This window comes from Castor canadensis, chromosome 5 (genome assembly GCF_047511655.1).
Source record: "Castor canadensis chromosome 5, mCasCan1.hap1v2, whole genome shotgun sequence".
Lineage (NCBI taxonomy): Eukaryota > Metazoa > Chordata > Mammalia > Rodentia > Castoridae > Castor > Castor canadensis.
In genome coordinates, this window is record NC_133390.1 from 1851597 (window position 1) to 1981155 (window position 129559).

At 53.4% G+C, this 129559-nt stretch overlaps 4 protein-coding genes, 1 long non-coding RNA gene and 2 other non-coding genes across 29 annotated transcripts; 2 read left to right on the forward strand and 5 right to left on the reverse strand.

The window, feature by feature from the left end:
* Nucleotides 1-944: 944 nt before the first annotated feature.
* Lrrc3 (leucine rich repeat containing 3) lies at nucleotides 945-5752 on the reverse strand. 2 transcript variants are annotated; one of them, XM_074072511.1, is made up of 2 exons: nucleotides 5643-5752; nucleotides 945-4945 (listed from the first exon to the last, which is right to left on the reverse strand). In XM_074072511.1, exon 2 carries the CDS (start codon nucleotides 4805-4807, stop codon nucleotides 4031-4033), a length of 777 nt encoding a protein of 258 aa, XP_073928612.1. In that variant the 5' UTR covers nucleotides 4808-4945; nucleotides 5643-5752; the 3' UTR covers nucleotides 945-4030. The 2 variants fall into 2 exon arrangements, with proteins under 2 accessions (XP_073928612.1, XP_073928613.1); XM_074072512.1 differs by lacking the exon at nucleotides 5643-5752 and adding an exon at nucleotides 5233-5509.
* Nucleotides 5753-6083: 331 nt separating this feature from the next.
* LOC141423023 (uncharacterized) lies at nucleotides 6084-10439 on the forward strand. Its single transcript, XR_012447686.1, has 3 exons — nucleotides 6084-6261; nucleotides 9633-9814; nucleotides 10357-10439. It is a non-coding gene; the product is annotated as an uncharacterized lncRNA (long non-coding RNA).
* A 5412-nt stretch (nucleotides 10440-15851) lies between these two features.
* On the reverse strand, nucleotides 15852-75859 carry Trpm2 (transient receptor potential cation channel subfamily M member 2). 15 transcript variants are annotated; one of them, XM_074072514.1, is made up of 34 exons: nucleotides 75623-75859; nucleotides 71414-71682; nucleotides 70910-70998; nucleotides 64307-64475; nucleotides 62099-62279; nucleotides 60195-60361; nucleotides 56707-56887; nucleotides 55264-55325; nucleotides 54009-54209; nucleotides 50854-50956; nucleotides 46869-46990; nucleotides 46292-46645; nucleotides 43865-44002; nucleotides 43174-43303; nucleotides 42770-42915; nucleotides 41865-41977; nucleotides 40437-40650; nucleotides 38480-38598; nucleotides 37903-38035; nucleotides 37284-37455; nucleotides 34907-35090; nucleotides 32581-32762; nucleotides 32191-32323; nucleotides 28228-28315; nucleotides 26988-27075; nucleotides 26127-26284; nucleotides 25052-25128; nucleotides 24703-24804; nucleotides 21262-21348; nucleotides 20164-20269; nucleotides 18838-18975; nucleotides 17507-17623; nucleotides 16697-16854; nucleotides 15852-16224 (listed from the first exon to the last, which is right to left on the reverse strand). In XM_074072514.1, exons 1-33 carry the CDS (start codon nucleotides 75726-75728, stop codon nucleotides 16729-16731), a joined length of 4755 nt encoding a protein of 1584 aa, XP_073928615.1. In that variant the 5' UTR covers nucleotides 75729-75859; the 3' UTR covers nucleotides 15852-16224; nucleotides 16697-16728. The 15 variants fall into 15 exon arrangements, 14 of the variants coding, with proteins under 14 accessions (XP_073928615.1, XP_073928616.1, XP_073928619.1 ...); XM_074072515.1 differs by having other exon boundaries at nucleotides 15852-16854; nucleotides 71414-71679; nucleotides 75623-75858; XM_074072518.1 differs by having other exon boundaries at nucleotides 15852-16854; nucleotides 18874-18975; nucleotides 75623-75857.
* On the reverse strand, nucleotides 18936-18976 carry LOC141423705 (Z6 small nucleolar RNA). The gene has a single exon (XR_012448529.1). It is a non-coding gene; the product is annotated as a Z6 small nucleolar RNA (small nucleolar RNA).
* Nucleotides 20157-20210, reverse strand: LOC141423706 (Z6 small nucleolar RNA). Its single transcript, XR_012448530.1, has one exon. It is a non-coding gene; the product is annotated as a Z6 small nucleolar RNA (small nucleolar RNA).
* Nucleotides 75860-83176: 7317 nt separating the features above from the next.
* On the forward strand, nucleotides 83177-91087 carry Cfap410 (cilia and flagella associated protein 410). 8 transcript variants are annotated; one of them, XM_074072531.1, is made up of 8 exons: nucleotides 83216-83364; nucleotides 83750-83937; nucleotides 84577-84595; nucleotides 85468-85514; nucleotides 86779-87008; nucleotides 87954-88122; nucleotides 88886-88979; nucleotides 90821-91087. In XM_074072531.1, the coding sequence occupies exons 4-8, from the start codon at nucleotides 85486-85488 to the stop codon at nucleotides 90944-90946; spliced, it is 648 nt and encodes a 215-aa protein (XP_073928632.1). In that variant the 5' UTR covers nucleotides 83216-83364; nucleotides 83750-83937; nucleotides 84577-84595; nucleotides 85468-85485; the 3' UTR covers nucleotides 90947-91087. The 8 variants fall into 8 exon arrangements, with proteins under 8 accessions (XP_073928630.1, XP_020023462.1, XP_020023461.1 ...); XM_074072530.1 differs by having other exon boundaries at nucleotides 83226-83364; nucleotides 83699-83937; XM_074072529.1 differs by lacking the exon at nucleotides 83750-83937 and having other exon boundaries at nucleotides 83177-83364; nucleotides 88889-88979; nucleotides 90777-91039.
* A 4014-nt stretch (nucleotides 91088-95101) lies between these two features.
* Nucleotides 95102-119531, reverse strand: Pfkl (phosphofructokinase, liver type). Its single transcript, XM_020167869.2, has 22 exons — nucleotides 119367-119531; nucleotides 114110-114183; nucleotides 110671-110748; nucleotides 109626-109815; nucleotides 108848-109013; nucleotides 108343-108387; nucleotides 108055-108163; nucleotides 105918-106013; nucleotides 104833-104925; nucleotides 103463-103588; nucleotides 102572-102636; nucleotides 101816-101879; nucleotides 100414-100560; nucleotides 100007-100077; nucleotides 99280-99367; nucleotides 98607-98759; nucleotides 97429-97593; nucleotides 97107-97168; nucleotides 96871-96982; nucleotides 96105-96204; nucleotides 95921-96026; nucleotides 95102-95537 (listed from the first exon to the last, which is right to left on the reverse strand). Exons 1-22 carry the CDS (start codon nucleotides 119449-119451, stop codon nucleotides 95390-95392), a joined length of 2343 nt encoding a protein of 780 aa, XP_020023458.1. The 5' UTR covers nucleotides 119452-119531; the 3' UTR covers nucleotides 95102-95389.
* Between the last annotated feature and the right edge of the window lie 10028 nt (nucleotides 119532-129559).

The following is a 129559-nucleotide window of genomic DNA, read 5'->3' on the forward strand; positions in this document are numbered from 1 at the left end:
CCCACGACAGTGTTCCTCTGTGTAGTGGATTCCAGCTGACAAACAAAGGTGGAGTTGCAGACTAAATACCCCTGCTCACCAACCCTGGTTAAATGTCCTTTGTGGGCAGCTGGACCCTGGACCCTGTACCTCCATGGCTGTCCCTCCCCTTGCAAATGGCAAGGCCTGCCAGTGCTCTGCAAAGGCTCCATGGCAGGTGGGAGTCCCTACAGTGGAAGTTGTGACCTTCCCTGAGGAGCTGAGGAGCAGGGTAACTTGGGAAACAGGCAATTACCCAGGTTGGCAGCTAGACTCCTAGGTTGTCCCTGAGGACACAAGTGGCTAGGTGGGACAGCCAGAAGCAGCAGGTCGGCAGGGCAAATACAAGTGACCTCAGAGCAGGGCTGGGGGGATGTCAGGGGCCCCTAGGCACTAGTTGAAGGTAAATCCTGTGAGCCACAACCATCATGTACTGACCTGGAGCCTCTGGATCAATGGAGAGCTCGTCCCCACACAGACATGGGTGCAGCATTTGGCTACTGGCCTGGTGACCCAGGACCCTCTGCCCCAAGCTGAGAATGGCCACCTAGAAAAGCCCTCCCAGCAGCAGTGTTCTCCTGGGACAGGCAGGTGGGATCCTGATTTGTAGTTTCTGCCAATTTCCTTGGTGAAAAGACACCCATCGTGGTCAACTTCAAGATTCTGTGATGTCAACTGGCTCACAGAAATTCCTGAAAATTTAACGATGGTTGTCAGGAACCAAATTTAGCTTGTAGAGTGCTTGTCTAGCATGCGAGAGGCCCCCAAAAAAGAAAAAAATAACAATCTGCTTTCAGGAGCTGTTTAGAGCTGGCCGTCTGCTAGCTGGCTCAGATTCCCTTCCTGAGCTGTCAGCTCCTTGCGCTGGGTGGGCCATGGGGCAGGTATAGGTTGAGGTTGCAGACAACAGAGTCCATGCCAGCAGATTTAAGCACAAAAAGCTTTATTCAGGGTTCACAGCAATGCCGAATTCAGATGGAGCTTCCAGAAAAGACACCTCAGAAGCCACCCCAGGCTCCTGCTGTGGCTGGGAGCTGCCACAGCCCAGAACATCCCAGCTCTATCTCAGTCTGTGCCCTGCCTGCTCCCTGTCCTCTCCCCAGGTAACTCAGCTCACAACCAAGTCTTGAGCAACTGCATCTGACTGGTGACAGAAAGCACGAGAGCCCAACTGGAGGAGCCTGGAAGGCGGGCTTACCCTCCAGCCCTCACAGCACAGGGGCCAGCCACACAGCAGAGCCCACCCACTCCTCAAGGCCCTAAGCCCCTCTCTGTGCTAAGTGGTGAGGCCCTACCTGCCTGGCTGGGTGGGGCTGACCCACTGTCTCTGAGACCTAGAAGACATGTAGGTCAGTAGAAGGTGAGGAGGAAGACAGCTCACACAGGAGAGAACATGCTCACGTGTGTCCCCAGCAGTGGGCGGCACCCAGGCACGAATGCCACCTTGAGGGGCTCGACCGCCTGCTCCTTTAAGTCTCCATTATGGCCCTAGGCCCCACTGCGAAGGAGTCACAGGAGGAGAAGGGCAGGGGAAAGGAGAGAGGGGAAAGAAGAAGAAGGAAGAGGAGGGTAAAGGAGGAGAGGGGAGAGCAGGGAGGAAGGAGGGAGGAGGAGGAGAGACAGCAAGGGGAGGGCTGTACCCAGGAGAGACAGGACTCCAGGAGGCAGAGTGGAGCTCCAATTTGCAGGAGATTCCTGCAGTCCTCCCCACATGAGAGAATGTGCTATCTCCTGGGTCCACAAGAGGGTCAGAAGGGTGGGGCCAATTAAAGACCCGGCTCTGGGTTCGTGGAAGGAGGGCAAGGCACCTGCTCCCCACCTTCTCTTCCTGTGCAGGGCTGGCCTAGCAAATCAGGCAAGGAGGGAGGAGCCCTCCACCCCTATGAGCTCCTGAAGAGCCACGTTTGGGCTGACTCCAGGATAACAGCAAACAAAGAGCTCTGCTGGACCTGCCCTTTACTGCCAGCCTTGGTCCACATTCTTTCAGGGTCATGTCAGGCATGACCAAAAGGCAGCAAGCTCCTAGCATGGGGAAGCTCTCCCACCACGTGTACCCTAGGAAAGAGATGAAGGAGTGCAGGGACCCCAATCACTTCATGAGCCTGTGCCCTGGCCAGGTAGCAGCTGGCCAGCAAAGTGCTAAGGCTGAGTCCCTCTGTACCGATGCCACACAGACCACTGGGCTAGAGATGCCCTGCTCATTGCACATACATAGCTGCTTCGTTCTGTGCCCCACAGAGAGCCAAGGATGGCACCCAAACGTACTCAACACAGGCTTTTTTAGCTTCCTTTCCTCCGGACAGAACTCCCAGCCCAGGTCACTCTGCCACAGGTGCCTGCTTCCTCTGAACACTGGAGCTAGACACCACATGTTGACCACATCTGTGTCACATGGACCATGCTACCACCATGCCCAAGGTGGCTGCCACCTGCTTCTAGTTTTCACTGGAAAGTGAGTAGCGCCACCAGCTTTGTAGGGGCCAAGGGTCTTCTATAGCATTGTGTCTCTCTGCAGGATGGCAGAGGGAAGGGAGCAGGGTCCTCCCATTCAGGAGCCCAGTACACCTCCCCTAAGCTCTGGGCCAGGACTCTACTCACTCTGCCCAGGCTGAGCACATGGACCCTGGACGACTGTCATGTCCTGCCTCTGTGAGGACACAGGCCTGGCACTTAGCTGTGTCTTAGTTAGGGGCGGGGTGGGGGGGGAATTGAAAATCTGTTGGTCATTTCTTTTTGATGCACCATGACTGAAAGATCATAACCTTGTTCCACTGCATTTTTCTGGCATCTGCTGCCGCAGACCTGATGGGTCACAGCCTGCGTGCACCATGTCTGCAGCAAACACAGTGGAGCCATCAGAACACAGCTAATACCACCATCCCAGGCCATGTCTCAGTCATGGTCTCACCAGACACAAATCACCCCGATTTCTAATCCCTCATAAGCTTCTGCTGGATACTCCAGATCCATAAGCCATTTAGACTTATCCCCCCCTCCCAAATGAGTGTTAAAATATAAACACTCATACAAAAAGACTGTAAAAATGAAATGAGAAATTAGTCATATGGATGGAAGTAACTACCCTGAACATGAAGTAATACAGGTAAGAAAATTGAGCAACAAGTTAGCTCTGAAATTCCTGGCAGCAAAGGTGAAAACAAGAAAGTTCTTGTTGCTGGAGAAAAGCAGCATCCCATTGACTGGCCTTGAAACGCCCCACACTGGTCCTTCTGTCCTTTGAAACCGGCTGTTTTAGATATCAGTGAGTAGAAAACAAGGCACAGTAGTAACCCAGGTCAACAGGCCTTCTACAAGCCAGGCACAGGTGGAGCGGCAGGCAGCAGGGTAGGAACATATTTGTCTGGCAGCCAACATGGCCCCTTGAGACCTACCCTGGACCTCACTCGATGGACCAAAATTTTGGCACAAGGCTTACTCAAACATTCTGAGAACAAAGGTTAGTGTGAGCTACATATTTCATGACCTTTCTAGAAAAACCCTGGTCTCCAGTACTTTGCTCTGGAAAAATGGCAAACACCTCTGTGTTCAAATGCACTCAAGGGTACCAGGTAAACAAAGGCATGCCACTCCCCAGCGGAGGAACTGCCAGTGCTGTCAACAGGAGATTTCTGCATCCACCCTCTTGGCCTGAATCCTTGTCTATTTGCACATTCACATCCCACAGACACCACGCAGGAAAGGCCAGCAGAGTAGAAAGGACACAGAACATCATGACAGCAGCCTGGCTCTGGTCCCTGACTGTATTGTACAGGCAAATCATTCCATTTCTTTAGGTCAGTGTCCTTGCCCATCCATGGGTCTGATGGTAAGACCCCATGGCCAAGGCTGCTGCAGTGACCCAATGCCACGAGTGTAGGTGCTTTTCAGACTGAAGCACTGTGCAGAAGCTGCCATGATGACCTACCTCCCAGGAACACGAATGGCATGGGTCACCTCCACCTGCTGCAGAAGCAATGGCAGCCAGGAGGCAGTGGCCTGCCATACGTGGATACTAGGGCGCAGGGCTGAGGACATCCTTAGTGACAGGGGCACTGGGCAGGGACTTCAGGTACTCCAGGTGCCTCCTGGCATCCTCCTGGTTGTGACGCACATAGTACACAACGTAGATGATCACCATGGTGAACCAGCCAAACATGGTGACCAGCATGGCCACGTCGGTGGTCTTGCGGTGGATGCTGCAGAAGCTGACACCCGAGTCCAGCACCTGGATCAGTGGTTTCCCCACGAACTCCTCCTGTGCCGAGGTGTGGCAAGCAATCTCATCGACCGAGTCGGGGTCCAGCTTCAGCTCCCACAAGGCCTCTTGCAAGGCACACTCACAGTGCAAGGGGTTGTGTGACAGGCGGATCTTGGCGCTCAGCTTGCTCAAGGCATCTTTTGGAATCCTCCGAATGCGGTTGTGGGACAGGTCCAGCAGCCGCAGGCCCCCGGCCAGTCCTGAAAAGGCAGCAGGGCCGATGGCCTCAATGGCGTTGTAGGACAGGTCCAGTTCCCTCAGCTGGTGCAGGTGCTGGAAAGCGCCATTGGGGATGTGGGAGATTTTGTTCCCATCCAGCTTCAAAAGCACCGAGTCCGCTGGGATGTCCTTGGGGATCTCCTGCAGGCCCTTCTCGCTGCAGTGGACGGCCACAGCCCCAGCATGGTCAGGGCACTGGCAGGCCTGCGGGCAGGAGGCACCCAAGCGCAGGCAGAAGAGGATGAAAAGGCAAGATCCCTGGGTGGGAGCCAGTGAGGGCGAGGGGCTCCGCTGTCTGCCCGTGAGGCCCATCTTGCCTTAGCCTTGGACAGTGGCTCCTCTTTGCTTCGGCCTGCAGATCTGTGCCCTTTCCCACTGCACCAGAAATCATCCAATGCAGATTCAAACTCTCCTTCCTCAGGCGCCAGGAAGAGCGGTGTACTCTCAGTTCTAAAAGAGAAAAAGACAATGAAGGAAAAAGAAGAAAGGAGCCATCAGCACTGCCCACTGTGGTCCAGCTGGGAGTGGGGGACACTTTGAAGGAAAGCATGGCACAGGCAAAGCAAGTGTCTAGGGACAGAGGTCACACCCCCTTAAACACATCTGCCCTGTAACTTATACCCGGGGACTCTCAAGGCCACCCATAGGAGCATCACATAAGCCATACAGGACAGTTGGCCCGGGTCAGACCCTAGTCAAGTGGTCAGTCAGCCCTGCCGCCAGCCCTGACCACCCACCCACAGCTGGGGACCCGAGGCTTGGCGGGCGCCCAGGGATCAGCTCCACCCCAGTTCCAGGGATGGTCACCACGAGGACTGAAGACTGGGCGGATGGCTTCCCTCTTAATCAGCTGGAGCCAAGTCAAGCCGGCGGGCAGCCAGCGAGGGGCAGGCTCGCTCTCGCGGGCGGAAGGTGAGGGTGGGGGGACAGCCTGCTTGTCGCTGAGCTCATCTCCGGCGCCCTGAAGAAGCGGCTACCGGCACGCTGCACCGGGGGAAGAGGGAAGAGGGAAGCCAGCCCTGGGCGCGCGGCCCGGCCGGGCGAGGAGTGACGGGGCCGTGCGCCCGGGGCGGGCGGCGGGGCTCGGACGCGGGAGCTGGGCGGGATGCCCGGGTAGGGGCCACGCTCGGGGCGGGCGGGGGGTTACCTGCGCACGGCTGCGGCCTCTGGGAGCCTGACCCCACGCCACGCCCGCGCCCACCGCCAGCCGGGAGCTGTCGGAGAGGCAGGCAGGGGCTACGCGGCCGGGGCGGGGCCGGGCGAGGAGGAGCGGCTAGAGAGGGGGCGGGGTCAGGGCGAGGGGCGGGGCATGGGTGGGGCGGGAGAGGAGACCTGTGGAGTTCAGGAGGAGGTAGGGGCGGGGCCTGGGGGCGGAGCCTCGAGGGGCGTGGTCTGGAAGAGGGGCGGGGCCGGGGCGGGGAGGCCCGAATAGGGGCGGGGCCTTGTGAGGGGCGGGGTCTGAGCGAGGGGTGGGGCAGGGGCGGGGCGAGGAGACAAATGGCGTTCGGGAAGGGGGTGGAGCCCAGGCAGGGGGTGGGGCTGGGGCGGGGTTTTCCGACGGAAGGGGTACGGTGGTACTGGGATCAAGTGGCCACAGGCACTGTGGGCGTGGCCGTGGGCGTGTCCTGATGACCAGGAGGGGCTCTGAGGTCGCAGGCCCCGCCCCGAGGTGAGTTCCGCCCTCTTCTTGCCCGCGTTGCGGTGGCCCGGGTCTGCTGGCCTTCAATCACCGCAGAGTCCCCTCTCGGCCCCGTGCTGAGGGGCAGGTGAGTTAGGTCACCGTCATCTGGACCCCTGCTCCTCCACCCCAAGAGTTAGGGTCCTTGCATGTTGTCATCCCCAGGAGTGCAGGGAGGGTGGAGCCGGGCCGTTGAAGCTGGACCTAAGCCATCCGTAGGGTTGTTAAAACAGCTTTATCGTAGTGTCATTTCTTTTTCTTTTTTTATGATTTTATTAGCATACCATAGCTGTACAAGGGGATACATTGTGACATTTACATATGTATTTAAAATATATCTTACTTGGATTTATCCCCTCCATCGTTCTCCCTCTTCCCTCTCCCTTCCTTCTTAGAACAATTTCAACAGGTTTCATTCTTCTATTTTCATATATGAACACAAAATACATCCACCATAGTCACCCTCATTCACCCTTTCCTTGTTATTGTAGTGTCATTGATATAGGATAAATTGCTTATTTAAATTTAATACGTTTTGACATTTGTATGCACCCTTGAAGCCATCACCACTAACATAATTACATACCTCCCTGTCCCCTGCCGTCCCTCCTCACCAGGCAGTCTGCTTTCCCGTCAATCGAGGTTAGCTTGCATTTCCTACAACTTAGACAGATGGGATTGTCCCCTTGCTTAGCTTCTTTCACTCAGGCCGATGACTACCAATACTGATCCTCTCGGTGGTGAGTGGTCCTCCCTTGTTGAAGGAACGAGTGTGTCTATCTGTTCCCCTGGCAACTCTTGGGTTGTTTCTGATTTGGGACTCTTACAGAAAAGCTAATAAGAACATTGCTTTTATTTCTCTTGGGTGAATACTTTCAAGTGCAGTGGCTGGATCACACAGTAGCTGTGTGTTTGACTTTCTAAGAAATTCTCAGTGAGGGTACAAGCTCCATGTCCTCATCAACACTTGGTACAGGCACTCTTTTCATTGTAGATTTTTTTTTTTTTTTGCCTTATTAGGGTTTAAACTCGGACACTTGAGCTTGCTAATCACTCTATCATCACTTGAGTCATGGCCTCCAGTTCTTTTTGCTTTATTTTCAGATAGGGAACCACACTTTTGTCTAGGGCCATGTTCTGTTAGTGATCCTCCTACCTCTGCCTCCCTCCTAGCTGGGATTACAGGTGTGTGCTGCCACAACAGGCCCCTAACTGTAGACGTTCTAATAGGAATATAGTGGTGTGTTAAACTCTGTGTGGTGTTCTGTTGTTGTTGTTGTTGTTTTGTTTTGTTTTGTTGGGTACTGGGGCTTGAACTCAGGGCGTTCACTTTGAGCCACTCCACCAGCCCAGTTTTTTGTGATAGGATTTTTCAAGAAAGGCCCCTTGAACTATTTACCCAGGCTGGCTTCGAACTGCAGTCCTCCTGATCTCTGCCTCCTGAGTAGTGAGGATTACAGGGGCAAGCCACCAGCACCCAGCTGCTCTTTCTTTTGCCTATATAGGTTCAACTTTCTCTTTCTTTTTGGTTTCTTCAGTTGGAATCCAAGGTCAATGGCTTTTAGAACTATGAATTTCCCTCATTGTTCTGATTTAATTGCATCCCAGAAATTTCAATGTTCATATTTTTGTTGTCATTTCATTTAGAGTACTTTATAACTTCTCTTTTGATGTGTATCATTTAATTTCCAGACATTTAGGGATTATCCACAGATTTTTCTGTTATTGACTATTAATTTAAAACCATTGATATCAGAAGGCATTCTAGATATTTGGGATACCTCTTAATTTTATTAAGACTCATTTTATGGCCCAGAATAGGGTTTATAACTGCCCTGTCTCCCACTGAATGTATGTCTGGAAATGTCACTGAGGTTGAGCTGCCGATTGTGATATAGAATAGTTTCTGATATCACGGACTTCCTATCTACTTGTTCCATCCATTATTGAGAGAGGGTGTAAAATCTCTAAGTCTAATTGTGAATTTGTCTGTTTCTCAGACAAATTTGTTTGTTCATTTTGACATCTTCAGATTACTGCACACCCTTTCATAGTGAGCCTGTTATCACTATGAAATCCTGTCTGCCATTAATTCAGCCACTCTAGTTTCCTTTCGATTAGGATAGCACTGGATAGCTCCTACTGTACTTTTACTCGACCTAGCGTGGCTTTATACTTGGGTTTTCTTCAGGACTTTCACGATGTTAACATACCTTCATTAATATGCTCGCTAATTCCAAAGGAAAAAATAAACCTTACAATGGATGTGTCACGTAGACGCCGTGTCTGTGTGACAAGGTGAGGACCGTTGGCGGTCAGGGCACCGAGCGGGGCACAGCTCACTCCTGCAGCCCATTCTAGCCGTGAGAAGGTAGCAGACACACTCAAATCCAAAGACATTGTACAGAGTGACTGGTCAGTTCTCTCAGAAGAGAAAAAACCAGTAAAGACAGGAAAAGTCTAAGTTGCCGCTACAGATTGGAAGTCTAAGGAGAAGCGACAGCTGGGATCAACTCGATGTGGTATGGGATGCTGGGACAGACAAGAACATTAGTGGGAAATATGGGGAAACCTGGCTGGAGCTAGGTCACAGGTTTTGCCACTGGGAGTTTCCTGACTTTGGTGGCTGGCATTAAAGGGCAGACTGGATAGACTCGAGTCTGTCTTCCCACTGTTTCTCTCCCATTTGCCCCACATGGTCTTTGTTCTCTTGTCCTCTCTTCCTGCCTTGGGTTGGACTGGGTGTTTACTGTGGTTTGGGGATAAGTTTGATCGTCCCCAAGGGCCCATGTGTTGGAATCTTGGTTCCCAGGATGGCCCTGTTGGGAAGCATGGGACCTTCAGAGGCAGGACCTAGTGAGAGGTCTTTAGGTCATTGGGGGTGTGTCTCAAGGGATCTGTGGAGACGGGTGTGTTCTTCTGCAGCTCATACTCCCTGCTTTTTTCATCTGCACCAGGAAGCAATGTGGCCTGTGCCACACTGTGGGAATAGTTTTGTGAACCTCAAAACTCTGAGCTATATAAACCTTTTCTCTTTGTAACGTTCACTGCCTCAGGTATTTTATTTACTAACGTGAAGCTGACTGACACGGCATCTTCTGTATGCCCCCTTGGTTGATTTCCTCACTATAAGTCTGCTGCATCTTTGGGAGGGTGGCTGCCCTAGGATTTTGTGCACAGCCATGACCTATCACAGTCCTTCTCATGTGCCAGCACACTGCAGGCTTGGGGGCAGATGCCCTTGGTGCGTGCCACCACCCTCCACCATGGCCTTGGTGGTAATTGTCATACAATTTCTATGTAAATAAGCCCCAAAATACATTGTGACTATTTTTGCTTTAAACCATTAATTCTCTTTAAAAGAGATTAAAACTAATCTGAACCATGAAGTTGGTGTGTTGAATATTGAGGCGATGTCAAAGGGAACCACGAACATGATGGATTTTTTTTTTTTTTGAGAACTCAAGATCTTCCTGCCCGACCTCCTGAGTGCTGGGATTATAGACATGTGTCACCCTGGCCAGCTGAAATAGTTTTCATCTTTAAATCAAGCAAGGTAATTCAGTGACCACTGAACTCTACAGTGCAGAGGATGAATCCACTAACATCACATGGAGTACAAGGGACCAGACGGGTGAAAGGTACATGCTACACGGTTCCAATTTAGAAGTTCAGAACAGGCAAAGTGTGTGTGCTGGAAGGTCAGACAAGCCAGGGCAGCAACCCGGATGGTGCTCAAAGGATTGTGAGGGCTAGAAAGATCCTGTAATCTTGATCCGGGTGCTAGCTGTGAACAATACTTTAAAAAAGCATTGAGTACTTTCACTTATGATTTGTGTGCGTGTTACACTCAGTGAAGAAAACTGTATGCTCATTTAAAAAAAAAAAGCTTTAGGGGAAAAATATAGCCATAATCTAGAAGCAACTGAACCATCGGGAAAAGGGATAAAGAAAAAGTGGTGACCTACCCAATGGAGTACAACTCAGTGGTAAAGCTATGACTGCCACGCACAGCACAGGTGACTCAAAATAAATGCACTGATAGAAAAAGGCAGACACAGAAGAGTAGGCCCATATGACTGCATTTGCATGAAGTCTGGAAATGTGAGGTAATTTAGGGTGACAGGGTAGATAGTGGTTATTTGAGACTGTGCTATGACTTCAATGTATCTCCCCAAACCAGGTGCTAGGAACATGTTCCCGTGTGACAGTGTCGGGACAAATGGATGAAGATCAATAATAAAAGCCCCGAGTTTGATCTTCTCACTCTGTCTCTACCTCTCTTCCCCTCTCACCGTCCACCACGGGAAGGTCCTTACCGATGCCTGCCCCTGACCTCGAACGTCCCAGCCTCCAGAACTGAGAGATAGAAACTATTTTTGTAATTTACCCAGTCTCTGGTGTTCTTTTGTAACAGCACAAAATGGAGTAAGCCAGGTTGAAAGTGAGAGAAAGGAACGGACAGCAAGGAGGCTAGAGGAGATAGAAATATTCTGTATCTTGATTGTGATGGTGGTTTCATGGGAGCAAAACTCTGTGAATTGTACACTTCAGACCAATGTAATTTATGGTACATAAATTCTGTTTCAATGAAGCTGATTTATAAAAAAACAAAGAAATCAGTAACACAGAGCAATTTTGATTCCGGGTGCTAATAACACCCATTGAGCGGTTGATTGAGTGACATGGCCCTGGTATGTTTCCTGGGCTGTGTTCCCTTTGGGTTTTCTTAGTTCCGTGTGTACAGCCAAGCTTCAACAGACAGTGACATAGGAGGTCTCCAAGGACCCTGCAGAAGGCCCAGCTCAATGTCTGCTGTTCCAAAACACCAGAAACCTTCTAATGCCAGCCTAGCCATATGGTCTGGCCACTGGCGCCTTCTCCATGACCATTAAGTGGGCTTAGGGCTGATGATCTCGGCCTTTATCCGCACAGAATCCAAGCCTCGTGGTTTCAGAGATAAAGTGCTACCTAATTGCTCTGCCCATCAGGAGGCTCTGACCGAGAAAGCTCTGAGTGCACTCTCTGGAGATCAGCGAGCAGAAACCGAGCTCACTGTGTCTAGAAGGTGAAGTGAGACAAATGAATAAAACAGCCTGGTGAGGCCAACTCTGCCCATTCTCCCCCGCCCCCCACACACACTTGGGGAGACCAAATAGCAGCCGTGGACAGGCCCTTCTGCAGGCCATGGACCATCTGGGTGTATACTGCCCTGTCTGGCTCCCTGGGCCCACCTCTTCCCCAGTCCTACACCTGTCCCACCTGGCCTTCACTGCACAGCATGGGGACCCACAGACACAAGCCCAAGCCTGCTGGTGCCATGGACAATGGCCATCTCTCAGGTGGGGCTGGCACATGGTGAGAGGACCAAGAGCAGCAGAGGGGACACTAGGCCTGCCAGGGCAGAGCCTTTTAGTAAATCTGTCCTCAGCAGCTTTGGCAAGACTGAGTCTTCCTTGTGCTCCTGGAATTCCTGGATCTCAGCCCAATCTTAAAAACAAGAAAGGAAAGCCCAGTGCCAGCACCTTCCCAGGCTCCCATGTGGGGGTGCACTGCAAGCCCTCTACTAGGCTGGCCCTGTCCCTCCCAGAGCCCCTTCAGCTGCCTGGCAGGACCACCTCCCTCTGGACTTCCTTACAGGGAGCCGAGGCCACCCCCACCCATCCAGGCTTTCTCGCCCAGTGTCAGTCCAGTACACACACCCAGCCACCCCCAGACCTCTCACGATTTCTCTTGCTTCTAGTGGTCCCAGTCAAGTTGCTTTTGAGCTTTTCCAAGAACTCATTTTTGAATGTGTTTATTATATCAGTTATTTTTCCCATTCCATGAAATCCATGTTATCCCTGCCTTGGCCTCTGGTTTATTTTGCAGCTAGCTCTGGTCTTCCTGAATCATAGGCTAACACCATCGATGCAGTCTTTTATCAAGGTTTCCTCTGAAAATGCTCCAGCCACCACCCAAGGCCATTCTGTCATCCTCTTTTCCTTCTGCCACCTCCTGTGCCTGGTTGGGGGGCTGGGGCTGGAGCTGGGGGAAGGGAAGCCTGTGTAGGGGTACTGCAGCTTTCCCTGGGTTTAGGGGATGACAGAGAGCCCAGCTCAAGGCCCTCACTTCCTTCCCCACTGCTATGACAGAGTGAGCGTTGACAGCCAAGACTGACAGAGGCCCTGCTCTCCCCATCCACATCCTGCCTGAGTGACTGGTGACACCTGTCCCACAGGAGGCTCCTGTGGTGAGGACAGAGGCCTCCCCAGGGGACAGAGCACCTGTCTGAGAGGGCAGCCCCTCTAGCGTGGTCCCTGTTCACCCATGGCACCAAGGCCAAGAGGACACTAATACTCTAATTCAGCAGTGGGAGTCACAGAATCACAGGGCATGGGGCCTTAGGGGACTTGTTGAGAACCCACGGTGGCTGTGGCTGGGGTGGAGACTGAATCACAGGTCTGCACCACGATGTCTGTTCGCCTGTCACTCACACGTGTGACATGTTTACGCGTGTATCTGTACTCCTGGAGGTGACACGTGGCTGGTATGTGCAATAGGTAATAATATATGAGTGCACACGCTTGCACGCCATTTGTACGTGCACACACACAGGGCATGCACACACACAACAGCCTGTCTGCAGTCCTGTCTGCATTATTTAAATTCTGCCCTATTTCCCTTTGGTTTCCTGTTTCCTTGGCCTCGAGGAACCGCCCTTCTCTCCTGGTTCCATCTCTTTTGCGGTACACAGTCGAAACGCTGGTGTCAGGTGACATTCAGACAGAGCTTCCTACCGGCTCTGTGCCCTATCCCCTCCTCTGTTCTGAGAAGGTTGTGGCACAGCTTGCATCTTTCTTTTTGAGAGCATTTGCCTAGGACAGGCTCACCATGCTTCAGTCTGTGTGTCACGCTTGTTTGAAAATAGAAGGAACTTGTGTTTCCATCCCAGTGTGAGAAGCACCACTTATGTGTGTGCTAATCGCTGGCGTGTTTTGACCGTCCCTGCTGTTTAATTTCATAGTCACCATTCTGTATTGATATCTCTTATTTCCTTGATTTCATTGCGCCTCCATTTAATTCCTCCGGTGCTTTTAAAGTTATTTCTCTGTGTCTGTCTTCTAGTGCCCACATTAATTCATTAGCAGTACCGGGTTTTGAACTCAGGACCTCACACTTGCTAGGCAGGTGTTCTACCCCTTGAGTCAAACCCCCAGCCCTTTTTGTTTTGGTTATTTTTTGGATAGAGTCTCAAGGTTTTGTCCAGGACTAGCTTGGTACCACAATCCTCCTACCTGTGCCTCCCACACAGTGGGATCACAGGGATACTCTACCATGCCTGGCTTGTTGGTTTGAGATGGGGTCTTGCTAAGGTTTTGCCTGTGCTGGCCTCAGACTCAATCCTCCTGATCTCTACCCCCCCAAAGTAGCTGGGATTACAGATGTGATCCACCACACTCAGCCTTAACCTCCTGTGTTTCTTAATACAGATCTTGCTCCCAGTGCTACATCTGCCCAGCATGTCCCCCTCCTCCCTAGTAAGGCAAGACCGTTACTGCCCTCGAAGCTCACTCCCCACCTCCCAGGTGAGATCCTCTGGGGTTGGAACTCTAGGCTTTTGTTAAATTAAACCTTTTTCTTTTCTCCAATTGTATTGAGGTGTAATTGGCAGATGGGGTTTGTATGAACTTCAGGTGTACAACCTGATGGTTTGATGTACGTGTCCACTGTAGGACAGTCACATTTCGCAGGGAAGCCAGTTAGCACGTCATCGCCCCACACCGGGTTTCCATTTTCTTCTCTCTGTGTGACAAGCACACTGTGATCTACCCTCTTAGCAAATTTCAGGACAGACAGCAAACAGCACTGTTACCTCTAGTCCCGGGCTATGCTTGGTCAGGGGACACAAAATTTTTGCATTAAATTGTTTTTACATTGTCCAAAGACTTAGCTGTGCATTTCAGTGGTTTCTTTTCTTACCATAGTGCTTGGTGTGTGTGTGTGAGTGAGTGTGTGTGCACATGTCTGCGATGTGGACTAAATGTTTGCCCCCCTCCCCATCCCTGTGCTGAAGCCCTGGGCCCCAGTGTGGCTGCATTTGCAGTCGGGGCATCTACAGAAGTAGATAGGTAAAACAAAGCCAGGAGGGTGGGTCCTGGCACCTCAGGATTAGTGTCCTTTTAAGACACTCTCTCGGCATCACCCCCTGAGGAAAGGCCACATGAGGGCACATGAGAAGATGGCCAGGCAGAACCAGAAGAGACCAGCACCAGAAGCTGACGTGCCAACCTCTGCCGCTAGCCTCCAGCCCTGTGAGGACACTCACGGTGCTGGTGAAGCCTCCGCCCTGTGGTGTTTCACTACAGCAGCCTGTGTAGACAAGGCAGTGTGCACCTTGCCTTTTGTTCTTCTGTAATTGGTGTTTGGGAAATTCTTCAGAAAGCACACACGGTGACACACTCTCAGTGTTGTGACAATTTGAAAATGTCTTCATTCTGTGCTCCACTTCAATGCCAGTCTGGCTGGACCTGTGATTACAGAAACTGCTGGTCTCACGCTCCAGGATTGCTGCTCCAGGCCTAGAGCAGGGCTTTGCTGTGTTCTTTTGTTTTGGGGATTTTTAGCCATGAAGATGTATCTTGGATTCCTTTGCACTGATCAACAGACCAGATTTGTCCCGCCATGGTTCCCATGCTTCATTCCACAGTTTGCTCCATGACAGCCGTTGCTCCTGCCCTCAGCACAAGGTCCCTGTGTGCTTCCTTCCCACTCTCCTCTTTTTCTGACAGATGGATTTGCCTCAGTGTCTCAAATCTTTTCATGTTTTGATTCTCTTTTTCTGCTATGCACACAGGAAATCTTGGGCAGGTCCCAATGTAAGTACAAGCATATGACAAAGCACTTGTGAAATTTAAGGAAACCAATATGGTGGGCACACCCCGACCCTTTCCCTCTCTGTTAACCATCCACTGCTATTTTACTTATTTTGGATGTTAACATCTTTTACTCATATGTTTTCTAGTTTGTTTTTTATAATTGTATCTTCTCTAACATTTATGAAGACTTATCGCCGTTTTCTAGAGAGCTCTTTTGGCTTCTACAAAACCAGTTCTGGCTTCGATGCCTCTTTCTGATAGTTTTGGTTTCCTCCAAGGTCTAGTGGTTCTAGGTTATCGAAAGATTCAGTTCAAATTGGTTGGCTGCAGGTTTAGTCAGTATTTCAGGTTAAAATCAGTTGGCTCCTGCCATGACAGTGTACACCAGTGTGTATTCATTTCCCACATATGAACGAGTCTGCAGGCGAGACTCAGCAGGGCCCTGTGCCAGTCCATGAAGTGCCTTTTGCCTCCCCACTCCACCACACCACGCACGGCCCTCGCCTTCATGGCACTGGGTAACCAGGCCAGACCCTGGGCTCTGAAAACAGGGCAGCGACACCCAAAGACCACATAGTGCCAGTGTCCACGGGGGTGTAGACACCATTTGTGGGGCCAGGGAGAGGGTGCGTGGGTGCCAAGTCCCCAGCTTGGGGGGTTCAGGATGGATGCTGGAACCTGAAGACGGGGGTCAGAGGAGAAAGCAAAGTTGGAGCCAGAGGGGCCTGCAGGGCCTCTATGGGAGGTACCCATAGAAGGGACCACAGGATGCCCCCTGCGGGCCACAAGAGAAGTTTAGAGGCCCAATCACAGCCCCAGCCACAGGACATATCAGTAACTTTATTTGTGGAAATGCAGGAAGGCTGGCCAGGAGAGCCTGAGACCTGCTAAGATATGCGGTCTTGGATTTTTACATTGTTCCCTTCCATTCCTTCTGACAGCTTCTGTTTCTGAGTCACTGACTCCAAACCAGGAGGCCCCATGTCCTGACAGAGCTCTGCTGGCTCCAGGGAGGCCTGGAAACAGAGTCCCACCTCTCCGTGCTGCTGTGGGCCCAGAAGGAAGGTCACGTCTGCCTGTGAGAGAAGCCCAGCTTGCCTGGGCTCCTGCCCCACACTGGGGAGCCCAATCCTGATGGTGAGGGCAGTCACCTGGTGCCTTCACCCTGGGCCAGGGTCCTCATAAGGTCACATCTGGATAAAGGAGGCCATCTCAGGGGCAAGGCAGGTCACCTTCCCAAGTCCTCACAGGCATGAACAGGAAGAGGCCACAGAGGACCCCAATTCCCCAGGAAGCTCAGCCTTAGGCAAACACCTCCAGGGGGGGATGTGCCACTCATGATCAAGAAAGGACTGGACCCCACTGAGGGCCAAGGCTGCGAGGGGCTGGGAGAGGAGGCGATGGCTGATGAGGGCCCCGTGGCCCTTCTCCTCCAGGGGTGCCCTGCCTTGATGCTTCCAGTTCAGCAGCTGGTCTGGCCAGCCAACTTGTGGTGACCTTGAGGGGTGGTGGCAGTGCTGGCAGCAGCCCCTCCCTTGCCCAAGATCCAGGGCTGCCTGTGTGTGCCTCTGGCAGCAGGTGTTGGCCTGAGTCCTGTGTGGACTGCCAGGAGAGCAACCCAAATCTTAGACAGGGAAGGGGCAGGGGTGGACGGACTGGTCTCACCTGACCTGAGGAGCTGCCCACGAGAGTCCATGTCAGTAGTGAGCAGCAAACAGAGCAGCTGCTTTCTGGAGGATGGTCTTGTGGTTTGCGTATAGTGGAATGCGTCTGTCCACCACCTGCCATCGCACGGACACCCCAGGGTCACAGGGATGCAGGTGCTGCAAGGACAGATGGCCGTCACTCTTTCCCCATGGGCCATGTCCACCCAAATCTCCAAAATCCTCAACTATAAGGGGCCAGTGGAGCCCCCATGGCCTTATCTCCAGCCCTCACAGGAAGAGGAGCACCTGCTCCAGGTGAGATGGCCCCTGCCCAGGCCAGAGGTCCAAGTGGAGGATGACCTGAGGTCACCTTGTTCAGAAGCCCTTTATCCTACAAGGAAAGCCAGGATTTGGCTGGGTGGAACTTTTCCTCTTGGGTTCTAGATTAAGACTATGAAGAATTGCTCTAAACTCAGGAGACAGACATCCCATAAAAGGAGAATAAGCCAGAGGCAGAGAAAAGGCCTCACCAGCCTCACCCTGGACATCATCCTTGTCCCCACCACCTCCAAAGGACCAGGATCAAGCAGCACCTCGCAGCTGCCTGTCAGTCCCTCAGCACCAGCCTCGAGGTACTCTCTGGCCTCTTTCCGGTGACCTCTGAATGCCTCCCAGACACAACTCTGACCTCAGCAGCCTCCACTCTCTGGTCTTAGCATCTGTGGCCCCAGGAACACAGGAAGACCCCCCCCGCCGACCGGGCAGCCTCTGAGATGTGTCTGAAGTGCACACCCCCAGCCTCCCCCTCTCCAGGAGCCCAGCCGCGTACAGAATTCAGCCTCTTCAGTTCCACATCGTTCTGGTCCGGGAAGTGGATGCTGATAGCCACTGTCTCAATCCAGGCATTGTCCGTGTTCCTCGGGTCGTCCATGTACCCTTTGTACACCTGGGGATGAGCAGGGGTAAGCCAGTGCAGTGAATGTCCCCCTTTGGTCCCCCCACGCAGCCCACCACTTAGGGACTCAGATCCAGAAAGAGAGGCCTCTTGGGACAGGCTCTGAGCATGGTCATCCATCCTGCCCAAGCCCCTGTCTGGCTGTCTCCTGCCCTGTCCAGGCTGCTCAGGGCTGCTCGGCATGGGCCTCTGACTATCTTGAGGTCTCCCAGCCTCCCCATCCCTCTCCCAGCCTCTGGTACAGAGTCCCTCAGACACAGGGCCCTCCTGCTTTGCTGGGCCTCCAGAGGCCTTGGAAAGACTCAGGCTGATGAACCTGAAAACACGGACTCAGAGAGAAGCCAGATAACGAAGGTCACATGCTACAGAGCCCCACTGGGAACAAACGTCCCTGAGACAAAAGGCAGATCGCTGTAGCCAGGCTGGGGGAGGGTCACAGGCTGCAGCTAAGGGGTGTAGGGGTTTGTGGGGGAGTGTAGGGGTTTGGAGGGGGGATTGGGACTAGATGGTATTGGTGACTGCACACTGCAAGTGTGCTAGGTGCCACGGAATTGTTCACTTTAAAAAGGTTGGTCTTATGTTATATGAATTTAACATAGGTTAAAAAATATATATATATATATATATATATATGTATATCTAGAAGGTCTGGTGGAGGGGCTCAAGTAGTAGAGTGGCAGCCTAGTAAGCATGAGGCTCTGAGTTCAAACCCCAGTACTGCCAAAATAAATAAATAAATAAAATAATTTTTAAAGATTACTTTTAAATAGTAAGGAAAGATGGCAGTGTGTCCTGAGACACTGTGCAGGTGAAGTTACAAAATTCCTGGGTTTGCAGATCAAGACTGTCAACGGTCAGCATCTTAAATATGCACTAGAGGGTCATCCACATAAGTCACAGGACCACGGGACGTGCAGTGCACATAGTGTCCTGAAAACAGTGAGGTGAGTTTGCAAACCTGGACCTAAAAATAGGAGCGTCACAGATCGCGAGAAAAAGTAAGTTATAGAAAACGCTCCACACGGCCCCTTTCTGTTAGACGTGAGCACATGACTGTGTGGAGAGAGAGTAGAGGGGTGGAAGCAGGACCCGGTCACCCCTCTGTCATCCCAACATTCTGCAGCCTCAGAACCATGTGTTGTCCAGAGGCCAGTACCCCAGAGATCTCAGGTAAGCAGTAGAACTGGGCTTACCAGTGGGCTTACCAGAACCTCTGTGGGCTCTACCTCCATGGGCCCTACCTCTGTGCCCTGCATCAACAGGTTTTCAAAGGCTGCCCAGAACTCTTGCCGGAGGACCTGCTTCAGCTTCCGTGGCAGCATATCCCCTGGCTCCCGGGATCCCTGAGCAGAGAAGGGGCAAAGGCCAGTCAGCCAGTCATCCATGCCAGATCCCACTTTGGGGCCCATCTCTACTGGCCACCTGCCCAGTGTGGGCATCCAGCCAGCCCAAGGGCAGCCAAAAGTGGGCAAGTGTCTGACAGTCCAGTCATCCCTGAGCTGGAGTGACACTGCCCAGAACCTACTGTCTGCGTCAGCATCCTGGGGCCCTGGCAGCCTGAGCAGGGTGTGTCATGCTAAGGGACAGCTGCTGTAACCCCAAGTACTGGCCTGGAACGCAGCCTCCCACCACTGTAACTGAAATCTCTCACCATCCTGGCTAGCTGGGCAGCAGGCAGGCAGCTGTTCTGTTTACTGGCATGGACTGGGGCCCCATCTTGGCCTGAATGATCAGCCACTCAGAAAGGCCAGGTGCTATAGCCAAGCCCTTGGCCCTGCAATCCACCTTTCAGTCTGACCACCTTGGGTGGCATCGCCATCCTGTGCCACTTTGGTGACATGTGCCACCCACAGAAGCAGCAGCTGGACCATAGGGATAGAGCTGGGGTCAGAGGAACACAGTGACTTCTTGCTGAGTTGGAGTGAATCACTGAGTCTCAAAGATCAGGGCAGACGCTGTGTGCCATGACTAGGGCCTGGCTGGAATTGGATTCCTGGCAGGAAGAAGCTCTCTGACCCCGCTATAAGGAGGGCCTGAGAGTGGGACAGGACACTCTGGTAGGAAACAGGAGTGATTCAGAGCCCCCTTGGACTCTGAACCTGTGTTAGGCCCCCAGCAGACCACAAGGTTTCTTGGCCCCCGGCCAGGCTTTCAGCCCTGCAACCAGCCAGTGCCCTGAGCTGACATCCTAGCCACTGGGTAATTCTGTCCTGTGTCTAGGGCTCAGCTCAGGTCCCTGGTAAGGAAGGGCAGGTTCATGTCTGGGACATGCCCACTTTGCACAGAGCTCTGCAAGGGGCCCTGGTTCAGCCACCAGCAGAATCCCAGTCTGGGACACAGCAGGTACTCAATTAGTGCTTATACACCAAGGAGAGTCTGAACCTCAGCTGCAAATTGAGGGAGCAATAGGAAGGCCATCCACGGACACAATACAGTGTCCACTCACCTAGCACAGAGTCCACTCACCCAGACAAGATGGGGGCTGGGACTGTCCCTGCCATGAATGTGAGTCCTGTCACCACCCCACTTACTCCTGGCAAGGCCCAGTGCTCCGAGCTGGGGTGCTTCAGCACCAGCACCTCCAACATCTTCTTGATGCTCTTCCTGCAGATGGCCCCATCCTGATTCCTCCGCCACCTGCACAGGGGTCCAGCTTACACCCGCACGGTGCCAAGAGGCCATCCCACCCTTCCTGTGCCAAGTAGCAGTCAAGGGCTGGCCTTGCCTGGGGGCAGCGTCAGGCACACTGCCAGCTCACCCTGACCCTGTCTTTTAAGGATCCAGTCCCAGGGAAAGAGTGGAAACAGTAGCCACTTAGGGATGGTCCCTCCCCAGCTCCAGAAATGGCTGGAAGGACTAGAGAGGCTCAGAGGTGCTGGGCATCCAATGGCAAATTTTTTCTCAGAAGCGTTTCCACACTTATCCCAGTTTTTATTATCTTTTGACTATGCTGAATATGATTGCTTCATAATCAAATCAAGTTATGCAATCGAATGGAGATTTTTTTCAGCAAAGGCACACGTGCTCTTTGACACAGCTGTCCAGCTGCACAACTCACTGGAAATGCCAGAGTGAAGCCAGCACGGTATTGGGCCCTGTGCGGCCTGAGCTGGGGGCCCCAGGGGCTTCCTCATGGACGCAGTGGGTTGGCACCTGGCCCAGAGGGCAGCCTGGGTCTCAGGGTGGTGAGCTTAGAAGAGCACAAAGGTGTGAGCCCCTTGAGGGTGGGTCCGTGTGGCTGTGCCTACGTGACATGGATGTGAAGTGTGTGTGAGTGTGGGTGTGTGTTAGCGAACAGTGGGATTGTATGTATTTTCATTTTTTTACTTTTTTGTGGTTTCTGCAACTGTAGTAGGGGCCGGGACCCCAAGGTAAATGAGGGCAGCCTCCAGGGAGAGGCAGATGGGTACCTTCTCCAAGACGGGTAGAGCACAGCTCTGTTTCAAAGTGTGTCTGTGTCTGTGTCTGTCCACAGACTCTTCCCCACACACACCCCAGACTGTACCAAATACAGAAGCCATCTCCGAGGCCCTCCAGGGTACATGGGGTGTATCTGGGAAGCCCCTCCCATGAATACATGGGCAACCTCCTCCCTGAGGTACAGATGTCTGGCCAGGAGTGGGGCTTACCTGGTAATCACAGGGTGCAGGGTGTGGTTAGGTCCAAACCACCTGAGGCTCCCGCGTCCACGCAGCCCTGTGCGGCCCATGGGGTTCCTGGGGTACAGAGGGGTTGGCTCAGCCCACCACCCGCCTGAAAGAATCAGGACGGGGCAGGGGTGGGGTGGGGAGAGCAACAGAGCAGGGACACTGACAAGCAGGGCCGGCTCACAGCAATGACAGCAGGACAGCTAGACAGCTCCACCCAGACCTGCCCTGGCTGGGAGGAGAGAAGATCCCTTGGGTGAGGCCAGGGAGAGGCTAGTGTGGGGCCACTTGGCAAGGAGAGGCATCACCTTGGGAGTCCAAGTCCAGCCCCACTGTGGCTGGTGAGGTAGTAAAATGGCCGCCCCTTCTCCACAAAGTGCAGATCATCTCATCGCTGGGGACTGCCCTTGTCTGTGTCCAAAGGCCCTGGGCACACAATAGTGACCTCCCCTAGCAGCCTAACAACAGGGCAGCCAGAAGCAGCATGGGGTGCAGAGCCAAATGTTCAGAGACCCTGAATCTAGATGTTGTGGCTACAGAAGATAGATCCCCACCCTTGGAGTCAGCCTGGAGGGACCAGGCCATGGACACACAGGCTTGTCCTGTTCTGAGAGCACCCCGTCTCCAGAGCACAGGGTGCTGACCATGGCAGCTGAGGAGCCCCAGGTGCCTCCCCCTGAGCAGGGACCCTCTCCTCACACACCTAGGTCCTATTCTAAGTAAGTTCTAGCACAGTGCTTCACATGAGTCCAGAATTAAACAGGAGAAGACACACACCTGAGCTGCCACAGGACAGGTGAGACCTTCACGTCCAACACCCAGCCCAGCCCTCTGTGCCTTCCGCACCCAGACCCTAGGCCTGCAGCAGACTAATCCCGCCCCTTGTTTTCCTTCACCTTTCCTCAACCTGGCAAAAACTGCCTGTGAACCCAGCTCTGCCTCTCTGAGCAGGTCACCCAACAGTTCCCAGCGGCCTGCTGTGTCACAGTCTGCCTCCCCTCCCTTCCTCTCTCTCAGCTGAGGTCCCCACATGTTCCCACCACACCTTCTGGCTTGGTTCCCAGCCTGAGACTGCTGGAGATACCAGATCACTTGGGGAGTGTCCTTGAAGCAGCCAAAGGAACCCCAGTCCCTTCCTCTTCCTCTCTTTTGCTTCCCAGCCACAAAGTGACCAGTCATACTCCATGCACACAGTCCACCACGACATGCAGACTCCCTACAGGCCCCAAAACCACAGGGCCATCTGGCCATGGCTAAAATCTTGCAAACCAGGGGTCACAATGCACCTTTGGTCTTAATGAGTGGATGGTCTCACAGATTTGACAAACAACCACAATACCCTCCTCCCACCCTTAAACAGCCTCCAGCTGCATCAAAGGCTCAAGTGATGAAGTTTTTTAATTTATTAGAAGGAAATACGAAAGTATACCCTCGAGGATGGTGTAGAAAACATAAAGCCTCACTGAACAAACTGCAAAGTTTGTCTGTGTGATTGCAGCTTAGAATCAGTGAGCTTCCAAACTCTGGACTGCAGATAAACAGCTGTCGCCAACACCAAGACACCGTTTATACGGACAGGACTGATAAGGCATGCAATCAACATAGTGTCCACTATGGCTACGCTTATGCTAAGACATGATGACGTCTAGAGCAGCACGCTGGGGTCCCCACTTTTGGGTGTAACCAATCAGCAGAGGACTAAGTGACATCAGAGGCACCTGCTGAGGGCACAGCAGAGTGTGCTCTCCAACATCCTCTGATGCTCACAAGCAATGTATGCTAGCATCAAGGGACTCTCTCCTGCATGGCCTCTCCTTGCCAGAGGGACTCTCTCTCCCAAGTAAGAGAGGCCCTGCCACCATGTGACAACTCTCCCGGACTGAGGGACTGAACTCCCGGTAGTCTCAGCCCAATAACCTGACAGCTGGGAGGGGCCCCCCTGTGGGGCGCTGGCTCTGCCTGCCAATACTCTCAGCCCTAACGAACTGACTGCTTGGTGGGGTTCCCTCCGTGGAGCACAAGCCTTGCCTGCTGTGGTGTCCTGCGAGGTGACCGACTGCATGCAGTGATTCCCTCTTGGACCTTGTAAGCGTTCATTTGAATAAGTGCTGTTGCATTGACACAAGTGTCTGTGTGGTCTCTGAGGGACATTGCTGAGGTTTCATAACCTCTACCCTAAGTCTGCCTTGGGCCATACCCAGTAGAGATGCTCACGGGTTCAGGACATCACTAACTCTCCCTAGAGGGGAGAAGGACAAAGTCCTGTTCAAGACAGTTGGTATGGTTTGAAGATGGTAAGTCCCCTCCAAAACCCATGTTGAAGTTTAATCTCCATTATGAGACAGGGATGGGAGCAGGTGGGACCCATAAGCGGCCTTAGAGATTTGCCCTCAGGAACGATCTTCTCATGTGATGAATGGATATCCTGACAGGGCGTCTGCGATAAAAGCCAGCTTAGCCAGACCTCTCTCACACTCCCTGTCCTTGTCTTGTGATGTCCCACACTGCCTGAGGCCTCTGCCAGCAAGAAGGCATCAACAGATGCCAGCCCTTGACCTTGAACCAGAACCATGAGCCAAAATCAACCTCTTTTCTTGATAACCAAGTCAGCCTGCAGCGTTTTATCATGAGCAACACAAATCCGACTATCACTGATTTCATAGCATCCTAGAAAGTCCTTCCTGACTCACCTTCCTGTTTCTGCATGATGTGTGCAAGGAGGAACTTGTGCCCTGTCCCCACAGCAGGGCACCTGCTCTCTTTCACCACTCATCCCACAACCAGACACACCTTTCTAAGCAGCAAGCTATACGGTGTGTCCTATCCAGTGTGGCCTCATCACCAGAGACCTGGTCATGGTCTCTGCTTCGTGTCCACCTGTCCCCTGCCTCCACCGTTCATAAGCTCAGGCTCCAGGAACAGTGACCCACTTCCTGTTCCAGGACATTCTCCAAGAAGCCTGCCACTGCCTCCCTCTTCATTCAGGCCCCTGGGCTCCCCTTGCTGCCCACATCCCAGACTGGCACATGGCTGGTGTTCACAGGTCACCTGGCATCTTCGTGCTAGGTTTCTCACTGGTACCTGGGTGAAGTGCCCATCTTAGATGGGTCAAGGTCACCATCCCTTCCACGTAGGCCCACCGGCCACCCGCCCCGAGGGCAGGGCACTGTCCTCACATGAGACACATGGTTCTCACTTTTCCACCGACAAGGTCAGTCCCCAAGGGTCATCAGGGGCAGATCCACCACCTCCCCCAGGTGCCTTCTCAGGTGGGATGCAGTGTGGTCCCAAGCGGGGAGGCCAAGGAATGGCTGCAAGTTGAGGTTTCCTTTCCCTCGAAAGATATCCATTTTGCCCAGAGAGAAACTCACTTCCAGAAGCAAAGCTCAAAGGCCAGGCCAAGGGGAGGGAAGGCACACTCACAGGGGGAGTCCATCCTGGACCTCATAGACCCCATGAAAGCTGCGGCGGTCTGTCAGTCCATCCAGGATGTTGTAATGGGTCTTCGTCAGCGGTTCTGGAGTGCTGGGAGCAAAGGAGGGGACATGTCCTATGAGAGGGAGGTGGAAGCAGAGCAGATAGGCAGGAGGACATGCACTTGGCCTCGTACCAATGGCTCACAGTGACCACAGGCCTCAGCCTGGAGAGGAGCCCCTGGCCACAAGCTGCATCCATTCTCCGGGAGAAGCTGTGCCCACAGGCCTCTCCCTGGACCTGCCCCCAGGTAGATTCCAGGTCCCCTTGTGAGGACGTGCTGGGGAGGGTCACTCACTCTCCCACAGGGTCCATGAGTACGACATCCTTCCTCTCTGCCGTGTGGAAGGGGGGGTCGTAGATCAGAAACTCCACCTGCAGCAGGGTGGTGAGTGGGTGTCCTCAGTGTCAACCCTAGTGCAGGCTGGACCTGAGCAGTTCACAGCCAAGGCCACGGCCCAGCCAGGCCTGAAATCTCCCCACGGTGCATGGGCAGCTCCAAGCTGGGTGGAGCTGAGGAAAGGATGCCACCCAGCTACGCAGGCTGGACATCCAACACAGGGGACCAGCCCTGGCCTGTCTGCTGACCAGGATGGCTGCCTGAGCAGGGGGAGTCTTCCCAGATAGGGACAGGCTAGATGGGACCCTTGAGGCAAGAAGGATTCCATGCAACAGAGAATGGGGAGAAGGGAGCAGCAGCCTGGAATGTTCCAGAAAGTCCAAGAGAAGGAGGGCAGGGGTTAGCCTTGCCCAATACCACTATGCACTTTTTTTTTTTTTTCTTTTTGGTGGTACTGGGGATTGAACTCAGGGTCTTAACCTTGAGCCGTTCCACCAGCCCTTTTTCGTGATGGGTTTTTTCGAGACAGGATCTCACAGAACTGTTTTTCCAGGCTGGCTTTGAACCGTGATCCTCCCGATCTCTGCCTCCTGAGTAGCTAGGATTACAGGCGTGAGCCACCAGCACCTGACCCACTCTGCATTTTTTTGTCTCTTTCTCTCTCCTTCATGCCTGGCACTCAGAAAGCAGGTAGTGGATGCTCACTGGAGACAGAGGGGTTTAGGACAAGGGGAGATGTAGGAGGTGACAAGAACAGGATGGCTGAGACAGATGACAAGTCACAGAAGCAACACTGGGCCACGAGCCCTGTGTGGGGTCAGAGTGCTCGCCAGGCTCCCTTTGCCCCTACAGTTTGGCTCATGTGACTCAACCTCTGGGTGCCTCAAAAAAGGACCATGAGACACTGAGCCCCGGGAGGCTGCAGCAGGTGGGGGCCGTGATGATTACTGGAGGGGTAGGGGGCAAGACCTCTTCCTCCCCCCCACAGCCTAGCTTCCTCTGCCCTGGGCACACAGGTGGGGCAGGCACTCACCTCCCAGGGCACCTTCTCGTTGGGCACGGGGAAACGCGTGACAGGGGAGGTGGGGTAGAGGAGGTGCCGGGCATTCACGTGGTAGCCATCGCCCGGCTCCTCCACCTTCCTCCTGGCACCCAACTCGGCATCTGTCTCATCACAGGCCTTTTGGGGTGCTGAGAACAGACGCACAAGACACGGTGCAAAGTTGAGCTCGGGCTCAGGCACCTGCCTATAGGACAGAGGCTCCCTTCTGGTCCCTCATCCTGGTGGTTTCTATCTCCAGGGCCTAAATAGCCGAGCAGGCAAACACCAACCCCAAATGGGTACCCTTCCCTTGGGGAGGACAGAGACAGAGTCAGGGCAGTGTCCCCTGCAGGCACATGTAGAGAGCTCAGTAATTAGCTTATTTCACAGGCTGCTACAAAGGCCTAGCCAAGTAATGGGGACAAGTTTGCCCTCTGGGGACCAGCCACATCCAAGGAAGGCCACTCTGTCTGTTTCTCAGCCAGCTGAAAATGTAGGAAAACGGACATTGTCTCATTGTCAATGTGATGCCCTGACATCTGGCGCTGCCCACTCCTCCCTCACTCCACCCCCACTTTGTAGTGACATGTTTAGGAGGAGGCCAGGGGTAGCAGGCCACGATGCTTCTCTGGGAGTCCAGCAACCTGGTCAAGTCAGGAGTACAGGCTGAGTCTGGGCACTTGCAGGGGTGGGACTGGCTCAGCTCCCATGGGGGCGGACAGGCTCATACAGAGAAGCAGCTAAAGCCTTCTTTCACCAAGACCCCTGTAGCTGCCTCTTCTATCAGCCCCCGCCAGACTCAAAAACACACAGGATGGTGGAAATCAGGGGCTGGTATAGCCACTCACTCACCCAGAGTGGGCATGCCTGCCTCTGAGCCAAAGCCACTGTCCTTCAGGGTTGTCACAATCCAGTGCAAAGCTTTGGCTGTCTGGGCCACCTGGAAGGCATGTCCCAAGAAAGATTTGGTTGGCACCTGCTGTCCACGTATCATGTACCCTCTTGTCCCTCCCCACCCAGATGGTGAGGCTGGTAGCTTGGTGGGGTGGCCTTGGTCCCAGGTGACCAAGCACCCCGGCTTCCCTTCCTCCAACTCTCAGCATTCTGTGCCCTTTGAAAGTTAAAAGCAAGCCTGGTCCCCAGCTCCCCTGGCAGCTTCCAAACCACCAGGCCACTAGAGGGAGCCCTCTGCTTCCCTTAGAGGGTTGGCTGCTGACCCCAGCAGGGTTTGACAGTGCCACCTGCTATGAGACACAATGATCACGGGGACTGGACACTGAGACAACTGGACAAACCAGAACCATGGGGGTGGGAGGTGTGCCATGAAATGAAGACGCCCACTTGGTTTGGTTACCCTGCCCCAAGGAACTTCTCCAGAGACCAACGTGCACAGGGGTTACTGGCAGCTGTCTGTGTCTAATATGGCCTGGGAAAATGGCTCAGTAGGCATTGCACCTATGTCAGGGGACATCAACGAGACAAAGGTCCTACAGAGGACCACTGAGAGAGGGCAGCCTGCACGGACCCTGGGCATGGTTGGTGGATCTGGCTGATGGTGGACGCCCACCAGCATGGGCCAAGCTGGAGGGGGAACAGCAATGGGAAACTAGGAAGGGGTCTTGCACTGGCCATCTGGGCTGTTGTGGGCAGCGGGGCCATGGCTGGAAGCACTGGTCCTGGGGCCTACCGGTGGGCACAGAAGCTGAAGAATGCTCAGTGTCCAGTGGACCAGGGGACAAGGCGGACCATGCCCCTCAATGGTGAGGACAAGAGCACAGGTGGGACTCTTTCAATGTCCTTGAGGCCCACAGCACTGCCTGTCACATTTAAGAAGAGTCCCGAGGCAGCAGCTGTTTCAGAGGCAGCCTCCAAGGAGGCCAGGAGCAGGGAAGGAGCAGTTTGCTCCTCAGGACCACACAGGAACATGATTCTCACATGAAGGCAGCACAAAGCTCAGCTGCAAACATGGAATTTTCTAGAGGATAAAGAAGGTGCCACTTGCACTAGGAATGACTTCCCTCAGCTCCCCAACCCCTTCTCTGGATGACACCACACTGCAGAGAGACCCACCAGTCCCCAGCCTCCAACCTACCTGCTCCTCCAGAGAGGCCAGTCTCTGCTCCATGGAGCCCGACCTCTTCACACGGTCCATGTCCAACAGGTCCACCATGGCATCCACTCTGAAAGAGGACACGACTGAGCCAGGCTTTGGGGGCCCTGGCATGTCACTTGCAGACAGCCCTACAGATCCAGCAGCCTAGGCTCTGCAGTCTGTCAGCTTTCATTCCAGTCTTCTTCCTCTTAACTTGAAAATATTTCTAACATACATTTCCGTGACAGAATGAAACTGCCTAGTGTCCCAAAGGGGAAGGTGCCCCCACAGATAGATGACCTGGCTCATGTGGCTGGCCTGACAGTCCATCAGAGGGGCTGGGGGAGAAGAGTGAACAGCCCTGAGCCAGCTCACCTTGATTTGCCCGCAGGCTGCCAGGCCACATGCTCTGAACCCTGTCACTAATGACAAAGCTTCTCTGGGAAAAGCTGGATTGCTGTATTTATGTTTTGGGGGGCTCTGAGGAAGGGTATAGGGGAGAATAGTGTTGTTTTTTGGGAATGTTTGGCCCTACTTTGCTGAAATGGGCATTTCTCCTCACCTTGGGCTGCTGTGTTTATAGCTAAAACAACTCTGTGGCCAACACCCATCCAGAGCTTCATCTGATTTTACCCAGGGTTCCTTTCCTTTCTTTAATCTACAGAGGTTATATTCTGTAAGTATATTCCTTTGGGATGAAGTGAGAGACCATTTTCATAACCAATAAACGTTACTGCGGATGTGACCCACTTTAAACAGTCATCAGGGGAAGGGAAGGAAATTATTTCACTGAGGGCCTGGGAGTTTACTTCCCACGCAAGACATTGCTTAATCCCACAAAAGCCACGCCGGTGCCCCCGCCTTGTTTTCCCAGGCAGCCTGTGCAATTATTGGCACATCTTTGAGCCCCTGTGATTCAATCACTGTGAGACGTGGGAAGTGTCTAGATTTGCAGACAGAGCTTGTCAGAGATCCCCCTCCAGCTCTGTTCTGTGGACAAAGAGCTGGACCAGCCATGAACTCTTGGTCCCTCAAGAAAAGGTGACTAGCCAGGGCCTGGTGCCCTGAGTTTTGCAAGATCTCGTGGCCTAAAGCACACAGATTGTTGTTAAATACTGCTAGATATGTAAACCAGAGCTTCTAAAATGTGAGTGATATTTTGGCACTCAATTACCCTTCCCACTAAAACATTTTCTAGGAACCATCTTGGTAAAATTATATCTTAAACTTCAGCCTCAGGAAATTATTGGAGGAGCCTGGCTTCCTCTGAGCGCCAGGCTGTAACTGGGCATCAGGTCAATTCTGTGCATCCTGCAGCCTCAAGAAACCTGGGGTGAGGGAGCTGAGTGGGCTTTTGGGGCTGATTTCTTTGAGGCCAGCCTAGTTCCTTTAAGCAGAGCACTGCTAAGTTGCTGGCATTCAAATCCAGGCTGCACTGTTCACCAGCAGCGAGCCCTAGGCTACCTAAGTCTCTCCCCTTCCTGGGTTCCCTGTATCCTTGATGGTAAAGATGGAGTAAACACTACCCCCAAGAGGGTTGAACAAGAGGATGCAGGGGAAGTGCTCAGCCCACAGCAAGCCCTTAATAGTGTAGCCATCAAAACCCTCATGCTGACTGTACTGGTCATCAGCTGTACTGAGTACAGCTCTGGGGATCATCCAGGTGGTGGAGCATCCTGACGTGCAGAGGCCCCTTTCAGAAGCACCTGGGCCCTGAGCACGACCACTATTCAACGTCAAATGACACTAGACAAAGCCATTGAGACCATTCTTGGCCAGAACAGGTCACAGGAAGTGCTCCTGTGTTTTCTGGACCTCAGGTACCTCTTCTTTAACTCATGCTCAGAGTAGAATGTCAGGGATAAGCAGGCCTAGAGACCACCTGCCCAGCCTAATGTGAGCCTGCCAGACAGGGAACCAGCAGCAGCTACAGAACTGCACAGAATTTACTGAATGTCTCCCAGACTCTGGGTCTAAGATTCCCCACGATTCTATGGGGAACCTGTGGGATTCTGTACTTGCCTTCATGACTCTCACATCTCCATGGAGGGAGCAAATGGACATTAATCCAATCCACCAATCAACAAACCCACCAACCAATAAGCTTACCAACAAACCCACCAACCAACAAATCTACCAACAAATCCCACAAAACAAACTCACCAACCAACCAACAAACCTACCGATAAACTAACCAGTCAGCCCACCAACGAACCCCCAACAAGTCAACCAGCTAACCTTCAGAATTTTAAAAAGGTAGGCTTTAGGAACAAGGTAGATGAAGGCAGGGAAGATCCTGTACTGAAGGAGCACCTGAGTAAAGGGAGGCAGCAAGTCCTGCCCCTCTCTGAGAGAAGACTCTCCCAAGCAGAGAGCACGCAAGGGCTACACTGGATGTCACTGTGCCCAGAACCAAACAGGGCATCTGTGTTTAGCTCTCCCAGAATAGGAGGCCAAAGTGGCTTTGACATCAGCTAGCTCATCCAGATCCTTCCTATTGTTGCCGCCACCATCACTGTCACCATTACCACTATCAACATCATCATCATCATCACCATCGCCATCACCATCCCCAACATCATCACCTCCACCATCAATAACCATCACCTCCACCATCCCCAACATCACCTCCACCATCATTAACCATCACCACCACCATCTCCAACATCATCACCTCCACCATCAATAACCATCACCTCCACCATCCCCAACATCACCTCCACCATCATTAACCATCACCTCCACCATCCCCAACATCACCTCCACCATCATTAACCATCACCACCACCATCTCCAACATCATCACCTCCACCATCCCCAACATCATCGCCACCACCATCCCCAACATCATCACCTCCACCATCATTACTATGATCCCCGTCATTATCTCCATCACCACCATCATCACCACCACCACCATCATCACCACATCACAATCATACTTCATGGGTTTGTTTGTTTGTTTGTTTGTTTGTTTTTGGCAGTAATGGGGCTTGAACTCAGGCCCTCACGCTCAATAAGCAGGTGCTCTACCACTTGAGTCACTGTGCCAACCCTTCATCATCACAATCACTGTCACCATCACCACCAGGCATCGCCACCCTTGCTGCCATTATCACCATCTCTCCTCACCATCTTTGCCACCTCTTTCTGTCACCTACAGGAACCTCACCTTAACTAAGTGTCACTGTGTCCCCTTCCTCCCCCCCCCCCACTTGATGAGGAGCCTGGGACCAGACACAGCCAGAGCTTGGTTGCAGTGAGACACACTGACAATGGGACCTATGGCCAGATCTTCATGCTGCTTGCTGCTGGGCAGTCAAGCCCTGCTGTCACCTACCAGGGCTGAGGGTCTGGGGGTAGAGAGATCTTTCCCCAACACTGACCTCGCACCCTGGAAAGAAGCAGGCAGGGAGAATTTAAAGTGCTGATATGACTGGAGCTCTGAGAATGGGCTTGAAGGTCCCAAGAAGCTAAAACAAGACCATGCACTAAAGTTCACAGGAAAGCCACCCTCAGAACAATCCTGAGCTCTGCAGTATGCATCCTCCCCCACCTCCTCCAAGCTGGCTCCTGTGGGGACCAGCCTTTCCTCCCACTCACTAAGGCTCCCCCAGCAGCCTCCAGCCTACCCTGTGCACCTGAGGGACCCAATGGGTCAGCTGTGGGACACGGGCCTGTGGAACTGCAGGGGACCATGGTGATAATAATGGTGATGATGACAGTGACAATGGAAAGGACCTCAATGAGCTAGCTGATGGTCAAAGTCCCTCTACCTCCCATTCTGGATGACCCAAGCACAAATGCCTTGTTTGCTAGAGTCTGGGCACAGTGACATCCAGTTTTCCCTCCCAAGGGAAAAGCCTGGGCCTCCTCAGGTGGGACTGCACTTATGGTGCCTGTGGAGACACAGGGCATGGCCCAGAGGTTCCCCTCCCCCCTAGGGCTGTGGGGCCTCCATACTTCTCACTAATGTCTTGAATCTTCTGCTCCGGCCGCTGGTGGTGCTGGTACTGCTGGTTCTGCAGGTAGTTCTCCTTCAGGTAGATCTCCCAGGACAGGAGGGCTGCCTCCTCATTCTTCTCCAGCTTGTTCTCTGTTGGGTGGGACAGGGTCAGCAGGGATCTGAACTCCTCCTGATACCCTGAGCCCCCCAGGCCCTGCAGGAGGGGTCCTGCCCCTCACCCGAGTCCAGGGGCTTCTGGGCTCACATAAGTGGGAGATCAGCATCCTGAGTGGTTACTGTGCTTGCTGAGCATCCAAGGTTCTAGAAGGAGCTGTGCACCCACCCTACATCCCCATCTGCATCCCAGGATAGCCAGGACCACAATCCAGGACAAGGAAGGGGCTCACTGAGCTGCCTGTGCCGCTTAGCTGGGATCTTCAGGACCACCCTCTTGATCAGGAGCTGCAGATGGCTGAGAAGGATGAAGGGGGGTGGGGCGGGGGGCCGGCCATGGTATTCCTCGATCAGGTCATGGCGCTGAAACTTCCAGATCTGGTCTGTGTGCTCCTGGACCTCCTGGAATGTGTAGCTGGTAGGACACAGAGGGACACATGCATCAGTATGCTTGCAAGAAATGGCTCCCATGGCCAAGTGTCCTGCAGATGCCCCAGGGACAGCAGAAGCAGGCCATTCAGGAGGCAATCCCAGACACAAAGGGTAGACTGCAAGCTTCAGGATTCCAGCATCCTGGGAGCCAAGGTGAGAAAATAGAAAAGTCACATGGATTTTAGATTTTAGAAGCCTTGTCAATGAATGGAAAGTGGACATTTGTGGGTGACAGACTGTCTGGTATTGAACACGGAGGAGCTTATCTGCTGGTCCTGGTGTCTCAGGTGTCTTGTGGATGGGCCCAACAGAGCCGAGGGCACGAGGAAGAGCCTGGTCAGGACTGCTGCACGCAGCCTCACTAGCTGTCCCTGCCTCCAGGGACAGGTCCTGCATGTCACCAGGCCTCCAGACCTCAGTGCCAGCACATGTGGCTCTCAACATTCAGGGCACATTGAAACAAAAGAGGAGCCCAGGACTCAGCTGATGAATAGAGGGAGGAGTCGGACATAACAACTCCAGGAATGGAAGGACTTTCAAAGGTCACTGGTCTGAAGGGTTTTCTGAATGATGGGGACACTGTGGGCAGATTGGGTCCTCCATGGCTGAGCTGTGCACTGTGAGGGCCAAGATTGGGCCACGAAGCCCTTGGAGCTGGCATGGGGCTGCTGGACCTGGTGGACCCCCCCAGCTTCAGTGCTCTCATCCTTTGTAGGCAGCTTCCCTGGGCTTTTTTTCTTTTCTCTTTTTGCTGCCTCTTACATGAGAGCCCCAGTGTTCTGTGTTTCAAAGAACACTGAGCTTGAAACCTGCAGAAGTGTGATGACCCTCACAGCCTGGGCCCACTGGCTACCACAGCTGACCTGACACTTGAGGGAGCTCCTGAGGCCCAAGGTGACAATGTCCACCCAGGGCCAGTGGACAGATATCTATTGTGCTTTTTTGTTTCACAAGCAAAAAGAAAAAAAAAAAAAGCAAATATTCTAAAAGTTCTAATAAGATTAATGTTTCAAAGTACCAAGAATTTTCCAGAGAGAAGAGACAACTACTGGATTAGTGTCCTATGGCTGTAAATCACCACAAATTTAATGTTTTAAAGCAATCGATTTATTCCCTGAGTTCTGGAGGTCACAATTCTCTCCAGGCTGACACGTGGTGCCTCGGGTTGGTTCCTCCTGGAGGCTCGGGAGATGCTTTGTCTCCTTGCGTTTTTCACCTTCAGAAGCACTTGTGTGCTGAGACCTGAGGCCCCACACCTCCAAACTCCACTTCCATCCTCACATCTCTGACGCTCACCCTCATGCCTCCCTCTTATTAGGGCCTAATGTTAAGACTTACCGGGTAATCCAGAATCATCTTTAATCCAGGATCAGGTGAAGATCTAACATTTGCATAGGTCCTTTTGCCTTTCAGGCCCCATCGCCACAGCTCTTCAAATTAGGGTGTGGCCATCTTTGGTGGGTCCCTTTATAGGGACAAGCCACATTCATTCTGTTGGGACCCTCAGTGCTATCCATACACAACTGACAAATGATCAGGAGCTGGGTGGACACAGGAGTGCAAATCTGGCAGAAGACTAGCAAAACATAGAGACATATGGACGGCTAAGCCCTAGCAGTGTGGGAGAGCCACACACCAGCCACACAGAGACAGACCAGACTCCAGGGAAGTGAGCCTAAAAGAAGCCAAGCTTGGTATGGACAGTGGGGGACAGTGGGGGCAGCAGGATCATGCCCATGACGGGGGACACAGGCAGAACTCTCAGGGGCTGTGGGAGGACAGACCTGAGCAGCCAGGGACCACAGTATGGCCCTGGGCACAGTGATGGGCACACTCTACCTGGCCACATGCTTACAGCCACTGAAACAGTGAGAGCCACACTAACAACCCTAATAGGCACCACAGGTGAGCAGGTATGTGTGGCACCATGGTCCCCCAGGAGCAGTGACGGACAGGCCAACATGCTGATTCACATAGCAGTGACTAGGGAGGACTGGCCACCCCCATTTGCCCCAGGATGTCCTGTGCACCTCCATGGGACGGTCACCCTGGGTCCCAGGCTCACGACTGCATCAGCAGCCCCTCCCACCTGTCCCTGCACACGCCAGCCCACACCACGGTGCTCACTTGAACATGGCGATGAGGAGGTTGAGCAGCAGGATGTTGGTGAAGAGCAGGTAGAGGCAGAGAAGGAGGACCGTCAACCACTGGGGGAAAGCAGGCACCTGCCGCGTCTCGTCACTCTCGGGGCACTTGGGCTTGTAGGGGTCCGTGCCGTTGGGGCTGCACTGGTCCATGTTGAAATTCACGCCTGGAGTTGGGAGTGGGGGTGGGCAAGCAGAGACAACAGTGCAGTCATGGGGGCTGTCAGGAAGGGACCCTGGCCATCGGTCACCACTGAGGACCTCCACGGCATGGATGCCAGTACACTGGGGAGCTCGGCTGTCAGCTCAGGCCCAGACACAGCTCGGTACAAGGCACCTGTGTGCACTCAGCAGCTTCCTCAGGCAGGAAGTGGGGCTATGGATGGAAGCCCAGAGCCAGAGCTGCCCCCCAGGCTGGCACGTGTGCACACCCAGGATCCAGCCGTCTCCGCCTGCCCACTTCCCAAGGCCACAGTATATGGGGGACACAGGTCCCAACCTCAGAGAGCTCAATTTGATGGGAATGGATTTAAAAAAAAAAAGATTAACACTGCATGGAAAGAATAAAATACTTGGGAATAAGTGTAATAATAGAAGTGTGAGACCCATAGGCTAAAAATTATTTTAAAAATCAAGATAAAGATCTAAAAAAATGAAAATTCCAGATGTCTATTTTGGAGAAATCAATAAACTGCCCCAAAATTCATGAGGGTTCGAAGTGTCCAGCTAGAGGTCAAAGCAATCTGGAAAGAGGAACAAGCTGGAGTACTCAGTCTTTCCAGATCACCGTGAAGCTGAAATCACCAAGGCAGTGAGGTACTGGTGTGGCTAGACAGACACCCCGATGGAACAGAACTGAAGGTCTAGAAATAAGCTCTTACATTAATGGCCGGTCCAGTTTCACAAAGATGCCGAGAAATTCAACGAGAAAGAAGTCTTGTCAACAAATAACGCTGGAAAAACTGATATCCACATGTAGAAGAATGACCTCCATCTCACACTATGTACAAAAATTAATCTGAACAGGTCAAAGGCCAAAAGAAGGAACTAAAGCTATAAACTCTTAGAAGAAAAATCTGTGGCCTTGGGTTAAACTATGGTCTCTTAGCTATGACACCAAAATCACAATGGTGTTTTTATAAATGATTGATAGGTGCTCTTCATTGAAATTAAAAACTGTGCTTCGAAGAGAGTTTCTCATCAGTGAAAAGACAGCCCGTGTAATGACAGAAAATACTTCCAAATCATTTATGTGATAAGAGCCTGGTATCTTAATGTAACAATTATTACAACTCAATAATAATTTAAAAAATAACATTAACCAGAGAGGGAAGTGGCTAAAGGATAGACATTTCTCCAAAAAAGATATGCAAATGCCCCAGTGAGCCCACGAAAAGATGCTCAAGTCATCAGAGAATGCAAATCAAGGCTGGAATGTAGCTCAGTGGCAAAGCGCTTGCCTAGTAGGTGCAAGGTTCTGGGTTCGATTCCCAGCACTGCAAGAAAAAAATGCAAATCAAAACTGCAATGAAATACCATTTCACACCCACTATGATAGCTATACTAATAATAATTTTAAAAACAGACTAACAATATTACAGAATGTGGAAAAATTGGAACCCTCAGACATTGCCAGAGGGGATGTAAAAGGGTGCAGCCACTGTGGAAAACAGTCTGGTGGTCCCACAAAAAGCTGAACACATGCGTTGAGCTGTGGCTCAAGTAGTAGAGACCAAAGCCCTCAGCTCAAACCCCACACAAAAACTAACAAATGACTGTTCACAGCAACATTACCCATAGTAGCAAAAAAATGTTCAGCATCTTAGGAACAGTAAGTAAGATGTGGTCTTTCCATGCAGTGGAATATTATTTTTTAATAAAAAGAAGGCAGCACTGACACACGCTACAATCCGGATGAACCTTGAAAACATGGTCAGTGAAAGAAGCCAGGTACAAAAGACCCCATGGTGCAAGATCTGACTTCTACAAAACGTCTAGGAAACGCAAATGTGGATCGGCAGAGAATAGACGAGCAGGTGCTTCCAGCTGAGGGATGAGGGGAGCTGTGACTGCTGAGGGGGGTCTTTTGGGGGGTGATGCAAACGCTCTAAAACTAGCTTCTGTGATGTGTGCACTTTGTGCTGCTGACCTTGTGACATGTTGCTTATATTTCAAGGATGCTATTTTTTTAATGCACTCTGCAAACTGCTCTCTCCATCAGAGACAGGGAGTTATTTCTGTCTATTTAATGCTGGGGGCTGTCAGCCGAGCATCCTAGGGGCCTCCCCTTCCCTGTCTCTCTCCCCTCCCTGGCCTCACCCCTCAGACACTCCCAGCCTGGCCCACGTCCCAACTCCTACCATCAATGTAGGCCGGGATCTGCCCAAAGATGGTGAGATATGAGTGGTAGACGACCCCTCGGAAGATCCAGTCCACCCGGTTCTCGTTGTGGATGAGGATGGCCTGCTTTGCCACCCCAAAGGACACCACCCACACGGCCAAGAGGAAGAGGAAGAAGAAGACGTCCTTCATCTGCAGAGAGCAAGACACCAGGACTGCACCCTCTCTGACCCAACACCCTCTTGCCCAGCAGAGTGGGAGACCATCATCTCCCACAGCACGAACACAGGAAGCCAGGGCTCCTGGAGAGCAGTCCTGGGCCTCCCCATAACTTCACAGAGTGTGAGGACGCCCTTGCGGGGTGCTCCCTGAGGTCCAAGAGGGGGTCAGATAACCGTGACCCAAAGAGGAAAGGCCTCCAGCTGAGCAGAGCTCAGGCACCTACTGTGGAGGTCAGAAGGGAACCAGGGAAGGTTCCAGGGAGACGTGACAGACAGGCAAGGGTATGAGGGGCGTTCGGGAGCCCTGAGGCAAGGCAGGGACATAAGATGGGAACCTCCGTTGAGCTCCAGCCCTGGCCTGCCTCACTCACACTGGCCGTGGCCCCAGGTCCATCATGGCTGCCCCTTGTCCTCTTACCATCCGCTTCACGATGATGATCTTGGGCCCCAGCGTCTTGCTGACAGTGAAAATGTGCATCAGCCGGAGACAGAAAATGATGAAGTCCAGAGAGAGGATAACGCGCCCGGGGTACAGTGTCGCCGGGATGAGCCTGGTAGTCGGGCAGGGCAGAGACACAGCCTCAGGTTCTGCTCACCAGGTGGCCTCACAGCTTCCAGAGCCCAGCCCCAACCCAGGCGTGGCCACTGGAGGCACGTAGCCTTGCAGACACTTGCAAGGCTGTCATAGCAGGATGACCCAGAAGGGAGGGGAGCAAAAGGGACATTAGGTATCTGGGAAGCGAGAACAACTGATTATGGTTGGTGGCCCTTGCACGTGGGCAGTGACCCTAAGGTGGACAAGCAGTAGTCACAGTCACACGGATCCTAACCCTGCTCCTTGAACAACCTCAAGGGCAGGCAAGGTCACAGTCGTCACAGCACCCATGGACAGACGACAATCAGGGCTCATTGTCCAGGGTGGCCCCAGCTCCCTACCCCGTCCTGGGACACGGTGCCAAGCAGGGAGAAAGCAGAGGGCATTCCTGGCCACTTACCGGCATGTCAGTCCAGCTATGAAGAGCAGGATGGCACCAACGTCCAGCTTGTTCCAGAAGTCGCTGAAGTACAGAGACGCCATCTTCATCAGCCCACACTCATCAGGGTCGTAGAAGAGCTACTTGAGGAGACAGGCGTCAGGGCGGGCGTCAGGGAGGCTGATGGTCTTATTATCATCAAACCAGCGCCTTTCTCTTGGGGACAGACTTGGGGACTGGGGAGAGGGACAGGATGGACCCCATTGCTCCATAAGCCCAGGAACAGTGTGGAGTAGTGCCGGCCATGAGTTCTCACCAGGTTCCAGCGCCCTTCAGAGCTCTCCCTGTGACCCAGTGACCCCACCCAAAAACCACACATGCGTATGTGTGTGCACATACAAGCATACACGTGCGTGCGTGTGCATGAGGGTGTATTTGTGTGCACGAGAGTGCACGTGTGCCTGTGTGTGCATGAGTGTGAGTACATGTATGTGTGTACACACGTGTGTACATTGTGCAAAGATGCCCCTCCTTGATATCAGGCACCAGCTGCCTCCCACAGGAATCTGCTCTGACAGGAACTGTGCCTGCTTCCTGAGGCAGCCCTCAGAGGAGGGGTCCTGGAGGGGCCCCTGGGTGGCCTGCCTGCCACTCTCCTCCAATACTAAGCTCCTGAACCCAGCAGCTGGGTAGGGGAACAGGTGACCTGCAGGACCAATCAGGTTCCTTCCAAGGACCATGGTACAGACTCAAGGAGAAGGCCAAATCCTCTGTGTCCTGGGCTGCCACCATGAGGCTAAACTCAGAGAACAAGGAGGCTTTTGGCCCCTTACGGACAGGGTCTGACTGTAGGAGGTCTGAGAAGAGGCAGAACCAGGGTCACAGCACTGCTCTCAGTCCCTGCCAACCCCTTCCTGGAGGGGCTCGGTGCTCACTCAGAATCCCCACACCCAACACATAGGCAATTCACCCAGTATAAGCTGGCTTTCTAACCAGGGCTATCTCCCAGTGGGCCCCACCTTGAGGGGTCCTTCAGCCTGGTTCACATTCACCATAGCCACCACAGAGATGCAGTGGGAACCCCACTGTGAGGGGTCAGCCTGCCCAAAGAGCAGTCAGGCTGTTCTGGGAGGTCACTTGGAACCTTGGTACCTCCTGCCTGGCAGGAGTGTCTCATTTATCTGTGGGCTTGGGCCAGTCCAGGTGGTGCAGAAGCATAATCTGGGCTGGGGGGACTCCAGCCATACAGGATCAGCTTGACCTCTGGAGGGCTGGAGACCAAGATCAGCCAAAAGGGCCAACCATTCTATGTGACTGACCCCCAATAAAATCCATGGGCCCCAAGGCTCTCAGGAGCTTCCCTGGGTGACAGGGGCCTGTGAGTATGGTCACGCAATCTTGCTTAGAGAATCAAGCACTGCCATGCCTCCATGGGGCAGGGATAGCTGAACACTGTCCTTGGTCAGCACTGTCCTGGACACAGCCATGTGCCTCTGCAGACTTTTGCTGGGATGAACCATGGCTGAGTGTCACAGTTCTCAGTTAGTCTGTCTCTCCACAAATGATCAGACCTGACATGGTCTTGGGGCCCCACACTTTGCAATGACCTCCACAGGGGCTGGAGGGGCTGATATCACTAAGCTCATGAGGTCACTGGTGAGGGTGCCCCATTTGGGGGATGAAAGGGTCAGGTTTTAAGGAAGACGTGATGGCCGTGAGGTGTAGGGTGCAGGGAGGGAGAGTCAGGGAGAGCAGAAGGCCGATCACAAAGGCTCCTTGTGGAGGAGAGGGTGCCCGCCCTGCCTGGAGTCCTGCCAGCTTCCCATGGACCTGGGTGAGCCTCAGTGGGGACAGGCCCTTTGTGGAGGCTCCACCATGAGAAAGTGAATGAGCCGGCAGCTCCCAGTTCTGGGGGTCACTTCCCTTTGGGGCCGGAGTCCCCAAGGACCCCGGGAGGGTAGGGTGGGGCAGTGCGCACCTGCCGTGTCTCCTCGCACACCAGGGAGAAGAGCCAGAGGTAGATGAGACACTCGCAGCAGGAGGGCGTGGGTTGGAAGTCCACCATGAGGACATAGGCGAAGAGGCAGAGGAAGGCAAAGTAGGACAGGATGTTCACATGGAAGATGACCACAGGTGCGCTGAAGAAGGCACGGGCACGGGCTGGGCCACCCACAGCCTGCAGCCTCTTCTCCCTGTGGGCACAGCAACAGACGGAAGGTGACTATGACCAGCTGGGGGCCCACCATCCCACAGACCTTGGCCACCTGTGGATCCCCACTGTCCCTGTAAGGGACTCAAGAGGTGAGTGTGCTGGGGTCACAAGGTAGTTATAGGAAAGGTAGGAGAAACAGCCTCAGTCTGTCCAGCCCTTATGGGCCCCCCAACCTCTGCAAAGGAGGAGAGCTGGACCAGAAGGCCCGGCACAGTGAGGATCCAAAAATCAACCCCCTCATATCCCACCCAGAGCAGTGGACGACAAGGCTCCTGCCCTGAGGACACAGCCTGGGTTAGGTCCCCACTGCAGTGCTCCTTGCACTGGGGGAACACTCAGCTTCACATGACCCTGCAGATGGGGCAGCCTGCCATCACCATCATTCACAAAGGGTCAGGCCTGAACAGGACAGCAGATCTCCCGCGTGGGTATATGTGGACCTGTGGCCTCTTATCCACTGGAAAAGGCAGATGCAGCTTTGTCCCTCTTGAAAGGACACTGGAAAAGTGAGCCCTGCTTTAGAACACCTGGGCTGCTCCTCAGTGCCTCAGTTTCCCCCAGGACATTATGAGTGTTTGACAGCAGCTCGGCCCCATGTCCCCTGTAGCCAGGGCACAGAAAAGAGATGAACTGTGTGACCTGCTGGTTATGGGAGGGGCTCAGCCACTGGGCTGGGGCCTTGGATCTGCCCCATGGACTCCAGGGGACCTGAGCCTCTATCTGGATCCGAGAAAAATAGAATTGATGCCTTGACCCTCGCATGCTACTGGGGAGGCCTCAGGCAGGGTCAGGCCAGGCTGGGTCTTCAGCCACAGGCAGCCACTAAAAGGAAGAGGGCTCCACCCATCACCCATATCCAAGGAGCAGGAAGGCTCTCAGCCTTGGCTCCCTGTCCCCCACCTGGACTGACTTGGATCTTCAGTGCTTGGGGCACAGTCCACTTCTCCCTCCCCATTGCCAGAGAACTTAGGCCAAGAGAAAGCTCACCAGCACCTCACAACGGTGGGTCAGGCCATGAAAGATGCTTGTGACCTCACCTCACACCCACCCCAAGGGCAAGCACAAGGGCTCTTCTTCCTGCTCACATGCATCTCTACATGCTAAGCTCTCAGCCTCACTGTGAGGACACAGGCAACGCGTCCCACTGAGAGAAGGTCCCTGTCCCCTGGGGCCCCTCCCAAAGCCCAGCCGCACCTGAAGGAGATGAGGCCCGTGAAGAGCAACGGGAAGGCCAGCATACACAGGATGACCCGCCACAGCCCATTGTCCACACACAGCTGGCCCCACCACACCTTGGTCAGGAAAGCCTGTGGACACAGGGATCTCAGGACAGCAGGCACCCAGCTGACCTGACCCCACGCCACACCCTCCCTGAGGGCAAGTGACACCCACAATGCTCTTTGAGCCCCCAGCCGCAGGTGACCAGCATGGGACAAGCACCCCGTCCTCTGCCTGCTGAAGAATCAGGAGTCCGGGTGGGCAGAGCGGGCTGCAGGCTCACGGTGGTAAGTGACAGAGAGGCAGGGCTCCCACCACAGTTTCTGACCCCTCCTGCCTGTCCCCCTCCTCAAGCTGCAGGACCTCAAAGCCACATGGATCCAGGTCTCATAAGCTGATTCTTCTCAGCTCTGTAGGGAGGGGCTTGACCCCTCCCCAGGCATCCCCAGGCTGGATACAGCCCAGGACACACAGCCCAGGATGCCATGGAGCTCCACAGGCATGCGACAGCTCAAAGATGTACTCCAAGGAAACCCAGGCATTGGAGAGTGCCTGCTCCCTTGTCCCCCTGCTCAGAAAGATCACACTGTCCCCCATCCCTCCTGAGGCCCCCAGGTGCAGTAGGCTGCTGGGGTCCCCTGGGTACCATGTGCTGCTCCCAGAAAATAACTTCCATGTGGATCAAGCAACTGTGTTCACAGCCCACCAGCCACCAGCTTCTGCCGAACCCGGTTTCCTCTCTGCAAAATGTGCACCTCTGTCCAGCAGCACGTGCCCCAACACCAGGTGCTTCCCTGGGCCCTGAGGACCCGCACTTGTGTGAATGCCTGTGCTGTCTGCATGTGCCCTAAGAGCCCCAGCATCTGATTCTGGGTGGTCACCTGGATGCCCCCGTGAGACACAAATTTCATGTCCTTGGCCTCCAGGGCAAGCTGCAGGCAGGTGGTCTTCCCCCAGGCCTCTGACACACGTACGAGCAGCTTCTGTGCTCGCTCTTCGTCCTTCCGGTAACACTCGGTGAAGACCCCTGGCCAGAGGAAGTATAGCCATGTCAGAGCAGCAGGTGATAGCCAGAGAGCCAGCCCTCCGGACAGCACCCCAGATAGAGGGTGGCACGGAACAAGACAGACCAGGGAGGGGGTGGTGCTGATATCCCCAAGCCCTCAGGCTCAAGGCTAAGAACCCAGGGTGACCACATGTGTCACCCTGAGACCCAGGGATGAAGACCTCAAGTGAGAGCACAAGTGGCTGAGCCAGGGTCTGGGCCCAGGCCCCTGAAGCTCACCAATGGCTCTATGCTCAAACTCATCAGCCAGTGCCAGCATCTCCTCTGAGCTGTCCGTGTCCTCCTCCTCCTTGGACAGCTCCTTCAGGATCTTGCTGCAGGCTAATGCTGCAGCTATGCAATCCTGGCTCTGGGGTCGGGGGGAGGATGGGGAGACACAGTGAGGACCTGGAGGGCCCAGTCAGGCTACCCCTCTCCCTGCCCCAGGAACCCAACACACTGCCCAGGGTGTGAAAACAGAGACCCCCCAGAACAGTACAAGCATTGGACAATGCCTTTCTATAGTCCTGGCCATATAAACAGCTTGAGTCACCCCCAAGCAACACTGCTCTCTGACGGCCATCTCCTGTGTGGGAGCCATCTACTCGTCCTGTGGAGCCTCCACACTAGATAGTGTGTACCGGACACACACTGGCCTGGCGGGCCCAAGGGGCACAGAGGACAGTGATGCCTATGAGCCTCAGCCCCGGATGTAGCCACAGGAGTTTGCTGGGACGGGCTTTTTACAAAATGCTTTTTCTGCTGAGAGCTGAGTTCCCCAGCACTGGACACCCCGAGTCCTACCTGGGCTGCAGAACCCTTGCCCCCTCCACAGCCACAAGCTGCCCTGCTTCCTGTGCACGGTGAGTTCTCCTGCCTCCCATCTCTGGTTGACTCATGGCTGTGGCCGCCGAGAAGCAGGCCCTGTTACCTGAGCCCAGATGATTCCTGCCAGCTCCTGACGGTTCTGGACGATGGCCCAAATGAGGAGGTCGCGGACAGGGTCCATGGTAAAGGTGATATGGCCTGTTGAACGCTTGTAGAGAGACCGGAGGCTCACTCCTTGCACCTGGTGGGCAGTGGACAGTCTGAGTCCTACAGTGGCCCCAGATGGAATTTTGGGGGCTTCTGGAGTGCAGATCCTGCCCTGCCTGACCCTCTCAGGACCACTGTCCCTGGAGACTGAGCCCACAAACTGCATCCTCAGTAATGCCCGAGGCGCACGGCAGTTGTAAAAAACATATTATAGTTTGGTCTTGAACGTCCCCAGAAGGCCCATGGATTAAATAAGGACTTAGTCCCCAGCTTGCAGCACCACTGGAAAGTGGTGTGACCCAGTTGCAGGGGTCTTGGGCATTGGGTATGTGTCTTTGAAGGGGATATTGGGACCCCAGCTGCTTCCCCTGTCTCTTTTTCTCTCCCCAACTACCATAAATAAGGTGAACTACTTCCTCTGTCACACGCTTCTGCCATGATGGGCCACCACAGGCCCAAAGGCAACAAGGACAATTAATCCTGAGCTGAAATTTTCAAATCTGTGAGCCAAAATGGACCTTTGTTCATATGTTTATCATCTCATGTATTTTGTCATAGCAACAGAAAGCTGACTAACACACCATTGTTCTGGAAATGTCTAGAAACATCTAGAATGTGGGATCTGTCTCTTTCACGGACATTTTTGGACCCTTGTAACAAGCCCAGCACCTCAGAGTTCCTAAGTCACATCTGGTGGCAATAAGGCCTTTTTCCAGTGAGGTAAATTCTGTAGTCTGTGTGTAGAATCATGGCCATGAGTTCCCTGGGAACGAGAAGGCCACCATGAAGAGATGCTAGATGGGCAGTGGGTGGCCTCCTCAGCAGTAGGGAACACTCAGCTCAGACACCCTCAGCCTACACAGCAGCATGGGAAGCCCGGCTTTCTGGCTGAGTAGACATGTTCTCAGATGTCCTGAAAACAATTTCCACAGGTAGAGAACCCCATCACATGCCCAGTCACATTTCAGCGAGTCTAGAAACTCTCCAGGGTTATCCTCATAAAGAAATTCGCTATCGTCTCAACCTAAAGCCACAGGGAAGTGTGAGCTTCTAGTCTGAACCCCTGAGCACATTCCAGTTGGGACCTGCCACCCAACCCTGGAATCAGGAAATTGTGACTATACAAAACCCAGCTACCACTATGTCTTCATCAGGAGTCAGGCAAGGGTCACCTGGAAAAATGGGAGAAACAGGAAAGTTTCCAGCAGAAAAAAGCAAAACTAATCCTAAAAGACACAGAGAACCTAAACAGAGAAATAATCAGGAAAAATGTAGAAACTTATCAGAACTGCTACAAAAAAAAGGCACTGGGCCCAGACAGACACACGGGAGGATGCTGAACAGGCAGGAAGCCACACGAGCCACACGAACGTATCAAAGCAGAGAAAGTGAGAAAACTTCCCAATCATTCCCACACAGCCAACATAAACCGATACCAAAACCTGACAAACACAGCCCCAGAATAAAATTGCAATCAAAGGTTTAAACATTCCAGTGCAAAAACCCGGAACACTGGCCAAATCCAGCATCGTACAAACACGGACACCGCCACACTCAAGCTGAGATTCCAAATCAGGAATAAAGACGTGCTTTGCTCTCAGAAAGCCGATGAAATGAGTCGTGAGATTCATGAGTCAAGGGAGAAAAGTGGAGTGGCCCTCCGCAGGGCTACCTGCTGAGGCTCAGTCCCCTGTACAGCACCGTCCTCAGCCACCACCTGGATACCACTAAAGAAGGACACATGCCACAGTGTCCCTCACTTGGTGAGCATGACAGGTGATAGTGACAAGGCAGAGGGGGTCACCTCTTGGCCCTTTTTAGAAAAGGAGTGTTAAGAGCCAAACTGTGTCCCCCTAAAATTTGAAGTCTTAACTTGCAATATGAAATGAGGTTATAGGGTGGAGTCCTAATCCAATAGGACTGTGTCCTTTTTTTTTGTGGTATTGAGACTTGAACTCAGGGCCTACACCTTGAGCCACCACCAGCCCTTTTTGTGATAGGTTTCTTTCAAGACAGGGTCTCATGGACCTATTCGTCCAGGCTGGCTTCGAACCATGATCCTCCTGTTCTCTACCTCCTGAGTAGCTGGGATTACAGGCGTGAGCCACCGATGCCCAGCAGGACTGTGTCCTTTTTCATTCATTCTCTTCCTCTCTCCCTCTCCCTCTCTCTCCCCCTTCCCTCCTTCTCTCTCTTTCCCCCATAATCTGTGGCAGGAGCTGCTCCTGCTCTACTAAACCTAGGAGCTCATCCTCCACCCACAGCTCCGAGGACACCGCCCAGTCCTGGGAGTGCAGCCGGGCCACACGTCACCAGCACGCACGTTGATCTTGATGTGTGGCACAGGCAGCGAGAGCCTCGGCCGGTCCCCGTGCCGGGGCCGGGGATACAGTGGCTGTGTGGAGTCCCCCAGGAGCTCGCGCAGCACTTGGGCCACATGGTGCATCTGCAGCCGGGATGCGGCGGGCGGGCAGGCCAGGCGCTCGGACTCCTCGGCCAGCACCTTCTGCAGCTTGCAATGGAACAGGCAGGACGGCTCCAGGTTCTCGTAGAGGTAGAGCAGGGTGTCCCATGTGACAAACTCCTTCAGCCGCACCCCGTTCTCCAGGAACAGCTTCACGAACTCTGGCTTGTTGGAGATGAGGGCGGCCGTCATTGTGGGGTGCAGATCTGAGGGCTGAGAGCAAGCACCGTGACAGTGACCATTGTGTTGGGTCACTGAACCCCAAACCTGGGGTGGGGGACTGTTGTCTCTATTGGGCAGGATGGAACTTGCCTGGTCAGCCACCCCCGAGGCAGGGCTGAGTTCCAGGCCTTGGCCCCCAGGGCTGTCCTTGCTTCCCAGACACAATTCCCATGGGCCCAGCAAGTCCCCTGCGGCACAGCCGGCATGGCCTCACCTTCCACTGCCACTCGTCAGTGAAGATCTCGCTGTGGGCGATGTCCACACGGTTCCACGCCACGGCCAGCTTCAGCTGATGGTCCCAGTTCTCGTGGCCAAAGTGGTCTTGGCTCCGAGAGGCTGCAGGTGAGACCCTGGGGTCAGGGGCTGAGATCTGGGCTCAAAGCCAGAGAGCCAGGAGTCGGTCGTGAAGTCCACTCTCTCAATAATTTAAAGTCATGAACTCAGTGACGACTTGTGGCATCCTCCCCAAAGACGCCTGCTCTTGTAAAACGATTTCATGGTTACACGCAGAGACCCTCGGGCTCTAGTCATCACTTTAGTCCACCCTCCTTCCCCACGCTGCACCCAACTTCTGACCTCACCCTGCCCCTGGTCACAGTGGGCTGTGATGTGAGGAAGGAACTCGTGATTTCAAGAAGGCCTCTAAAGGCAGACATTCTACATTAGTAGTCAAAAACTAGCACTTCAAAAGGCAAGACATTTCCTTATTTGCCTAAATTCTCTCTCTCTCTCTCTGTCTCTCTCTCTCTCTCCCTGCTCTCTCCCCATCTCTCTCTCCCTCTCTCTGTAATGGGGTTTGAACTCAGAGCTTACACTTGCTAGGTAGGCTCTCTACCACTTGAGCCACACCCCCAGTCCTCTTTTCTGAAGTTTTTTTTTGGATAGGGTCTCACATTTTTGTCCCAGAGCTGGCCTTGGACCACAATCCACCTACTTACACCTCCTGCATAGCTGAGATGACAGGCATGTGCCACCGTGCTCAGCTTGTTTGTTGAGATGAGGGTCTCATAACTTTTTGCCTGGGTTGGCCTAAGCTTTGATCTTTCCAATCTCTACCTCTCCAGTAGCTGGGATCACAGGCGTGTGCCACCATTCCTGGCTTGCCTCAGTTCTCTAACTACTCAAAAGCAGCAGCCCACGTGCCCAGGACGAGAACTTCACCCAAACACTTCTCACTCTTATTCTAGTTCAACTTTTTAAACCATGGATTATTTGGAGACGGAAAAAAAGAACTTTGACCTTTACCTCAAGCCACACCCCGAAGTCCACCTAAGGTGGACCCTCAACCTAATTACAAAGCTGTCTGTTCAGCTGCTCCAGCCTTGGATAGGAAAGATTTCCTGAGCAGGACACAGAGAGCATGCACCACAAAGGAAAAAGTGACCAATTAAACGTCATTAAAACATAAGCCTTCTGCTCTTCAGACACCTGGAAGAGAAGACAGACAGAAACCACAAACCAAGAGGAAGTGTTCCCGAGTATCCATCTGACCACGGACTTACCAAGAGTCTTACAACTCAAGAACAGGAAGAGAAGTAACCAAATTTCAATGGGCAAAAGACATGAAAGATCTTTCACCAGAAAAAAATGCCCAAAACTCCAAGAAATAGTGTTCCCCATCCTCACTAACCAGAAAATGCAAATTCAAAGCACATGGAGACACCGCTTCACACCACTGTGGAGCTGGAGTGTAAACGACTGACAACACCCAGCGCTGGTGAGGATGAGGACCAAATGGAGCTGTCATTCGTTGTGGCCGCAAGATCAAATGGCACGATACTTTTGGAAAACACTTCGGATGTTTTTGTAGTCAAGCATATCTTATGAAGACCAGTAATGCCACTCCTCAATTGTTAATCCAGGGAAAATGAAAAGTAATGGCTTTACTCAAATAGCCCCATCAGCAGATGAATAGAAAATAAGTTGTGGTAGACTCACAAAATTCTCCAAATAGAATACTGCTCAGCAGTAAAAAGGAGCGAGCTCTGATACATCCGCGCCCATGAAGGAGTATTCCAGAACCACAGCACTGAGCAAAGGAGCCGGACATGAATGAACACAGAACGGGTGGCTCCGCTGCTGTGAAACTCTCCAGTGTGGCACGACACATGTGACAGAACTTACCGCCCAAAGTCAAGATCACTGAGGCAAGTACTGACATCTTAACACGGTCTTCCAATCTACGAACACGGCGTGATCGCCGTTTCTTCCTTTCTTTCAGCTACGTCCCCTCGTTTTCTTTGCAGCTATCTATCTCAGGTCCTTGGTTAATTCCTGAGTATTTTATTCTGTTTGAGGCTACTTACTGTAAATGGAATTGTCCCCATGCCGGCTGGTGAATAGAAACGCAATGGATTTCTGCATCAGCGGTGCGTTTCGCTCCTTTGCTGGATTCAGTTGTTACTTCTAACAGTGTGTTGTTTAATTTCCACAAACATGTGGACTTTCCGCTTTTGCTTGTGTTAGGTCTCTAACTTGGCTCATTGTAGGCACGGGAGATACTTTGCACGACACCAATCTTCTCAAATCTCCCGAGAGATTGGCTGTGATTGACTCTGTGGCCTGACCTGTGGCCTTTCCTGGAAAGCATCCCACGAGCACCTGAGAAGAGGGGGTGCCGCTGCTGGCTGGCTTGGGGTGTCGAAGTCACTGCTTTCTCCCTTGTGTTCTGTCTAGTTGTCCTACCGTCATTGAGAGGGGATACAAAGCATCCAAGAATTATTGCAGAAACCTCCACTTCTCCCTTCAATTCTGTTGGCCTCGTGTATTTTAATAGCTTCTTCTTAGGACATTGCTGTTATTGCTTCTTGTTTATTGAAACGTTTATAAGTCTATACTGTTCTCCTTTGTCTTACAGCTTTTTATTTAAAATATAATTGTTCCATATTAGTACAGCCACCCCTGCTCTCTTTCCATTTATTGACATGGGATATCTTCTTATGTCCTTTGGTGTCCAACCTATTTGTCTATTTGGACCTAACGTGATCTTGTGGACAGCATATGACTGAATCGTGGTCTTACCTTTTCTGTCAATCTTTGTCCTATGATTGAAGAATGTGCCAACGAGAAGGGGCTGACTTCTGTCACTTAGCTGTTCTCTATACGCTCCTCACTGGGGTGTAGCTGGGTGATAGAGCACTTGGCGCCCCTGTGCAAGGCCCTGGCTTCCATCCCCAGCACCACACGAGAAAACAAAAAAGCTTTTTGCTCCCCATTTCCTGCATTACTGTCTTCTTTTATGTTCAGCTGATTTTTTGATGTGAAATGTTTAGGTTCCTTTCTCATTTCCTCCTGTGCATACTTTATAGCCACTGTCTCTGTGGTTATCTTAGGAGTCACATTCAACATCCTAAAGTTAAAAACTACGACTTGGATGTGTGCCAAGTTAACCTCAGTTACATATAAAATCTGTGCCCCTCCAACAACTCTGCCCTGCCATTTTTATTATTAATATCAAAAAATTACACATTTACATAGAATGTGCCTTAAAACACACACTAGTAATTCCTTTAAATGCATTAGCCTCATAAATTATAAGGAAAACAAAATGTCAGTTACAACAATACTAGCTTTTAGACTGATATATGCACAGATAGATACAGATACAGATATAGATATATTTTTGGTGGTACTAGGGTTTGAACTCAGGGCCTCACATTTGCTAGGCAGGTGCGCTACCAGGATCTTGAACATCCTAGACAAACACTGTCTCACTGAGCTGCACCCCTGTCCTTCTTATACCACGGGTCTAGTGGTAATGAACTCCCTCAGCATATCTGGGAAGGTCTTCATTTCTCCCTCACTTCTGAATCAGTTTCACCAGATACAGGATTCCTGGTTGAATCTTTTCTGTAGCACTTTGACTGTAATGGCCCTCTGCCTCCAGCTTTTCATGTTTCTGCTGAGAAATCTGCAGATAATCTTACCCAGGAGCCCTTGTATGTAACAGGCTGCTTTCAAGACTCTTGCTGTTTTCCAGATTCTTTGTCCTGGCTCTTGAAGGCTGATGGTGATATGTCTCTGAGTTCATCTTACTGTGTGTTTGTTGAGTTTCTCGAATGGCAGCAGTGAGGCAGCATGACTACCACCAGTGCCCTCTGGCCAACGTGTCCAACTGAGGGCAAGTACTGTGGCCTCTCTAGACCAGGACCCCCATCCTGATCACCGGCATTGTAACCTCCACCTCCCCTGACTCTCACCTTTCAGCAAGGCCTGCAGGATTGCCACATCCACATCCTGCTGGCCATCCTTTCCTTCCCGGAAGACGGTCAGCAGCTGCCGCCGTCGGACGATGTCTTGGATCTACAACAAACATGTTCCAAGTGAGATGCAAAGTGATGCCCTGTCTCCTTTAAGGACACATAAACCAGCACAACAATTAAAAAAAACACACACACATGGAGCCAAAGCCCAACACGACTCAGAACCCTAAGCAAAGGTCTGCCTGCCTTCCCTGTATGGGAAGTCTACCAGTTCCCCTCCTCTCACCTTAGATGGTGAAGACAAAGACCAAACACATCACACTGTAAGAAAACGTCACCCACGTGTCATCCTGGATCAACACTTCTCCTGGTCCCCCTGCCTGAGCTCAAGCCATTCCACTCCCCACCTGCCTACCTGTCTCTATCCACCTCCCCACCCACCTAAGCATCCACCCAAACCATCCATCATCTATTCATCTACCCACGTTTCTAGATATCTACACATGTGTACCTACTGATCTATACCTGTATCTACCTCTAGCTATCCATCCATCCATCCATCCATGCATTTATCATCCATCCCTCTATCCACCAATGTACCGATCCACCTATCCAGACACCTATCATCCATACAATTATCTATCATTGATCTATCCATGTATCTATCTACCCATCCATGAATACATCTTTCAATGTGTCCATCCATCCATCCATCCATCCATGTATCTGTCCACTTATGTATCTACCATCCACATGCCCATCCACTCATTTACCATCTGTCTGTCTACATCTGTCATAACATTTCCTAGCAGCTATGCCTGATACCAGTTACCCCACCCTTCACTTTGCATCCAGGGCGGGCACTCCACACATGCATCGTGCCAGTTTGCCCGCTGCTCCTGCAAGAAGCTCCAGGCCCCCTCCCCATACCACACCAGCCTCACCTGCATTCCTGCCTCCTCTCAGCCTGGCCACACTGCCCCAATGCCATGTGCAGACTCTCCCCACCCCTGGGGACACACCCACAAACCCCACCCCAGTGTTTCCCCATCCTTCATAGTCCAGCTTTCATGGCAACTTCAAAAACCTCCTGGGCTTCCTCCCCAGTTCCACTCCCCTCCACCCGCTAAACTAGGGTTCCTGAATTTACCCAGCACTTCGTTTGTACAATAAAGCAGCTGCCAGGCATGATGCCAAGGGCTGACAAGATGCCAAGCACTTCCCGTAGGTCTCACCATCAGTCAGCTTAAGTGTGCACTGTTCCTGTCTTACACACAGAAAAGCAATGCTGAGACCAGGGAAACCAATGCCTCCAGGGCCCAGAGACAACTGGCTATGTATGGCTGCACAGCCCTGGAGTGAGACTCCCTCAGCAGGCGTCCAGGCCCAGTGCACTGCATCTGAGCGCCCCCACCATCCTTGTCAGCCTCCACAGCATAAAGCAACAGTCTGAAGACATGCTTTTTTGGGGGGATAGTACTGGGGTTTGAACTCAGGGCCTCACACTTGCTAAGCAGGCATTCTACCACTTGAGTCACTCTGCCAGCCCCCAGGGACACTTTTGAAGGAATGAACTGACCAAGAGCATGGAGCAAGAATAGTGGCAAAAGAATCCCTCGGTCAGGCCTGAGTGGGTGCAGAACAAACACTCACATCAAAGAGCTGATTAAGAAGATAAGCAGATTAAAAATTTGATTAAATAGACAACATCAGATTAGAGTCAGTTCTCCCAGTTGCCTAAATAATTTATGACCTAGCTGAGAAAGGCTCCAGGACATGCCTGGCAGTTCGCTGTGGCAGTGAGGGAAGGTGAGAAGGGGTCCCAAAATCAGGAGTGGAACTCACAGATTCACAAACCATCAGAGCTCACGTGAACTTATGCTCTTTCCCTGTGAGACAGACAACCTCACAGGACAGCCACACCAAACAAGGTCACTCTGAGCTCTTGGCAAAGCTTAAAAAATGGTCATGATGCCACCACCGAGTCACCCACTCATGGAGCCCCTCTTCCTAACCAGAGCCTAAGTCCTTCAGGGGACAGGGAAGAGGTGACTCATGTGATAGAGGACCTGCCTACCAACAGCAAGGCCCTAAGTTCAAACCCCAGTACTGACAAAAAGAAAAATAAATACTACAGAGCCTGAGTCCTGAGACAAGTCCTCTCTGATGCCCCTATGTCAATGAGTCACAGCCCAGTGTGGTCAGCTGTGATGTGTCCTGCGGTCTGTGGTTAGTGGGCCCTGGCTGCCCACAGAACTGAAATTCAGCACAGTTGAGGTCACTCAACCTGGTGCCTGACAAAGCACACGTCACACGTAAGGCCCTGCGCACGAGCATCCAGGTACATTCAGGACCTACTTTGTCCTGTGGGGAGCTGTGGGGAAGGTTCAGATGCTCACTGCCTTGCCAACAACTGAGACCAGAGAAGCATCAGTAACCCTCAAGAATCCCACTAGGAAACAGGACAGGTGGTCGTAGAATTCATGAGTCCCAGGCTCTGGGTTCTGAGTGCGGGATATGGAGGTGACCACAAAAGCTAGCAGCCACTGGCGCTGGCTCAGGGGCTTCCTGGGTGAGGAGGCATGACCTCACAATGGACCCCTGTGCTGACTAGGTCATGGGACGTGGGGCACCTGCAGAGTTCATCAGGAACCACCTGAAATCCAGCTCCCCAGTAGGGAGATGGGAGCTTCTAAGGCCACTCCAAAAGTGTCCATTAATGCTACTGTGAGGCTGACCAGACCCTGTCCCTTGCTGCTGTGCCCTGGCAGCTCCTCTGCTTCCCAAATCTCAGCCAAGGTCCAGCCTGGGCCGCCCCTTCCTGGGCCCTTTCCTGGGCCTCCTCCCAGCAGCCACGCCCCTGCCAATCCAGCAGGCTGTTCCAGAACAGTGATCTCGGGCCACAGTGTCCAGCACAGCCCAGGCCATCTGTGAATGAAATTCAAGCTGTGCCCTCCCTTGTCACATCATCCAGTCTCCCCAAGCCTACCCAGGAGGCTTCCTCAGGCTCAAGGCCCTCACCCTGTGCTAATCACTTCTGTACCCACTCCCCCGTGGGGTTGTCTGTTTCAGGTCCCCTGAGTACTGGTCTCTTCAGGTGTACAGTCTGGGAATCCCCTCAGGCCTGGGGACTGCATGACTGTCTCACTCACCTTTTTTGTCCACTCGATGATCCTGCTTTCGGTGAAGGTCTCAAACATCTCCTGAAAGAACATGCTGAGCTTCTGCTGGATCAGGGAGATGGTGATCTCAGACACGGGCAGGGCGGCCACCTGGGCGATGACATCAGCCACACGGCCTGAGCCCTCCACAATCACGCAGGGCGTGCCGTTGGTGATGGCATTGTAGATGGTCTGTAAGACCAGGTCAGAGTGTGAGCAGGATGCCATCCTCGCCTTGCTCTGACACTTCTGAGGTAGAGCCTCCTTCAACAGCAGCTCAGGCCAGCTCACTCACTACGGGAATGAAGCTTTGAGGCTGGAATTTACTGGAAGCAATCGCTAGCTTGGTAGCATTGAACTGCTCTAAGGGACTAAGGAGCCACTCCTGACACACTGAGGGAGCACACCTGATATACCCTGTTCAGGCCTGTTGCTCACACCACTGTGATAAAAAGATTTTGTCACATTCCCAAGGTCACTCTGTGTGAGCCCAGAGTGACCAAGTCCCAGGAAACAGCAGGACCATGAGAAGAACTCTGGGATCCAGTGCATGCACAGATGCTGGAAGGCCCCGATAGAAGGACATGGGGCCTGCCCTGGCGTGAGGAAGCACAGCGTGACCCACCTGCAGGATAGCACAAGGGGGACTCAGCCTGGCTAGGGATGGGCATAGGATGCAGCAGACCCCCATCCAGCCAGGAGACTCCAGGGCTCTGTTTTGACCTCTGAGATCATAAAATGAAGACGGGGACATTTGCTATGATCCCATAAACAAAATGCCCACAGTCTCACCCCCAATCCATTAATTCTTCCCATAGGTAGATCTGGCTAGCGTCCATGAAGGAGGCAAACCACACACCGCAGAGTGGCTTTGAACGAAGATCAGACAGCAGCAATTCAAACCACCTGATGGATCTGCTTTAATACTGCTCTTTGACTCCCCACCACCAGCAGCTGGGAGAGGCAAGGGCCTGTACTCTAAAAACACTGCCTGCAGTCTGGTGGACTTTGATAACACCCAGGGGTCCTGAGACAGAGCCAGCAGGCAGCCCCTTGCAGCCATCTGTAGCTGCCCTCCTCAGTCTCCTAGAAACGACCCTGTCACATGGTGGGCCCCCCATTTCTCTTTCCCTTGGGGACAGCTCAGCACCCTGTCCTGCTGGTGATGCCTCCAGGATGTGGCAAAAGCCCCTCAAGCCAGTCCCTCCTTCATCAGCAAACTCACCCCACGCAGCACTGTACTCACATGCAGCGTGCCTGGACCGCCCTCCAGCACCACACAGACGATGGGAATCTTGATGGCCACACCTAGGGGAGTACAGAGCCCACCTGAGGGCACGTGGGGCACACGCCCTCCACTTGGGGTCACCTCCCCACCTATCGACTCCAGCCTAGTCATGTGTGAAGCACCAGCTGGGCTGTGTCACACGCAGGTAATGAGCAGCTGCTGAAGGGGACTCTGCCAGGTTTGCATGCGACTTGCTCATTCCACAAAAACAAGCAAGCACAGAGCATCTGGCGATACCCCTCCCACTCGCCTGCATCCCACCCCGTGTCTGTTCACTTTCTTGGGTGGGAGGAAAGGATGAGAACTGCGGACAATCAGAGCTGGCACCCTGGTCCCCCGTGCCCTCTGCTCAGCAGGTCATCGTGGCCAGCCTGCTTATCTCTGCAACCTTTTTACAGAGTCTTAAAATCTAGGCTGGCCCAAGAGAACATCCAGCAGGGGACCCTGTCCCCCTACTCTTCTGTTCAGCATACCCTGAACTTTCTATCCAGATGACTTGAGGAATCCCTTTCCCTGGACAGCGAACTATGCAGGGCCATCAATGACCCCTGTCTTCTCACACTCCACCCTGAGTTCTCCAAGATCAGCAGCATCAGCACCCCCTGGGGACTTAGGAGGAGTTCAAGGCCTCCTCCCCCAGAACTGTGCAGTCAGAGTCCTGGGGCCATGGATCCTCTGCACCTCCTCCTCCAGTCATGTGCAGAGCCCTGCCTGTGCCTCCCACAGTCCTGGACCCTGTCTCTCACCCACAAGGGAAATGATGTCAAGCTCTGAGTTTTTGTTTTGGGTATTTTTGTCAGTGCTGGGGCTGAGTTCAGGGCCTCATGCTTACTAGGCAAGTCCTCTACCACTTGAACCATCCCCTGGCCCTTTTTGCTTTATTTTCCAACAAACTAAATTTTTGCACAGGGTCAGCCTCAGACCACAATCCTACTACCTCCACCTCCCACATCGTTGAGATTATAGGCATGAGTCACCTCACCCCGCAAGCTCTCATTTCAGAACCTGAGATTGTTTTGTTTCTGATTTTAAATGGTTGTGGGGGAGCTGGTGGAGTGGTTCAAGTTGGTAGAGCACCTGCTTAGGAAGCCTGAGGCCCTGAGTTCAAACCCTATTATCACCAAAAAAGTAAAAAGTAAATAAATACACTAAATGATTGTAGGATATTCTATTACTTGAGAGTGCACAGAGAAGTTGAAAGCCCTCACTGACTTTCCTTCCACTGGTTAAAGGGGCAAGACAAGAGGGCCCCCAAACAAGCGTGCAGAGATTCAAGGAAGGAATGCTGGTGCATTGAACAGGACTGTGCCCATTCGAGGTTGGGGTCATGGCTCTCTCTGACACCTGACGGACCAGCTGCTCTCTCTGCCCCAAGCGCACTCAGAGGCATACTTGCCTTACCTCCTCTTTCTTTTGTCTGCTCCGATATGAACTTCTCCAGTTTAGTCCTCAAGGAAATCTCCACCCCATACTGGCCGTGGGTCCCGTCGTCCACGAGGATAAAGTGGGAGTGGTTGCTATCCAGGCAGGTCAGGTTCCCTTGGCCTTCCTCATCCAATAGGTATTCAGCAGGGAAGCCACCCTGGGGATGGCCGGGGAAGAGTTAGACAGACTGATGGAAAGTTCTGAACCTTTATGCTAGGAATGAGGGGCAGGTAGTAGCTTGGATAATGTCCCCCCAGTGATATCAAGTCCTAATCACAATGACTTGCAAGTGTTACCTTACTTAGAGAAAGGGTCTTTGCAGATATTATTAAGGATCTTAACACAGGAATATTAACCTGGATTGTCTGAGTGGGCCCAAAGCACCAACTCAAGACAGAAGCAGAGGGAGAGGCAATGTGACCAGAGGCACAGGAGGAGTGGTGTAGCCACAAGTCATAGAAAGCCTAGAGTCACTAGAAGCTGGAAGAGACCAGGTGTGGATTCCCCAAGAGACTCTTGGAGGGTGGGTGGCCCTGTCACAGCACCTTTAGCTTAACCTAGTGGTAGTGATTTCAGAGTTCTGTCCTCCAGAAATGTGACCAAGGAACTTCCTGCTGCTTTAAGCAGTCACAGAAACTCACACAGAGTTAGGTGTTAAGAGGCGGACTGCTGGATCAAACACCTACAAACATAGGCATAGCTGCGGAACTGGGTAAAAATGGGTAGAGGATGGAAGGATTTTAAGACACGAGGACAGAAGAGGTCTCAGTTCCCGGTTGGTAGAAACATGGATGCTGAACACATTGCTAGTGACAGCTCACAAAGAAGCAAGGAGCATGAAAAGAAAGCTTTTATTTTCTCGGAGAATCCATACATTGCTGGTGAAGGCTCAGAAGGCAATGAGAAATGTGTTATTTTTCTGGAGACGGATGGTTTTGCTACACAGTGGCCAAGTTTAGCTGAGTTGTGTTGCAGAGTTGTGCAGAAAGCTGAATCAGAAGTGCTATGTTTGGATATTAAGCCTAGGAAATTGCCAAGCAAAATGTTGAAGGTGCAAGCTGACTTCTTGCTGCTTCTTATAAAATGCAAAAGGAAAGAGATAAATGGATAGAAGAGCTGATAGGCAAAAAGGAACCACGACTTGATGATTTGGGGAAATTTTCAACCTATCTAGCTTGCAGAGAGTGCTAAAAATTAAGAGTTTCACTATTTGAAAACCACACTCAAGAAAGAGGGCCACAGGTGTGGCTGGGGGACTTTTTACTAGGGACAGAGGAATCAGGCATGTGACCATGGACTTGCCCAACCAGATCAGAAGATGTCAGGAAAAGAGACGATGATATCCAAGACAGACCTGTGGAGGATCTGCTTGTCCACTGTCATAAACCCCTACAACATGCACAAGGACCCACAAGGAATGTGCTATCAACAAAAGCCCTGAAAACCTGTACTGAAAGGAACATAAACAGGACAGAATGAAAGAAGGCAGTCAGACTCCCAAAACCCTTCAAGCAGAAGATAGGCTGATGATCCTCAAGGAAAAAGAGAGGTCATCTAAGGCCACCTGAGGGGCCCAAGGGCAGAGCCTCAAGCCACAGAGGATTATCCCCAGGATTATAACCTGGGAATTTCCCCTGCAGGATCTTGGAATTGCTTAGGACCAGAGATCCCTTCCTTCCTTCCATGCCCCCTTTTGTAATGAGAACATCTCTGATTTGCAGGATGCGTGACCCACCACTGTACTTTGGAAGGGGAGAACTTGTTTTCAGCTCCACAGGTAAACACGTGAGGGGGAATTTTGACCCAGGCTGGACAAGACCCAGAGTCTAACCTGATTTACATGATAAGAGTTGGAACTTTAGAGCTGATGATATTTAGGTGGTATTTTGAACTTTGGGTTGAGACTAAAATGGGTTGATAATTTGGGCGTGGCGGGGAGGATGAATACATTTTGCACGTGGGGTGGACGAGAATCTCTAGTAGACTGGATAATGGTCATGCAGAGATACCACGTCCCCACCCTTGGGCCTTGTAAGTGCTGCCTTATTTGGAAAAAGGCTCTCTGCAGGTGTGAGTGAGTTAAGGACCTTGCTATGAGGAGGTGACCTGGATCACCTGGGGGGCCTAGATTCCATCATAAGTGCCTTACAAGAAAACACAGGAAAATAAGGCACAAATACACAGAGGCAGCAATGTGACAGAGATCAGATGAGGTAACCATGAGCCAAGGGAGTCCCAGCAGTCACCAGAACCTGGAAGGGGCAGGAAGGACCATCCCCAGTGCAGTCTGTCCACCCCTTGACTGTAGCTGAGTGATGCTGAGTCCAGACCTCTAACCCTGGGAGAAAAACAAAATCTCCATTTTTTTGAGCCACCATGAGAGTTGTGACCATTCATTACCATGGCCCCAGGAGACTGACCTGGAGATGGCCGCTGGACCAGAACACACACCCTCCGCTGTCCACAGTGGATGGACCAGCAGAAGATGGAAAATCTGTTGACCTCAGATTAGGGAGAAAAGTAAAGAGTGATCCTGAAGTCACCTGCCCTCTCTCTGGCTATCTTGCACTCTATAAGGTGAATATGCAAAGCAGAGCAGTCTGGCCATCCTCCCCAGATAAACACGCCATGATTCTGACCCAAAGGAAGAGGAAGGCCACCAGGCCTTGCTGCTCCCCCCGCTGGCGGCTGTGTCTGACGAAGGGAACCACCGTGCTAGAGAGGCTGTGAACACATGCGCTGTCAGTAACAAGGAAAGGAACCTCCAGAGAATGTTGTTCCTGAATGTCCTGACCATGTGAACCAAGTGCACGTGTCCTCATGGTGCCAAATCAAATGTGTCCCTAGTACATCTTCTTCAGGTATCAATCTACCTCTCCGAGCTCAACTCTCCATTCTTAAGCAATTGCTTCTCCCAGCTGCAGCTGGTTAGGCAGAGTCTCTGTCTTCAGCCTTGAGGGGAAGCCTACATCAGCAATGACTGCCAGAAACCACGGCACAGTGGGACTCCTGGGCGGGACACCTCTGATGGAGAAAGTCAGCGTTCAGAGCTCAAGCTTTGGGATCAGATATCCTGCTCAGTCCAACTCAGATGTTGTGTGATCTTAGCCAGGTCCTATCCTGGCTTCCTATAAGTCTGTTTCCCATGGACTGTCATCAGAGCAGCTTTTAGGATGCACCCTCTTCAATGGTGGCTCTTGGATGGCCCTCCTGTGGATCCATCTTGTAATCTTGAGGGAGGAGACCAGAATCCAGCCACCTTAGCTGCTTGTCCTGCTCACACGGGTCTGCAGCATGGCCAGGACCTACACCAGATCTCCTGCATCTTGTCCCACCTCTTCCCTCCCTCCACACTTCCCAGCTAGTGGCCGCTCCCTACTGTGTCTGGGAAGAGCTCACATTCCCTCATTCCTTCCCAGCCCACCTCCTCTGTCCCTGGCCCCCCTCAGGAGCAACCCACTTACCATGGGGTGGACCAGTCCCTCCCGGTTGTGGATGGTGCCCCAGGTGGCCACTCCAATGGTGATCACCTCCCCTTCCTTGTAGCTGCTACTCAGGCTGAAGTCCCGCACTGCCTCGCCCACCTGCTTCATCACGCCGGCATGGGACCCCCCTGTGATGATCCAAGCCCCTGGGGAAAGAGACAGGTGTGAGCAGGCCTCCTGGTCCTCATGCGCACCCCACCGTGCAAAAGCTAACATCCAGAGTTTCTCTGTGCTCCTTAACACTTGCTCCTCCACATTCAGGGGCTTTCAAACACATCAGCAGACACATCTCCAAAGCAGGATTAAGCTCTGTTATAGCTCTGGGAACCCAGTTCTCCACATTGCAAAGGGCAGGACAGAGGACAGTGACAGGGACCCCATTTTCTGCCACAGGTCTCATCTCTGTCCCAGGCTCCAGAGCAGGCTCCTCAGGAATGTTTCTCCATGCTTCTATTTCCAGACCTGCAATTCTCCCCTCTTCCTATCAGTGTTTGAGACCCGATGGTGGTAGGCTGTATCCTTGCTCCCGATCCCTGGGTCCGTTTCCTATAGAGGACCTGTCTACTACCACATGGCTTACAGTGGCCCCAGTAGGGGACACTTCCCATCAAGTCCTGCTCAGGGGGCCGCCTACCATGTACGCACAAGCACAAGGACTCCAGGGCTGAGGAGCGTGAGCGCACACCAGCTGTGCCATGATGCAGCAGGTCCCAGGCAAGGTCTGATCCCCCACCCCATCTCCAGTGAGCAGACACGTGATCAGAGCCAGTCACCAGCCCATAAGCAAAAGGCCTGTCTGCTGCTGCCCCATGCACAGCGCTGACCAGACCTCAGAAATTGCAGCCTGGATGCACGCCATTTAAGAAATCTAAAACACATGGCAGTGGCTTTGAGCAGTAAGTGGGCAACAGGAAACACTAAAATGATACAGGATCATGAGCAGGAAAACCATGTCAGTGACTGGGGCAGGGGGAAGGGAAAGAGGGCGCAAAAGCTGTGAGTGCATGTGGCAGACGGTTAGTGGCATTAATCCAGGTCCTACAGCAGAGGTCAGTTTATAAGCAAGGATGGTGGGAGTGGGCAGAGTCCAGAAAATTTGGGTCATCCAGTTAGAAAGGAGCAACTGTGCCCCATCACCACCTGGCAGCTGGCCAAAGTGATGAAGCCCTGAGTGGCACAGTTCAGTCCACACTCAAAGCAAGATGTTCAGCCAAGACATGGTTGTCATTTATTAAACCCAGAGCTCAGGAGAAGCCGGGTGATCCCAAGCTCATGTGGCTCCCAAAATGGTGCATCATCTCCATCTGCCCGACTTACTCAGAGTTACAGCTGTGTCTGCTTATCAAGGTCACCTCAAAGGAACCCCAGGGGCTCAGGACAAGTGAACTTGAAGTGTGGTAAGGTCATCTCATATCATCCACATAGATCTGGGACCCTGCTTGGTTCTCACTAAAGGTGTGACCTTGGGAAATAATCTAATCTCAGGAGTCAGGTGCCCAAGGGGAAAGGCTGGTGATGATCCACCCTCCCTGACTAGAGGAAGTTTAGGGAATCCAGCTGCCCAAATGCTCACTGACGGCCCCACAGTTAGCCTGACCTCCACTGGCCTCTGGCCCCTCACATCCACTAAGGATGTTCATTGCTCCAAGGCCTTGAGTCACTAGTGGGTTACGTGTTGCAGCTGACCCTGCCATGGGCAAGAAGAGAGGCAGCTGGATGTGGAGGAAGGAACTGTGTACAAGTGAGGACCCGGAGAGTCTGATCAAGCTGGGACATGGACTTGGTCACCCAAGGCTTCTCCAAGCCCCGCAGCCCTGAACCCCTACCACTGCCCACTTTGCCCACTCTGCACCCATTGCCTGTGGACAGGGCTCAGTGCCTACCTGTGGTCTGGGCCACCTTGACCAGGCCTCTCCGGAAGATACTCTTCAGTCTCAGTTTCATGTTGAAGTTCTTAGCCCCTCCGGTCACTGAGATGAGGAGGTTGGGGACATCCAGGCCCCAGTGCTGGGTCATGAGATGGTAGATCACGCTGGAGGGTGTGTCCTGGGAGACTCGGACGTACTGTGGGGGACCAAGGAAAGAAAGAGGACCATGCAAATGCCATAGCACTTATGATCAACGTGGGCTGGGACTACCCGGCCTGCCCTCCCTAGCCCCAGGGCCCAACACCTTGGGTCCAGACCCAAAAGAAAAGTATCAGCAGTGCCCAGTCAGGACACAGATGCTGAGAAGAAAGAGAAGGAGGTGGGCCCAGAAGAGAGGCCAACATCACTTTCCCTGCAGCCCTAGACCAGCTCCCCCAGAGCACCTCTTTCCTCATTCTCTCTGCTCTGGGAGCACCTCTCAGACACACCCATGTTCCTTATCTGCTTTCCACCCTCAGGACCAGGCCTTGCACTGCCCCTCCAGACGAGTCTGCTACTGCAGGTCAGCCTCCTACCTGTTCTCCTCCTGCTCCCAGCCCACCTTCCCTTGGCCAGGTGCTGACCCATCACTGGTCTTTGTGGTTTAAGCCTCTTCCTGGGCACTGCCCTCCCAGGGCTGACCCTGCTCCGGGTCCTCATGCTCCAGAATATCCCAAGGGCCCCATAGCAGACTCTTCTACTTTGGTTAAGTTCACTGTTTGGGACCCTATCTGGCCAAGATCCCCCAAGATGAGCTCTCAGAGGTCAGGAGGGGATGGTACAGAATCCAAAAAGTGGCCGGGGAGCCCCCACAGCAAGCAGGTCATAGTTGTAGTGTTTCAATTACAGAAGATCTAATCAACACTACAGTGGCTGCAGCTATCACCTGTGGAATGGCTGAGCAGGTATGGGGTGGGGCTTCATGGCTTGAATATAAAGCACGTGACCCAAAAGGAAAGGGGCTGTGGATATGCCTTGTGGGGATGCACACAGCACACAGCCAGTGACAGGACTTCACTGAGGCCAGGCTGCATCTCAGTTTTGTCTCCAGGCATCTCACTCACTAGTGGACCACAAGCATTCTGCCATCACTGTCCCTGGCTGGCCACCATCCCTGTCAGTGCCTGGAAGGAGGAGGCTACAGCCAGGAATGTGTCAGGATCAGGATCCCAGGCTCAGGTGCAGCTAGGTTCAAGCCCACTGTTGGCTGCTGCCCACTGTGGCTTTGAGCACGAGGTGGGACTCCAACATGCCTCATCTGGAGCTAGGTGACAGGATCTCCTTCCAGTGACCACAGGACAGATGAGCCAGGAGCTCAAGAACACCCACAGGACTGTGATGTAGGGTGAGTCTGGGCCTGGTGGCTGCCCAGGAAGCCTGAGACTACATAGCCCTGTGCCCAGACCTCCTGCTCAAGTGGACACCACCATGAGAGACATCCAGGAAAGTTGAGGGACAAGACCACACCCAGCTACTAAGAACCTCAAAGATTCTAGAACCCCAGCACAGAAATAAGTGGTGCCAGCTACCTCCCATTCCCACAGGGCACTGTGGAAGGCCCCAGAAGCCTTATTAGAATGCAGGTGGCTGAGCCCCAGTTCAGCAGGCGGCACATGGGCCTGGAATTTGCCTGGTGATGCTACCAGTCCAGGGACCACACAGAGACAGAGGCCTCGGGGAACCCGGCTTGGGCTTGGGTCTTCCCCAGCAGTCTGCTCCCTGTGCTCTCATACAGGCACCAAGACTCTGCTCAGCCACAGCGCCTGCCTCCTGCCCCTGCTGCTCATGCTGCCTCCCTGCCTTTGCAGTCACTGGGCCTTCCCACTGACCTGTCCACACCTCGCTGCCGCTCACAAGTACACACCAAGGTGTCCGGGAGCTGGGCATCTCTCCTTAGTCCCCACGACCTTTCAGACTGGGACAAAATATAAGAATTCACTCTCTCCTCCTCTAGGAAACTCAGCTCGCCTCCCCTCTGCTGGGCAGGTAGCAGAGAACAAGAACACCCACCAGGTGCCTTGTCTCTCATTTGCCTGCAATGTCCACCCTACCCTGTCCCATCCCTCAGCATGTAGTAGGCTCCATGCACCTGATTTCTGCAGCCCAAGATATCTGCCACCACATGTCACCACAGGCCACCATGGCTCCAGCCACAATGAAGAGCAACACAGGGATGGAACCAACCTTTCCTACTTTCTGGCCCAGACCAGTGAAGATGATGTCACCAAAGGCATCTGTCGGCATCTCCTGGACATGCTTCTTTGGGTCCCACTCCTTGCCCTGGAAGGCATGGGGCTTGGTGGCCTCCTCCAGGTGCTGCTCCTGGGTGTAGCCACATGCACACACCACCTTCCTGTGAAGACACAGTGTAGTCACCAGGGAATGAAGTGCCTCTGCTGCTCGCTGTGGACACATCCAGGGTCCAAAGGAGAGCCAGGACTTTCATCCCACCCAGAAATGACAAGACACCCTACTTTGGTGTCAGAAGAGGCCATGTAGGGGGCAGTGACAGCCACCCTTGCCCTCCCAGCCAGCCGGCATCAGCAGGGATAGAGCCCATCCACGGCAGTACAGGAAGTCCTCTCCACCAAGCGTCCAGGGAAGTTGGTTTGAGGGTTGAACACCCTAATGTGGTTCTCTGTGAACGCAAAGGAGACCTTCTGTGGACTTCTGCTCATGTGGCACCAACAAGATGCCCCCTCGTCCAGGGGTCCTCACAGAACTAGCCAAAACACAAGAGCTACAGTCTCATAGTAAAAAACCTAAACCAAGATTTTAACCCACAACTACTAGTCACACCAAGAACCAGGAAACTCAACCAAAATGAGTAAAGACAATCAGAAGCCATGGGAGCCAGGAAGAGGTGGTACTGCAGTTTTCAAATGCTGGAAGATAAAACTACCAACCAGAATTCTATATTCAGCAAAATATCATTCAAGAATGCAGGGGAAGTCAAGACGTTCTCAGCTGAAGTAAGACTGAGGGTCCTTGTCACCAGCAGAGCCACCACAGAAGAATGTCTAAAGGAAGCTCTCCAAACAGAAATGGAATGGTAAAGAAAACCTTTGGGAATATCACAAAGGAAGGAGAAACAATGAAAAGAGAAAACATGGGTAACGCAATGCATTCCACTTCTTTCAAAATTCCAGAACTATGCTGATGGGTGAGCACGATCCAGCACGGCTCTCTAGACATGCAGAGGAAGTGTTTTAAACAACTATGAGACAGGAAAGGTAAGCAGATGTAAACAGAAGAAAGATTCTACACTTTATTCAAACTGGGAAGACGTCAACACCAGTAGGTTATGAATGGTTATATTATATACTGTGAATACCTAGGGTGCCCACTAAAAAAAAAGCTAAGTAAGAAAATACATTCAAAACTAGTATAACTGAACCAAAATAGAATTCTAAAAAATGTACAAGTAACCCACATAAAGATAGGGGACAACAAAATGGATAGAAAACAGAAAGGAAATAGCAGACTTAAACCCTAACATATCAAAAGTTATGGTAATGTAAATGTTCTAAACGTACTAAGCAGCAAACAGAGATTGATGAACTGGGTTAAACAAAAACCCATAGGACCCAGGAGGCTGGCAGAGTGGCTCAAGTGATAGAGTACCTGCCTAGCAAGCATGAGACCCTGAGTTCAAACCCCAGAGCACACGCTAAGATTCCACCTCACCCCTGTTAGAATAGCCATCATCAGCAACACCACCAACAACAGGTGTTGGCGAGGATGCGGGGAAAAAGGAACCCTCTTACACTGTTGGTGGGAATGTAAACTAGTACAACCACTCTGGAAAAAAATTTGGAGGCTACTTAAAAAGCTGGACATCGATCTACCATTTGATCCAGCAATACCACTCTTGGGGATATACCCAAAAGACTGTGACACAGGTTACTCCAGAGGCACCTGCACACCCATGTTTATTGTGGCACTAATCACAATAGCCAAGTTATAGAAACAGCCAAGATGCCCCAGCACTGACGAATGGATTAAGAAAATGTGGTATCTATACACAATGGAATTTTATGCAGCCATGAAGAAGAACGAAATGTTATCATTCGCTGGTAAATGGATGGAATTGGAGAACATCATTCTGAGTGAGGTTAGCCTGGCCCAAAAGACCAAAAATCGTATGTTCTCCCTCATATGCGGACATTAGATCAAGGGCAAACACAACAAGGGGATTGGACTATGAGCACATGATAAAAGCGAGAGCACACAAGGAAGGGGTGAGGATAGGTAAGACACCTAAAAAACTAGCTAGCATTTGTTGTCCTTAACGCAGAGAAACTAAAGCAGATACCTCAAAGCAACTGAGGCCAATAGGAAAAGGGGACCAGGAACTAGAGAAAAGGTTAGATCAAAAAGAATTAACCTAGAAGGTAACACCCACGCACAGGAAATCAATGTGAGTCAATGCCCTGTATAGCTATCCTTATCTCAACCAGCAAAAACCCTTGTTCCTTCCTATTATTGCTTATACTCTCTCTACAACAAAATTAGAGATAAGGGCAAAATAGTTTCTGCTGGGTATTGAGCGGGGGTGGGGGGGGAGAGGGAGGGGGCGGAGTGGGTGGTAAGGGGGGGGGCGGGGGGGAGAAATGAACCAAGCCTTGTATGCACATATGAATAATAAAAGAAAAATGAAAAAAAAAAAACCCCAGCGCCACCAAAAAAAGGAAAAGAAAGAAAAAAATAGGACCTAGCTATTAATTATCTACAAACATCTCACGTCAAAGGATTGCTCAGCAAGAAAAAAGAGCAAACTCTTATCCATTCAACAGCTTGGATGGACCCTGAGGACATTACGCTGAGTGAAAAGAGGCACGGATTATGCAGTGTGGGTCCCTTTATAACACTCACAAATGACAAAGTCACAGTGATGAAAAATAGAGTAGGAGTTGCCAGGATCGGGGATGGGGACAGGCGGTGTAGCTACCAAAAGGAAGTACGAGGGAGAGCTCTGAGGGGACCCAGCTCCCTGTGCATTCAATTGTGATGCTCAGCACAGAAATCCACATGTGAAACACAGAACACAAAGCTGAACCCACATGGCACCAATGCTGAACTCTGGTTTGATACTGTACTACATTTGAATGGGGAACCCATTTGCAGCATCTTCAAAACTTCCTTTAAATCTGTAATTATTTCAAAATAAAAGATTGAACACACACAATGGAGGCCCAACACAGAAGAGACGAGGGTGGAGCAAGGCACAAGTCTCCAGGCCTAGCAGAGGGCACCTGGGCTGTGCCACAAACACGCCAATCTCAAGGCTGTGACTGCTTTCTCCTCCCTCCAGGAGAGAAGGCACATGTACCCTTTGTCAGCTGCCACCTCCCATCTTATTGTCTTGGTCTTTGTGGGTTGAAATCATTTTAGTTCTTTACTGTTGTTCACTGGGGTACGAATGAAACGAAGAAAAATATAAAAGCAGATGAAACTTGACCCAGATGAACTAGGAGAGGCAGAGCTTGTGTTTCTCCACCACTTTACCAACTGTGGGATCTTAGACGTTTCTGAATTTCAATTTCTCCATCATTAAAATGGGGAGGTCCTATATCCCTGACCCCCTCTTGACATTGTATAGACCCCTAAGGTGGATCCAAGGCACTTTCAGGCTTGCAGAGACCCTAGGGGACACTGTGTGCTCATGTCATGAGTGGGGACCCGGTCAAGACAGGGAATGTGTCACTGGGCCTGAGCTCTTGAACCTTGGCCTAATACTGCCTCGAAGTTTCTCACAGGTCTTGAACAGCCAATAACAAGCTCAGTCCTGCCCTTCTTCTCTTTGAACCGTCATCTCTGATGTTAGAGCTTATCTCCATGGACCACTGGCCCAGAACTGAAATCATCAGAGAGCCTGCCCAGATCAGCATAAAGGGAACGTCACCACTGAGGGGAGACACAGCTCTCGGGAGGCACCCTCTGCAGCCTGATCCTTTCTCCCACCTGCAGGTGACTCCTGGCCTCACTCAGTACACTCTAGCTTTAGGCTAGAGACCTTCCTGAGCCTCCACTTCAACCCCCATACTCTGCAGATGGTGGTCCAGGGAAGAGAGACATTGTGCCAAGGCTAGAGGTAAATCGTGACCAAAGGAGGAGAAGGCCGGGTAGAGTCAGGGAGTGAAGATTCCAGGCCAGAACAAGGAGAGTAGAATGGTCCTAACATGTAGGCATATCAGTAAATCTATTTTAAAAAGCCGTGTCTTGAACTGGGGGCACAGATCAAGTAGTAGAGCACCTGCCTAGCAAGCATGATGCCCTGAGTTCAAACCTCAGTACTGCCAAAAAAGAAAAAGAAAAAAAAGCCAGGTGCTGGTGGCCCATGCCTATAATCCTAGCTACTCAGGAGGCAGAGATCAGGAGACTCAAGGTTCGAAATCAGCCCAGGCAAAAGAATTCATAAGACCTTATCTTGAAAAAGCCCATCACAAAAAGGGGCGGGGGGGGGGCTGATGGAGTGGCTCAAGGTATAGGCCCTGAGTTCAACCCCCAGTACTGCAAAAAGAGAAAACAAAAAGCTGAAAAAGTTAGAAATCTCACAGAAGATCTTGTCTCATTGGTGAGGTAGAGAAACACTGCGGGACAGAGGCCACCCAGCGGGGCTGATGCTGGGTCTCGGAGAGCCCTGCATTCAAGGCTGCTATTTGGGTCCTGGACTCCCCTACCCCTGACTGCTCAGGGTGCATCACAGGCCAAGCATGAACACCAACTTTCCTTCTAGAGTGTGCGATTTGGGTGGCTGCTAGGCAGGGGTGCCTAAGTGACCAGTCCCCAAATGGACCTGGCACTGAGTCTCCAGTGGGCATCCCAGATGTCCTGCCCACAAGTGGTCATGAGCCTTAACCCTGAGCACAACTACACAGAGACCCTCGATTCTCAGTGGGCCACTGAGTATCTGGGGTGAGTAGCCTTGAGAACCCTGGAAAGCGAGTTTACACTGCCTACCTTGACCCCGATCAGCCTGCCAGGCCCTTGCCTGTTCCACTTCCAAGAAAAGCCAGCACGTGGGATTTGTGAAGGAACCAATAAGCAGCAGGCTTTGGACCCGTGTGCCTTCCTCTGAGCTGGTCAAGGTTGTGAGGCAGGCCTGCTCTTCCTACAAGGTGTCCTTTGTCCTTTTCTGCAGAGTTGCCCCTCGGTATCCACTGGGGATGGGTTCCAGGACCCTCACAGACACCAAAATCCAAGGATGCTCTTATCTGAAATGTCAGCGTGTTTGCATAGAACTCTGGCTCATCCTCTCGCATACTTTAAGCCTTCTCTGGATGATACAATAATTGCTACAGTGAAAATGCTGTGTTCATAGCTGTTACACTGTATTGTTTAGGGAATGTCAAGAAGAAAGTCTGTATGTGTTCAGGAAAGTTGTAATTTTTTTCAATTATTTTCCAGCTAAGGTTTGGTTGAAGCTGAGGATGCTAAACCTATGAACGTGGAGGCCTGACTGCAGCCATCAGGAGTGGTTGTGAACCAGGAACTCTAAGTGCACACTCAGGTTCTGCCCGTGGAGCTGGGAGCAGGACTTGCTGGAGACTGTCTCTCCCTCAAGGACTTGTGCTGTCTCTGCCCAGGACAGATGAGGCTCTTCTCCAAAGAGGAGCCAGGCCCAAGGGTACCCCTGAACCTCTGCATCCAGGGCATTTTCACTGGGCCCAGAAACAACATTACTGCTCACTGTTTGATTCTACAGTACGAGCCTTCTCTTTCCCATCCTGGGACACACCTCCTTCCCACACCAGTCAGGAAATAGGAGCCTAATGCCAGCTATGTGCCTGGTGTGGAAAGTGACAGAGTCACTCTGCCTTGGTTACAGCCCCAAAAGAGCTTTGCAACGAGCAGGAGAGACAAGTCCCAGTCCCTCAGGCACAGCACAATGGCCAGTGAGGAGGATAGAGGGAGCGTGCCAGGGAAAGGCTTCTTCCTATTCCAAAAGGCAACTTCCATTCCAAAAACTACATGGCAGAAGTGGCTTCTGCAACAGGCCTTGAAGGATAAGTAGGAGTTACCAGGGGAGAATGAATAAAAGAAGAAAGAAGGTGGCCCCGTAGAGCAGAACAAAATGGGTGTGGCTGGAAGAGAGGGTGCAATGTGAATCAATGCTCTGTGTGGACTGAGGGAACAGCAGCTTTGGGCAGCAGTGCCCAGGGGGCTCTGCGGTCCCAGGAACAGGAGTGGACCTGCAGTTTGCCCCACGGCACCCCTCAGGACTCATGGGCAACCCCAGCTGGAGAGCTGGCAACCCAGAAGGGCAACATCCAGCAGCCCAAAGTGGCCACTGCTGCCTCAGACATGGTCTTGGCAGCCACAACTGTGGGTTCAGTGCGGGGAGAGGAGAAGGTGGTGAAGGCACTGGGGCGGAGGAAACTTGGGGCAACCCAGTCACTTTGGGCTTTGGCCCATAAGGGCATTGGACTGTGGACTTTCTTGAAGGCCCCTTCCAGCTCCTGGACTGAACCACTCTGCTTCCAAAGCAACAAGATGCTCTAAAGGCTGATCTGGAGCCCTGGCACCAGGCTGAGTCCATTTGTCACCACAGGGCAGCACATCAGGACCCTGGGCAAGTCACCATACCCTCTGCCCCAGGTCCTCCATCTGCAAAGCAGGACGGGGCTCAGCCCATTGCCCTGGAGGATCCTGGGACACTTGGCCATGTGGACATAGCAGGGTTCCTCACTGCCCCTGCTGAGGCCCTTTAGGGTGGGTCTTCAGATACTCAAACAGGACTGGAAGAAAGGGGTCAGAGGCCTCAAACACAAACATGTCACTTACCCAGCATCAGACAGCTTGGAACTCTCCACAAAATACATGCATTCTTTCTTCTTGATGTTTTCAGGGATCCATGATCTAAGATTTTCTTGCTGAAGGTAAAAACAGCACCTTGAGATCCTGGGATTGTCAAACTGCTCACCCCCAAAAGCGCACATCCCAGGCCATGCTTCCCAGAAAGCTTGCACAGAAGGCTAAAGCAATCTTGCCAGAGGTTCCTGGGGTGGGCTAGAAGGTAGGAATGAATCTATGAAATCTGTCCCTCTCCAGCCCGTCTTGGATGTGCTTGGAACTCTACAGTTTATATGCCCGCATTACCTAACTATGCTGTTCATGGGAAGAGCATAGTCGCTGGGCTGGAACCCCTGATGTCAGTAGACCCTCTGCCCACGGAGGAAATGAACCTACCCTGTGGACACCAACAAGGCTCAGGTAGACCCAGCCCATGTCACCACTTGGCCCCCTCTGGGCTTGTGGGTCACTATAGGACAGCCAGTGGAAGCCTACCTTCTCACTGCTGCCAAAGGCACACTGCAGCCTCCTGCCCTTGCAAAGGTTACTGTTGCTTCGCCGGAGATTAGGGACCATGCCCAGATCGGTGACTGTCCTGGGCTGTACCCCAAAGCCCTCCTCCTGCTCGGAGCCAGCTTTCCTTGGGTCTGAGTGCTCCATCACCACCCAGGGCTCAGCTTCAGCCTGCTCTGTCACCTCCTTCAGGACAGTCTTTTCTCCTTCATGCAAGGCTGGGAATTCTGGAAACACACCATGGGGGGCTGCTGAAATAGATCAGAAAGAGGAAGAGGAAACCAGTGTTCCGAGAGGACCTAGACATGTGTTTCCTCACAGGGAGCATTTCTCCTTTATCAGTCTGCACATTTTCCCAGGCTACCCGAATTCTGTCATTTGGCAGAGCCCCAGTCTGAAAGCACAAACGTATGGGAGTCCCCAGTGTTCATTCCTAATGGCCACAAACCCAGATCACCAGGCAGTTCTATACTCTCCCTGGTAGACCCTACCACACACAGACACTCCCTATGTGAGAGCCCAGGGCACTGATAGGAGAGAAATCACCACGGCCACCACATGCCCTGGTGTGCACCCTGTGGTTGCGTAACTCGAGGCTGCAGACCTTCTTCACTTTTTTTATGTTCCAGAAGGAAAAACCCCTGCTGCCCACAAAGTAGATTTCAGGAAGTGCCACAGCTCTGCACTCCGAGAAATGAGCCTGCTGATTAGAGCAAGCCTTGTTTTCTCAAAGCCTTTCTCCCTGCCTCTGAGGCAGTCAGTCTTTATTATGGGGCCCGCAGAGGAGAAAAGTAAGTGTGTTCCAGCCCTGCAGAGCTTCCCTGGGCCCACTGTACCCTAAGACTGTCCTCCCTAAGAGGGGGTCACCTAGGGGCAACGATGTGCCATGAGCCCTCCCTCCTTGAATGCCTTAAAGACCTTTCTGCCTGTATGTCCTGCATGGGGGCACAGACTCTCCCCACTCCATCCCTCTCACATGGGGACCCTAACAGGTCCAGGAACACCCCTCTGCTCAGATTGACACTGACTGGCTCTCAGCTTGGGGTTGGGCTCTTGAGTAATCTGAGACTACTGATTCTGGACAGATGTTCTCAGGTCTGTCTCCCTGCCATCCTCCTCTCTGCTGGACCCTGGGCCACACGCATTCCCAGGCCTCCAGACCTGAAGGGCAGGTAACTGGCCAGCTTCATGCACAGCTGTGAGAGCAGAGGGTGTACCTTACCCCATTATGGCCTTTAGGGCCCCTGCCATCCTTCATGGCAGCTCCCCCATCTCCCAACCCACTCCTGAGGAAGCCAGATGAGCAAGACACATGCCCAGATGACAGAAGTGGGACAGGAACTGGTCCAGCCAGTCTGAGGGGACCTGGACTAGAGGTGGCTCCTCTAGGACAGCCTCCCCTCAAGATGCTAGAAATGAAGTGGCCAGCATAGGACAGTGCATATGACTGAGGACTTTGCCTGTCTTAAGGCTCTGAAGTGCTCACACGCACCTCCTCACTTTTTGGACAGTTGCCGTCTCAGCATCTCAGGTCTTCCACAGACCTCCTCCAACCCCAGCTACAAATGGCCCTGGGAAGCCCATCCTCCCCCTGCACCACCACTGTCCTCAGACTGAAAGATGGGTCAGGAGCTGCACTGTGACCACAAACATGGGGACGCTGGTTCAGCCCCCTCCCTTCTTCTAGAGGAGGAGGAGCCCTGAAGCCCACAGCTGACAATGACCTTACACTCTGCCCATCCACCCTTCTCCAGGGTTCTCCTATCCACTGTCACATAGTCAGTCAACTAAAACCAACTCTGGTCACTGGTACAGAGCTAAAATTCTCCCCGAGCATGTGGCATAGCTCAGTGTGTTAAAGCACTCCAGAGCATCTGCCTAGCAAAGTCCTGAGTTCAAACCCCTGTAACCCCCCCCTCTAAAAAAAGAAAAACACTTGGGAGGTAAATGAATAGATGGATAGGATGTAACAGTGTCTATGCCCTCATGCAGGACATACAAAAGCACACCTATTAAACACCTGGGCACCTGCCAGGAACCTGAAGCTGCTGTAACACAGCAAATAGGCAGAACAGGGCGGGGTGAATCCCAGACCTGAGCTCTGCACAGAGATGCTGGGAGAGCTGGGGAGCTCTTTCCTGGGGAGGAAAAGAACCCAGATCCATGGGAGAGGGGACTGCCACACCTTCCCTGTCAGCCCCAGAGCAGCAGCTCCTCTGCTGAGAGCAGACTCTGCTGAGAGAGTCCCCCGCGCCCCAACTCCCCCTCCAAAAAAGAAAAGAAAAATCAGGAATGACACCAAGGCCAAATAAAACGGGACTTTGGACACAACTCTTCAAGCTGTCACACATGGGACTACACAAGGACCCAAGGTGTACCTCGGCACCCCAACTCACCACAGCCCAAGGATCACCAGGAAACAGAACGGGAAGAGACAAGCCTGTGCGCCCTGGCTGGTGGCCAGGGCAGGCCCGTTCCTCTCTGCTTCCCTCACTGTAAACTACAGGCTCGCTGCCCCTGCCCTCCCTCCCCCATCCTGGACATGCCGGCTAGGCCAGTACTTGGGAACCAATAAAATAACTAAGCACGGAGAGGGGGCACAGGAGCCAAGAGCCAAAGGAAGTGGGCCCTGGTCTCCTGTGAAGGTCCCGGGCACCGCTCCCCTTGCAGGGGTGGGATAGAAAAGCCCGCAAACACTGCGTCTGCTCCTTCACGCCAGGTTCACACAGCAGACGATGTCTGTACCCCAGCCTACACCTCATACCCTGCACCTCCGGCCCCTGCAAGCACCCGGCATCCCAATCTGCGCCCCTGCACCAGAGTGCACCTCCCCCCACTCAGGCCAGCGCCCCTGCAACAGCGCCCAAGCCGCAACCAAACCCAAGTCGCGTTCCCTGCACCCCGCGCCCCTGTACTCACTCGGCACCTCAGCCCACACCCCTGCACCTCGACGTTACCCCTGCCGGCGCCCCTGTACCTCTGCATTCCCTCCCCAAGCCCGGCGGGCGCCGCACCTCTCCACCCGTGCACTCTCTCTCCTGGCCTCAGCCCCTGCACCAGCGCCCGGGCTCGCGCTCCCGGCCGTTGCGCATACCCGTGCTCGGGCGTCATTGGCTCCACTGCACAGGACAGCCGCCCTGGCCCTGCGCGGCCGCCCTCATCTCCCGGCCGAGGTGCGCCGGGAACCCGGAGCAGCCCGAGTCGCCGGCACTGCGCTCTGCGTCACTCTGCTCCGGTGAGCGCGGCAGCTGAAGCCAAGGGCGCGCGGAGGTGCACGCAAGCTGGGCCTCTTAAGACGCCCCACCAGCGGGTAAAAGATCCGGGGTCATCGAGGTACTGACACTCACGCGGGTGTTTGCCTTGCCGAGAGTCAGACCCTCCACAAATGTGTCCGAAGTTTATATGCCCAGTTCAACGCTTATCTTCAAGCCCTGAACGCCCTGGAGAAAGCGCACTGGGGGAGGGAAAAGAAAGGCAGGTGTCTGAGGGGGACCTGAGTCACCTCCTACAGCTTCAGGACCCCCTGCTCTGCCCTGGCAGGACCAAATCTAGAGTGTTGGCAAGGAGTAAGACTGGACCCCAAGACTGGGACAGCTTCAAGGCCTGTTCCTCAGATGTGTCACACCAGGGAGGGGCAGGAAGAGAGAGGAAGATCAAACCCACAGACCCAGGCCACAGGCAGGCATGACCACTGGCCCAAAGCTGCCCAACAATTCCACCTTGGTTGCACTGCTGGTCTCTGTGCTGGTTCTGAGAATGGCATACTGACTCCTGAAAAGAAGATTGTGACTTCCAAAATCAGTGAGACCACTGGACTCTCACCCCACCAAGGCACTCTGCCCTGTCCTTCCCCAACACCAGCCACCAGTGCCCAGTGCCCAGCTGCCATGCCTGGGCCACTGGCCTCAGTGTCCAGGGAAGTAAAGAAGGCCTTATGGCCTCTGATCCAGGGAATGCTGGGGAGAGGGGGGTCTGCTCACAGACTCCCACCTGGCCAGCTACCCCTTTCTCCCCTCCCCTGGGTACCCTGGCCAGATTTCTGCCCACGGCATGCTCCTTTAGAAGTCCCTTCTCCTCCAGCTGCCCCTGCACCTCCACAGAAGAGCCAACTGGCATGAGCTAAGGAATGCCCACAATCTCACTTTCCCACCATCCTAGTTCCTAGGAAGTTGTGGGAAAGATATCACCCACCGCTTGCTTGGGGCAAAGCTATGTCACTTTGATAGGAACGAATGTAAGCGGAGCCTCTCCTCCAAAGCCAGTAGGCACCATGGATGCAGGATGGGCAGCTGTGCATGTGGCTTCTATGCTGTAGCTGTGCCTTGCTGGGTTGCACCCTGCAGGGGTGCACACTCCTCTGTCCACGGCTGCTGGAAGCCTGGCGACTGGGAAGTGCTCTGTGGTGCCAGCTGCAGTAGTAGGTTGTGGGTCAATCTGCCACACCCAGGAGAGGTGTCTGTTGGACACTGGTTACCGGGTAAAGAAGTGGAGACCCACCCATGCCAGCTGAGTCAGGTCCTGTGCTCCTTCCCTGAACCATTTCGTTAACAAAAACACTTCCAGGCGTTAATATTTCATAAGACAGAGCCTGCTGATGGACAGGCTGAGCTTCTGTTTCCGAGTATCCCAGGGCCTCTGTGGGAACATCATGTAAGGTGAGTGGTTAGTGAGCTGAGTATCTCTGACGGAGCACTGTGCCATGTTGCCCCAAGTGGCTCCTTCCCTTCTGGAGAAGAACCACAGGTTTTACAAGAAGACCACATCCCCTCTGCCAGGATGCTACCACAACGCGATTATGAAATATCCTTCCCATAAAATGCCATGAAACTCGAATGCAGCATGTGCTGATCTTGACAGAGTCACCTCAAGTTCAGAGGAAGGAAAGGTTCGGCACAAGGAGTTTTCGCAGCATACTCATCATGCCTACGATAAAAAGCTCCCTAGTCTGGCAGCAAGAAGGAAACCACAGTTGGTGAAAAGGATAGTGATCTGACCGTTCTGCATGGACACACTCTGGTCCTGAACAATGTGCGGGAGCAAGAAAGCAGGCTCTGGGTCCTGAGACCCAAGCAGGGAGAAAGAGAGGAGGTCTGATCACAGAGCCATGCCCTGCGTACTTTCTCTACCTGGAGCCAAATAATAGCTATTGTAGGCTGGGGGCAGGCCAGATGGTCTCTGTTCCAACTACCCAGCTCTGGCTTTGCAATAGGAAAGCAGGTATAGGGTATGCATAAATGGATGGGCATGGTTGTGTGCCAATAAAACTTTATTTTCAAAAACAGGCAGAGGGCCAGATTGGGGGCTGTAGGTTTTTTTTTTTTAAGTAGCATTTTATTTAATGTTGATTTTCCTCCCCCAGTTAGGGAAGGATTTAAAGTTGAAATGATTTTTTTTTTCTCTCCAGCACTGGGGTTTGAACTCAGGGCCTCATACTTCCTAAACAGGTGCTCTTACTGCTTGAGCCACTCTGTCAGCTCCGGGGCTATAGTTTAAGGGTTCCTGATCTTAAGAAGTGGGTTTCATGTTGGAGAATATCCTTGTTTTCCTTAATCTGTGGAGTCAATAGGTTATCTGCATTTCAGAAACATCTGATCAAAAAGGACTGCTCTTGAAATTTAAAGGTAAAGTTGTGAAGGGTACCGCCTGAGGGTGTAAGGACAGCAGCTCTCTGGAACCCTCCACTCACTGCATCTTTTCTGGACTTTTCTAACAGATGATGCATCCATGTAGCAATGGAAGTAACAGTAATAACAGAGCCGGGCATGACCCTAAGGCGTGAAAGACCCCAGGACACTGAGTAAAACTCAACAGATCTGAGCTGCTTTTCTTTCCTTCCAGAACAGTTTTAGGATTTGCCTTGGAAGTCTGAGTCTGTGTATAGCAGGTCTTTCCTGACTCTCCTGAAACTAGTGTGGCGTTGACAGCAGAAGGCAGGCAGGTCCAATGGTTGACGGGGTATATGTCTTTCTGTAGGCACCACCCAGGGCTCTCATTGTGCATCTGTGGTTCTCACAGCACCACATGGTAAGAAATCATCTCATCCCCTGTTGTGAGCTACACGTCCGTGTCCCACATGCCTATGTTTAATACCTAATTCCCAGTTGGAAGTGTAAGTTCACAGCTGTTATCCCAGCTACTTGGGAGGTGGCAATTAGGAGGGTTTACAGTTCAAGACCAGCTAGGCATAGTGGCCCTTGCCTGTCATCCCAGATATTCAGGAAGCATAAATAGGAGGACCATGGTCTAGACCAGCCTGGACATAAACACCATTCAAGAAATAGCTTTAAAAAAGAAAAAAATGTAGCTGGGCACTGGTGGCTCACACCTGTAATCCTAGCTACTCAGGAGGCAGGGATCAGGAGGATCGCGATTCCAAGCCACCCAGGCAAATAGTTCATGACACCCTGTCTTGAAAAATCCCATCACACACATACACACATACACACACACACACACACACACCAAAAACAGGGTTGATGGAGTAGCTCAAGGTACAGGCCCTGAGTTCAAACTCCGGTACCACAAAAAAATTTAGCTAAAGCAAAAAAGTCTAGGGGAGTCATTCAAGTGGTAGAGCACCTGCCTTAGCAAAGATAAGGCTTTGAGCTCAAATCTGCCAAAAATCCTAATTCCCAATGTGATGGTGTTAAGGGTATGGGGTCTTTGGGAGGTAATCAGGTCATGAGGGTAGAGCTCTCAATATGAGATTAGTAACTTTTGTATTAAAGAGATTTGGACAGTCGGCTTGTTTTTGTCTCTACCACGCGAGGTCACAGAAAGAAGATGCTCCAAACACCAGATCCGCTAGCACCTTGATCTTGGACTTTCAGTCTCTGGAACTGCAAGCAGTAAATGGCCGTTGCTCCTGCTGCTCTGTCATAGCAGTCCAAACAGACCAAGCCACCTCCTGTGTGTTGACGAGAAGCCAGGTCTCAGCTGTAGTGAGGTCTATCTATAAAGATTTGGGGAAGTGTCTATTTAGTCTTAGTCACAGGGCGGGGCAGGGGTGGGGGAGTTGAATTTCTCAGTGGTCTGCTTTTCTGATGCACAGGTACTGTTATCTGAGGGTCATTTGAAATGCTGGGGCATCGAGCTGGGGGGCCTGACTGAGGCCTCTTGTGAGGTACGGTCAAGCCGTAAGTTGGGGAGCTATCTTGTCAGGCTGAAGAACCTGCTTTACCAAACTGCAGGCCCTGCATCATGGTCTGCTCTTGACCTTCCGCTCCATCTCTCACCACAACTTCCTGACTTGCTTTGTCAGACAGCCATGACCTTCCTGTTTTCCCCAAACACAGACTCAGTGCCTTTCCACTTGCCCTTGCCTGTGTCCAGAAGCCCTTCAGTAGCTTCTCCATGGTGCCTACCATTAGAACCAAGAGAAAACCTAAATAAACCCTCGACTTTGTTAGATTTTAGTTGACTTTTATAATGACTAATTTTGCTGGGCACCAGTGGCTCACGCCTGGAATCCTAGCTACTCAGAAGGCACAGATTAGGAGGACTGAGGTTCAGAGCCAGCCTGGGCAAAGAGTTCGAGAAACCCTATCTCGAAAAAAAGCCATCACAAAAAAGGGCTGGTACAGCCTGCACCTCAAGGTGCAGGCCCTGAGTTCAAACCCCAGTACCAAAATAAATAAATTTAAAAAGACTAATTTTGGAGATCACACAGCTGGACAGTACATTATTAGTCTCCCACTATCTTGGAGGTAAATGGCGCCTCTGACTGGAGATGCCTGATGGGTTAAAATGGTTCTCTGGCAAAAGTTGGTTTTGTTCTTCTCCCATCTGTATCTGAAACTTCACGTTTATTCCTGAAACAAAAAAGGAACTCTCTCACCAGTAATTTTTCCCTACAGTTACAAATGATGAAGGGAGAAAACAATGTGTATTTGGGAGCTGCTAAGTTTGGAGGTAGTTAGTTTTGTACCACCTGACAGGTATCTGGAGGTGGATGAGTCCTTCTGAGGGGTGGCCAGGCAGAGGAAGGGAGCTGGAATGGAGCCTGGGGGCAGTCTGGGCCATCTCAAGGAACCATCTCCAACTGTACACACATGGGGTACGTGCCCTGCAGGGCCCCAGTGTGAACTCTGGAGTAAGTGCACCTGTGGACCAGTCCTCAGTGTTAGGAAAATGCCACTCACAAAGAAAGCTCACAAGAAAAGTCTCACGTCCAAGAGCAAGGTTTAATGGCAGGCTCAAACCGCCAGGCTGGCCAGGGAAAGATGGCGCGGCACAGACTCTGGGCCAGGCGTGGCTTTTATAGAAGGGGGAAGTTAAGGAAGTTAGCACATGTGCAGTAGTCTCTGGTAGGGGTGGGGCTGTCTTAGAGTGCAGGAATTTCTGTTAAGGGGAGGGGCTGCCATTTTGGCCACGATTCACAAAATGGTGACATTATTACTCTATCAGCACCCTGGCCATGGGTACAGAAACCAACTGGTACAAATCACAGAGAGTGTGGTGTCTGGACAGCATAACTGATGAAAGCAGAGGTGGTCTTTGATTCAGAAAAGGGTCACCTTCTGTGTCATGCTCCTCATGAAGCAGGCCCTGCGTTTTGTCCTTAGGGATCTATTGAGGCTGGGGCCTTAGGATCACCATCTGTAGAGGAGGAAGGAGCAGGGTTTGGCAAATGAGAGCACATCTGTGACATAGGTGCACCTGAAACTGCTGTGAGCCCTCTGAGGTCAGAACCTTCCCAGCTATGCCACCTTGAGGCCTGGGCCTGGCTGAATGCCCCTCCAGTTAATCACCGGTGCTTGGGAAGGAAGGTGTGACCTGGGCTAGCAGTTCTCCTCTCCAGAGGGCAGGTGGAGGGAGGATGTCAGCTGTGGCTGTCAGGAAGTGGCCAGGTGACACACACCCCATTCTGAAGCAGGTCTGGCTGTCATACCACAGGACCTGGCCTAGTGCTCTCTTTCTGAGGTCCTCCACTGTAGTGGCTACAGCAACCTCATGTCACCACTCCTACCACTGGTCTGGGATACATCAGCACCCCTGGGTACAAAGGCAAAAGGGGTATGTTCCCCACCTGCAGGGCACAGACGAGGAGCAGGGAGGGTGTACCCCAGGGAATGACCCAGTTCCAGCAGGAACAAGGAAGAATGTATGCCAAGGAAAACAAGCAAGAGCTCAGGAAAAGTCTGTGCCATTGTCGAGGGCGAGGCCAGGCAGGTGCTGGTCTGTCTTTCCACAGCAGTCAGGCTAATGGCATTTAGATGTTTCTCCAGGTTATTCTCTACCCCAGCTTCAGAACTGGGCCTGTGACCCAGCCCGACAGTCACGATGGTGCACGGCCCAGTTCAGGAACGACACGTGACCTAGATTGCACCAGTCCCTGAACCTAAGCTTGAGGAACTGAACTGGAAGCAGTCGGCTGCATACCTGGAGCTTGGGGCCAACAGAGAGGTGGGACAGAAAGAGACCGGGCCCAGAGAACTATGGCAGAGACCCTGGAGGGGGTCATGATGAAGCCCCAACCCTGGGTTCCTCAGAGAGGGGAGCCAATGTTTCATTTTTTGGCTTAAGTGGATTTGGGTCACTTTTCTGCCTGTTTCAGGCTTCCATCAGGCATCAAGCCCCTTATGAGTATTATGAAACAAACGTGATAGGAATCGGACTTTACACAATCATGGCACAAGTAGGGAAGTAAAAACCCAAAAGGAGAAGTTGGAAAGCTCGAGGTAAGTCTCTTGGCAGCCCTCCTGTGGCAGGAGGGGGCATTCATAGGGACACTGTGCAGCTGGGCACATCTAGTTTCAGAGGCAGAGTCAGCAGGACAAGAGCTGGTAAAGACATCTGGGGAGCCAATCAGGTCTGGCAGAGTGGCTCAAGTGGCAGAGTGCCTGCCTAGCAAGTGTGAAGCCCTGAGTTCAAACCCCAGTACTGCAAAAAAAAAAAGAGAGAGAGAGAGAGATCTGGGGATGTTTCTGCCTCTGGGTTTGCTGGGAACCAGGAAGGCAGTGAGGAGGGATGACCTTGGTGCTATGAGTCCACCCCATCTCTAAACACAACAGCCATCCTGTGTGTGATGACTGCTGTTCCCGCACCTTCCAAATCTCATGCATGCTTTCCTTCGGGTCAAGCCTAGCCTGGGGCTGTATGGGAAGGGGGTTCTGTGGAACACAGCTGAGCCCCAGCAGCACAAGTCAAAGCCATGTGTTTAGAATCATCCCTTTATAAACAGTGCCCTTCATCTGACACTTGCTACAACAATGAGGAAAACTTTATTCAGGACTATTGCAATAAAGTAGAAATTCTGGGTTCGATTCCAAATACAAAGACTAATGGGGATTTACAGCCAAGGAGCAGGGTAGTATCAGAAAAGTGATCTTTTCTATCCAAGTATTTGTTACCCTCTTAGATTACTTAAAAATTCCTCAGGTCACCATCTTAGGTGACTCGCATGTTTAAAGGGCCCTTGCTTCTTCTTCCAGGTTCCTGTACAACTCCATTGCCCGCCAAACTGCATGCCCTAACCCATCCCCCGAGCCTTTAAGCCAATCGAGGGAAATTGTGAACCTTTGACCTGGACAAATCCCAGGTGAGGGGCAGGTACGACTGCGTCAGGGATATAAGGAGGAACCACTGTCAGCCATTTTGTGCTTGTGTGTTGCTTAGCGGGAGTGAGCACATGCTCGCACCCTCTTGATCAGGAGAAAATTGCCTGGTCAAGATTTTCTGTCTCTTGTGTGTCTGTTTTTGGCACCGGAGGGTTATTACTTCCAACAGTAGGGACAGTGGATGCGGGGGATCCTTGCTCAACTGAACATTATCCTCGATAATCACAGGCCAGGGTGATCAATCAAAGTATGAGGACCCTAATGAGTTACACAAGGTAGTCAAATATCTTAGGTGAGAATAGTTGAGCAAAAGGTTTTGCTAAGACTTAGCTGAACGGGCCTGATGGAAAGGAGACTAAGAGGAGCCTGATTAAGTTTGGTCAAGGAGAGTCTGTCACCTCGAATAGGCCTGACATTCCAAATGCCTGTCTTCATGAAACCTATGATCCAGGTAATAACACTGCAGTTGTCAAACTAAAAGGAAGCTCAGAGAGGCAATCCAGAACGAACAAGGGTATTGGGATTGGCTGGAGGACTGCAATCCGATGTATGAGTGCTATGAGAGATCACAAGCACATCCAAGATCTTGGGGCAAAAGACGGAGATTTTAAAGACAAAAGTCCAGATGAGCTATTTTGTAACAAAATCCTGGTTACAAGGCTTAAGACTCAGAAGCGTGTGCGGGCTCATTGGTGGCCACCGCCCTTGTTAGGCAGGGGCGCTATGCAAGCTTCTTATGAGGGATTTCTGCGCGCATCCCTCAAGGGCACTGCTCGCCCTTCCCGACCTTCTGACCCAGACTTTCAGAGGTCACCTCCATCTTTACCGGGCGTCCCCGAGGCCTGAGGCGTGTCTCCGGCACCTGCGCCTGGAAGTGCCCTGAACTTATCTCAAGAGATTAAATCGCTGTAAGTCACAACAGTGCCTGGACCGCCTCCGCACACCAGGCTAAGACTTCAGCCCGCCCCCAGCCGAGCACCGCCCACCGCGCGCCCCTGCGGTCGCGTTTGGATGACGTCAGAACAGGGCGCCTACGCATGCGGAAGACTAGGCGCGCGGCCTAAGGGGCGGGATAGCGAAAGGGGGCGGAGCCACACGCCTGGCAAAAAAAAAAAAAAAAAAAAAAAACCTCAGACCGTCATACTGCGCCTGCGCGACCGCGCCCTCTCATCAGGTTGCCAATGGATTCGCGGGATCCGCCCCTGACGACTCAGCCCCCGCCCCTTGGAGACCCGCAGCCACAGATTCCTCATCCTCAAGCCAAGCTAAGGGGCAGAGGGGCGACAGCCCGGCCGCTATGAAGCTGACTCGGAAGATGGTCCTTTCCCGGGCCAAGGCTTCGGAGCTGCACAACGTGCGGAAGCTCAACTGCTGGTGAGGCCGGGACAACAGGCGCTGCCCTGAGCGTGGCCGGTCCACCAGGGTGGGGGCGGGAAGGACTGGGAGCAGCGGAGACCCTGCCCGGCATGTCACCTGCTTGGGGCGAAAAGGCGGGAGAAGAGCGGAGACCCCATTCGACATGTCCTTCCGGACCCGACTGGCCGTCGCTGTCCCAGGCTGGTACCCACGGCCTGCCCCTCTTGACAAGCCTCGGTGACCAGGGGCAAAGTCACTCCCGAGCTTTCAGGCTCACCCTCAGGGGCAGCGTCTCTGCTTCCCGGCCTGGCACAGCTAGAATGACCCTTAAGGTCTGCTGTGGGGCTTTCAGGTACCTTTAGGGAGCGCATGGGCCCTCGGTGAACGTGTCTGATATTTGAAGTTGCAGCCACTGGGCACCAGGCCTGCAAGTAAGGTGGAAGGCCAAGACCATTCATAGCATTTGTAGAGGGAGAGAGAAAACCAAGACTAAAGTCATAATTCAGTCAACACCTTGCCTGTGGTGACAGCAAAGGACACAGGTGCTGTGGGCCAATGAAGACCAGGGCTCTTGGAGGAAGCAGCCTGCAGGTGAGGCCTGAAAGACCTACAGGTGCCCCTGGGGACTCGGTAGGGACATTGTGCCCAGTGCAGTGGGGAGGGGCTCAGTGAGAGCAGACCTTTGCTCCCAGAGGTCTCAGTACCCAGGCTGGAGGGACTGAGCTCTACAGTGTTCATTAAAAGCCATTCTCTCTGCCCTGGCATATCTGGTGTTTTGGCCACAGTTTCCCTCTGTCCTTGGCTTTCAGTAATGTCCCTCTTTGTTTGCAAAGGAATGGTCAGTGGTTTCTCTGTGCAGGGAGAAACAATAATGCTATTGCAACCCTTTAAAGTTTGCTTCATAAGTTGCATGTTTAGCCTTTGAACTTGGCCTCTTATAAAGACTCCCTTGTTTATAGCAGGGAGGGAACAACCCAACCAAGACAATGAGTAAATCTTTTTTGTGTCCTACGGACAGAGCAACCCCTACTGCTCCTTAGTCTGGAGAGCACCCCAAGCACCATACAGCTTTGTCAGAACCCAACCTGACCATTTCTGCCACCTTTTCCAGTTATCTGTGCCATTTAAATCACAGAATCTTAAGGTTTGTAGGTATTTGCCATTAATTTGGGGAATTTTTAAATATTTTATTCAACAAGATTAAAGTATATACATCTTTTCTTTCCCCAGGGGCAGTCGTCTCACAGATGTAAGTGTTGTCTTGATCAGCTCCAAATGGCCCAAGCCCCAAAAGCTATAGCGTCATCCCTGAGAGAACAAAGTGGCAAAGCTATGGCCATCAGTTCAGTCCCATGTCAATTGCTGGTCCTGCTCAGAGAGGCCACAGAGTCAAAGCTCTGCCCTAAGAAGGATTCCTGGGGAAGGGTAGTGGGTGGCTCATCTAAGGAGACCCGCTGTTGTCAGAAGCTCTCTGTGTGACCGCCTCTTGGTCAGCCACAGCTTCAGGCCTCCCACCCCACCCCACCCCACGGCAGACAGGCTAGCTGGATCTTTAGAGCTGGAGCTTGAGGGTCTGTGAAGACCTGGACACAGCACCTGGGCACACAACCCAAGTAGCAGCTCCCCTGTTTCATGGAAATGCCAGTGTTGATGTGGTCTGAGACCCATTTTCAAGCCTGTCTTCCTTTGGCCTGACTCTGTTGGCAAAGAGGACTTCCATCCTTTCCTTGTATCTCAGGGGCAATAAAAAGAAAAGTTCTCTGTGCCAAAACTAGGGCACCTTGCAGTCCTCACCTGATGTTCTTCAAGGGCATCAAAATTAATGAATGTTCTCTATAATTGGCAGCATTTGATAGCAATATCCCTCTAAAGTGTGAGAGAGAGAGAGAGAGAGAGAGAGAGAGAGAGAGAGAGAGAGAGACTGCTCCCTGAGGACAAGTCTGGCTAAGAGCATGACACCGAGCCCAGTGTGTCTTAGATTTCTTCTAAGAGATCTGACTGCCTGAGGCCATGCCCCGTACCCCCTGAAATCTGGGGCAGATTTCTCCCCTGGTCTGAGAGAAGCAGCATCAGAACACCAGTGCCAAGCAAGCTTGCCAGCCACATTCTTTCCCTCCCTAGATTTCCATATGCCGAGAGATGCCCAGCCTGGAGGTGATTACGCTCAGGTACCTGACTCCTATGTCATTAGACTCCTGGGGTGTGGAACCTGGGAGAGCCTCATGGCCCTCCTTTGGGACCCAGTCATGAGGGAAAACCTGGTCGCTCCCAGCACAGGCTGGGAGAGGGTGCTGGGGCCACAAAATCCTGGTTCTCCTGCAGCACCTGCACCCCATTATCCTACCTGGGCCCCCTCATGGCTTCCTCACCTTGATGTGTCCACTGCTCAGTGTTGGCCTTGACACCCCATCACCTGTGCATTCAGGGCCACAGTTGATGGTGGTCTGATAGTGATGAGCTGTGGCCTACCCTGGCCACATCTGCCTCAGGGACACCTTTCCTGCCTTTTTGGTTCTGTTACCTCTAGGAGCTCATCAGTCTTTTCATATTCCAAGATCTAGCACTGGTCAGTTCCTCTTCCCAGGCCATCAGCAACCTAGCAGACTAAGGAGACCTTGAAAGACCCAGATACTATCACTGGAGTTTGAGGGAGTTGGGGAGCATTTGGGGAAAGGGAAGAGCTCCCCATGCCCTTGCTTCCCTCCTACCCACTCTGGGTCACAGAGAGGGCGCTGACACTGTGGCTTCTGCTGCCTGCTAGATGCTGGTATGGACGCCTTCTACATGGTCAGCATGATGGTGTGCATGCCCCCACCAGGGCAGCCCTGCAGAAAGCAGCATTGTGGGTGTGACTGGCTCATCAGGCCACCCCTGGCTCTCGGGAGTCAGGAGGCTACTCAGCCACCTTTGAGCCAAATTCCTGCAAGTGAAAGCCCCATCTCTTTGTGGCAGTGGTGGGACAGATGCCGTCATGTCTGTGAGGACCTTCTGTTCTATGCCTCCTGGTGTTTTTCTTCTGTGGTGCTGAGTCCTATGTGACACAGAGTTTGTGTATACTTTTTGCCATGAGTTTTAGTCACTATCTAGTGACTAGCCTTGGAGCTAAGTGACTGTAAACCTTGGGGGCTTAGAGTCCTCACCTACGAAGCAGATGAAGCATCCCACCTCAAATGGTAGTGCCCTGAGCTAGCCTAAATACAGAGCATAAGCCTGCAGGAGCTGTTCCCACTGCACTGCAGGTTAAGGGCCTTGCCGTCCTTAGACGTGCTGCTTGCCACAGGGTCTTCACCAACCTTGACTCATTGCTTCTAAGGAGAGGGTGGTGGCTGTGGGCTCCCAAGGGTGCCTTTTTCTGATGCTCACAATTGATGTGAGCTCATACCAGTCTTGGAAGCCCTGCTTGGTTGGTCACTAACCTTGCTGCTCCCACAGCGTCAACAGTGTCTCAACCCTGGAGCCCGTGAGCTGCTGCCGACGCCTGAGTGAGCTATACCTGAGGAGGAACTGCATCCCCAACCTGGATGAGCTCTTCTACCTGAAGGACCTGCCGCACCTCAAGGTGCTGTGGCTGGCGGAGAACCCGTGCTGTGGCACCAGCCCCCACCTGTACCGCATGACGGTGCTGCGTAACCTGCCCCACCTGCAGAAGTTAGACAACCAAGGTAGGGTTGGGGACACGGCCTACACCTGACATGCCGAGGCAGACCCCATGGGGAAATTTCCCTGGTGCCCTGTTCCTCCTCTTCTGCAGCCCCCCATTTGAGAGGGCATAGGTGTCCCTCCCTCACACAGAAATCTTCTTAAGAGTGGCTCCCACAGAAGTGCTAGTGTCATATGACACCCAGACACAGCTGCCCAGCCTGGCGCTATGCGGGGTTCCCATATGTGACCCCACCAGTCAGGGGACACTTGAGGCCTTTCTCCTTGTGTCCTCCTGAGGAGAATTCTCCGTGCACCATGGCAGTCATGTGCAGCTGGTGGCTAGGTAGCACCTGCTGCTCCACAGGGCCTGCAGCTCAGCTCACTGGTCGCCAGGCCTCTGGAGCTTCGAGGAAGGCACTCCTGCTGCACCCTCACCATGGGCCATTTGTGCTCGTGCCAGTTCTCTGGCTCCAGGGGCTGTTTTCTGGTGAAATTGCAGTTTCTAGTCCTCACCAATGATACGGAATTTTCTCCCAAACAATTTTAATAGGAACAAAGCAAGGAGATTAAGTCATATATGCTTGAAATGGAATAAACATTGTGCCTCCTATTCCTTTTTACAATTTGTCTTGGGGCTGGTGTAGCTCAGTGGCAGAGTATCTGCTTAGCTTGTGCAAGGCCCTGGGTTCAATCCCTAGAACCACACTTAAAAATTTTTTTTTTGTCTCATTTGGGGTTTTTGCTCCTAGCTGAAGCTGGAGTTGAGATTCATAAGCATTTCTGTACATCTGCTAAGTGTCCCACGTGTACTTGGGCTGGCCATAAAGGGGGTGGGACTGACCACGGTGATGGATGACCAGCGTGCACATCAGAAGCAGGCTGTACTGAAGGCCCTGGGGAGGTCAGAGGCTACAGGTCCTGCAGCCACTTCTGATGCCCTTGCTTCCTTTGTCCTTCACCCAAAGCTGTGACTGAGGAAGAGCTGACGCGTGCACTGATGGAGGGAGAGGAGATCACCGCTGCCCCAGGCAGAGAGGGTGTGGGCAGCGGCTGCCCCAAGCCATCCTACACACTGAACTCCATCACTGCTGAGACTGGCCGGGGCCTGCTGAGTTACACTGAGGAGGAGGCAGAGTGAGCCCCACCTGTCCCTAGGGCACCCTACTTGTTCCCAGGGCCCTCTGCAGAGCCAGACAGGCTTCCTGTGTCTGCATCAGGGAGTTGAGGGAGGAGAATGAGCTGGGGCACTGCTTCAGTTTTCTCTGGGTGACTCCCAGTCCCCTCCAATACCGAGTTAAGTGGTTTGAGCACCTTCTGTCAGGCGGGAGGGGAAGAGGAGAGGAAACAAGTTCAGGCAAGGGCAGGACAGGTGCATGGGTCTGGCTGAGCCCTTCACCTCCAAGGGCAGTCTACTCCCTGTCATGAACATGCTTGAACAGAGTGACATCAGGAAGATTGGGCTCGTTAGAGGGGCCCCAAGCTGAGGTCCACCTGGCAGGTCAGGTCCCCTGCATACCTAATGTGAGCTCCATGGTGGGTGGCTACAGGCTATTCTGCGTCGGGTCTTTTCTGTGTCAGGGGGTGTGCTCTGGGGCCCTGGGTAGAAGGCATTACAGTTAGGTACCTGGCTGAGGAAGGATGCCTCAGTGGAATGAAATCAGCCCCGGAGCACCACTCCACAAGCTTGGTTCCTTAGGAGCTGCATAGGTGCCATCTGAAATGTTCCCAAATTGGGGTCAGCCTCCCTTCTGTCTCCTACTGTGTCCTGGGGCGACACCACTATTATGACTCGGTGTCACCTCCTTGCTGGGATTTGGCCCACAGATACCATCTCAAAAGCAACCAGCACCCTGAGCCCTCACAGCTTTGTGCATCTTCACCCTCTCCCTCTCACCAGCAGCATCCAGGGCCAGCTCAGCCTGAAACCCTCTGCCGGGGGCCCGTCTCCTTCCTTCTCACAGTGGGACATGCTGAGCAGTCACAAGAGTAAGGTGAGTGCCCACTCTTCCCTCTGCCCAGAATGCAGAAATCATGGGGATGGGGCACATGGTGGGGACTGACACAGCCAGGCTCCCAAGGGAAGCAGCAGCCTGGTTTCCAGGTCTGAATGAATGGGAAGAAAGAGAGGGTGCTTGAGGCAGAGGTGTCTTCAGGGCTGCGCTGGTTGCGGGAAAAACTACTGTGTCTGCCTCAGTGCTGGAAGCTTTCAGAACATCTGGGGATGTTTAGCCTCAAGTTGGCAGAGGTCTGCTGCTTGTGGAGAGTGCCCCAGCCTGGCCAAGGTGGCTGGAAGCAGTGTTGGTGCCACAGTGCCAGGTTAGATCCCAGGGCTCCAGGTTGGTAATGTAAGGTTAGGTCAGTAGCTCGGTGACAGTCTGAAGACCCAAAGACTCAGCACCTTCCCAGGCTCATCCCAGGTCCCTACCTGCTCCCCACCACAGCATCCACCTGGTCCTTGGGCTCCTTCCCCTCCCTACCCCTGAGGAGGAGCCTAGCATGTCTTCCCACACATGTCCCACCGTCAGTGACCAGCCACTTCCCTGAGCCCTTCTCCACAAGAAAATCTGCTCATCTGTAGAGGTGCTTATGTCTGAGTCTGTCCTCAGCAGTGAGCTCGGTTCAGGACCAGGGCCTCATGCTGCCCTGTACCCCAGACATGGGGGAGGCAGAGCTGCTCAAGCAGAGCCAGGCCTGTGAAGAAGACTGGCAGCCCTCAGTGCCACACTTGCCATCAGTCCTGTAGGACCTGGCTGGACCTGTGCAGAGCCATCAGTGCCCCACTCTTCCTTTGTACTCACAGATATCATGGACCAGGGATGCTTCAGTCAGCTACCACTTACAGTGTGTGTGGTTTGTGAGATGCAGAAAACCACAGGCCAAGGCCCCTCCTTTGCAGAGGGGGCTGGCCACCCTCTGGGAAAGCATCCCCCACCCCCAGCAGTGAACAGATTTGGTCATACTGAGGCATGGTTGGGAAGCACCCAAACCAGGCCTATGACCTAGTTTGCTAGGGAGCTGGGGGGATGAAGGATGTCAGCTCTGCTGAGGTGCCTGGGCTCAGCTCCACTCATCCCCTCTGAACAGCTGGAGCCCCACCCCTCTAGGTCACTGTCCTCCAGGATTCACTCCCTCCTCCACCCTCCAAGTGTGCACCCATTCTCCCACATGTCCTGAGGAGCTGGCAGGTTCAATTCCAGGAGAAAGTCTGAGCCCACAGGCTCCCTGCCCACACCTGGGAGACAGTAGGTCAGAAGGCCAGCCAGTCCACAGGCACATATAGGCAGCCTCAAGCTTGCAGCTGCCTGAAACAGGCACACCTGCCCCCAAAGAGAGGCAAAGGAGGCCAGCCTCTCCAGTCTGCTGTGGAGCCTCTTGGCAAGGATGCAAATAGCCAGGGGTGTGCAGGCCCTTGGAGTGCTGCCAAGGTCGGGGGTCAGAGCAGGTCCTTCACCAATAGGCCCGTTCTTCCTTTGGAATAACAGAGCTGCCTCTGTTCCTCCAGCCGCCTGTGTCCTCTTCTGTGCAGACACCTTCCCTCATCTTCCTGGCAGAAATGCCCTCAGCTCCTTGGGAACACAGACACATCCCTGGTGGCTCTGTGGGTGCATACATACCACACTGAGATGTCTGGGCCCTCAGCCTCTATGACTCAGTTTACCATCTGAAGCAAAGGCACAGGCTAAGGGCTACATGGGTCAGGACGGAGGAAGTAACGTATCAGAGTTAAGTTGTCACCTTCCTTGGTTGACAGCCTGGAAGGTCCTACCCTAAGACTATTTCCCACCCAGGGTGCTGCTGGCTGGGCTCCAACTCAAACCCTCTCTGCCCTCAGAATATCTTGACAGCCATTTTACTGCTGCTGCGGGAGCTGGACACAGAAGGACTGGAGGTTGTCCAGCAGACCGTGGCCAGCCGGCTCCAGGCACTGCACAGGCAGGAGCTGCAGGACATGGAGTGACCATCTCAGCCGTGGCCAAGGCCTTCACACACCCCAGCACCTGGACCCTGCACTGTCCTGTGATAGCACAGCCCCACCAGAAATCCTCCTTCTCTGCTCCCTGCACCAGAGCAGGGCAGGGGGGGTGTCAGGCACCAGCTGGGCAGACCCTGCTCCTGTGCTGTTGGCTAGAGGAGACACTGCCCACCAGGACTGTCTCTGGGATGCACCTGCTGAGGCCACGAGGTCTGGGGGCAACCTGACCCTTCTTTAAGGGAAGGCCGTCCTCCCTAATAAAGCACTTTCTGTCTGGATGTCCAGTGGGAGGCACAACCTCAGCATCCTTAAGGTAAATGCTGTTTGTCAGCTCTGGAGGGAAGGTTCAGGAGTGATCTTACCCACTACAGCCCTTAGTCATTGGGCAGAATTCTGTCCAGGTGCCCAGGATGATGGCACCTTCGAGACGATGTCCTCAGTAGACACCATGGCCACTGCTGTGAAGGATGATTTCTTCTTAAAGCAAGGCTGGACTGGACACTCCTTCCCTTTTCTTTCTGTCCCCCTTTAAGATCCCTGTAGAGGTGGAGACAGGATGTGCTGGCCCTACTTGAGGAGCCCTGCTAGTCTGGGGCCAGGTGTGGCCTCTAGCTGTACGGCTAAGCAGTCCCAGACACTGAATCTGGCAGGACCAACCCAGGAGGTTCATGCTGAGAACTGAGCACTGACCCTGATGTGTGGCACACACCAATGGAGCTGGGCCGTGGTGCAGTGGTCTGACAGCATCTGGCTGTCAGGTGCCTGGTGCCCCTACCAGAGCTGCACAGTTCAGTGTTAGCGGAGGTGACGGTCCTTACCCACTAGTGCTATCCTCGCTGCCCTTTAGTGCCCCCATAGCACAGTGCCCAGTTCTCCGTATGTAGGCATGCCAGGCTTGGGGTAGGCATGGTCGGCGTTGCTCGGTACCCTCTCAGGCAGTGACTTTCAAGAGGAGCAGGAAGCAGAAAGCACTTTTCCAGATAGTCAACTACATCCTGCTTTTGTCCCAGAGCCCTGGTGAGTGAGGACATTTGTTCTGACAGTCATCCTCACGGATGCACTCGTGCTGGTTTTGTGAGACACCAGGTGTCTCTCAGTGGAGACTAAGCCCGATCGGTTGGAAAGCTGGAGAAGCAGCAAAGGGACTTGCCACCCCATGCTTGGAGGAGAGGCCCTTGGGTTTCAGGACCCCCTCAGGGCAGCTCTGGGACCTTGGCTTCAGGAAACTCCAGCCAGGAGGAACGGGCATGTTGAATTGCTGGGTTCCCTTCCCTGATCTGGGTGAGGAACAGAGGCCACAGTGGCCCTGAGTAGCACTCAGGGATGAGTGACCTTGGCTACACATTTGCTGTCCTGCACCTACACCCCTACACGGTGCCCAAGTGCAGGGCAGCACTAGGTTGTCACCATCCTGACAGTCTTTGCAGTTGTTGAATGGAGTGGTTGCATGTTCATTTTGCTTTGGGCCCCAAGTTCCATAGCCAGGCCAGGTCTCAAATGTTCCCATTCCAAACCTGAGTAGCCACTTTTCCTGTCAGTCATGTTGATCCCCTGGAAGTGACAAAGGTGTGCACAGCAGTAGCCAGAGAGGGTGGGCTGCCACAGAGCTCAGCCTCAGGACAGATGAAGGCCCCACAAATGCTATCCCCTCCTGGGGACCGGGAGGCCAAGAGGATTGGGGGAAAACAGCCCTGTGAGTCTCACTCAAGCCAGTGATGTAGTTACCCACCACCAGCCCTTCATGCAAAACGTTAACAAGGAGCAGACAGATACGGTTTCTCTCTCCCCGTCCCCGGGTCCCCTCGGATGGACAGGTGAACATCTGGCAGGAATCATGGGACCATAGGAGATGACTCACCATGTGGCAATGTCACAGCATGACTGGGTCTGGGGTTCAAACTCAGGGCCATGCACTTGCTGAGCAGATGTTCTACCACTTGAGCCACACCCACAGCCCTTTTTGTTTTTATTATTTTTCAAGTGAGGTCTTACGTTTATGCCAGGCCATCCAGGATCATGACCCTTCTATTTATGCTTCCCACATAGCTGTGACAACAGGGGTGAGCCGCCACGCCCAGCTTTTATTTGTTGAGATGAAGTCTCATGAACCTTTTGCCTGGGCTGGCCTTGAAACATGATCCTCCCAATTTCTGCCTCCAGAGTAGCTAGCTAGCATTACAAGGGTGAGTCACCACACCCAGCAGATTGCTGGGTCTTTGATCACTGTGCTGCACAGGGCCCCAGTGGTTCCCACATCTGGAATTTAGGTCTTTGAGCATGCAAGGGAGGCAGGACTGGGCTCTTCCACTTTGTCCTAACGTGATGAGTCCCTGTGGACATGGCATGATGGTGGCTCCAGCAATGCTGTGCCATAAGCCCGCCATGCCTTGCCCCCAGCAGGCTGGCACAGTATGAGGGAATTTCAGAAACACTGTGGTTGAACACCCAGGACCAGGCACTCTGCTCTGGTACGTGCTTCTCTTGCCACTGTGAGACCTTCTCAGGGACTCAAGACCCAGAGAGCTCACAAAAATGGCAGTGTTTGCTATGCCTACAACTAGTCTTCAAATAGTGCGACAGAACACACAGGCGACAGGATAGGAGAAAGCACTGGACCTCTGGCCACCCACACCCCAGACCTCTGCTGTGGCTGCCTTCCCGGGAGGATGTGGGCACCGAGCCTTGGCAGTCCTGCCCTTCTGTGGTTCGTCCTCCAAGGGCTCTGTGGAGAGCTGCCCACAGAGCCATCCTGGGCTGTTGTCAGCCAGGGCAGGCAGCGCTCCCTTCCTATCTCCTGAGCCGTAAGAGAGTGGGGGGACAATAGGGCATCAGGGATTTTGGAGATTACACACCAGTGGTTTGCAGTTGGGGCTCTTGGTGATGGGGTGTTGTCTTGTTTGACCTCTAGACTCATACTTGGTAGACTAGCAAGGGTGAGGGGCAAAGAGACAGTGCAGAGAATACAATGGGGCTAGGGCTGCTGGGGTCCAGGCATCCAGGGATGCTGGGGCAACTGGCCTAGGCTCGCTGCAGGAGTCTGGGGTGGACCTGTGGGAGTCAGAGGGGCAAATGGTTCCACAGCTCAAGGTGGTTCCTAACCCATGTTCCAGGCACATCTGACACCAACCAGGGTCTCCCCCAAGGGGTTCAAGCCCCTCTAACACACATGCACACACACACACAGCCACGCACAAATGCAGGCAGCCAGATTCTCGGGACCAGGCCTGAAGTCTGGGGACTTACTCCTCAACTTGTCCCTAGGACTGCCACCTTCCTGGAAGCAGAACAGCCTGGAGCCCTGGTGTGGCTCCTCCACCCCAGCTCCAAGAACAAGCAGCCAGGAAGCCTCAGGCTCTAGGGTCAACACAATGAAGTGCTAACTTGACCCCCTGCAGGACCAGCCTAACCAGGCCTGGTTAGGAGTGGGGGGACCAAGGCTCCCTGCCAAAGGGCCCTGAGCCAGGCCCTCATCTGATTCCTGGGGCCACCCAATCAGCCCTGGCCCACTAGGAGACCCCTGCCCAGGGACCCCCCCATATGGCCTGCTGACCCTGGAAGGCAAAAGCAGCCCCCACGTATGGTACGCACCCACCACAGGTGACTGAAACATGGTATATGCAGTCAGTGGAGCTCCATGGATATCCCTGTGTATGGCCTCACCGCCACCCCAATGCAGGAGCTGACCTGGGCAGGGAAAAGACCAGTCCCCCACCTTCCCCAGTGACTTCACTGAGGATGTGGGCTAGGAGCTGCCTCTCAGAACTGCCTGGGGATGGGGTGGACTTCCCTTCCTTTCCCTCCCCACTTGCCCAGCACAGTAATGTCCCCATGAGTTCCAGCTCAGATCAGCCACCACCCACCAGTCTGAGACCCACACAGGCTGAGTCTAGAAACCCCTCAATTTAAGCGCGGGGCCACTCCAAACCCAGAAATCCTCTGCAGACCAAGACAGAGGCTGCAGCCCAGGTCTGTAGACATCAGGGCAGGCAGGGCTGGGGACAGGCTCAGGTCATGTTGGTAGCCCTGGGGAGGCTCACCCTCCAGCTGGGCCTGGAGTAGATGGTAAGGCCTCATCTCTAGGTGCTGCCCACTCCCCCTAAACTGTCTGTGGGCCATGCTTTCCAGGGGCTGACCAGCCGCCATAGTCAAGGTGACTTTATTTGTAGAAAAGGTGAGGTGCTGCTCAGCCAGGGTGGTGGGGTGGACAGGAGCAGGTCAGTGAGGCCTGTGGGGAGCCTGCAGGCCCCAGCACCAGCAGACAGCAGGCCAGTGACAGGGGCAGGAAGGTGGGGCCTCCGCGTGCTCTGTCCTGGAGGCAGCCAGCCAGAAGGCCTGATGGGCGGCTGGGATGGAGGCTGGGCTGTGAGCCCCCCCTTGCCTGATGTGTGAGCCCCACCTCGGGGCTGGGGAGGAAGCGGGCAGGCGTTCTCAGAAGCCCTTGTCCATGCTCAGAGTGCGGCGTGTGACGTGCTCCAGCTCCCCGGACACGTAGTCAGCCATGCTGATGCGGTAATGTGCCAGCATCTTCAGCATCAGCCGCAGGTTCAGCCACCACTGCTCCTGGGGCATGCGGTGCCTGGAGGGGTGGGAGGTCAGGGTTCAGGGTCAAGGGAGCTACTCAAGCCAAACCCACACGGTCCAGAGCCCTCCTTCTGAGCATACTGACATCAGTGGTGCCTGGGGTAGAGTCTGGGGCATGACTAGGATGACCCCGCCAGCACAGAGAAGGGGCCCATGTGCAGTGGGCCTCAGCCTGACCAGTACTGACCAACTTGCTGACCCTCAGTACACCCTGCCTGTGTCAGCTTCAGAAGATATTGGAAGTGACCCCAGCATGGGGATGAGGTGGCCTCCTGGAGTCAGGGCTCAAGGGAGCCAGGCCTAGAACACCTGCCTAGGGAAGGTCTGGGTCTCTGGGTGAACGTCCGCCCCTCCCCATGTGGCTTCAGCAGGACTCACTCAAAGTCAGTGTCTTTCTTGAGCTCGGTGACAGGGCTGAAGGCCACTGCCTTCTTCTGCAGGCCAATCACACAGGCTGAGTCTGGGGCATTGGCGAACACCCGCCCTGTGGACAAAGGCACACAGTGGCTATAGGTACAGGTCCCCTCGGAAGGCAAGGTCAGGCCTCAGGCCACCCACCTACCCTTGCGGTAGACAGCCTTCAGCTTCTCCGACATCCACAGCATGGCCTTCACCCCCAGCTTGGTCCCGTAGTTCCGGTCAAAGGGTGTTGGAGCCCCACCCTAGAAACAGAGGCAAAGCCATCCCTTACACTGACCGGACCCCAGAGGAGGAGGAGGCCACAGATGGGTTCCTGAGCCAGCACATCAGCCACACTTCTGCCTCACCATGACCTCATGGTGGGCCTGACCACCCCTTCTAACCTGCGCGTGGTTCCAGCCTGCTCCTGTCACTTGGAGGACCTCAAAGTCCACTCTAGAAGCCCCACTTGGCCCAGCTGTGGATGCCCAGTTGCAGTGTGGGCTGGCTTCTGGACCTCAGTATCCCTGGGTAGTGACCCCACTATGGACCTCCTGAGGACCAACATGAGGCAGAGGGGACACCAGGGTCTAGGAGATGGTGGAGGTGGTCACAGGATGCAGGAAACTCGACAGCCACACAGAGGATGAGAGCTTGGCCCAAGGTCCAAGCGCTTGACTTGAGGTCCCATCCCCACCTTCCTGGAGTGAGACGGGCCTCAGTCCCTCCATGGGTGGGCATGTTTGCTGCCCGGAGGTACCCTAGATGGCCACACAGGAATGCACTTCATTACCTGGACACGGGTGTGTGCAGCCTTCTCTGCCAGGGTCCTTATGGGATCCCGGGGAAGAGAGTGGAGGCAGAGATAGGAGGAGGCACAGAAGCCTGCCCTAAGCAGGGTCCCGCCTTCAAAGCTGACGTCCACACACCTGCTGCAGGTGGCCGAGCACATTGGTCCTGCAGTCAAACACGCCCTTGCCCTCTGACGAGTACAGGTGGTACAGGAACTCCGTAGTGTAGTGCTCGTGGCACTTCTCGTTCCTGCAAAGGCACACAGAGCCCGTCATGGCATGAGCTAAATCCTGGGCCTCCTGGAGGACCACAGGTGGGTCAAAGGAGGACGGTGGCTCCCAGGACAACCAGCCCCTCCCTTTCCCGGGCTTACCGGAGCACCAGGCCCCTCTGGATATCAGTCTTCATCTTCTCTGTCATGTGCTCCACGTTGGCCTGGGGGCGGGGTGGACTTAGGTGAGAGGGAGAAGGGGGTGGAAGGCAGGCAGGGGCCAGTGTAACCCAGCAGCCTTCAGTGGGGGGCAAGCCAGGGATGTTGGGGGTACCACCCACCTTGAAGGGCTGTGAGCGGGGTAGGGGTTGCCTCGCAGACAGTGAGCCCCGAGTCCGACCCCCACCCCCCGCCACCCTGCCCACTGCCAGCTGTTTCTGTGAATGTAGGGAGGAGCCATGGCTACACAGGGGGCTAGGCTCACCTTTAAGTCATGAATGTTGAAAGGGTCCTCAAAGACGTAGGCAGCATCAGCGCCCACAGCGATGCCCGTCACCGTGGCCAGGTAGCCACAGTAGCCCCCCATGGTCTCCACGATGAACACACGGCGTTTGGTCCCCGAGGCTGACTGCTTGATACGGTCACAGCTCTGTACGGATCGAGGGGATGGTCAGGGGCCTGTGCCCATCCCTCCCTGGTGAGCTGCAGGTCAACTGCTTTACTGCAGGACCTTCGTGACTGAGGATCGGGAGGCAGTGGCTCTTGTGCCCCTATGACCAGGGTGCCCAAAGCACCTCGCCACAGCTGAGACCGCCTCCCATTCAGTCTATACAGAATCAGGGGCTCCCAACCATGCAAGTCCACCCCTGGGAGCAATGGCCAATGTCTAGGAGATGGTTTTGGTTGTCATGGGGAGCAACCATAGGCAGGGGCCAGGGGTGCTACAGGTAGGCTCCCCAGTGCTGGCTGGGCCTCCATTCTCTCATCTGTTGAATGGAACAACAGCAGGCCTGCCAGTGTTGGTCACTGTAGACACACGTGGGACAGCTCAAGAAGTAAACTGTGTGTGTCACTAATGACTACGTGCTGCTTAGCAACAATGCTGACCAAATTGACTAGCATGAAGATGAAAAGGGGAAGGGAAAGAAGAGCTGGGCACAGTGGTGCATGCAGGCAATTCCAGCACTGGGAAGGCTGAGGCTGGACGATCGGGAGTTGCAGGCCAGCCAGGACTACATAAGGAAGGAGACTCCCATCTCAAAAATCTAAATAAAAAGTAAAGAGTGAAGAACAGAAAAATGGAAACAAGACAACATAAGTAGGCTACTATGATCTGAGCCCCGGGGTGAGATCTGTATGTCACATACAGCGAAGCAACGGGGAGGAACCGCCCACAGGATGGCCGATGTCCTACCAAGATAATGAGTGCAAGAAACGAGATGAGAAAGACCAGCAGGTGATGGCAAAGATAGCCTCCACGAGGCCCGCCAAGGCCAGGAGGGGCACAGATCGCCTCACCAGAAGTCAGAGCTGCTGGCCCAAAAAGACACCTGACCGCCATCACAAGCCAAAGAATACCCAGGACCCCTTCTGCCACTGGGGAGGGGCTGTGCAGGAGCCATGGGGCAGCCTGCCTGTGTCCCCCAGGTCACTGGCCCGCACCTCCATGGCAGCATTGACAGCTGTGTCCGTGCCCAGGCTGAAGTCCGTGCCGGGCACATTGTTGCTGATGGTGGCTGGGATGACACACATGATGATGCAAAGCTCCTCGTAGCGCGCGCGTGCCTCCACCAGCTGCAGCACGCCCTCGTAGGCCTGTGGGCGGGAGAGGCGCGGGAGCCGGGGGAGGTGGGACTATGGTTCTGTTGGCACGGGGACCCCATCAGCATCTCGCCCTGCTCGCAGCTGACACCTGCACCCTGCCATCTGAAGCACCCCATCGGCCTGACGTCATCCAACGGTAAGTCCAGGGAAGGTGGATTCTAATGTGACCAGAGGGAATCTGGCCCAAGCTGCTGAGCCCAGGTCCACCCCAGGCTCCCATTTACCTAGCATTCCATAACAACTCACCAAGCACCAGGGCGCAGCCTATGTGAGGCCGAAGCTCACAGTGCTGCCTCCTTCCCTGCTCTTCCTGCTCCTAGGCTCCTAGACTAGCTGCACCCCGTGAGGCCTCAGGAGAAGGTGAGCCCAAGTCCCAGCCATGCACTCAAAACCACCGATGCCAAACCAAAGCCTGACTAGCACTTTGGTCACTGGGGTTTTCAGGTGGGGCTACCTCAGTGGCCCAGGTGGGTGGCCCTTCTCAGGCCTCTGTGCCCACAGCATCCCTCACCTCAAACCCGCCGATGACAAGCAGGGCTTGGATGTTGTATGTACGGAGGTTCTCCACAATCGACTCCATGTGGCCCTTGGGCAGGGTCCTGTAGTCCGAGATATGTCAGCCTGAACACACGGCATCCAAAGACACAGGTCCGAACTGTCTGACCCGGCAAAAAACATGCCTCGGCCATTCCCAAAGCCAGTAATCAGTCACCAAAACGCCCTTCGATGTGGTGGTGTCTCTGCTCCATGCAGACAGCCATGGAGGCTGGCGTGTGGGCAGCCCAGACACTTACTCAGCAACCTCACTGGGTGTCAACCAGTGACAGGCAAGCCCCTTGTCTCCATTGACCTGGCCAGAATGTCCCTTCTGCCTGAAGATGCCTCTTGCAACCCAGTAACAAAAGAGGTGCATTCTTCAGCCCTGCAGCCTCATGGCAGGACAGCTTCCCACTGTTCCCCAAGGGGACCGTGCCACCCCAAGCCCACTCCATGGAGGTCTTAAGCCCATCCTGAGACCACCAGCCCTGGAGTGAAAACCAGACAGCCACAGCTGAAGACATAGAGACAAAGGTAAGGGCACCGGCCCAGCCTCCACACAGACAGACACCTCTGCTCCAGCTCCCCTCTGCCGAGCATCCATCCAGGCACAAGCTGCCCTCTACACAGCTGAGCTCTGGGCCAGAAGGCCCTAGTCCTCCAGCTCTCCCACCCCCAGTGCTCAGCAGCCAGCAACTCACCTCTTGGTCCCCAACATTGAGCCACCACGCCCCAGCCAGCCAGCCACATGGTGCCAGCCCACTTCTTGCACCTGCCAGGAGGACACAGCTTCATGGACATGGGCCAACAGTCTTACCAATTCCTCTTCAGGCAGGGAACAGGCTTGTGCTCCAGGACACAGACTACGAACATGCTGACTACAGATCACATCACAGCCAGGGCTGGGTCTCTGGCCTGGCTAGGCAAGGCCAGCTGGCCCTCCTCCAGGTTCTGTAGTGTCCCTGAACTGCGCCATTCCCATGGGTACACACGGAAGGACTCTCAGAACCTCAAGTGTGAGGGACTGAAGGGCAAGTTATAAACCAGACAGTAGCAAAGCTCCAAGTACAGCCAGGGTGGCCCCAGCCCTCAGTCACAGTATACATACCTGACCTTTGGCCAGGCCTTCGAAGCCATCATGCACGACATACACTGTGTGGCCCTGGGAAATGCCAGTTCTCACTGCCGAGCGCACGGCCGCATTCATGCCGGCTGCAGGGGCCCCCACGTTCAGGATGGCCAGCGAGAAGTTGGTCTTCAGACAGAAAGGAAACGACAACAGTGAGAGCACTGACGGGGCTGGAGAGGAAGTGCAGGAGAGCAGAGTGCAAGTCTCCATGCCAGCCTGGACACTGTCAGCTACATCGACTCCCCTGGGAGTAACACACACACATCTGTCCTACTAATTCCAGAAGATTCTGGGAAAGACTAAATGAGACATGGTGCAGGCCTGGTATACCTTGCAAAGCCCCAGGCAAGTTGAGTGGTCAAACGGTCAAAGCCAGGCTCATGGCAGCAGCACACGGAATAATCCCTGTGAAGTCTTTGTTATGTCCTAGTGGTCTCCACCTCCCCAGGCGCCCATACTCAGGACAGGTCAGCACAGACCCGGGGTGGGGGGCGGGGGGCATCCTGGTTCACAGTGGCCATGTTGACAGAGTACACAGAGTGGGTGCAATCAGTTTTAGTGCTATGAATAAATCAACCTGGTACACCCAATAGAGTACTAGTCAGTGTGGAATCCTTATAAAAACCACTAACACACTGCACATCTGCTTGCCACACTGTCCCTGGATCCGGTATGTATGTGGCATTGCAGCACATCTCAGTCTAGGACAGCCACTCTCCAAGGGCTGTGTGGCGCCAGGAGCAGCCTGGCTCCAGTGGGTGCTGCTGACCATAGAGGTGGTCACAGGAAGACCCTTTTCTGACCACGGACATTCCATCCCCTTCCCTCTCCAACCAGGAGGCTGCACAGCCTCTCAAACACACCCCAGAGTCTCTGTCCGTCACATGGGGCCTGGGTGTCTGGATAGGACCCCCTTTTTATTGCTGGGATATTAAAAACTAGTTCTTTCATCACCCTTATTTTGGAGAGATCCCCTTCCCTGAGGTTCACAGCTAATGGGGACATTGCATAAATGCTGGCACCGTCCCCTCCCAAGTCACATCGGGGGCCACTTCAATCCCTGCAGCAGTGTGATAAGCATGAGGTGGCTTTGCAGTTGAAGCATGAGCCTCTTCACCTGAGAGCCAGGCTCAGCTGCATGGGACCTGCCAGTCCAGCTGGCACCTGCACCAACAAACAAGGCCAAGCCCAACCCTCAGGGCACAGCTCAGACTGCAGCAAGAAGGAAAAGCCCTCCACGGCCCAGCGAGGTCAGCCCTGAGCTTGAAGCTCGGGGATGGTGGGGTGGGGGGGAGATGGGCAGCAGAGGCAGGCGGCACACAGCAGGGGAAGTTTGAAGGCAGAAGCAACTCAGCCCCAGGGCTCTCCACTCACGCCTCACCTTCTCCTTGGACAGCTTCTGGTGGGCAAGGAGTTTGTAAATGTTCCAGTTGTTCTCGAAGTTCCTGGAAAGACAGCAGTCATGCAGTTTGCAGCCCTGCAGCCCCACACACATGGTCATGCAGCCCAGCACAGCCTGGGGCCCACAGCTCAGCTCAGCTCAGCAAAGCTGGGAAGGGGTACACAGCCCTGGAACTCAACAGGACACTCAACCTGGGGCCAGAACTCAGCCCTAAAGGAGCAGGACACCATGCAGCTCAGCTTGTTCTCACTGGGCACCTATGACAGCTGGTGTGGGGCCCCACAGTACCCAAGGTCACCAGCACCAGCACAGCAAAGCACACGACCCAGCACCCAGCCTGCAAGCAGGTGGATGCCTCAGCAGCAGGCGAAGAGCACAGCAGAAGAAAACTTGACCTGAACATCCACCCGGTCCAGATGCCTGCAGGAGGATAGCACCCCATGCTACCAAGGACCAGAGCTCAAACATCTGTTGGCCTTCCCTGCCCCCCCCCTCCCCCGTGAGACATCACCCATTACATCCCAGGCTGGCCTTGATCTTTGTACATTAAGGTTGCCTGCCCGGGGGCACGGCCAGCCCTCATCCTGTGAGCTCCATCCCAGCCACCAGTGGCCCCCATCCACCCCATACCCCACCACTTCACTTCAGGGACAATCTGAGCACCCACAGAGCACCATGTCTGCAGTTCTGTGCTAGGCCCAACCGCTGGCAACACGGGATGAACTGCGCCCTCACCTGCCGCGGAGCTGGATGGCCTCATCAAACCTCTTATCATCCATGGCCCTCTGCACTTCCTTTGTCTTAGGGAAAAGAAAGCACAGGCTGTCAGGGAGACCTGGCACTCACAGCTGCACCCCTGCCTAGGCTCAGGGAGAGGAGAGTCTGCCAACACCTCTGATCCTAGGTCCAGCTCTCAGGAGGCCAAACAGGCCCTGAGCTCAGTGCCTCAGACCCACAACTGACGCCCAGTGCGCCCTGAATTAAGAGGCCAGCAGAAGGTCTTCTGAGAACAGCAGCAGGGATGAACACCAAGTCTCCCTCACGCCCACGGCCCACTTTTCCCACCAGCTCCATCTGTCCCCAGCTGCAGGACCCTAGCCCCGCTGAGCCAGGGCCTGTGGCCTTCCACCTGGCTTCACAGCACCTCTGCTCTCATGTCCATCTCCATCCTGGGGTCCCTGGACTGGCCACCACAATGTCCTCCCACCTGCTAGAGCCTTATCCAGTGCTCCACTGTCCACCTCCTCATCCCTCTTACCCTAACACCAAATGCCCTGCCCTACCTAGTTTCCAAGATCTGCCCAAGGCCACTGCCTCCAGGAAGCCAAGTAACTTCACTCCTCCAGCCCCAACTCCCCCTTGGAGTCCCTAACTCTCTTCTTGCTGGCTTCCCTGGCTCTCTACAGCCCCAACCTGCTCCCACCACCACCCACCCACTGTAGCTTTCAGTCCCCTGGGCTAACCAGGATGGGGTCCTCCCTCAAGAGGCCTGTCATGCTGGGAAGACGCTGTAGCAGGAGCCACCCTACAGGAGCAGTGGGGTTGAAGGGAGACCAGGTAGGGCAGGGACAGGCAGCCCTAAGCCCCTGCAAGGACGAGTTCTTCCAGGAGGGGCCCAGTACTCACCACCTGCACGCACTCCATGAGGGGCAACCGCACCGACTGATTCCCCGAGAGGCTGACCACGCAGGCTGGTGTGTCAGGCGTGGCCTCTAGCAACGCCATCACAGCTTCCATGCCCATCTTGCTGCTCTGTGTGGGGAGAGGGCGGCACGGCTCAGGCTGCACAGCCCACCCTCACCTGCACACGTGCTCACCCATCCGCTCGGCAACCACACACCACGGTTGGTTCCCCTGCAAGTGCAAAACACCAGCCTTCCAAGCCGCTCACGGCGGTCAAGGCTCCCAGAACGTGGTGATCTGGTGCCACCAACTTTCATGGCAGCCCCTCAGATACCATTTCACGGGGCTCCCCACCGCCTGGGGACCTGCCCTGGGGACAGAGGGCTGGATGCTGGATCACCAGCAGTTTTCCATGTCTTCTGGGCTCCATCTTTCTCACTGTGGCTCCCTTAGGACCAGCGGGCTCATTAGATCCAGGCTCCACTGTGTGAAAGTGACACTTGACTCTTCCTGTCACCCTGTGGGCATATAGGCTCAAGGATCTGTGCAAAAATGTGGATATTCTGGTGGTGACCATGGCTGTAATAAATAGTCCTTTGTCTCAGACCCAGGCATCTCGTGTCTTCTATCAGTATCCAGGACACTGGCCAACCTGCCTGTTACCCGCAAGGACACTTGAGACTGCCCCAGCTGTTGGCAACTGCGTCTCTGCCACCCAGGTTGGTTTGACCCCAAAGTTCCAGGCCCCTCATAAGCTCTTTGAAGTGCATTAAAGTCTTGCATAGAAAGCAGAAAGAGCTGGCCAGGTCAGCGAGGCCCCTTTCTGTAGGTCAGTGTCCATCTCTGCAGCAGGTCCAGGGAGATGACACACTGAGGTGTTCTTGGGAAGACACAGCTCAGCATAGCAGCCACATCACACACAGGGCTGAGCCATCTGATATCAAAGCATCATAGGCCTGTCTACCTGGCAGTCTCTGGCCCCACTCAACAGAATGACCAGCCTTCATATTCAGGCTCTTTGCCACCAAGGGTCTTCCTGGCCCCAGTCTCCACTCAGCTCTGACAGGATTCCCATTCTATAGAGGACAAGGTCAGACTCTGCAGCAATCAGGACCAATGATGGCAAACTTAGGGAGAACCCGGAACAGTCAACAGGCAGCCAGCCAAGCCCTGGAACCCTATCCTCTCCTCACTCTGTCCCCTTCTCCTGGGGACCTGCCCACAGACTGCGGCTCAGTGGGGAGGGGCTGGCAAGGAAGCATAGGCAGGGGCAGGCCTGATGGTCCTCAGGTCCCCATCTTATCCTGGTGTTGTTTACCCCATGGACACTCAGGGCATACATCCCCACACAGACCAGAGCAACGCCCACCTACCAGCACGCGGTCAAAGGCTGAGGGAGTCCCTCCACGCTGTACATGGCCCAGCACAGTCACCCTTGTGTCGAAGCCCAGCCTCTGGACCACCAGCTGTTTGTTGGGAGAGTCAAGAGAGGCTGTAAGCTCCAGCCGTAGCCACTGTTCACTGCTCATGGGCCCTGGCCCCAGTGCACACCCAGCCTCAGGTTTGCAGGGTAGTCTCATAGGTCCCTAGAGCCAGCCTAGGACACCTGCCCCATTCTCTGAGTGTGGGGGTCACGTGAGAAGGTATGAGGGTTGGGGGTTCTGTGTAGTGCGTGTGCGTGTGTGTGTGTGTGTGTGTGTGTGTATAGACATGTCTGTGTACATGCACATGACACATGTTTCTGTGTCCTGCAACTATGGTGCTCAGAGCTGGACATGGTTTTGGCCCCCTCTGCTCAGTCTCCACCAGGTCCCTGTGGTCCTGGCAGTCCAGGAACAGAGAGGTAGGCTCCCTACAGATAGAGAGTGGGGACAAAATCATGCAGGCACAAGAAAACAGGCTGTGCCTCACTACAGGATGGGGGAGCCAGGCCTGGGGGCAGAGGATACAGGGACTCCTCACAGGGTCTTACTATGTAGCCCAGGTTAGCCTTGATCCTCCTGCCTGAATCTCCCAGTGCTAAGATTACAGGCCTGCACCACCACCCGGCCAGTATTAGGTACTGGGCTATGAATCCAGTGTGAAGTGATGGGTGCCCCAACACTGAGGAGCTAACAATCCTGGGCTAATGGGGTCTGGGCCCCCATTAGGGCACAGGCATGTCCTAAATGAAGATAGGAATCCAGAGAGGATGAGACTCCTAATACAGGGGGGCAGTGGCCAGCCTCAGGCCTGAGTTAGGGCTTCTCTGGGAGACCACAGTCCGCCACTCGGCACTCGGTAATTACTGATATGAGGAAGTAGCCCCCAGTGGCTGGTTCCAACCATTGTCCTCAGGAACCAGGCCTCAGACCCTAAGTGTGAGCCCTGGGGGACTGGAGAGGGCTTGTCCAAATCCCTTCTCCACCCACTCCCACCCCAACACCCAGCCCCACCCCCAGGCAGCTGGTACACTCACGTCCTTCACGTAACTGGAGGAGATAGGCTTCCCATTGCGGTCAATGGCACCCTCTGCGATGATGATGATGTTTAGCCGGGACCCCCGGCTCCGCGTCTGTCAGAGACACCCAGGGCTTACCCTCCAGGCATGAGCCACTAAACGTGGTCACCAGGCACTGGCAGCCTCCCCGGGGTCCAAGAACCAGACCACTGCTCCCATCACCCACGTGAGCCAGGAGGCCCACTCTGCAGGAGTAAAGGAGGCCTGGGGTACATGGGGACCTCCTGAGGGGGGTTAGGAAGCATGGGGTCTGGGAAATGGGAGCTGGGGAGGAAGGGACCTTTGGGCTGGGGACCAGCAGATAGCACAACTGGGATCCGGGCATGTGCCCTCGGTGACCTTTCAGGCAGGAGACCCTCAGATCCCTCCTCAGGGCACTGGGCCTGGGGCATCTGCAGGGCGGTAGAGAGAACCACGGGGAACAGGGTCTCCTGTCCCTGGGCTAGTCCTGCCAACAGCCAACCTGGGACACTCAGGTCCCTCAGACTCTTTTCTCATCCTTAAACAAGGACCTCACAGTGCTGACCACTGGCCTGGGGTCCCTGGACACTCTGCACCCCACTGGAGGGGTGGTAGGGGCCATAATATCCATTATATCCACACAGTTCTCACACGGTGTGACATTGTCACTAAGCGCTCTGGGCAATTTAAAGCACTTTTCACTTCTTCATTTCTTCGATGACCCAGCAAACCTTTGTGGGATTCATACTGACCCAAAAGCCCGCAGCCCACATTCACCCTAAGAGTCTCAGATAGGGAGACAGGGAAGGGTAGCTCATGGGAGGCCCAAGAACCATGGGAGGCTGGGAGGGGGAGGTAGGACATGGTGGGAACGGAGGGCTGCCTGGAGAAGATGGTGCTGGTGCAGGGGTCAGACACCCAGGACAGGGCTATGGCTGAAGCAAAAAAGCCAAGCCCTCCCTGATCTCCCTCCATGTAACATAACCGTGGACAAGGCAAGAAACATTCACCTCTTCAGGGAGAAACTGAGGCGTATGCAGAGGGCCCAGGCTCCTTACACATGGCCGGGAAGACCCAGGTGTGAGGTCTCAAGTCCAGGCCACCACCAGAAAGGCCCAGTACCAACAATGGAATCAAACCCAAGTCCTTGGTAGCCAGGGGCCCAACACCACCAGGGCCCCAGTCCACCATCACTGCAGCCCAGGCTAGAGGGGCTCCACCCAAGGGAGGGCCCGCCTCACCCACTGGGCTCCACCTTTGCCCTGCCCTGGCTTCATGGCCCCCTGGGAAGTGACAGGACTCCCAGCCACAGAGAGGAGGAGCCAACACCATCCCAATAGGGACAGGGACCTCTGCTGCCCCTGGGCTGGTCCTAAGGGCCCAGTTCTCACTCCAAACAGACCTCCTGAACTCTAGAAAACAAGGAGCTAGAGCCAGAGTCACAGGGCACCCTGCACTACACAACCAAATCATTGAGGACTACTTGAGTAGGCTCTGAGGCCTCCTGCCCACTACTGAGCCCAGCCTGATTAAGAAGCCAGCCTGTCCTAGATGGGGGGGCTCTCACAGGTCTGCAAGGCAGAATGTGAACCGGTTCTAAGCCAGAGTTCCTTCAACTCTATCCTCAGGCCCTGAGAGATGCAGGCCAGGCACCTGGTTCCAAACCCTCCCCTGCTCTCCCAGAGGACGCCTCACCCTCTCCTGCTTCCATGACCCACTGTCTACTCTGGCCACACACTGTTGGCCATTTATCTCCCTGGCTTAGAGCCCACCAACCTCAGGGGACACAGATCTGATGGACTAGTGCAACACCCGGCCCTGGATCACAAGACCACCTCTTGGTGGTTCAGGCTCAGTGGTCACTGCCCCAAGGACACCAGTTCACCCTGCTCCCCCCACTGACCACATGGAGCTTAGCTCAGGGCACTGGCCTGAGCATCCCTGCCCATTGCCTCTGCCTCCAGGGACAGGACCTCCAGCACATCCAGGCAGTCAGCACTGTGGCTCCCCAGCAAAGCCAACAGCTGCTGTCTAGAATAACCAGACCACAGAATCCCAGGCACACCCATTCCCCTAAGGGCCCCTGCCTCCTAGGCCCTCAAGTGGCTACAACAGAGACCCACCCACCACTCACCTCCCCCAGCCTCTCACACATGAAATTCTCCCAGCCGTCCTCAGGGGGTGCCTCAGGAATGAACAGCCAGTCGGCCCCTGAGGCCAACGCAGACACCAACGCCAGGTACCTGGAGGAGCGGGAAGAGCCAGCCTGCCTGCAACCCACCTTCTCATCTCTCCCCTCCCCCATCCCCAGGCTCGCTCACATGTACAGCTACAAAATGAGCACCTGCTGCATGCCAGACATTGCAAGGGTGCATGCCCCCCCCCCCACTGTCCCCAGCAGATTGGGACGGCCCCTCCTCACCCGCAGTGCCGCCCCATCACCTCCAGCACGAAGGTCCTTTGGTGGCTGTGGAGATGGAATGGACAGAGACTCAGTGCTGGGCCTTCTTAGTCACACGGCCTTGCCAGCCCACCAGCCAAAGTGGTCAGGGGCCCAGGCAAAGGTCAGCGAGAGCCCTTACGCCCACAGTCACCCAGTCTCTGGAATAAAAGACACCCAGAGCTCCCAGCAGCCTTCACACTGGTTCTGGCCAATTCGGCTAAGATTGACAGCCATTTGCTGCTCCCGAGCCTTACAGAGGAGTGGCACCCCAGGGCGGGAGCTGCCCCTGAGCCCCACTGTGGACCCCTGCTGGGCAGCTCCCGGGAGGCACTAGCCTGGGTGGCCAAGGGACAGAGCTATACAGGTAGTGCCCCAGTCCATGGCATCCACTGCTCCTGCAGTGTCTGTCCCCACGAGGACAACATCACTACAAGGGGACAACGGGGACCCCAAGCTGGCCCGGCTGGCACGGGGCCTCCCTCACCTCTGGGCAGTAGTGGTGATGGCGTCGATGACCTCCATGATGCGGTGGAGAGCCGAGTCCGTGCCGATGGTCATGTCAGTGCCACAGAAGTCGTTATCGATGGAGCCTACCAGCCCAGCAATGTTCAGGTGCGAGTAGGTCTGAGCTGTGGACTCCGAGATCTTACCTGTGCAGGGGTAGCACAAGGCCTGGCTGAGGCCCCTCGGCCCCAGCAGCTCCCTCAGCCACCACGTCCATTCTCCCCACTCCATTACCAGGTGTGCAGCTGGCAGGACCCAGGGCCCAGGATCAGTCTCGCCCCGTTAGCCTCATCACCCAACAGGGAGCCCCCAGGGGACATGGAGGGTGCTGTATCCTCAACTCCAGGCCTCCCACAAGTGGTACAGAACTAATGAGGCTCCAAGAGCTCACCTTCTCAGCAGCAACCTTGGAACTTTGGGTCTAGTGTTACCCAAATTAAATATGTTTCTGAAAACTGTAGCCAAGTCTGTATCCAGACCCTCTCAGGAATCACTTACAAACAAGACTATCACGGAGCCCACGCTGAGCGACACTGGAGCCTGTCCACTGCCTGGGCTCCTCGATGTACCTCGGGCTCCAACACTGACTTTCTCACCACTAGCAACCTGGACCCAGCCCCTTAACCGGAGACCAGACAGCACCTCATCTGCCCCAGAGGGGATTCCAGCTTCCCACCTTCCATGGTCCTGCCTGTTGCAGCAGCCTAGCAGGCAGGGCTCTGGGCCTCCAAGCACTGCAGCCTCTGGCACAGACCCACCTTCCTTCACCAGCTCCTCCAGCAGGCTGCCCCACTCGCTACGGAAGACGTTGGCGCCCGTGAGACTGCCATCCCCACCGATGACACACAGGTTGGTGATGCCGCGTTGGACCAGGTTGTGGGCTGCTGCTAGGCGACCCGCCCTCGTGGTGAAGGCTTTGCAGCGGGCACTGCCAATGACAGTCCCGCCCTGCAGAGAAAAGACCAGCGCCTTCAAGATGGGATGGCAGGTGGCAGAGGGTCCCCCAGGAGCGACAGAAACACCCAGTGCTGAGAAGCGAGGGGGAAGTCCAGGTTGCCTCTGGGACCTGTGCAGGATCCCTACCTCTCCCGGCCCGTCTCAAGTACAAGGACTCCGGCTTGGGAAGGTCCCACAAGGAATGGAGCAAGAAAGACACCTTAGAAGGGGAGAGTACCATACACACATGCACACTCACGCACGCGCACACGTGCCGCCAGAGCCCCAAGGGAACGACCTTGGCATTCCCTTGGTGGTCCCAGCTGGCATTCCCAGGGCCCCTCGCTGGTCAGTTTCAGGCCTGCACTCTCTGAGGGCCCTCAGCCACAGCACACAGCTACAGCGCATGGTGCCCTGAGGCCAGGATGCCTTCCTACCGCACCTCAGGGACAAAATGCCCACCACCCACTGCACTGCCTTCAAGCCCAGTGGGCCACCCTCCGGGAAGAACCAAACCCTTCCATCTCTTCCCACAGCCTCCCAGGTCCAAACCCCCCAGCTTGGGGCTCCGACCCCTCCAAACTCCATGTGGCCCTCCTGCCTCTTCATAACCCCACAACCCCATGACCCAAAAATTCTATGGCACCCAGATGACAGACTCAGTCTGGAGCTGAGCCCCTAAAGAATGAGGTTTGTGTGTCTTGTATGTGTCTGTATGTCTGTATGCCTCTTGTGTGTGCTCTGTCTGTACATGGGTGTCTCTGTCTCTGTGTGTCTTCATCTCTACGGTGGGTGTATCTATGTGCACGCACACAGTGCTCACATGCTCACAGGGTAGGAGGGGGCTTGCCTGGCCAGGAGCCTCACCAGCTGGATGATGTTGGAGACACTAAGCCAGTTGGCTGGCTTGATGTTCTCACCTCCTTCCACGAGGCCCTCATAGCCCTGAAACCAAAGAGGGACAGGATGAGGCAGTGGCCAACAGCACTGTCATCTGGAAGACAGGCTGTCAGACCATGGCCAAAACCTCCCCAGGAGTAAGCAGGCCGAAGGATCCCAATCACCAGCCCTGCCACCCCCAAAGCCTTGACTGATGAGGCCAGAACGGACCACGTGGGGCTCTGAACACCCTCTGCACAGCCAGTGAGCCTGCTCCTTATAGAGAAAAATTCACACAGTAAGTACTCGTGGTGCAAGTACCTGCCTGGTGAGTGTTCCAAGCTTGAGCTCCGATCACTGCACCCAGACACAACCGGCACCCAAAAGCCCCCAGGGGAGCCCACCATCCCACCTCCTGGTGGCACAAATTAAATCTGCCCGATGTGAGCTGGTGGAAATGACATTGCTGAGGACGGATGGCTCCACCCACCCCCTAGCAATTGTGCAGGTCTCCCCTGCTGCTGCACCGTTCACACCCCTTGCTGCCTGAGGGTGCAGTGTCTCACACACACACATCTCACACACATGTACCACACACACACCACATACCACACACACACACACACCACACACACACACACACCACACACACCACACACACCACACACATCACACACACACCACACACATGTACCACACACACACACACACACCACACACACACACACACCACACACATCACACACACACCACACACATGTACCACACACACACCACACACACACACACACCACACACCACACACCACACACACACCACACACCACACACACCACACACACACCACACACCACACACACCACACACACACCACACACCACACACACCACACACACCACACACACACCACACACACACACCACACACACACACACACCACACACACACCACACACACACCACACCATACACACACACCACACACACACACCATACACACCACACACCACACACACCACACACACACACCACACACACACACACACACACCACACACACACACACACACCACACACACCACACCCAACACACTGCCAATAGGTGTGCAGGAGGCTTGCAGTTTGGGAGGTAGAAATCAGGCTGCCGTGCTGGGTGCTGGTGGCTCACGCCTGTAATCCTAGCTACTCAGGAGGCAGAGATCAGGAGGATCGTGGTTCGAAGCCAGCCCAGGCAAATAGTTCAGGAGACCCTATCTTAAAAATACCCAACACAAAAAAAGGGCTGTCGGAGTGTCTCAAGTGGTAAGAGCATGTGCCTCCCAAGCATAAGGTCCTGAGTTCAAACCCCAGTGCCGCCAAAAAAAAGAAAAAAAACAAGGGCTGTGGGGAGTCAGGGCTCCACATTCCCACAGCACTGGGAAACACGTCTCTTTTCCTGGAGGCTGTGAACTGGCCCCACATAGGGCTTCCAACTGGAACAGCCAAGTGCCAAGACCTAGCTCCTCTCCTGCACAGTGCTCTGTTGGTGGGAGCTCTCTGAGTAGGCTAGACATGGTGGGACACAGATATTTCACAAATGGGGAAGAGATGAGGGTGGCCTCCTCTGTGCAGCCCTTAAACCCCTCCCAGGACACCGATGGCCTCCAGCACCAATGTGAAGCAGAAGAGCCATCATTCCACTGGGCCACCCCAGTTCAGTGTGGGCTTCGGTTCCTCTATGACTCCCTTCCCAGCCAGGCAGTGAGGCCCTGCGAGGCGAGTAGTACACACCACAGGACCCTGCAGCCCACCTGGGCCAGGTCAGTAAACAGGTGCCCACCCTGACAAAAGCTAGAAGCAGAAAGTTCTCAGAGGCCCCAGGAAGACAGAGGCATCGAAGTCTGAGAACCAGTGTTCTGAGGCCTTCCCAGCTCAGCTCAGGCTAGACTTACTCTCTGGGCACTCCAGCTCCCAGCACTGTATGTAAAAAAACAGGGAAATGATTTTAAAACTTATGCCCTGACCAAGCAAGCAGCTCTGAAACTCACAGACCAACCTGCAAAAACGCAGGACCAGGCCAAGAGCCCAGAGCTGGGCACCAGCCTTGCCTCCCTCCTGCTCGCAGTCAGTGTCCAGAGACCCCAAGGAGGAGGGTAGGGCCTGCAGAAATCAAAGTCTCTCAGACACAACCTTCCTTCCTAGATGACTTTGCACGCCTCCATCTACCGTGTCACCCTTTTCCAGGGCCACTCACCCCTGCCTCCTCCAGGCCCTGTCCCAGGCAGCCCACAACTGGTCTCAGAGCCCAGGCACCTCCCTGCAGCGCTCACACTCCTCCTCCTGTAGAACTCTGAGCCTAAAGATCCAATTCTGGCTCCTGAGGAATAAAAGCAGCCACCAATTACTAGGCAGGACTGTGAGCCAAGCTTTTACTGAAAGGCTGCATCAACTTTTGTGCCCCAACATCTCCAGGGGGAAGGAATCAGAATTCCTACTTCATAGAAGAAACTGAGGTCCTGGAGGAGGGACCTATGTACAGACTCGAACTCTTCTCCTTCCCTCCTTGCCTTCCTCCCTTTGGCATCCCTGTAGAGCAGAGGGCTGGGTGTGCCATAACCTGAAACCAGGGCAAAGGGACAAGGACTCACCCAGCAGTGAAAAGGAGGGGCAGAGGCCCTGGGAAAGGGCAAAACTGGGGCTGGCTACATTGTATGTGAAGAGCGGAAACAAAATAACAAAAGGCCACCAGAAACCCACAAAACAATGCAGGAGCATTCCAGGGAGGAAAGAGAGAGAGAGAGAAAATCTGAGTGGGTGAGTGAGTGTGTATGTGTAAGCTAACAGGAGCTTGGGTGAGGTAAAGGGAGCCTACACCATTAGTGACAGAACAAACGAGGACAGTGCTGTATGGCTCTGCCTCCAGGCCTGTCTGCGGTGGGTGGCTAGACCCAGCTCACGAGGTTTCTGAGGAAAGAGGTACAGCTGCCCAGCAGGACAAGCACCAGGCTGGAGAGAGAGAGAGCACGGCTGCTGTGGGTAGGCCCAATCCCTCCCCGTTGGTCCCATCCTGGCTAGCCTTCCGGTGACCCTTCTTCCTGACCTCTGCCTCCAGGACTGAACAATGACCAGTGGTAGCTGTGGGGCGGGGACAGGCCTCCTCCTCCCCCAGGCCACCAGGAAATTGCTCAACCTCCATTTCAGCTGGCTCCTGGGCATCGGGTGGATACCAGGTCTCCTTCCTGTAGATGCCTTGGTCCAGAGCCTCCCACCCTGCTTGCCACTGCACAGTCCCCATTATGCCAGGCCAGGCCACCTACAGGCTTCCAGGGTGACCCACATACAGCTGACCATGGCCTGCACCACAGAGAAGCGAGTTCTCTGCACAGACACATACAAACCACCCTGCCCACAGCCCACCACAGCCCTGCCACGCCCACCACTGCGGCCTTACCTCGTATATAAGGAAGACTTTAGCTCCCACGTAAATACCCATGCGCGTCACAGCCCTGACCGCAGCGTTCATGCCTGTGAGGGGGTCGGGGCAAAACCCATCAGTCCAGTGTCTGGGATGCTGGAGACCCTGAGCTGCCTGTCTCATTCCACTGGGGTACAGGTCAAGAAATTCTACACCAGCTCCAGGCCCCAGCACCCAGAAGTGAGGTGCCCAAGTTACACCAGGAAAACCTCCACTTTGCGTGGAGACCCAAGTTGGTTGCTCCTGAGTGGCTCTGGCTTCCTTCCACCCCAGCTCTGGCCTCTGTTGCCCTCACCACAGTGACAAGATGGGCCCCTGGGCTGAGTCAGTGGAGCCCATACCCTCACAGGTCCACGGGGCCAGGAGTCAACCACAGGCATTTGACGGTGAGCAGTGGGGACAGGGGAACAGAGGGAAGGGCTTTGTCCCCAGCCACAGACTCTGCCAGGATATAGGACCAAAAATGCTCACAGGGGCACTGGCCCTTCCATGAGGCAGCCTTGCCTTGCTCCCAGGCCTCAGGCAGGGCCTCAGGGCAACAGAGTAGCCAGCATTCCTGCCCATCAGCCCAAACATGACACTGTCCACCAGCCTAGGAGGTCACCTCCTATCTGTTCCCAGTCCCAGTTCCCAGGGCACCACACATATTGCTGTTGCTCTACAGAGGAACTCCCTAGAAAGGAGAGCATGGATGGAGCAGGAAGAAACCTTCCCCAGAGTCCACAGCACAAAAGGGCAGACGGGACCACCCCAGCCACAAAGAGGAAAAAATAAAGGCACAGTCTCACAGGGGGACCCCGATCTGCGCTGGAGTATAGTCAGAAAGTGCTGCTATCATCCCTGGATCCACCCTGCTCCTCCAGCCTTCCTCATCCATCCCTATACTCACTCTGCCATCTGTCCCTAGCCTTGGAAAAGCTTTATCCTGGTGGAGGCCATGACTGCTGGAGCTCCAGCACTATTGAGGTCTATTATTCTTATCTGTTGGGGTGTCCTGGGAACGTGGAAGGGTCCATATTGTGACCTGGAAAGGACTTGTGATCTTTACCCTGGTTACATGAATCCTACTTGGCTGGGACTCAAAGGGAGTGAGTGGTTCTGATGGCATACCCAGGCCTTGAGGGAGTGCCTGGTGAACCTCCCCACAGCAAGCTCAATGCCCATTTTCCCAGGCAGAAGACAAGCATTTGTGTCTATCCTCCATCACAGAGGAGAAATCCAGGTCCCAAGGAGGGAGTAAGACGCCTCCAGAGCCCAGCAGGTGAAGGCAGAGCCAGGACTCACCCAGATCCCTCCTAGGGCACGGCAACTGGCCCTCTCCAAACCCAACAGACGTCCAGTGCTGGGGGCTCCTGGCAGAGGGGCACCCAAAGTACAGCCAGCAAAGCTCAGGAGCCAGCAGGCACCCAGATGGGCACACTTGGGGCTCTCATGCTCTGCTGAAGCAATCCATCCCTGTTGCCTGCTTGATGGGAAATAATGTCTCCCAGCCCCCAAGTAGATGGAAGTATGTTTGCTAAGGCTAAAATCAGGTGGTGGAGACACAGGGAGCACCCCACATCAGATTGCTGAGCACGCTAGGAGACCAGAGCAGAGCCAAGACCATGCATGGTTGCAGGCTCCCCCTGCCCTCACCTGTCCTTGCCCACCCTCGCCCAAGTAGGGAACAGAAAGGGAGATCAGCTCAAGGGAGCCTGCAATGGCCAAGCTTTCTTCCCTTCCTCATGCCCACCCCAGCAGGCACAGGGATCATGGCCCAGCCCTGCAGGAGGCTCAGAGTGAGCAGCTCAGGAAGGCATGAAGAGAGAGCAGAGGCCAGAGACTCACTGTCCTCCCCAATGTCTCTGTGGTCACTCCAGCTCCAGGTGGAGTCCACACGCTACTGAGCTGGCCGGCCCCGGCAGCATCACAGCCATCTCATCAGCCAGCCTGCTGGGCTAGTCAGGAGCCCCCAGGGATAGCAAAGGGCCGAGGCTGGGAAAACATATGCACTATGCCCCTTGACGGTGACTTCAGGAAAGCTCTGCCAAATAAAACCTGCTTTCCACCAGGGACAATAAAAAAGGCATAACCAAGCTGCGTGCTCAGGGCACCAGAAGACACAGTGACTGTGTTATATGGGACTGCAATTCTTGTTGGGCAGTGTCCCTGTCATGAGAACCACCACGTGAGGAAGCAGGAACCTGTGGGCCTCACTGAAGCTGCTGCTTCAACAAGCCTTTACAATTGGAAGTAGAGTGCCTGCTTTGCAAATGTGAAAGCCCAGGGGAAAAAAGCTTTGGCTGATCTCATCAAAAAAATAAAAAAATAAAATTGCCCTTCAATCTGCTTTGCTTCCTCAAATTAAGCCCAGCCCTGTTAGAAGAGCAGGCAGGAGAGGGACCAGCTGCTGCTCAGCCTGTGGGCAGCCTGCCCCTGTCCAGGAACAAACTGGAATCTGGGGTTGAAGTGTTTGTTCCCCATGACTTCTTCACAGTCACCTCCAGGAAAACAAGATGTACAAGGCTGGCAGTGATCACAAGATGAGCCTGGGCTGAGCAGGGATGTCAGTTATCAACTAATAGATGAGCATGGAGCCTGTCTGCCCAAACCCTGGGCGGTGATGTGGACAGGGGACAGGACAGGGCTGGGCACTCAGTGCTGCCAGGCACAAACAGGAAATCAGCATGCACAATGACCAGCAGGGGAGGCAGCGCCCCAGCCCCAGCACTGTTTAGGGACAGGGAGGAAGGAGGCCAGGAAAGCTGAGGTGCCCAGGCCGGGGGCAACACAGAGGGTGAGGCCAGGTGGACTGGCCAGGCTGATTTTACTTCTAGTTACTTTTACACAAGTTACTCATAAAAAGAAGACATCCGTGAATCACAACTGCCTTCCCTCAACTCGCTAACAGACTCCAGGCCAACAGGAAAGGATAGACTCAGAGCTGCAGAGGGAGGGACTTCCTGGCTGGCTGGAAGGGAAGGGGAAACTGAGGCCAGAGGGAAGTCCTTCCGTCAGGTCACTGAGCTGGCCAATGCCAGCTAGACCAGGACTTGGAGTTGGGCAGGACAGGCACTTCCACTGGTGAGACTGGCTGGTTGTCACACACTCCAACTCATCCAGAGCCCCTCCCAGGGTTCCAGGAGGAAAGCACACCTCCAGGTCTCCATTCTCCAGCTGCTGCCAGCCCAGGACCAACACTGAGGACACATGGAGAGCACATAGAAGCTGGCCATTGTCTGGGGCCAGGACACAGACGCTGTCTGGGCCTGGGGAGCACATCCACAGTCAATTTTCAGATCTTATGCAACAGCAGGCTCTGCTCTGCCCATAGGCTAGCTGCTGTCTTCACCCAGTGATACTGGCTCTGCCTCTGCTGTCAGCCATGAGTGGCGACTGGGGAAGTCTGTGATCCTCCCTCTGCAGCCCCTACCAGAAAAGCACCTACAGGTCTACAAGTAAACCCAAGAGAAGTGGAGCTGCCAGGGCCTTGGGGAGGGAGGACACTCTCAGGTAAAGTACCCATGGTCAGCCAACAGGTGCTCTGACGGATACACTCCTGTGTCCAGAAAGCGCTGCCCACTCTGTGAGGCACGAGGTCCAGGCTGGCAGGGCAGGGACCTTTGCAGTGTCCTCCCTGGCCAGAAGGAGCTTCCATCCATCTCCAGACCCTCCACCAGCCTCCAAAACTGATTGTCTGTCACCTTGAGTGGCCCTGGCCCTTCCTTTCGTCTGAGGAAATGGGGCAGGGGCAGGTCACCCACAGGGACCATTTAACCCTCCATCTTGCAGATGCTGTTTGCCTCCCTTATAGAGAGGAGCCTGGGTAACCTCCAGCCCCTTAGAAGCTAGGTGCTCTGGTGAAGTGTCTCTCTGATAGGTGAAGCGTCTTTCTGGTGGTGGAATGTCTGTCTTCTACACACAGGGTCCTTCCTCATGGATGATAAATTCCACAGTCCCTTCCAAGCCCGCTGACCTCTTGGCCAGCCTCAGCCCCAGCCTACTGGGCCATACTCCAGGGAACTACCACTCTTGCAATGTACGTGCAGGAGGACAGGCTGACCGCCAACCCACAGGGCTCAACCCAAAGCGAAGGAGGTCCTGGCTAGGACTCAGGGAGAGAGACCTTCTCTGCCTTCCTGGGCTTGCTTCCCTGCACCCCACCAGGCACAGAGGGTGCCTCCCCCCACCTTCCCTTGTTCTTAAGTAGGGGTGGGCAGGCCGGGCCTCCCTGTGGAAGGGATGTGTATATCTGAACTTTCTGAACTCTCTGGATGGAGACAGACCAGGCTCAACTGCAGGGCTGAAGCTACTGCTCCACCCCTTGAAACCAACCCTGTTTTCTGGCCTCCTAAGGCCTCTCCTCTCCCTCCTGAAGGCTAAGGTAGATGGTGTGGGCTTGGGACTGGATAGGACCACACTGGCCATCACAGGACAGAGGTGCTGGAGACCAGGAGCCAGAGCAGCAGCAGGCCAGGGAGAGAGGCTGAGGGGAGGACAGACCTACAGAGCATCAACTAGACCAGGTACCCACCTAGCCATACCAGGCCAGGGAGAGGCTGCAGACTGCGGGCAGCTGACTACCATGTGAGGCCTGCACTGTCCAAGGCAGTGAGAAGAGGACTTTGTTAGGGGACATCGCAGACACGCAGCCCTCTTCCTCACCGAGGCCTCAAATCAAAGGACACAGGAAGAAGCCAGGGGTTGGAGGAACTTCCAGAACAAGTCTGCCCCATCTCCACCCCGCCTCCGGCCCGGATGGGATTGGGAAGCAGGCGGGCTGGAGGAAGCGCCAGGTCGCACGGTCCTCGCACGCTCTGGGACGGTGGGGCCCAGCCCAGCGCTTTCTCAAACCGCCGCTCCGCGCGGCCTCCGGGAAACTGAGGTCCCGACATCCGTCGCCAGTTTAGGCGGCTTGGAGGCGGAGCGTAGAGAGCAGCGAGGGCCCCTCGTACGCGCCCGGCGTGCGCTGTCGCCTTCCCTGCCCGCCGCGCTGACTCACCCCCAAGGCCGGACCTGGGCGCGCGAGGGCGGGGCGAGCCGTGGCCCGTGCCCCGCCGCACGTACGCGGCCACCCGGGGCGGGGTTCAAGACCAGGCCCCGGAGGCTCGGCGTCCCGGCAGGACGAAGTTTCGGTAACAGCCGGGCTGGCCTGGTACCCCCGAGTCCCAGGGCGAGGGGTGGCGGGGACGCCGGAAGACAGGTAGACACCCCCCGCCTCCACCCGGCGACAGGGCCTCGCGCCCTCACTCGCCTTGCGCGTCACCGCCGCTGGTCAGCACGCCGATGGCCTTGCCGGCCCCGGACATCCGCAGCTTCTCCAGGTCCACGGTGGCCATGGCTGCAGCCGAGACCCAGAGCCCGCGCTCCTCTCCTGCCCCGCTCGGCACGCCGGGCCACTGTCGCCTGGTCCCCGCCCCGCGCCGCCCGCGCCAGTGCGCCCGGTTAGCCCCGCCCCGCGCCGGCCACTCCCCCAGCGCCACGTTTGACCGACGGAGTGCAGGGGGACCCTTGGGCTGAGGGCGCCCTGCTACCCAGAGACTGCAGGGGAGGGTGACCCGGACTGGGGCTGGGGCGCCGCAGCTGGGGACCCCGCGCCGGCGGAGAGACCGAGCGCGCCCCTGTTCACCTGTCCAGAAGTGTCAGTGCAGGGGTCCCCAAGCTGGGGTTCCCAGTGCGCACCCGGCCTCCTGAACCCCGCACCGTGGGGAATCTGCGATCTTGATCTGTTCCCAAGTTTCTAAACTATTCAATTTAATAAACGCTACACGCGTATTGATCGTTCATTTCATAATTGTCCAGGTGCTGTTAAATTAAACCTGTACCAAAGTCTTCCAGGATTTTTTTCCCCCTTTTTCTGATGGGTTTTTTTCCGAGATGGGGTCTCGCGAACTATTCTGCCTGGGCTGGCTTTGAACCGAGTTCCTCCTGATCAATGCCTCCTGAGTAATTAGGATTACAGGCGTGAGCCACCGTCGCCCGGCTCTTCAAGGTATTTTTTAAAGGACTTGGTCTTATCATAGTGGACCAGAGCCAGAGAGCCCAGTTGTGGCCGCAGGAGCGCTTTCCTTTGCCCAACGTGACTGGGGAGCTGCCGTTAGGGGAGCGGCTCAGTGGGTGGGGCTTGGAGTGGGGAGCCAGCCCCAAGAGCCCTTTAGAGGGCCTGGAAGCTGGTGGAAGAGTGGCCAAGTGAGAAACAGAGGAAAGGCGTCCCTGTTCTGGGTGGGCGGGAGAAGGCACCCACTAGGGGTCTGGGGGGGATGACGACGACACAATCTCAGCCATGATTTTTGAAAACTCAGCCTGCTGATCACCTATAATTTGTGCCTTCTTCCCTGTGTGTGTGTGTGTGTGTGTGTGTGCTGTATTCTAACAAAACCATTCACACAGAAATAATATTCCATTGTGAGAAACGCGCAGAGTGGGTGGGGAAATGGGATGAGCGCGGGGAGGCAAGCGGCTCCGTTTAATTTGTGATGTGTTAGAAGCACAGGAAGAATGTGGAAGTAGGTATGCAGGCTAGACACCACCAAGACACCTTGTGTTACCCCCACAGGTGGTCACCTGGTGACATCTTACATCTTGGTCATTATTTTCGTGCTTTTCTCATCATTTTATCACTTGTGTGGGTATGTGTGTGTTTGTACGTGCTCGTGTTTTGTGTTGTTTTGTTTTGCTTTGTTTTTGTGGTGTTAGTAATCAGGGCCTTGGCGCTGGCTAGGCAACACTCTACCACTGAGCCCCCTCCCCAGCCCCCTGTGTGTACTCTTAAAAATACATGATTTAGCCACAATGAGATTCCACCTCACCCTGAGTTCAAATCCCCCTACTGCCAAAAAAAGAAAGTTATAACAAGGGTTGGCCAGGATGAGGAGAAACCGGAACCTTCGCGCACTGTGAAATGGTGCGGCCACTGTGGAAAACAGTGGGGCAGGTGCTCAAAAAATTAAAGGAGAATTAGCATATGATGCAGCAGCTTTAGGTCAATGCCCAAAGAAATGGAAGGGGGGGCCTCAAACAGACATCCATACACCCATGTTCATAGCAGCCGTAGTCACAATAGCCAAGAGGTGGAAGCAAGCCAGTGTCCACAGGTGGATGTGTTGCTGTGTGTGGTTGTGTTTTATGTAACTGCATGGGAAAAACTACAGCCAGAAATGCGGGTGGCTGAAGAGCTTTGACCCATCCTGTGGTCGGTGCAGAGAAAGCCGGTGCTGCTCTCCAGGCAGCAGGAGTCCTCCTGGGGATTGCTAGTTAGCCAGCCTAACCAGCAGTTAGAAGCAAGCTGCTAAATTCAGCCCACACCCAGAGGAAAGGAATCAACTCCACCTCTTGGGGAGCTGAGTACTGAAGCATTTGTGGCTGTTTCAAAACCACCAGCAGCGCCCTCTGTAGCGAGCATGGACCAGGTCTGCCTGAGGTCTGGGACACAAGTGGAGGTGAAAAGACCTGGTGGGGCCGCAGCGAGGAGAGGGCCTAGCATCAGGCTGGCTTGTGACCAGAAAGTGGGTTCTCTATCTCCCACTTCTCTCAGAAGAAGGTCAAAGCCAGCCTTCTGCTGATAACCACATACTCATTGCATCAGCAAGGTCAGCCCAAGTCAGGTACAGATAAACATCTGACCACTTGCTGACCTTCTGGGCTCAGATTAAGAATGTGGAATGATGTAATCCAGCCTTCCAGCCTGCCCTGGCTGGCTGTGGCCCTCACTGGCAGGTGCACAGGGTCACAGCTGTAGGAGCTCACAGGCGTCTCCTTCCTCCCCTTGTCTGAGTAGGGCACAACCTGAGCAGCCCTTTAGAAGGGCTCTGTTCTGAGAGTCACATGACTCCACTCTACACTGGATTGAAAAAAGAGAGTGGCTGTATGTAGACTTAAAGCTAGACACAGTCCTCAACATCATAAAAGCTATAGATGACAAACCCACAGCCAGCATTACACTTAACGGAGAAAAACTGAACCCATTCCCTCTAAAATCAGGAACCAGACAAGGATGCCCACTATCTCCACTCCTATTCAACATAGTACTGGAATCCCTAGCCAGAGCAATTAGGCAAGAAGAAGGAATAAAAGGAATACAAATAGGTAAAGAAACTGTCAAAATATCCCTATTTGCAGATGACATGATCCTATACCTTAAAGACCCAAAAAACTCTACTCAGAAGCTTCTAGACATCATCAATAGCTATAGCAAGGTAGCAGGATATAAAATCAACATAGAAAAATCATTAGCATTTCTATACACTAACAATGAACAAACGGAAAAAGAATGTATGAAAACAATTCCATTTACTATAGCCTCAAACAAAATCAAATACCTAGGTGTAAACCTAACAAAAGATGTGAAAGACCTTTACAAGGAAAACTATACACTTCTGAAGAAAGAGACTGAGGAAGACTATAGAAAGTGGAGAGATCTCCCATGCTCATGGATTGGTAGAATCAACATAGTAAAAATGTCGATACTCCCAAAAGTAATCTACATGTTTAATGCAATTCCCATCAAAATTCCAATGACATTCATTAAAGAGATTGAAAAATCTACTGTGAAATTTATATGGAAACACAAGAGACCACGAATAGCCAAGGCAATACTCAGTCAAAAGAACAATGCAGGAGGTATCACAATACCTGACTTCAAACTATATTACAAAGCAATAACAATAAAAACAGCATGGTACTGGCACAAAAACAGACATGAAGACCAGTGGAACAGAATAGAGGATCCAGATATGAAGCCACACAACTATAAGCAACTTATCTTTGACAAAGGAGCTAAAAATATACGATGGAGAAATAGCAGCCTCTTCAACAAAAACTGCTGGGAAAACTGGTTAGCAGTCTGCAAAAAACTGAAACTAGATCCATGTATATCACCCTATACCAAGATTAACTCAAAATGGATCAAGGATCTTAATATCAGACCACAAACTCTTAAGTTGATACAAGAAAGAGTAGGAAATGCTCTGGAGTTAGTAGGTATAGGTAAGAACTTTCTCAATGAAACCCCAGCAGCACAGCAACTAAGAGATAGCATAGATAAATGGGACCTCATAAAACTAAAAAGCTTCTGTTCATCAAAAGAAATGGTCTCTAAACTGAAGAGAACACCCACAGAGTGGGAGAAAATATTTGCCAACTATACATCAGACAAAGGACTGATAACCAGAATATATAGGGAACTTAAAAAACTAAATTCTCCCAAAACTAATGAACCAATAAAGAAATGGGCATGTGAGCTAAACAGAACTTTCTCAAAAGAAGAAATTCAAATGGCCAGAAAACACATGAAAAAATGCTCACCATCTCTAGCAATAAAGGAAATGCAAATTAAAACCACGCTAAGATTCCACCTCACCCCTGTTAGAATAGCCATCATCAGCAACACCACCAACAACAGGTGTTGGCGAGGATGCGGGGAAAAAGGAACCCTCTTACACTGTTGGTGGGAATGTAGACTAGTACAACCACTCTGGAAAAAAATTTGGAGGCTACTTAAAATGCTGGACATCGATCTACCATTTGATCCAGCAATACCACTCTTGGGGATATACCCAAAAGACTGTTACTCCAGAGGCACCTGCACATCCATGTTTATTGCGGCACTATTCACAATAGCCAAGTTATGGAAACAGCCAAGATGCCCCACCACTGACGAATGGATTAAGAAAATGTGGTATCTATACACAATGGAATTTTATGCAGCCATGAAGAAGAATGAAATGTTATCATTCACTGGTAAATGGATGGAATTGGAGAACATCATTCTGAGTGAGGTTAGCCTGGCCCAAAAGACCAAAAATCGTATGTTCTCCCTCATATGTGGACATTAGATCAAGGGCAAACACAACAAGTGGATTGGACTTTGAGCACATGATAAAAGTGAGAGCACACAAGGGAGGGGTGAGGATAGGTAAGACACCTAAAAAACTAGCTAGCATTTGTTGCCCTTAACGCAGAGAAACTAAAGCAGATACCTTAAAGCAACTGAGGCCAATAGGAAAAGGGGACCAGGTACTAGAGAAAAGGTTAGGTCAAAAAGAATTAACCTAGAAGGTAACACCCACACACAGGAAATCAATGTGAGTCAATGCCCTGTATAGCTATCCTTATCTCAACCAGCAAAAACCCTTGTTCCTTCCTATTATGGCTATACTCTCTCTACAACAAAATTAGAAATAAGGGCAAAATAGTTTCTGCTGGGTATTGAGGGGGGGAGCGGGAGGGGGTGGAGTGGGTGGTAAGGGAGGGGGTGGAGGCAGGGGGGAGAAATAAACCAAGCCTTGTATGCACATATGAATAATAAAAGAAAAATGAAAAAAAAAAAAAAAAGCTAGACACAGCCAGGCACGGTGGCTCACTCCTATAATCCTAGCTACTCAGAGGTGGAGATCAGGTGAATCAACGTTTGAAGCCAGCCTAGGCAAATATTGTGTGAGACCCTGTCTCAAAAAAACCCAACACCAAACAGGACTGGTGGAGTGGCTCACTGGTAGAGTGCCTGCTTAGCAAGTGTGAGTTCCTGAGTTAAAATTCCAAGACACCAAAAAGATAGTAATAATAATAAAGATATTTAAAAATAAGGCTGGACTTCCTTTGCCGAAAGAATTGCAAAGGTTTATTCGATGGTCATCTTGCTTCCAGCCTTGCTAGTGAGGAGGGACGGTTATTCTGACCCCCCAACTTTGGCACAGGACCCAACATTTTCTTTGAAGAAGTTAAAGAACCGTCAATGAAGTGGACCACCATGTGGCGAGTCCTCTTCCCATGCCTGCACCAGCATGGTCTGTTGGCAGTCTAACCACTCCGGGTTCTGGGGACAGGTTCCTCCACAATGTCACCCGTGACCTCTTCCTCGCTGACCTTCCACCTGACCCCTCTGGACTCTTGGTATTTTTGCCTTGGATGCCTGGGCTCTAGTCTCATTTCTCAGCTTGCTTTCTTATTTCCTGATCCTCTGTGCCCTACTTTCAGAGAGAGTTCCTACTTGACGTTTTGCGAAAGGTTTCCATGTCTGGCGTGGAAAATACGGAAAAAAGTTACTGGGACTCCGGTGGTATGTGACATTTCTTAGTGGCTATCCCATGGTTCTTTTCAATTGCAGATTCCTTGTAGAAAGGGAAATTCCGCCCTGCCCCCCCCCCCCCCCGCACATCTTTACCTCCTAGGTAAAACATGAGCACTGATCACATCTCATGCATAGAATTAAAATACCTAAGAACTAGATTAAGCGCATGCGCAGAGGAAATCTAATCTGTCAATCACCCTAGCCCGTCGCTCAGGGACCGCCCAGGTCCGCCCACCCCTTGCCTTTGATTCGAAAAGCGGGTTCCATCTCCCTCTTCTTCCTCTTCAGTCCTTTTTGTGCTGCCTCCCCCTTACCTTTAATAAATTTTGGTATCTCCCTCACTACATCTACTGTCCTGCCTGGCTTCTTTCCACGTGGAAAAATCCTCTGACCAGAGTTTCCAGAGTTCAGCAGCCCTGTGGCTTTGATTACAAGAGCTGGTGCTGTTTTTCTCTGAACGCTCCCTTTTGGGGGGAGAGGGGGGAGACAGGGTCTCCCTATGTAGCCCAGACTGGCCTCAATTCGAAATCCTCCTGCTTCACCCTGAGCGCTGGGATGCAGGAGTGCGTCACCACACCCAACTCTGATGCCCCTTTCCGTGGCATCCGGTTCTTGTCTCGTGATGCAGGCTCTACCTCTCCAAGGGCACTGCTACTTGATTTTTCAAGATGTTCTTCCGTGCCTTTCTGACTCCTTCATCCCTCTTTTGGTTAGTATTGATCTCTGTCATGGTAGGAGCTTTTTTTTTTTTTTTTTTTCCCCAGCAGCACTGGAGTTTGAGCTCACAGCCTCAGCTTGCTAGGCAGCCTCTCATCTAGGCAGGCGCTCTACCACTTGAGCCACACCTCCAGCCCTTTTTTGTGATGGGTTTTTGAGATAGGATCTTGTGAACTATTTGTCCAGGCTGGTTTCGAATGGCAATCCTTGTGATCTCTGCCTCCTGAGTAGTTGAGATTATAGGCATGAGCCTCTTTGCCTGATTGACAGGCACTTATTTAATGCCTGGCTGAGATCCTCTGCTGCCCATGACAAGAGGCAGGCTGGGAAGAGGTGTTTAAACTGCTTTTGCTAAAAAGCACTGACTCCTTCCTTGGGCCCACAATTAACTAAACACAGGAGAAAAGCTTGGCATCTCTGTCTCCATTTTGTTCCTGTTGTCCTTCGCTGTGAGTCATTCTCTCCTGCAGCCACCTTGGAATCAAGGAAGGATAGGAATAATCACTAACAACTTTATGACAAGGGACCAAAAACTACCTATAAGGAACAGCAGAGACTTGCAGAACCGATCACCCCCCAACTGAGGACAATTACCTGTGTTAGAAACAAAGTCAGTGGTGGTCCATTTTCAAGGCAAGGTATTTAACTTTGGCCAGTTGGGGCAGTGCCAACTGATACAGGAACTTAAACTGGGAGGGGTAAATCATGATAAAATGAAAAAAAAAATGGATAAAAACTGTAGGTGCCAGAAAACACATATCACAGGGAGAGCTACCCACCTCTAAAATTTGACCAATCCCAAGAAAATCATATTTTAAATAACCCAATAGGAAATCCAGGTGGCGCCTGGAGAAAGTACTCAGCCAATGAGGAACCAGGGGAGGGACTTGGGCACTAGAAAGTATATGCTTTGTTGTAACTGCTTCCAGTGCCTCTGCTCAGCAGGCACCCAATCTTGCAAGGTCACCCTTAAAGTCTCTCTTTCACTGTACTCCATGTGTCTCTGAGTCCTTTCTTTGAGTTTGGACAGGTGAGCGCATTTCTCACACCTATGAGGTTGAGACAGTCCCCCAGAGCTGTCATGTCTTAGGAACCAGATTGCTCCCTCAAGTCATGACAGCTTCTTTGGAACCCTCAAAGAACAAGAACTGAGAAAATGACCAACCAGGCCACACCTGTGACTACACATATCATTTAAAATTAAACCTCATGTCTGCATCAAAAATGGCTGAAGATAGGCTGCGTGCTTACTCTGCCTCTTCCAACTGCATGACCAGGCTAGGTAGTAAATGGTGGGCATTACTGTCTCCTTATTTGGTATATGGGGCCTAGGAGCAGTGGTTAGACCTGACATGTGGAAGTCCAGACATTTGGACCTACAGCCCAAAACTCTGGTTTCAAACCTTCTGGATGTGAGGAGGAGCTTCCTATCTGTGAGCCTCACTGTATGGTGAGCTTTCTGTACTTATCAATGGGGACTCCCAAAGAGAAAAGGGAGTGTTGGGTCTAGAGACCTAAGGCAGATGAGTGAGTATCCAATCCCCCAGGGAGAGCACTATGGTACCTGCATCCTGAGAAGGAATTGTAAATCTGCATCCTTGCATCCTGAAGAGGAGATACAGGGTCTGACAGATCTGCCACAGGGCTGATGAGCAAAACGCTCTCAAGATTGTTTCCCCTCCCCCACTAAGGGGCAAACAGACCAGTTCATCTAAGAAGGTCCGCGAATCCATGGCCAATGAAAAGAGCCCACCTCACCCTTACCCAAACCCAGAGTTAAAACGTCCACGAAAGCCCCAGCCTTCACCTGAGCAGGGAGCCACCGGTTTCCGGGCTCCACTGCACAGCTCTAGCTTAGCCTTTCCTTTCTCTCTAATAAACCCTACTTCAAATGCCAGCTTTGGCTCACAAGTCAATCAGGTGCCTCACAAGCCAGTTCTCTGGCCTGTGAAGGCAAGTACCCTCAACACTGACCCACACATTTCACACTGGCATGTAACAGGAGGAACAAAGTGGTCCCTCCTTTTCCAGTTTCCACACAAATCACAGGAACTTGAGATCCAGGAGGAAAAGCATTTCAAGCCATCCCACAGAACAGAACATCTCACAAGGTAGATGCTCAGCACGGATTTGTTTTAGTTAAACTGGAAAAAGTAGGGGAGAAATAAAAAAGCGAAAAAGAAACACCTGCTTCCCACACAGGAGATGGGAGTGAAGAAGACTTAGAATGGTGGCTCTTGTCTGGGGTGTGTCTTGAATTCTCATCTAGACACCGGTCATGTCACCTAGCAACCCCTAATCATTTTGCTAACTTTCCAAGCAAAGACCATGGATTTGGGGTAGGCTTATTATCCAAACAGGATAATAAGGCTAAGATCCAAAGTGGCCTGGGCTTACCCCAAACACAGGAGTTTTAGTGTAGCAGAGAGAAGGATCAGAGGAAAACAAACAAGGCCTGAGTTCTGATAAGGTATCAGGGGGAAGGGATGGCAGAGCAGAGAGATAAAACCTACGGAATTCAAAAGTGAAGACGGTCACATAGCACTAGGGGTAGAAGGGCACTTAGCACTAAGGTGACGTAGCTTATAGAATTGCATGTAATCATGTTAAACCTTGTCTTTTAATTTTATTGCCTCTGTAACCTGCTTGCAAGGGTATATAAGGTGAGACCCCTTTGTTCTCAGGGATCAGCCTTTGGACACAAGTCCACTGAGTCTGTGCTGGCACAATAAAACATTGCTTCCTGCTAATTGCCTCAGAGTCTCCAATCTCAGCTAGCAAACTCCCACAACATTTTTGGGGGGCTCATCCAGGATTGCGGAGATGGTGAGTTATCACCTACCTTGTCACCAGGATGCATCCCCCCAGACCGCTGGAAAGAGACCCCACCAGGTGCCAATGGACAGCTTGATCCGAAGGGGGGATTCCTCCTCCCGGCAGGTTGGGGTGAGGGCCTCAGATGCACAATGGAACCCAGTGAGGTGCAGGAACCAGTGAGGGGAGGGAGCACCACTCATCAGACTGGTAAGAACCCGGGTTCAAATTCAGGCCAGCCCCAGGAAGCAGAATGGGAGACTGATCACCTCCCAGAGACACTCTAGTAACCACCTTTTTGGAGGTGAAACCCTGTCTCTCAGGTTCAGGGAGTCGGGTGAAAGTACTGTGCTGTATGAGTGTGTGAAAGTGCAAGCCTGAGATGCAGCCCAGCTGCAAAGTGGATGAGGAGTCCTGATCCTCGGTTCCATGGTAACTCATAAGGTCAAGGGTGAGACTTAACAGGGGTCTGGTCCAGATTTATATGAACGCACTACAGCCAGAGAGATGCCTAAGTCCCCACAAGAGGAGCTGCAGGAAACGGTCAAAGTGGCTGCTTTTCCAAAGCCCGTCCCCCTCTGTGTCTGTCTAGCAGGCTGGTAATGGGAGGAGATGGGTGGAAGACAGAGTAAGAACACTCCCTTGGAGTGTATGGTTAAAAACTTTAAAAGGGGATTTAATGGAGACTGTGGAGTTAACTCCTAACAAGCTAAAAGTCCTTTGTGAAGTAGATTGGCCTGCTTTTGGTGTAGGATGGCCCCCAGAAGGGTCACTAAATAAAACTGTGGTTAATGAAGTTTACAGAGTAATTGTAGAAAAGAAAAAAAAAAAAAAACCTAGCATAAAGG

Excerpts from the sequence above, each read along its gene's own strand:
- Trpm2 (XM_074072514.1), bottom strand. The coding sequence starts at position 75,728 with ATGCACAGCTGCCCATCCTGCATCCATGGTGCCTACTGGCTTTGGAGG. Across the intron at positions 71,683-75,622 it reads AGCTTTGCCCCAAGCAAGCG|CAGCCCCCCATGGTGTGTTT; the intron begins GTGGGTGATATC and ends GATCTATTTCAG. Across the intron at positions 16,855-17,506 it reads AACTGAAGAGGCTGAATTCT|CACCTGCATCCCTGTGACCC; the intron begins GTACGCGGCTGG and ends CTGTCCTTGCAG.
- Pfkl (XM_020167869.2), bottom strand. The coding sequence starts at position 119,451 with ATGGCCACCGTGGACCTGGAGAAGCTGCGGATGTCCGGGGCCGGCAAG. Across the intron at positions 100,561-101,815 it reads AGAAGCTGTCCAAGGAGAAG|ACCAACTTCTCGCTGGCCAT; the intron begins GTGAGGCGTGAG and ends TTCTGTCTGAAG. Across the intron at positions 96,983-97,106 it reads CAGAGGGGCCTGGTGCTCCG|GAACGAGAAGTGCCACGAGC; the intron begins GTAAGCCCGGGA and ends GTGCCTTTGCAG.
- Cfap410 (XM_020167871.2), top strand. The coding sequence starts at position 83,288 with ATGAAGCTGACTCGGAAGATGGTCCTTTCCCGGGCCAAGGCTTCGGAG. Across the intron at positions 87,009-87,953 it reads GCAGAAGTTAGACAACCAAG|CTGTGACTGAGGAAGAGCTG; the intron begins GTAGGGTTGGGG and ends CTTCACCCAAAG. Across the intron at positions 88,980-90,820 it reads TGAGCAGTCACAAGAGTAAG|AATATCTTGACAGCCATTTT; the intron begins GTGAGTGCCCAC and ends CTCTGCCCTCAG.
- Lrrc3 (XM_074072511.1), bottom strand. The coding sequence starts at position 4,807 with ATGGGCCTCACGGGCAGACAGCGGAGCCCCTCGCCCTCACTGGCTCCC.